A 126,887-nucleotide genomic window follows, 5' to 3' on the forward strand; every position below is an offset into this window, starting at 1 on the left:
TTCTGACTGCACAGACATATAAAGAATATCTCTGGTTTCGGCAGAGTCTTGGGTCTCGGAAAATATCCTTATATTTTGGATTGGACGTACAGTTTTGCGTCTAGGTTATCTTGTTTGAGGTGTGGATTCTAGCTACATTTCTCTTATTCTCTGCCCTCAGCGCGTTAGCAATCATAGCTGCTCCATCGCCGTGGCAACCAAACAAACACGCACCAGGAAAGCAGAAGGAACACGTTTTTGAAACTGCAGGTAGAGTCGTATTTCTGACTACACATACATATAAAGAATATCTCTGGTTTCGGCAGAGTCTTGGGTCTCGGAAAATATCATTAGATTTTGGATTGGACGTACAGTTTTGCGTCTAGGTTATCTTGTTTGAGGTGTGGATTCTAGCTACATTTCTCTTATTCTGTGCCCTCACCGCGTTAGCAATCATAGCTGCACCATCACCGTAACGACAGACACGCACCACTCAGTCTCTCACACAGGTGATTGGTACATTTACTTGACCATGAGAAACACGATTACTAGCAATTGTCGGTTTATGCCAATAATACGATTACTCCGTTTACATGTGTAATTAGTTATGCGATTACTCAATAAACACGTCTACATGATTCTTTTTTATTAATCGTTGTATGCTCCACGGACAACTTGCACCATCATCCTTCTGCAACAAAGTGTCGCCGTGTCTTCCTGTATCGGCCCTACTGCTGTATGTTTCATTCCATCAACACATTGAATCCAACTAAGAAAGCCGAGTAAACGCATAGGCTACATCTGCTACTGCTAATACTATCCCAACTATAATTTAATCTGTTAAAACGATAATATTCTTGTTACGACTAGCTAGCCTACTTCTTCTGTTTAACAGTTCAGCTTTCAGCTTCTCCCACATTGTAGGCTATTTTAGCTCTTAGCTTTGTTAAGATGATGCAGTTCATCTTCCACACTGCCTCTTTTGTGTGACTCGCCTTTATAAAAACTGAACAATCATTAACCTTACTGGACTTGGTTCAGTTTAAGATTTCATTTATTCCTTTCCTTCTAATATCAGAGTACATATCAATGGTCATATTGGCTTCTTTAAATATATATTTGTTTAACAGTTGAACTTCTTTACACTGTATTGTTCAGCACTGTTCTTTTTTTACATGTTTTACAGTAGTTTGTTTTTCAATGCTAATTCAGCTCCCCGTCCTTCCACAAGTACTTTCCAGCTCTGAAAAGAGTTCCAGCAACTACATTTCTGCTAATTTTTCCCCTTTGACAACTTATTTAGCATCTTTAAGTGACTTCATTTTATAAGGATTGAAAAAGAATTCAAAATATGAACGGAATTCATTTTCAAAATTCAATATTAATCGTTGTATGCTCCACGGAAAAAACTTGCACCATCATCCTTCTGCAACAAAGTGTCGCTGTGTCTTCCTGTATCGGCTCTACTGCTGTATGTTTCATTCCATCAACACATTGAATCCTACTAAGAAAGCCGAGTAAACGCACTCAATGGTAGGCTACATCTGCTACTGCTATTACTATCCCAACTATAATTTCAGCTGTTAAAACGATAATATTCTTGTTCCGACTAGCTAGCCTACTTCTTCTGTTTAACAGTTCAGCTTTCAGCTTCTCCCGCATTGTAGGCTATTTTAGCTCTTAGCTTTGTTAAGATGATGCAGATGATGCAGTTCAGCTTCCACACTGCCTCTTTTGTGTCACTCACACATTTTTGAAATTCATTTCAGCTTGCGGGTATTTTCTCATTTCTCACTTTTATACTTTTTAAAATATTAAGGTTTTTGTGCAAATTATTCTCCCTTTAAAAGTAATGGTAAATCCTTTCAAATCATTGTTGGAATGCTGCTCCAGCCCCTTTCAAAAATACCTTTCCGTTGCTTTGAAGCTTCAGCTTATAACTTTCTACTAAATGTTCACTATTTTCAGCTTTTTTAGCATGGTCAGCTATCCCCATTCAGGGTTTCAGCATTCTCACTGCTGTTTCGCAGGAACAGCCGTTTCTAGTTATTATTATATCAACTTCTTAGTTCTTCCGCCGTTTTTTGGCCTTTAACTCGTTCTGCATACTTTAACCGATTCCTACAACTTTTGTATCAAAACGTTCAGCTCCTTCAGGAGATGATGGCTATGACTTTTGGTATTTCTCACTTTTATACTTTTTAAGACATTAAGGTTTTTGTGCAAATTATTCTCCCATTAAAAGTAATGGTAAATCCTTTCAAATCATTAAAAAGCTTCCTCCTCTTTCAAACGTAACTACTTCAGCTTACTTTCAGCTAGAGACACCATTCAACCTTTAAAATGTTCACAAGACATTCATCTATTCCCAAATGATTCAGCTTTTTCAAATGTTCAGCCAATTTTGAATTATGACAGTTTGAAATACATTAAAATGTTTGCTCCTTCTTGATTTTTATGAATGAGCAGCAAGCAGAGTGTCACACTCTGCTGGCTGCTCTTTTTCTGATATTCAACTAAATTGTCAAACAAATTCCTCTAACGTTCATATAGTTTAACTTACAGAAACAAGTTATACCTTAAAATGTAGGAAAAATTGTCCTCTTTCAGCCAATGTAACTACTAAAGAGCTCACATTTACAGATTTTCAGCTATGAGCCTTGAAGCGAGAGCAGCCTTTCAAATTCTCTCACTAACTTCAATGGAGAGGTGAGTAAAATCAGTCAGAGAAAGCAAGAAGGAACAAGATTTTGAAACTGCCGATAGAGTCGTATTTCTGACCGCACAGACATATAAAGGACATCTCTGGTTTCGGCAGAGTCTTGGGTCTCGGAAAATATCCTTATATTTTGGATTGGACGTATAGTTTTGCGTCTAGGTCAACTTGTTTGAGGTGTGGATGCTAGGTAAATGTTCGTTTTTCTCTCTGCCTAGCTCGTTAGCTATCACAGCTGCGCCATCACCGTGGCAACCAAACAAACAAGCACCAGGAAAGCAAAAGGAACACGTTTTTGAAACTGCAGGTAGAGTCGTATTTCTGACTGCACAGACATATAAAGAATATCTCTGGTTTCGGCAGAGTCTTGGGTCTCGGAAAATATCCTTATATTTTGGATTTGACGTACAGTTTTGCGTCTAGGTTATCTTGTTTGAGGTGTGGATTCTAGCTTCATTTCTCTTATTCTCTGCCCTCAGCGCGTTAGCAATCATAGCTGCACCATCACCGTAACGACAGACACGCACCACTCAGTCTCTCACACAGGTGATTGGTACGTTTACTTGACCATGAGAAACACGATTACTAGCAATTGTCGGTTTATGCCAATAATACGATTACTCCGTTTACATGTGTAATTAGTTATGCGATTACGTCTACATGATTCTTTTGTATTAATCGTTGTATGCTCCACGGACAAAACTTGCACCATCATCCTTCTGCAACAAAGTGTCGCCGTGTCTTCCTGTATCGGCCCTACTGCTGTATGTTTCATTCCATCAACACATTGAATCCAACTAAGAAAGCCGAGTAAACACATAGGCTACATCTGCTACTGCTAATACTATCCCAACTATAATTTAATCTGTTAAAACGATAATATTCTTGTTACGACTAGCTAGCCTACTTCTTCTGTTTAACAGTTAAGCTTTCAGCTTCTCCCACATTGTAGGCTATTTTAGCTCTTAGCTTTGTTAAGATGATGCAGTTCAGCTTCCACACTGCCTCTTTTGTGTGACTCACACATTTTTGAAATTCATTTCAGCATTCAGCTTGCGGGTATTTTCTCATTTCTCACTTTTATACTTTTTAAAATATTAAGGTTTTTGTGCAAATTATTCTCCCTTTAAAAGTAATGGTAAATCCTTTCAAATCATTGTTGGAATGCTGCTCCAGCCCCTTTCAAAAATACCTTTCGGTTGCTTTGAAGCTTCAGCTTATAACTTTCTACTAAATTTTCACTATTCAGCTTTTTTAGCATGGTAAGCTATCCCCATTCAGGTTGTCAGCATTCTCACTGCTGTTTCGCAGGAACAGCCTTTTCTAGTTATATCAACTTCTTAGTTCTTCCGCCGTTTTTTGGCCTTTAACTCGTTCTGCATACTTTAACCGATTCCTACAACTTTTGTATCAAAACGTTCAGCTCCTTCAGGAGATGATGGCTATGACTTTTGGTATTTCTCACTTTTATACTTTTTAAGACATTAAGGTTTTTGTGCAAATTATTCTCCCATTAAAAGTAATGGTAAATCCTTTCAAATCATTAAAAAGCTTCCTCCTCTTTCAAACGTAACTACTTCAGCTTACTTTCAGCTAGAGACACCATTCAACCTTTAAAATGTTCACAAGACATTCAGCTATTCCCAAATGATTCAGCTTTTTCAAATGTTCAGCCAATTTTGAATTATGACAGTTTGAAATACATTAAAATGTTTGCTCCTTCTTGATTTTTATGAATGAGCAGCAAGCAGAGTGCTTGCTGCTCTTTTTCTGATATTCAACTAATTTGTCAAACAAATTCCTCTAACGTTCATATAGTTTAACTTACAGAAACAAGTTATACCTTAAAATGTAGGAAATATTGTCCTCTTTCAGCCAATGTAACTACTAAAGAGCTCACATTTACAGACTTTCAGCTATGAGCCTTGAAGCGAGAGCAGCCTTTCAAATTCTCTCACTAACTTCAATGGAGAGGTGAGTAAAATCAGTCAGAGAAAGCAAGAAGGAACAAGATTTTGAAACTGCCGATAGAGTCGTATTTCTGACCGCACAGACATATAAAGGACATCTCTGGTTTCAGCAGAGTCTTGGGTCTCGGAAAATATCCTTATATTTTGGATTGGACGTACAGTTTTGCGTCTAGGTTATCTTGTTTGAGGTGTGGATTTGAGCTACATTTCTCTTATTCTCTGCCCTCAGCGCGTTAGCAATCATAGCTGCTCCATCGCCGTGGCAACCAAACAAACACGCACCAGGAAAGCAGAAGGAACACGTTTTTGAAACTGCAGGTAGAGTCGTATTTCTGACTACACATACATATAAAGAATATCTCTGGTTTCGGCAGAGTCTTGGGTCTCGGAAAATATCCTTATATTTTGGATTGGACGTACAGTTTTGCGTCTAGGTTATCTTGTTTGAGGTGTGGATTCTAGCTACATTTCTCTTATTCTGTGCCCTCACCGCGTTAGCAATCATAGCTGCACCATCACCGTAACGACAGACACGCACCACTCAGTCTCTCACACAGGTGATTGGTACGTTTACTTGACCATGAGAAACACGATTACTAATACGATTACTCCGTTTACATGTGTACTTAGTTATGCGATTACTCAATAAACACGTCTACATGATTCTTTTTTATTAATCGTTGTATGCTCCACGGACAAAACTTGCACCATCATCCTTCTGCAACAAAGTGTCGCCGTGTCTTCCTGTATCGGCCCTACTGCTGTATGTTTCATTCCATCAACACATTGAATCCTACTAAGAAAGCCGAGTAAACGCACTCAATGGTAGGCTACATCTGCTACTGCTATTACTATCCCAACTATAATTTAATCTGTTAAAACGATAATATTCTTGTTACGACTAGCTAGCCTACTTCTTCTTCTGTTTAACAGTTCAGCTTTCAGCTTCTCCCACATTGTAGGCTATTTTAGCTCTTAGCTTTGTTAAGATGATGCAGTTCAGCTTCCACACTGCCTCTTTTGTGTGACTCACACATTTTTGAAATTCATTTCAGCTTGCGGGTATTTTCTCATTTCTCACTTTTATACTTTTTAAAATATTAAGGTTTTTGTGCAAATTATTCTCCCTTTAAAAGTAATGGTAAATCCTTTCAAATCATTGTTGGAATGCTGCTCCAGCCCCTTTCAAAAATACCTTTCGGTTGCTTTGAAGCTTCAGCTTATAACTTTCTACTAAATTTTCACTATTTTCAGCTTTTTTAGCATGGTCAGCTATCCCCATTCAGGTTTTCAGCATTCTCACTGCTGTTTCGCAGGAACAGCCGTTTCTAGTTTGTAATTGATTTCATTCATTTGCAAAAAAAAAATTCTTAGGGCGGTAGATCATTTCACCTCAGTGAGTTATATCCTGTTGAGTTTGTATTAATGAGAGACTGGTCTGTGGTCGGCCAGAGAGAGATAGTAACCTTCCGCCGCTGTGGTTGTTTATAGACCTACGGGCCACTCCCTACAGGCTACTCCCTCAAGGCTGCCCGCTTGAAAGGAACTGCAGCCCAGAAGGAGGATACTGACAGAGAAGGAGAACCCCTTCCCCCACACAGCACAAGGACCCTACAAACCTATAACAGGCAGCCTTGCTGGACTAGACCCTATTATATTATCGCCCTATACAAAAACACTACTTCTACCTTGTGCATCTGTCCTAGTGGTAACCAAGGTAACAAAGGTTGAAGGTTTGGAATATTCTAGCATGCTTTGTGTACAACAGGTGGCATGTGTTGTAATCACCAGGTGGCACAAGGTGCCCATGGGTAAGCAAAAAGTGGATCACCATGCCAACGTAAGCTGTGAAATGACAATGCAGGTGGGAGTGCTGTGAGATTTTTTGATGGTTTGTGTGTGTGCCATGTGTGCCAGTGTGCATATGTGGCATAGAAAATGACATGAGGGAAACCATTAGTCAAAGGCATTTTAAGTTTGTTTCTGCAGAATTTTATTGTGAAATCAGAATAACTGATGAACCACACTGGCCAAAACACCTCACTTTCCGTATATTATTAATCATGTTGGTGAGCAGTCCTGAAGATGAGGAGACATCCCCATGAGGATAATAGATATGGAGAGAGTGAGTCCAGGTGTGTTGCCATAGTGATAGCCAGAAGAGTATTATGGGTAGTTGTTGAAATGCATAAATAAATAAATACAGTACAAGAAGCCTGTTGGAAAGAGACTGTCAATGTTCATATAGTTACAGTACTCTCTAAGGCAGAGTAGGTGCAATGTCTCTCCCAATGAACACACATGCACACATATTGAATGCAAATGCTTACAGTACTGTTCACACACACATACACACATTGAGAGAGCAGAAAAAATAAATAAATAAGCGCTTAAAAATACATGAACACACATACAGTACCCAAACACATACACACACCATCCGGCAACTGATGAAAACACTGGAAGCAGCCCACTGATGGTTCAGGGACTGTGGTTTGGAAAGGCGTACAACAAAAAAAGCACTAAGAATTTGAAGGGAAGATCTGAACACAGCAGATCTGTAAACAACACCCCCCGCCCCCCCATCAACTCGACATCCAGGGGTGGTGACCAGTCGTGTGACATACGTGTGTGTGTTTCCATCTTCATATGCCCTTGTAGTTCGACCAATGGGATAAATAAAGTGCTCTAAAAACTGAAGATGGCTGAGAAGGCACTCGTTGTGTAACTTGGTTCTGACATGTTGAAGAAAATGACTTTAGCGGAGGTTAGGCAACCATGTAGATTGGTATAACAACAGACCTATTCATTGAACTGACCGGACTGAAGTTTGAAGAATGGGTCGAACAATTAAAGCTTCAACTCGTCAATTTCATGAAAATTGACTAATAGTTTTGGCCAGTAAACGTGCAGTATGCTGCCATGTATATGTGATCAGATATAGACAGTGGAATGTGCAGAAAGATGTGACACAAAAGGAAAGAAAAACAACTACAAAATAATTTAGAACCAAACAATGAACAAGCATTCCAGGCTTTGTTCTTCTGTGAGCTTGACATCAGAACTGACAGGGATTTCACTGTGGCTGAGGCTTGATATTTGAATATTCATAGAGGCATTACAAGCTTGCTGCTTAAAAGTTGTTTTAAGAACAATAACACATGAAACAGAACAATAAGTAACACAGAGTTATAATGACAATTGGTTGAAATGATAAATCCAGTTGCTTGTCAGTATCTGTCCATTTTCCCATCTTGAGAGATGCAACATTTTGTGGACTTGTTTTATAAATATATGTAGCTGTAAGTTACTTCTTGTTAATCTGCATTTAGCAACGTTGTAAAGTAAGTAACATAAATACAAACGTTTGCCTCAGAATAAACACCCACTTATAGGTAACAACAAGGGTAACAACTGGGACTTAAAAAGTACTCAATCTTTCCGGGATGACAGTGGGCCCATTCGGGTTTCCCTTTTAGGATTTTCACCAACTTTGTCTGAGGCACCTGCCCTTTTCCTGCTGTGAAGGTAGGGACCCTGACCAAAAAAACAACCATGTACGGCATCTTGAGGAGATAGGTGGGACTGAAGAGAAAGAAGAGAAGGATGGCCAGAGAGAGAAAGAGAGAAGATTAAGAGGGCAGGAGAGAAGAGAAGGAGGGCAGGAGAGAGAGAGGGAACGTGAAGAGAAGAGGGACAGATATTGAGAGAGAGAACAGAGAGGGCCAGTGAGATAGAGGCCTATGTTTGAGCTTGTTTGGAGCATCAGCCTTTGTGTAAACTGTTCATTATGTTTTTGTGTGACTCTTTGAGATAGACTACATACAGGATCTGATATAGCACAACCCCCCCTGAAATACAGTTCAGATGCTGACTAAGATGCTACATGGCAACAACGTCAGCAGGAGTGTTTATGCACCAGCTGTGTGTTTGTGTGTGTGTCTGTTGGCATTTGAGCATTTGTACAATAAAGGATGTAGGAGAGCTGAAAAAGGATATATTGTTGTTCTAAGTGGATGGGGGTTGTGGATGTAGGCCAAACCAGTGGCCCTCTCCATCATCACATCCAGATGTGGAGTTGGGCTACAGACCATGTTCCTCCAAACCAGTTGCTCATTATACCTCAACACACACACACACACGCACGGCTGTTATATATCAAAAGCAACACAAATTGCTACCATACTGTACAGCAGCAGTTCTACAAGCCTGTCCAAACGAAAAAATGAATTATTTGTATAACTGACATAATCACTCCTTAACTGTGCCCGTGTAGACCCAGACAGTAACAGACATTACCCTGTAAAACATATCTGTCTTTAGTCAGTATTAGAAAGAAATGACATACGTGTAAAAAAAAGTATCATGACTGCTCTCCCTGACTCTGCCTGCTTTTCTGTCTCAGTTAAAGTTAAAATTCTCATCTATTTCAGCTACCTAGTCACATTGTGTAAAAATGACCTCTAGACAAGACCTAACAATGGCAGTTTCAACCCGCTAGTATGACTGACTTTGGCAGGTGAATATAGACCATTATCACTTGTATTCAGTTGCAGTTGTGGTTGTCTGTATTGTTGATATGTATAGTCAGACCCTCGCTATCTTAGCAGACCTCTATTCTCACTGTTTGAATGACACTGATATGAGTTTAGATGACTGTGTCATCCATGTCAGTGTTCCAACCTTTTTGGCACCAGGTTTGACTGCAGGGAATGGGATAATAAAGCATGAAATCCCATGAGATAGCCCATCTATTCACGCACAGAATAACAAAGGCGCCCAAACAACCTGACGCAATTGTACGCCCTTCATGAATTCTGAATCAATAGAAATCTAGTGAGTTTCCCAGAGACAAATGTGGAAAGACAATAACAACAAACAGACTATTACAACAAAACTTGTAATAACAGTTCATCTCTTAAAAAAATCAATTTAAATAATATTTTTGTATTGCTGCTTGCAGCAACATTTCAAAAGGCAACAAAAACAAAACAGGAAAACACCAACAATAACAAAAAAGATTCTTAACCAAACATTTAAAAATAAATGTGTTTAGTCGTCAGAGAATGAGAGTGTATGGGAGCGTGGCTATAGGCGTGTAAACTGGTTGGTTTGCAAGAGCAGGCAAGGTTATAAGAATATCGCCCATCTTCCTTCCGTTAACCCTTTCTAAAGCACACTGGGTATCTCTCCTCTGCTTCTCTCTTAGAAAATGGGAGGTAACCCTCCATCACAAGGGCACATACATATCTTTCTACTTCCTATGGTGCAAAGTCTAGAATGTTCTGTGTCAGGGCTGCAGAGAAGGCCCTCAGGTTTTAGGAGTTCTAGTTCAGGTTTTCTTCCCAAACCACAGTAAGAAGACCAGTGCTGTAGCCATACTACTGTTACAACTCTTGGCCCAAGATTGTTTCACAAGCACTCTCATTTGACGGTTGGATAGAGCTAAGTCAATAGCCAGCTATTGGGTGTGTGTGTGTGTGTGGGTAAGGTAGTCAAAATGGCAGCCAGCCAGCTGATTACTGAAATGCAGGACTCCATCATCGAGACTGAGGGCATGGCATGTCAACAGCAGAGAAAAGGGAGGTGTATGAGCATTTAGTTTTTGTTTAAATTATTATTATTATTTTTACAATTTGACAAGAGTTTCTCCATCGGTTGGGATTAAATAAACAAGTTCCCATGATGCTTTGGGGTCAGGGCGCGTGCAAGGTCACCATTAGCTGCGTGGAATCCAAAGCCGCCGAACTGTTCCAGGAGCTCATTTACATATAGAACACAAAGTGCCTGTTCTCCAGGGGAGCCCTGCTCACCTCCTTTCTGTCCTCCTTCCTCCTAACACTCACACACCATCGGATCACCTTACTAACCCCCCCCCCCCTCTCAATCCCATGTTAGAGCAGAGTGGACACTTCCTCACAAACAAGCTGACATCACCACCTACTCTCTGTCTCTATTTGAGACAGAGAGTAGTCGGTAGTTTTCAAATCAAGTTTTTTCCGTGATAAAAGTTGGACCTCTCCCCATTCTCTCGAGGTTCCGCGGATTTTGCCACTCAGCAAAGGACCCTCCTCAGAGTCCTCGGTCCCGTAAGTGGCCCCCCTCCGCTAGTCAAGACGGAGGTAGCTGGGCGTGGAGTAGTTGAACATGAGGAAGTCCATCTTGTAGAGCTGGTACAGCTGTCTCTGCTGCAAGGAGCTCACGTTGCCGAAGAACTGCGCCGTCATGGCATCCGTGGTGCGGGTGGACTTGGCGTACGACGGGAAGCGCACCGAATCACTGGCGCCCGCCAGACGCAGCACGTAGTTGGCATCCTCCTCCAGAGATTCATACTTGCCCACCAGGTCGTAGTGGACGTGGCATGGGTGGCACAGTTGGTACACCGTCTGCCAGTGCTCATTCAGCGGGCCGTCGCGCTGCGTCGCCGGGTCCACCAGGTAATCGGCAAACTCACGGAACTTGACGTCGGCGCCGTTGGCCAGCGCCTCCTGCGTGGCGTTCTTGCGGTAGCGGCGGACGATGCGAGTGCCAAAGCGTCGGTGAAAGGAGGAGTTGTACTTGAGGGTGAACTTGTTACGGTATGCCGAGACGAGCCTCTCAAAGGGCTCGCGGACAAAGAGGAACTTGAGGTAGGTCTTGAGGCGGTGGTTGATCTCTGCGATGCTGTACTGGTTTAGGGTCTTCAGGTTGGAGGGGACGTGGGCTTCATTGGATGGGATCTCCATGGGGTCGCTGGCACAGATAGACACGAAATAGAGGATCAACGAACATCCCAGTCATATCGTTAAGACTACTAGAACTAACCTTTACCAATCATTCTACAACCCCTCTTTCAACCCCCCCCACGTCAGAAAGTCTTCACCCCCCACCGACCTGTATTTCCCGTGGCCCGTCAGTACCATCATGACACGCTTCCAGTTGGTGCAGGCCACCTTGGGTACGTAGCAGTAGATGAGCTCGTGCTCCTCATCTACCACCAGGTGCTTCAGGTCTCCGGGCGTCAGGACCCGCCGCTTTCGGCTGGACGCGCTGTGGGCCCGGCACGACTCCACCACCTGGTCTCTCCTGGCCTGGTGGAGGACAGCGCTGCCAGAGAGCTCCGACTGGAGGGAAAGACGGAAGGAGAGAGAGAGAGAGAGAGAGAAGGGGAGGAAAAAAGCATAAATTGAATTAGTCTACAGGGATATGCCAAGATGATGATGAGGGGGGAACAAAGGGTGGATGAGAGAATAAGGGAAAGAAGATAGTGAGATGTAGTGGAAGGAACGCAGTGTTATGCATATGTATTGTGCCTGCTGATTGTTTTTCCTCACAACCATAATTCCTCTCCAAGGCAATGCCAACTGGCCACGTTTCCTGGGAGTCAAAATAAATCATGCCCTGCATCTCTGCATTCACTCCCATGCATGGGGGAAATAAAAGAGAGAGAGAGACAGAGAGAGACTGAAGTTACTAGACTACACACACCATCCAGGGCGTAGATGGCCGGGTAAGGGAGTCAAAGTTGGACATCTAACACCTCTAACAGGCAATGGATCCGTTAACAGAGAATACGGCCCATACTCTTGACCTGGGGAAAGGATCTGTTAACAGAGTGTATGGTTTTATATATACAGACCAGGGGTGAACCAAATGTATGTGTGTTACTTGTAATCCTACTTTTATTAGTTATTTTATTGTAGAATCTTGGTTTAGTAAATTTGGGTCATTATTTGACTTGCTAATTTTACTTTGTCTAGGTCAGAGTTGGCAAACTCTGATAGCGTACAAGAACTCTGGTCGCGTGAAGTATTTAAACAAATATGTAAAACAATCTGTATTCTTGATCTGAGGCAAAGGATCTGTTAACAGAGAATACGGCCCATACTCTTGACCTGGGGAAAGGATCTGTTAACAGTGTATGGTTTTATATATACCAGGGGTCGGCAACCCGCAGCTCTAGAGCCGCATGCGGCTCTTTAGCGCCGCCCTAGTGGCTCCCTGGAGCTTTTTCAAAAATATGAAAATGGAAAAAGATGGTGTGAACATATTTTTTGTTTTAATTATTAAAACAGAAATGTTGAAAAAATAATTATACACATTTTTACAGCAAAATGTGTGTGTATAATAAATATTTTATTTCAACATGTCTGTCAACGAAGATTTACGTCATAGCCTGCGACACACGTTTCTTTCAGCTCGGCGTAATGCCAGACAGGTGGCTGTTGCAAACAAACCGGCGGGTGTGTCATGGGCCATGGATCCCAAAGGGAAAAAGAGAAAGATAGCTGAGGAGAACAGAGGATTCAACAGTTTTTGGACCGAATCATTTGCTTTCATTGCCAATGCGGAAGGATTGCCTGCATGTTTGCTTTGCAATGAGAAGTTGTCAAATAACAAAAAGAGTAACGTGGAAAGACATTTCCAGGCATGCTACATTTGCAGCCGAGTACCCAGTTGGGAGTGAGAGAAAAAGTGCGATTGCATGAATGCTCATTATGTATTTGTAGCCTACTTATCATTTTGATAGTAATATAGCTAATATAGACCAATTATCACCCTATGTCACACCACTGTCAAGCATGCTCAACTGCGCATGTCGGCTGCAAAGGACGGACTTCTCCCAGGTATACACTTGGATCAGGTCATCATATATCTCTGGCCACTGGATTTCAGAGCTTGACATTAACTTTTTGAGGCACTTGTCCTTTGAACAAATACATTTACGTTTCATTTGTCCATGCACAAAAGTCACTTGACCCCCGATACCTTAAATATCCTGACCGAGTGATAGGGCAAAACTAGCCTGGCTAACGGAGGTCACTTTTTCAGGCAAATGACGAATGAAACAGGCTCGGTTAAAGAAATCCGAGATGTTGGCTATCTTCAGCAGGCTCGTATCTACAAAAGGTAGTCCTCCCTGACGTTTTTACTGTAGAATGGAGTGAACGGGCAAAACTAGGCTGGCTCGGGCAAAACTAGCCTGGCTAACGAAGGTCGCTTTCTCAGGCAAATGATGAATGAAACAGGCTTGGTTAAAGAAATCCGAGATGCTGGCTATCTTCAGCAGGCTTGTATCTACAAAAGGCAGTCCTCCCTGACGTTTATAGTGGAGAATGGGGTGAAATACAACATTGTGCACACTGCCAGTGAGCGACCCGAGTCTGACTGAGGCTAACAACGTCAAAACAGTGTAACGGGGACGCCGTCTCACTCAGATTGCCAGTTTTACACAAATCACAAAAATAATCGGACCAGCTGGCTAAAAGCAGAATTCCCATATCTCTTTAAAGCTGCCCTGCTTGACTTTTAAGGTGTATAATTGACTGTAAAACTGTAAAATTATGAACTTTGTGACGTGAAGACATGGCTGCCGCATAAGATGCGGTCTACCGGGCGACATTCTCACTCAAATTTCAAGACTTTCGTAACCCAAATCAAAATTCTGATGTGACAGATCAATGGAGAATCGACTTTTCTCTTAAAGGCTGTCCTTCTCGAAGTTTTTGGTCTTTTTAAATCGTACTATTTGTATAATCCGTGTACTTCTCTAACCATTATAAAGGCTATCATTTCCCGGTTTTCTGCAGCCACATTGCGCGCGCATCCCGAATGTTTACAAACAAATAATTGGTCTATAGACACTTACAGCATGTGTTGCCTTCATTATAAGGCATATATAAGGCTTTTATTTTTTTGCGGCTCCAGACAGATTTGTTTTTTTGGTCCAATATGGCTCTTTCAACATTTTGGGTTGCCGACCCCTGCTTTAGGTCATCAGGGTCTGATCAGTTTCAGGTGTGCGGGAATGCCCAGTTTTTAGGGAGGGATGGAGCTCCCGGCTCCCCCAGCAGAGGGAGCCACAGCTGCTCAGGGCTGCTGCCACCTCCGGGGAATGTAGCACCCCTCCAGGACCCAGCCTCTCGTGACGTCACACCTGGTAACAAATTAACCGCCCTCCCCCACTTCAGTCACATCTTTATTCACATGTTAATCGTACCCTGGTTACCAGCCTCCTCCACATCAGCCTCGGCTCTGTTACCAGCCTCTTTATCTACCGGGCTCGGCTTGCTACCAGCCCCATCATTCTAATAAACATCCTAAACGTTCAATTGATGGTGTGTTATTGCACTCGTGAATTGTTAAAAGTCCCTCTTGACTGCTGAAAACATGGTCTTTGTCCCAGCAATATCTGCCCACTAATGAAACTACAGTTGAAGTGACATTTTTCTGCCCTTCTTTAACGGCTCCCGAGGAGATCACCCCCAATCTCTAAACAGCGTTTGTTAAGGAGGGTCCCACCATCTCAGTAAGATGCCTCAGCTTAAAGGAGGTTAGCCTGCATCAGAATGTCTGAAAGCCCTGGGGCCAAATATACGAAGGCGCGTACGCATGAAAATGGACGCAGAAACATGTGAACAAGTGTTTCTACACATAGTTTCAGACTGATGAAAAAACACGTGGCGTGAGAATCTGCGTACTTTCTGCGCACTTTAAAACCCATGCGTACATCATGTTTTGAGATGTGATACGGCAACACAGCTTGACCGAAAAGCTGAGAGAAAGTGCATGTATGACAAATGACAGTTTTACTTGATCTACAATGGAAGTGAATTCTATAGGTTATCTAAAAATTATGCCAATAATCTCGCTTTAGCCTATTTAGCCAGAAAGAAAACGTGTGAATTTGGGCTATTTCAGTGGGAGCTGGCAGACACGTCGGGGAGAAGCCAGCCCACCCTCAGTCGTGTGATGCCCGAGGTGTGGGATGACATGATCAGCCTGTCCCCAACGTACATTAGATCCCCTTATACTGCGGTTGAACAGGCCACCATTAAAGTGTTTCCCCAAATGTAAACACTGCTATTGACTGCACACGTTACGATAAGGGCACAAGAATCATTCATTGTTCACAATGGGTTAATTGAGGAGTTTATTGATAAACCTGACAAAATATGGGTGTTTCAACAACCATGTAAGGTAAAATATGGGAGTTGACAGGGTGTGCACAACAAGCTTGTTCACGTGTGCACAATCACAAGTTAAGTGGAATCTATGAAGACAAACGTGTGATATCGGTCGCGTACGCAGTGTTCATAAATCTGAGAAAAACTTGTACAGAGTTTTCCTGTTTTATCCGTATGCATACTTTTACGGATGAATTTACACAGAGTTTGATACATTTGGCCCCTGGTGCTGCCTTGGTCGTGATGACTCCTGGTGGCTCCATCAAAACATTCGTTCCCAACACCGAACACTCCCCTGTGGAAAGGTTGTAGCACCTAGTGGACCTCACTAGGTTCAGGTCCACTACAAACAGGTTCCTGGCCGAGCCCAGGTACTGCACCTCATACAACAGAGCCTTCACCATCGTTCTCCAGACTAGAGAGAGGGGGAGGAAGAGAGAGAATGGAAGTCTTACCTGTGAGGGGTTGTAGAGGTCTTGTAAGGCGTTGCGGGAACCTTTCCTACAGCACATGTCTGCTGCAAATGGGTTCCTCCGCATAACTGCAACAGACAACAAACACACAAGTGTTAATAAGGACCAATCAGAGTGCAGCAACATAGACTATCAGCCAATTACAATGTAACCATTTAAACCCCCGTCCAAGTGGAACAAGTTAGGAGAAATCAATGTTATGCGTAATGATGATTTTGATGAAACTTAAGTTATGAAACGACCAAACAGATGCAATTTTAGAAGCAAGAATTGAAGAACCGCAGAGGGTGAGGACACAAATGAAACAAATCACTTCCTGTGTCTCTTCCTGTACAGAGCAGTGTTTCCTGTTTGTGGGTGAATCACAGCTTAGTTGGGTGCTCGCAAGAGTATAATTAGAATCAGAATCAGAATTCGGTTTATTCGCCATGTATGTTATACAAACACAGAATTTACTGTGGCAGGGAGGTGCAAACACTAAACATATACGAATCTTAAATTAAGTAAAGGTACAGAAGTTTAACTATTCCTAAGAACTAAACAATCTAAGAATAAAACAATTTAAATATAAAATAAAATATATATAAGAATAAGAATAAGAATGAGCAACATGAGTGGTCAACATATTGCAATCAGATACTGGGTTAAATAATGAATGAATGTCAATGGGAGTCCTTGGCCTTGTTGAAGAGGCCAGTAGCAGATGGAAAGAAACTGTTCTTATGGTGTGAAGTTTTGGTCCTGATGGACCGCAGCCTTCTGCCGGAGGGGAGTAGCTGGAACAGGGAGTGGCCAGGGTGGGAGGGTTCGGCCACAATCTTCCTCGCACGCCTCAGGGTCCTCGAGGTGTGCAGGTCCTCGAGGGTAAGCAGATTGCAGCCGATCACCTTCTCAGCAGTGCGGATGATATGCTGTAGCCTGCTCTTGTCCTTGGCAGTGGCAGCAGCGTACCAGATGGTGATGGAAAAGGTGAGGATGGACTCAATGATGGCTGTGTAGAAGTGCACCATCATTGTCTTTGGCAGGTTGAATTTCTTCAGCTGCCGTAGGAAGTACATCCTCTGTTGTGCTTTCTTGGTGAGGGAGCTGATGTTCAGTTCCCACTTGAGGTCCTGGGAGAGGATGGTGCCCAGGAAGTGGAAGGACTCCACAGTGTTGACTGGGGAGTCGCACAACAGACAGCATTCAAACACACATGAACACACACAAAGCAGGTCCTTAATATCACAGTCCTTAGCTCACCGCCTAAAGTGTCATTCATACTTCACTTACTGCCCTCTCAACAGTATGACACACATACACACATCAGTATTAATAAGGATTTATTCCTGATGTCTGGGTTGAATTACTCTTCCTTCTTGGTGTCCCTATTGGCTCCAAATTTTGTTATCATCAAGCGCCAGAAGGCCTGTTGCTAACGATGTTGCCCCACGGAGCGAAAGAGAGAGAGCATATGAGAAGTTTGGTCCAACATCGAAGTAAAGAGGTGACATAAAAAGGTTATTTTCGATAATTCGAAAATACGAATTATCGAATTTTGGTCCCATTTCCAAAACAAACTTCTCGTCTCTCTCTCTCGTTCCGTGGGGCCGAAAATCAAGATGTTCCACTTAGCTCTCGCCCTAGAGGCCTGGTCAACTTCCGTTGTGAAAACTGGATGCAGCGTTTTTGGTTTGCGTGCTTTCGTTTTTGCAACGCGTTTATGTATTTGGTAGTGTTGTGTGTATTTGCAGCGCTTTTGCTGAATGCTGCGCATGTGTTGTCAAATTCATGAAATTGTTTTCTTAATTTGCTTGTGTTTTGTCTATTTGCATGTGTTTTCTTAATTTGCAGCGCGTTTGCACATGTCGGCCACCGTAGGTATTCGCTTACAAAGGGTATGGTAAGAGCCTGGTAACACCATGGAAACAAACACGGTTTCCTTTTACAGTCCAGTTTCAGATTACTTACTGAGTAAATAGCCGTAGGGAGTCAGGTGGCTGAGTAGGGAGTCAGGTGGCTGAGCGGTTAGGGAAGCGGGCTAGTAATCTGAAGGTTGCCTGTTCGATTCCCGGCTGTGCAAAATGACGTTGTGTCCTTGGGAAAGGCACTTCACCCTACTTGCCTCGGGGAGAATGTCCCTGTACTTACTGTAAGTCGCTCTGGATAAGAGCGTCTGCTAAATGACTAAATCTAAATCGCCATGTTTTACCTGGTATCGCCTTGGAACGTATAGTACAAGTTCATACTAAGGGTAATGTTGACAAAGTGGTATTCGCTTACAAAGGGTATGGTAAGAGCCTGGTAACACCATGGAAACAAACACAGCTTCTTTTTACAGTCCAGTTTCAGATTACTTACTGAGTAAATAGTCCAAACATGCGCAAGAACATACCCAGTATCCAAGAAGATTTACCATGACAGTAGAGGAAAACTTTTCCCACGGAGGTAGGCATACCAGCCAAGTAAATGAGGCCATCATCGATAAATGTATCTGAAAAGGTATTTTATTGTGCAGTACTATCTTATATTCTCATTAGACGTGGACTGTTACCGACATAAACCTTAGGTAACTGCAGGGTAATAGTAGAGTATTTTGTTCGTAATTCTGCTGGAGCTTGGCCGTCTTTACCTACTTAGTAGCAGTGGTATTTACCCAATAACACATTATAATTTACCATATATATCTCCCGTAGTTACCAACTTACTACCAGCGGTATTTAAATAGTAATATTTATAAGTTTCCAGGTAAATACTAAGTTTTGTCTTCTGTCTTTACCTAATTAGGACCAGTGAAAATGACCCAGTAATAACCAGCACGTTAGTATTTAGTTAATGGGTAAATACTTCTAATTATCTAGGTATTTACCACATGGTACCAATCGGTAATACCCAATAATACAGAAAACATACCCAGTAATGATCAGCACGTTAGTATTTAGTTAATGGGTAAATACTTCGAACTATCTAGGTATTTACCACATGGTACCAATCGGTAATACCCAATAATACAGAAAACATACCCAGTAATGATCAGCACGTTAGTATTTAGTTAATGCAGGGCTCTAGAGTGCGACCAATTTGGTCGCATATGCGACCAAAATTTGTACGGGTGCGACTAAAATTTTTACTAGGTCGCACCGGTGCACCTAACCTCCTCGCATCCGCTGCCTCTCCAGGAACGAAGCATTTGTTTCTTCTTTGACGGAACTCGCACTCATGGTTGGATCATATCGTGGTCTAAACTAATCAGAGACAGAGATGGGGCGGGTCTTTGCCTCTGATTGTCTGTGGTACAGATATTCCTGTAGGCCTACAGTGCTCCGTGTTGTGTGATTGAAATTACGACCTGAGCACCAGAGAATCAGTTATGGCAGACCTGGGCATTGTACGGCCCGCGGGCCACAACCGGCCCACAGGCTGTTCCAATCCGGCCCGCGTGAGGTAAATCAAAAATGTAAAATAAATACATGTGTTGAGCGGTTGTAAATATGTAGTCCTGAAACACTAGTGATCAGGCAATTTACATATGTGCGCTTGCGCAACCTCACCGACAGGAGAGTTTGGTGGTTAGCCCTCGAAAATGAAAAACGAAAGGTTGATACAGAATGTAGAGTTTTTAACAAGACATGGACTTCTAAGTATCTGTTTACTGAGGTCAAAGTCAAAGCTGTGATCTTAGTTTTGGAGAACAGGTCGCTGTGTTGAAGTATTACAATTTGAATCGGCACTAAGGGACTCAAGAAAAAAACTAACGCGGACATAATAAGAACTTGACTGATTCAGTGGGCGCGGGCTGATGGTTTGCTAGTTATATTGCACACTCGGATCATCAGCTGTCCTTCGCATATCCACCTCAGACATTCAGCCAGATTTCGATGCACTTGTTCAAGCCCACTGGATTCCTCTCACATAACAAAATGAACTGCAAAAAAGTATTGCTTTTTGTATAAAGTTGATCAATTGCATATCTTTAACATACTGCAAAACAACTTTTCAGTGTTGGTGAAGATTAACTAGTTACAAATAAAATTAAACACTGATGTAATGATTATTTTAGTTTTTACTGTTACTTCGATAGTCTTTTCCTAGTTGACCAACATGTAAAATATTTATATAAATATTTACAGAATATCCTTATTCTTCTGATAACCAGTAGCAGCTAATCAAAATATATACTTTACTGCTTTTTACAATGGGGGGAAATGAATAGTGAGCAGAATTAAGTTCAAGTTATCGTTGATGAGGCCCTCCAACACATTTCAGGTTTCTCATGTGGCACCTTGTCAAAATGAATTGCCCACCCCTGAGTTACGGAGCTGGGCCATGGAGCTAACCCATGGAGCTAGGATGTTGATGCTAGAGAGAGTGTGGAAAGCTGGTTTAGCCAAGGCCAAAGGGCAAGAAAGCCCAATTACAGGTGTTGGCCATCTGAAGGGCATGCGACAGCAAGGGGGGACCCGCTATAAGACTTTGAGCCATGAAATGTTAGGTCTCAATTCAGGGAAGCACTTTTAAACAGTAGCACTTTCTATTTTAAAATGTTTTATTTTGCTTGCAATGTTTTAGTTTGGCAGCTCAGTGAAGCACTTAAAATATTTTTATATACAGTTTAATTGTGCGTCAAATAAAACCAATATTTACCTACACCTTATTCTTGTTTAAAGTCATTTACATAATATATATGAATGTATATGGAGCGTGATAAAAAGGTGACCTTGAAATTGTGGCGACGCAAGGAAAAATCTGGGTGCACCTAAATAAAAAAAGTTAGGCGCACCAGTGCAACCAAGGGAAAAAGTTAGTCTGGAGCCCTGTAATGGGTAAATACTTCGAATTATCTAGGTATTTACCACCTTGGTACCAATCGGTAATACCCAATAATACAGAAAACATACCCAGTAATGACCAGCACGTTAGTATTTAGTTAATGGGTAAATACTTCGAATTATCTCGGTATTTACCAACTTGGTACCAATCGGTAATACCCAATAAAACACATAACATACCCTTTACTTTCTATATAAATACCTATAACTTAAGGGACTGTAAAAGGAAGGGTTACCGATTGTTCTTGCTTCGGCTTTAACTTCTGGATATTCGGCAGCGTTGCCACAACGGACCGAATGGCTTTGCTCGCATCTTTCTCCGCCGCCATTACGGAACTACAACACAAACTAGCGCACGACATCATCGTCATCATTCTCAGCCACTCCCTCTGTTCGCTGATTGGAAAGGTAGATTATTCCACTTACCTATTACATTAGTCTGTGTGTACGCTCCTAACTTTGATGATTACGGAGAATGCAAAAAATAACATACTGAGGTCTAAAGGGATGCTGTATGAATATGGCGACAAGGCAAGCCGTCTGCTGGCCCTCCAGCTCAAACACCAAGCAACATCACAACATATTTCTCAAATTAATGATCAGTCAGTTGGTCTTACAACATGTCCCCTGAAGATAAATGCAGCTTTTAAAGCATATTATTCCAGACTTTATACTTCTGAACCTCCTCCTACAGACTCAAACATGAACACATATTTGGACAACATAGACATACCAACTATTGATATTCTAACACAGTTATCACTAAATCAACCAATAACCCTAAGGGAAATATATGACAGTATTAGGGAAATGAACAATGGCAAAACACCAGGGCCTGACGGGCTGCCCTCTGAGTTTTACAACAAATTCTCCACTCATTTAGCCCCTTTATTACTAGATATGTTTAACCATTCCCTGTCTACAGGAACACTGCCAAAAACTTTGACGGAGGCATCTATTTCAGTCATCCTTAAAAAGGATAAGAATCCTGCAGAATGCAGTTCCTATTGACCTATATCACTTTTTAATGTTGATGTTAAAATACTAGCAACAACTCTGGTGAGAAGATTGGAAATCTGTCTTCCCTCAATAATCTCTGAGGACCAAACTGGCTTCATCAGAGGTCGTCAACTATCATCAAATATAAGACGTCTATTAAATATTATCTCTGCACCATCCAATGCGACAAAGCCTGAAATAGTGCTCTCATTAGATGCGGAAAAAGCCTTTGACAGGGTAGAATGGGAGTATCTGTTTAAGGTACTGGAAAAATTGGGGTTTGGGAAAAAATTATTATCATGGATACACCTTCTCTATTCATCCCCCCTTGCCCGGGTTAACACAAACAGGCAGTACTCAACATATTTTCCCCTGTCCCGCGGAACCCGCCAGGGGTTTCCTCTATCACCACTGCTGTTTGCCCTTGCTATCGAACCCTTAGCCATATTGCTGAGAACATCAACACATCTGCAAGGTATCAGACAGGGAAGTATTGAGCATCGTGTCTCCCTGTATGCAGATGATCTATTTATTTATATAACAGATCCCATTGCCTGTTCTAATAAAATAATACAGATACTAGAGGAATTCTGTACTTTTTCATGCTACAAAATCAATCTCCAAAAAACTGTGTGTTTCCCAATAAACTCTGAAGCCAAAACACTCACAGAGGGACAGATACCTTTCAATCTTTCACAAGAAAGTGTTCAATATCTAGGGATTAACATTACCGATTCATTTCAGGGGTTACATAAAAATAACATTGGCAAACTAATGCATAGTGAAAACCGACCTACAGAAATGTTCCAAGTTGCCAATGTCATTAGCGGGCAGAGTACAAACTATAAAAATGAATGTCTTGCCGAGATTTGTGTACCTTTTTCAATGCCTACCTCTCTTTCTGACAAAATCATTTTTCAAGAAGCTTGACCAAATTATCCTTCCATTTTTGTGGGCAGGCAACGCTGCCAGAATTAACAAAAGCGCTTTGCAGGCAGCAAGACAAGAGGGTGGCCTGGGCCTACCAAATTTCATGTTCTACTACTGGGCAGCAAATATACAAAAAATACTCAGCTGGTGGTATGAGAGTGAGTTGGACTGGTGTAAAATGGAGTCCCTCTCCTGCCACACCTCCTCACTTGTAGCTCTGACATGCTCCCTTTTACCATTCTCAGCCACAAACTATACTTCAAACCCTGTAATCTTGTCAACCTTGAAAGTATGGACACAGTTACGCAAACACTTCAAACTAATCAATTTTATCCTCCTTGGTTCATTATGCAATAATCATAATTTTTTACCTTCCAAACTTGACTCTACATTTACACTTTGGAAGGAGAAAGGTAGGCTTTAACATCATTCCGAGATCTGTTTTTAAATGGGATATTTGTTGACTTTAAAAGTTTGTCCCATGGGCATGGGCACCAAGGCAACTTCTTCCGCTACCTCCAAGATAATTGCAGCACATTCCCAATCTCTGGCTGCAGACTTACCAAAGATCCTTGACAGGCCTGAAAGCCTGACAAGGATGGTGTCTAAGTTGTACACAAATATCCTTCAATCCAACCCCTCACCGCTGGTCAAAGTTAAACAGCAGTGGGAAAACGAGCTAGGAGTTCAATTTCAAGACCCCTGGTGGGGCAGGGCCAAACTACAAGTGAATTATTCTTCATCCTGCGCCCATCTTAACTTAATACAGTACAAAGTACTGCACAGAATGCATTTCAGCGAAGCCAAATTAGCAAAGTTTTTCCCTGGCATGAGCGATGCCTGTAATAGATGTGCCTTTGTCCCCTCTGACCTAGCCCATACCTTCTGGTTGTGCTCAAAGCTAACAGGATTCTGGAAGAACTTCTTCAAGATTATATGTGAGGCTCTAGATAAAGATATCACTCCCTGTCCATTTATTGCCATATTTGGAGTACCACTGAACCACTCTCAATTTAGTAAACAGAAATTAAATATTTTAGCATTTGCCTCTCTGATTGCCCGCAGATGTATCCTTCTACAATGGAAGTCACCCAAACCCCCAGCAGATAAGTCTTGGGAGACTGATCTAATGTCATTCCTTACGCTGGAAACGGTCAAATTCTCACTTAAAGGGTCGACTGGGAAATTCTACACTACATGGCAGCCTCTCCTCTCATATTTTGATAATGTAGCTACAGCTCCTACTACTTACAGTTAAAGTACCAGTTGTACTGTTGCATACAGATACTTTGATTGATTCGATACATTGATAGAAAAAGCTGGACCAACTTGGGATGAGTGCGTGGGGGGGGGGTTTTAAGTTTTGTATATGTTTCTTTGTTTCTTGTATATCTTTAATTTGTTTACATGTCTGTTCCAAAAAATAAAAAATATGATCACACAGCTAATTGTAAATGATCTATGCTATTTGATATGATGTGTTTCAATAAACAAATGTAAAAAAAAAAGAAGAAAAGTACTTACGCACAGAAATATTCACATGTATAAAACCGGTCATACGCCAGGTCCTGCGCAGCTTTCCTTTAGAAAACACAAACACCGTGAGATTGACCGCACGTGAACGAGCCACTGACTCCGCCTTGCCTCCTCCCATAAATGAATATGCAGACAGACTATAAATACGCCCCCGAGGTAATTTCTTTGTCTGAATTAAAATGACTAAACAGGTAAAAAAGACGAATTTTACAGACTGTGAGATCGAGGTTCTAATAACAGAGGTGGAGGTGAGAAAATGTGTACATATATTACTAATAAGCCAGCCATCCTGCACAGCCCCTGCTTGAAGTCTGTTCCCCACACTGCTATTTTGCAGGATAAATGAATCATTGGTAGAGCCAGGCCACCGTGCCACAATATTTGTCAAACACATTTGTGCATCACAGATCACTTGCACATTGATAGATTGGAAGTGTTTTCTGTTCACATAAGCGAATTTGTGATCAGATGGTGCCCTTATTGCAATGTGAGTGCAGTCGATGGCTCCTATTACATTTGGAAATCGGCTCATCGCTGCGAATTGCAGTTTAATGTTGGCCTGCTCACCGACAGTGAAGGGAAATTTTATATACCTGGGTGACACACGGATGAGACCGTTCCATACAGCTGGCATGGCGCGGCTCAGGGATGGTTGTGAAATTCCTGACCAATCAGCCAGCTCTCTCTGGAAAGCCCCTGTTGCGAGGAAGCCATGTGTGGTGAGAACTTGCAAGGGGACAGGTAACGCGTGGTTCCTTGCTGTCTCACGTTCTAAAGCCGGCCCAAGCTCAGCACAGAGTTCCAACAGAATAGCCCTTGGCAACCTGAATCGACTCATAAGCCAGTCATCATCGTGGGCCAGCAAATCAGTTTGGTCTCTGAATACACGCTCTCTTCGGATTCTCCTATTTGCAATATCTTCTAGCAGTGTCAGAGCAGCCATTGCACATCAAGTAGGCTATCATCATCTTTTACACCTTTTATAGGCTACACCTTATTTCCCACACCTTGTTCACTTATTTACACATAATCCACGGGATCAATTGAGCATTACACGTGAGTGATTTAGCCCACCTGCACTGCGTTTCATCCTTGGGAGGTGGATCCGTGCGTCATGGATCGTTCCTTTGACGCCCTCAAGTTTAACAAATGTTATTTAGTGGTGGCGGATTAAACAGTTGATAACATTTCCCGTTTGGGTTTTGGCATTTTGATGTGATTCATCCACATCAATGATCGAACTTTTATTACCTTAGGTAGCCTTTATGTTTTATGAATAACTAACGTTGTATAGGCCCTACCAGTGGCGGCTGCTGGTCTTTCAAACAGGGGAAGCTAATTTTCGGCCTACATCATATACATTTTCAGTTCACTGGCTAGTTCACCCCTACGACACTAGCCTAGCCTACTGTATGAATGAATGAACGAACAATCGAACGGAAGAATATTTAACCCTTGTGCTGCCTTCGGGTCACATGACCCAAAGGTTCATAACGAACCATCGTTGTGTTTACTCAATTTTACCCAATACAAAAACAAATAAAAATAATTTTCTTTTAACCTTCGCAATGTGGGGGGTCTGAGACAGCCCAACTGTTAAAAGAAAATGCTTCACTTTGTTTTTGTAGGCGGTAAAGTTGTCGCAATACGACGGTGGGTCACAATGACTGGTGGGTCAGAATGACCCGAAGATAACACAAGGGTTAAACCCGAAGGAAATGTGGGAATTAGGTTAAACTGAAACAAGGAATGTGATGTAGAATTGTATGAAATGTATGATGAAAATTGGCTAGCAATTTCGCCAAGCAAATACCAAGAAATAGGTTGCAGCAATTTGTCTTTCAACTACAGTTTCAAAATCCGCGATGGCACTGAGCTTGAATAGCTTCGGCGACTTTTTATAGTACAAAATCGCTGTCAATCAAAAGGAGATGCAGTCTTTCGACAGACCCTCCAATCATCACGCGGAAGCCCAGCGTCCAGGCCAGCCCACTCCTCCATTCAACCCCAGAGACACTGAGCGTCCAGGGCGGGGCATAATCGAAGCATTTATCCAATGACCGTATAGTTTCGAAGCACTGAAAAAAACAGTTCAAAGCAGCCCCATTGAAGTCCATGGAAGCTGAGCTTCAACAGGGAAATGCACTGTGGCGCTACGGGAATGTATGAGATGGAAATCAGTCAGTCGACCTGCTAATATATGTAGCTGATTCTGAACGAACTCGTCTTCGATATGAACGTGTTCTAAAGCATTTAAAATGTTAACACAATAGTAAATTTGACCATGAATTTTTTTAAATGTTAGGGGAAGCTGAGCTTCCCTTGCAGTCTTAAAGAAATTGCCACTGGGCCCTACGTATGACAGACACTGTAGTGGAAACTTTATTTTGTAATGTTTGTTGAGTTTCGGCCCTTTTCAGTTAGAATTCGCCATGTTACAGAGCCAGACAAGACTTTGCGGACGGTCCGCACATTCTGACGTCTGCTCAAAAGTTTCCGTGATGGTGCGCACATTCTCACGTCAAGTTAATTATTATACATCACACCGTGTGCGTGAAAACCAGCGTACGCAAGCTTTTTGTGCGTACGCAACGTTTATACATGAGGCCCCAGCGCCTGTCTAAAGGAGAGCCTGTCGAGGCGGGCCAAGATGGCGGCGTGACAAGTCAACTTTTTCCAAGCTCTCACTTAACTTTTATTGTATGCACTGTTGTTTATAGTATGGAACTAAAGTTTAGCTGTTAAAAAAGTGTAGAAGTATTCTTTTTTTACAATTTTGACTTACAAAAGTTTATTGTTTAGTTGGTTTTGCATTTGCGAAGATGCCTAAGCCGGTACAGAAAAGACAGAGTGCACCTAGCATTGAAACAAAAAGTTGCACACCTGCTAGCGATCATGACTATGTCGATGGGATGGAGTGTAACGTGCAAGGGGTTAGCGAAGATTTCCCTCCATTGCCGGTGACGCCATGTAAGCCACCCATTGCTAAAAAACCGACCATCTCTCATGTTGGATCGGTCAGTGCGCTTAACTCAGACGACGCCGTTCGCACCATGGTTAACCTCATCAACTCCAGGAGTGATAAAATTGAGAAAATGGTTGAATCCATCTGTGTCAAATAAAGGACCTGAATGAGAAGTTTATCACCATCGAAAAACGTGTGGAGAGATGTGAGGAGACTACGACGAAATATGTGAACCGAGTGTCGGAATTGGAGCGTTATGGTCGTCGGTGGAATTTAAGGCTCTATGGTGTATCCGAAGTGGAAAAGGAAAATGTACGGGCAGAGGTGATCAATATCTGCCAAAAGGTGCTACCAGAGGAGAGGGTGAAGCTTCCTTATGCCATTGAAGTTGCACATCGTGTAGGGAAACAGCGACAAGATGACCCGAAGCCTCAGGGTATCATTATCAGATTTATCTCCCGGAGACACAGGGATGCAATTTGGAAGGCTGCAAAGAATAACAACTTCCTGCAGAGCAAGGGACTGCGGTTCACAGAGGACTTGACTAAGGAGGACAGAGAGAATAGACAAAAGCTGTGGCCCGCGATAAAGAAGGCTCATGAAGATGGAAAAGCAGCCTACTTCGTGGGAGGTAGAGGTTTCGTAAATGGTTCCAAAATTATGCTATAGACATAAACTATAGGGGTGGAACGGTTTTCAGGCAAATTTAACAGGATTTATTAAGGGGATATATGCCCAACTCCTCTTACAGATCATTTACATTTATGCATTTAGCAGACGCTTTTATCCAAAGCGATTTCCAAGAGAGAGCTTTACAAAAGAGCATAGGTCACTGATCATAACAACGAGATAGCCCCAAACATTGCGAGCAGCCAAAACATGAAGCATACATTGTGGAAAACCAAATAAGTGCCAAAGGGAAGAACCATAAGAGCATGCAGTTAAACAAGTTACAATTGAACATGAAACTCCCCACAAGAGTGCAAGAGTGTACCTGTAGAAAAAACAATCAACAGTAAAATATTTCACAGCGAGTACAAGAATTTGAAACCATTACAACTAACCAACAAGAGCAACACGTCTCTCAATACGGGTCATTGTGATCCTGGAGGAAACTAACATCAGGTCCAGCCAAGCATTCCTAAGTGCCGTTGTACTCCCGGAACAAGTGCGTCTTGAGCCTTTTATTGAAAAAAGGCTCAAGACGACTTGTTGATCACAAGGCGATATGTTTTTGTATAAAGCTATCCGATTTAAAAAGTGGTACTGCTCAGTCAATGTACTGGAAACTCAATTGCTCACTATTACAAGATAATTATGTTAGAACAGAAGTTTTAAATCTGATTTCTTATTTTTGGTCAAAAGCTAAAGAAAAAAAACGATTCAGTAGTAATTGGGAGCTATTTAAATTTGAGGTGGGAATTTTTTGTAGGAAATATGGCTCTATGAAGTCCAAATCTCAAAGATCTGAAGAATTACAGGTAATAACAAGGATTACCTGTTTGTCAAATAAAAGCCCAAATATTTTATTAGACGAGGAAAAAGCTGAGTTAGTTAAGCTACAAGCTAAACTAGATGACTTGTATAACCAGAAGGCAAGAGGTCATGCCCGTAACGGAAACACATGAGGCCCCCCCCGCAGAATAAGCCTGAGAGCCCCCCCCCCCCCCCCACATATGTAACGGATAATGTAATACAAATACCGACGGGACGAACAGGACCCCGATGCGATCAACGGAACTTTTTGGAACATTCTGAAGAGCCGTGTAATAAATGCAAGATATCAAAACTCAAGCTTGTCTTGTGAGGGAAATTTATTCAATAAGAAAAAAACGCTCAAACGGTTTGCAGGGGAATAGCCTACACAAGTGCGCGTCTTTTAGCAAATCTGTGTGCAAAGTCTTTTACCACACTCTTTACATCTAAACTGCGCGCACATTCATTTTCTATGCTAAGGATGGCCAGACCTGACAGCCTCTCTTGTGACATGGAGCTTCTGAGATATGTTTTGATCAGTTTCAGCTTGGAAAATGACCTTTCAGCGCTTGCGACAGTCACGGGTATTGTCAGAAATAATTTGATGGCCGTGGCTACATCAGGGCACACTTGATAGTATGGAGTTGTGTTTTATTATTAGCGTGTTCGCTAAATCATAAATGGAGCCATCTTTTGTCGTGTGAATCTTGTAGAAAGCAATGACTGTACGTTTTACACGATCATAATATGTATATAACTGAAATACAATGACTTATTGTAACTTTGATTATGTTTTTGTATGTTTAAATAGTCAAACGCAATCGCTGCAACTGCACGATACTACTGTCGCATACGTTATCATGTTTGCTAATAATATCAGTTATGTAATATATTTTATAATTAAGCACTTTTTCTACTTTCTCTTTTTTTTTTGTTTCACTCCATTTCAATGTTGTCAGCTTGATAGGAAGTCAATAAAGGAGCAAGGCTAATTTTCCTGGCTCTTGGAAAGGAGGCTCTGTTAACGCTAGGAAGCACAACACAGACAGAGCAGTACAGCTGTCAAAGTATAGGCTAACATTAGCTATGTGGTACAGTAATGTTAGCTATAGCAAACAGTACAATACCTGTCTCTTCTGGCAGATGAGTGCATCCTTCACCGGCTGGTCGAAAAAGAAATTTGTAATTTTGGGAAGTTTGGCATTTAATTCAGAAATTTTCTGTTTTGAATGCCGCTTTTGGGCACCGCTTTTAAATCTGCGTTTCACTTTTCCTACGCTACGCTACAGTTAGCTACCTATTTTCAGCGGGCTCGCCGGTCTGTGTGACCATCTGACCTACTTCGTCATGTCACTTACCTAGCTAACAAAGAAAGCACAATTAAATATACTTTCCTTTATTTTTATATCAACTCTGGAAACACAGACAAGACAATAAGACATCCCATGTAATTCAAATTGGATAAAAATTAAAAAAAACGGGGGGCCTGCCACGCGAGGCCCCCCATCCCTGCGAGGCCCCCCCGCGGTGTGTGATAAGATGATCTTTCTATAGGAGATTAAGAATCATTTGAATCTGCTAAAAAAACAACAAATCACCTGGTACTGATGGGCTAACGTCAGAATTTTACAAGGCATTTGCCGATGAACTAGCTCCATTTTTATTGGAGGTCTTTACAGAATGCTTAAAGAAAAATTGCCTCCCAACTACTATGACTCAAGGGGTGACTGTTTTAATACCCAAGCCCAACAAAGACAAACTACTAATAGACAATTGGCGACCGATTTGCTTGCTTTAACAATGACTATAAAATTCTAGCATTACTTTTGGCTAAAAGACTCAATATGGGGTTGGCGTCTATTATTGATGAAACACAATCTGGTTTCATGGCAAAAAGACATGTTACAAATAACATTAGGCTTTGGACATTTTGGATTATTCAGATAAGATTGATGATAATGGCTTTATTTTGTTTTGGGATTTTTACAAGGCCTTCGATACTGTGGAGCATCAGTTCATTTGGCATTCTTTGAGAAAGTTTGGATTTGGTAATTACTTTTCTACGGCTATTAAAACTTTGTATATGCATAGTAATAGTTCTATTAAGTTAACGGGTGGCACATCCCCTAGATTCGAGGTGTCTAGAGGTATAAGGCAGGGATGCCTTACCTCCCCCTATCTCTTCCTTTTAGTGGCTCAGTTGTTGGCTGACCATATTAAAGCTAGTGCTGTGAAAGGTATCTCTCTATTTGGCAACAAATTACTATTGACGCAGCTGGCAGACGATACCACACTATTTCTGAAGAATCAGTTTCAAATTACTGTTGCTATAAATGCAATTAAAGAATTTTCAAAGGCATCTGGTCTACATTTGAATGTTAATAAGTGTGAACTTATGTTTATTAAGGAGTGCACTTCCTCTTCTCTTTATAATATTCCAATTAAAAATTAAGTTGTGTATTTGGGTATTGTAGTTACCAAAGACCAACATAAGAGAAGTCATTCCAATTTTTCTCCTGTCATTAAAAAACATTTAATCAATGGCTATTAAGAGATCTATCATTGAGAGGTAGAGTGTTGATTACTAAGGCAGAGGGTCTCTCTCGTTTGACTCATGCGGCTTTGGTCCTGCATCTGGATAATAAGCTTCTAAAGGAGATAGACAAACTGATATTCAATTTCATCTGGAAAAATAAGACACATTGTATAAGAAAGACTGTTCTTATGGATTCCTATGAAAATGGTGGACTAAATGTATTGGATTTTTGTACTTTAAAAAATACTTTTAAGATAAATTGGCTAAAAACAATTTTGGGAAACCCCTCTTCAGTTTGTAATATAATACATCTCCATGTGTTGTCTAATCTTGGTGGCCTAAACCTTTTTCTTGCTTGTGACTATGTGTTACGGCTCCCACTCCTGCCTGTAGGGTGTGTGTGTTTTGTTTTGTTTGTGTGTCTTGTCTGTAGGTGTTCCTGTGACGGTGCTGGTGATGACGTCGGAGTGCGCGCCCCGACGTCGAGATCCGGACCTGAAGCGGCTGTGTCTAATCGGGCCTAGTTAGACACTGTCGTCATATATAAAATGTGTTCTGTTTGGCGTATGAGAGAGAGGGGCGAGTCGTGCTGGGCGGCTGTTTATTTTGTCCAGATGTGTAAGAGGAGAAGGGAGATAGTGTAGAGACCCATGGGTATACTCCTCAACACGTAGATAACCGATGTTATGTACAGTAGTTTAGGAGCGGTTCCACCTGCACCTTTTGTAACTTAGAGTTTAGTGTAGTCAGGTTAGGAAATATTAGGTTAGTTAGTGGTTTTCCAACAGGGCCGTTTTCGGTCCTTAGCGTAGTGCACTTTGTTTGTCTCATCGGGAATCGCTCATAGTCCCTTCTCCGTGTCTTTATGTACTGGTACGTCCCTTGTCTATTAGTCATTGTTATTTGTCATTGTCTGTTCACTACGGCTTGCTGCGGCTTGCCGATACCTTTTTGCAGCTGTATTAATAAAAGTACCTAACCCGTATGACCCCGCTGCATTGTTTATGCCTGGCTACACCGTTGACACTCTCCGCTGGTACAGTACTGACAGTCAAACATTGTTACCTTTAACATCGTACGTAACACTATGACATTGACAAAATTCCCATAAAATAATCTGCGTATCATCGACACGCTTTTTTGGCTTGGTCTCATATACAAACACAATTTTTGTCCTCATAACTATTTGATCTGGAATAACAAGAACATTTTATGTAAACACAAATCTCTCTTTTTGGAAAATTGGGTCTGTAATAATATCTTGCTGGTAGATCAATTATTTAATGAGGAGGGTCGTCCTTTCACTTATTAAGAGTTTCTTGCTAAATACAGGATACCAGTCACACCTGGGGATTATGCAAAAGTATTCGGAGCAATACCCTCTGGTATTTGTATGCTCTTTAAATCTCAGCCAAGGGTTACACTCCAACATTGGCCCCATGTGCATAATCTTGTTACAGACTCCCCCATAGGCAAAACCTGTTTCTCCAATATTGGTAGAAATAGTAATAGATCTATTCGATCTTTGTTTCAGAGAGATATAACTACGGTGTCTTATGTTATTCCTTACTGGAATCGTTTTGTCAATGATATTGTTTGGAAGAATGTCTGGCTTTTACCTAATTTATATTTAGTCACAAATAAAGTGAAGGAAATTGCATTTAAACTTATCCATAAATGTTATCCAGCATAAAGCTATATTAAGAAAGACATTGATGTTGTTTGCAGTTTTTGTAATGAATGTGAAGAAACGGTTGTGCATTTATTCTGGCATTGTCCAATTGTAAAATAATTTTGGCAAAATCTTTGTAAGTTTGTTACTGAAAATAATGAGGCTAGCGGTCCAGTGCAAAATGAATGGGAGTCTATGGAGCTAAATGGCTAAATTTGGCTCTTTCGCCTGATTGTCGTTGAGAAATCTCAGATTTGATTGTAGTTTTTGCATGTTCAACATGGATTATAGGTCGAAAGTTGAATGAACGAGTACTTATGTCCTTTCGATTTCTTACAGGGTGTTTCAGAGAGATATAACTACGGTGTCTTATGTTATTCCTTACTGGAATCGTTTTGTCAATGATATTGTTTGGAAGAATGTCTGGCTTTTACCTAATTTATATTTAGTCACAAATAAAGTGAAGGAAATTGCATTTAAACTTATCCATAAATGTTATCCAGCATAAAGCTATATTAAGAAAGACATTGATGTTGTTTGCAGTTTTTGTAATGAATGTGAAGAAACGGTTGTGCATTTATTCTGGCATTGTCCAATTGTAAAATAATTTTGGCAAAATCTTTGTAAGTTTGTTACTGAAAATAATGAGGCTAGCGGTCCAGTGCAAAATGAATGGGAGTCTATGGAGCTAAATGGCTAAATTTGGCTCTTTCGCCTGATTGTCGTTGAGAAATCTCAGATTTGATTGTAGTTTTTGCATGTTCAACATGGATTATAGGTCGAAAGTTGAATGAACGAGTACTTATGTCCTTTCGATTTCTTACAGGGTGAGTCGTTGTTGCCCATAACTATGGGCTCAAAACGGGGCCAAAAGTATTGCAAATGCGTATAGGACAATCCACAAATGTAAAACGTGTTCCACAAATGTAAAACGTGTTCCGCAAATGTAAAACGTGTTTCGCAAATGTAAAACATGTTCCGCAAATGTAAATTGCTTTCCAAATCAAGATCCACAAATGTGATTAACTGTCCACAAACAATCACATTTTGATTTGCCTTTGAGTTTTTTTCTAACTACATATTTGCAAGACATTTTCAAGGGGATTGCGTAAAATTGGTGCCATAAAGCTTCGCAAATAGGGCATTAAAAAGCTGAACTTAGATCATGTGACTTTTGTCACCGATTTGACGCACGTGACTTTTGGCCCCGATTTGACGCTAGAGTCAAAACGGGGCCAAAAGTATCGCGAATGCGTATGACGATCCACAAATGTAAAACACGATCCACAAATGTAAAACGTGATCCACAAATGTAAAACGCGATCCACAAATGTAAAACTGGTTCCGCAAATGTGAAACACATTCCGCAAATGTGAAACACATTCCGCAAATGTAAAAAACACGTTCCACAAATGTAAAATCGTTTTCACACATGTAGTAAATCACACTGGACACCCATGATGTAGCAATGTAGGTTCTATGTGCTGTACCCAGACTAATGGTAATATATCCATTACGAACAGGTAGGCTAATCCACAACGTGTATGTGTTTACATACTTTGTGGATCCTGATTGGTGTTGCCGCCGCAGCCGCAACGCATTGATTGGAGGGTCACAGACCATATACAGCGCAGATGAAATGATTCAGACTACAGTGTATGTTCAACAATATGAAATATGAAGTTTTTGGTGTTTTAAAATTACACCAAATTTATTTCGGATTATGCCAATGGCAGAATACGAGGCGCAGGGAACTTAAATGTTCGTAAACGTACATAAACGCTATTTAGAGGTGGATAAACGCAATTTCGACAATTTAGAGGTGGATAAACACTATTTCCCAAATTCGGGGGGTGTGTAAACGGCGTTTACGTGCGTTTAGCCCCCACTACATCCCTGCTAATACTGTATCAGAAGTCTCTTTCCCGAAATTCAGCCTTGGTGCAGAATTACAGCCAATACGAGCAGTCCCAAAATGAGCTTTCCTCAGGACGTGCCGTTTCTGTGGCTGTAGCTTTAAATGCTATGAGGAAGAAAGAGGCGGGGCTAACTGCCATGCTTCGGTCGTTTGCAAGCCATGATGTCTCGAGGAAAAAACAATATCGCGCTCGCACGGTCGTAGCTCATTTTCTCATTGGTGGGCCAAATTCTCTGTGCGGGCAAAGCAGAGAAAGGGGAGGTAACCTTCCTCCTTATGACGACATAAGGAAAATATTTTCAAACCCGAACGCTTCAGCTTTCATTTTCTCAAAGGTGGAGAAGAATACCCAGGGCTTGGTTTACACATATCGAAATTTCTAGCCACTGGGGGACCAAAGGCAGGCTAGGGGAACTCATATTAATGTTAAATAACCTCTTAAAGTGAAGTTTTCATGTCATGGGACCTTTAAAACGGGAAGCGATTGGTTTGCGGACCTGTGCAAAAAACATATTTGGTTGTTTAGGCTAGAGCTATATACTTTGTTGCCGAGCAGGTGCCTCGTTGTTAAGGTCAATCGCTACATCTCCAAGGAACCGTAAAAAACGGTTGTTTACCTCTGCAAACTTTCAGGGGGGTGTTCCATCAACATCGATTAAGGAAATGCGTCCCGCTTAAGGCCGAATTATACTACTCCGACTCCATTACGGACAGACGGACGGAGTCGGACGGATTCGTTGAATTTATAGTACTCCGAAGGCTGTGGGTGCTGAAAACAATTCACCGCCAGAAGAGTATGTGGCGCAGCACTGCGATGCTAGCTAGGTTATCGAAAAGTCTGAGCAAATTTACAAATTAGCCGTTTCATCAATAAAATAAGCACATCTTCAGCAACTACACTGCCCATTTCTCGTCACATTTTAATTCAGATGCTGATTTACATGTACTGTTTAGCTGAAATATTAATTTTAAAAACTTACAGCAATGGGGGTCAAAGGATTCTGTTTGTCTTGTTGGTCACGGCAACCCCGCCCCTGACGCAAGCGGTTCTTAATACGGTCCAATCACAGCCAAGGGGTATCCGTAAAATGACGGACGGACAGTCAGGAAAATCAGGAGGTGCACGTCGAGCTCTCCGAGGGGCTCGGAGAGGGCATTCCCTGTGTCCGTGTCCGTGAAAACGGAGTAGTATAAATCGGCCTTTATACTTCGGAACTTATATTGAGTTCTTCTATACTCTTTGGCTAAACAGACGGGCTCTGGCTAAACTAAGATGTGTTGCAAATAATTTCAAACAGGCAGAAACAGAATCTCAAAAACCAGTTCCGTCGAGTAATTCCTGCGCGAAAAGCACTTTGTTTGGAAACATAAGTGCAGACTTTTTGAAGTGCAGACATGAATGAATTTACGTGTTTACTTCATCTCCAAAGAATGTATTAATTTAATAAACAAGTTAAAAAATAATGTCACTTTGTCACTTTAACTGTTTTCAAAAGCCATTGGTTAATTGACATAAAATAAGGCCTTAGAAACTAAGCAGAGCGTCTAGACAAGTTACAATCAATTATGGCGTATCCGTTCTTTGACAATCCTGCGGATGAAGGTGCTCAGATTATACAAAGAGCGTTTATCCACGAGCCCCAAGGGTCTTCAGAGACAGAAGTAATGCTTCCCTGACCAGTATATGTGGAAGAGGTATAGGTTCAGCAGGCCCAGCATAGTTTATCTTGATAGATTTTATTGTCATTCTTAAAAAATATATAGGTACATAGGAAAACACTTTAGCAACTCTTAAGGATGACAGTGAACACATAAGAGCAGCCTACCATCCTTTGTAGAAAATAGTAGAAAGGAGAGTAGTAGACTATAATAATAGAAATGAGGGTAGTAGACTGCAGTCGATGTAGGTAGGCCTAGACTATGTAGTCTGCTGGAATCACACACAAGGAAGCAAACTCACTGTAGCCAATCCTTGACCACTGTTCAGTCTGTCTGCATCTCTGTGTGTCTTTGCATGTTGGACATTCTTGAACAGGGTCGGTGACTGTGATGGCAAAATTCTAGTGGCACTGTGTAAATTTGAATAGTCAAGAGATGGCGGTTACAATAAATTTATTTTGCTTGTACAAATCAAGATTTAACAAAGTACTTTGTGATCAGTCATAACGAAGGAGGTGCTAGCCACAGGTCGTTCGCCAGAGTGATGAAGAACAATCATAAAACCCTGCCTTATATAAACTTTAGATCAAATGATTCCTCTGAACTCTGTTGATTGGTCAGCACTGCTCAGTGACAGTTTGACTTCATATCAAGTTCCCACGGTTCTTTAATGTGGCCTCTCTCCCCAAACCAGTAGATAGTAAAACCACAGGAGTTCACCAGTCAAATGGTCAACTGTCCTTTGTGTGGGCAACTTCAAACAAGTCTACAGGAAGGGTCAGAGCAGCAGATCACAATAACAATACAGTTGAATCCACATTGTCTCCAGACCAGCTGTCTCATCCTCCCCAGGTGTCATAAACTGCAAATGGCATCTTTACCAAATGGAGTTGACTCTTCTTAATCAACTTTAGACACATTCCTCATATATAAAACACACACATTATAACTGTATTCCAAAATTTCCACGACAGTGACTTAAAAAGGTTTAAAAAGCAAAGGCAACTATGCCAGGAAATATGAAGGGTATACCTTGCTCCAAAGCAGTACCTGAATATTATCATCCGTTTTCCAGGTCATCTTGAAACACAAAGAATCAAGGAGACTTTTCATTCAATTGTATAAAGCATTTTCATTGTTTAGAAGTAGCCTATATGTTGACCAGCCTCTATTTTACTTCATCTTCTCCTTCTGGCTTCCCCAATAGTATAGGTGCAATATACTGTCCCAAACAGTACCCAGTTCATAACAGCACCCTTTTCCAATGGAAAAGGGTGCTGTTATGAAGTGCCCTTTATGCTGCCCCTACATGACAGTGTCCCAAATGGTGCCCTTTCCAAAGAAGACGATTAGATGCTGTGCCCAACAGTCTCCGCTACAATGTTCCCACTAGGGCATGCTTTCCCAAAGTAAGGCTGGCACTTGGGGTGTCGTCCCATTCCCATTGTTACACTGGTGAGAGCCCATGTCGTGCAGTAGCAGCCCTTTACATTTTTCCACCACTGCCCTTCAAACACCCACAGTCTGCCACTGTCCAAGCCCCCTCTGGATCTGTGGAGGCAGACTATGTTAATTGGAAATCTGAGGCAGCTGTCCATACCCTGTCAGCCAGAATAGTAATAATTGGATTCGGATTAAATATGCACGTGTAATATAATAATTAGGTAACACTTTATAATAAGTCAACGCTTTTTGGCATTTACAAAGTGTTAACTAATAGTTAGTTAATTCTTTATAAAACATTTTGAAACATTAACAATACACTATTAAATAGTTAATAATCTTATTATTAAACACTATGTTGATCATTAATAAACACTGTTAAATATTATGGATTTTATTCATAATACAATTCATAGGGTGTTTGATAACTGCATTATCATACTTTATAGACAGCTTGTTAATATAGTTGCAAACCAGTAGTTTAAAAGGTGTTAGTGGTACATGAGCTGCTATAGAAAGCATTAGCAAATGGTGAACAAACCATTTACATTACCTTTACAAAGCATGAGTAAATAACTAACAACATATTTACTTATGTCTTTAATTAATGTACGCCAAGTCGAATACATTATTGTACACTAATACTTAGCAGATATCTTAACAACTATTTTATAAAGACTTACTAATGATGCAACTTCTGATTAGTAATGCAAGTTATAAAGCATTTACTAACTGTTAGTTAAGGCTTTTACGTGACCTAATCTAAAGTGTGAACTATCTATGCCTTATTAAACATTTATAAGTTATTTATTAAGGTATTCTTGTCCATTCTCGAACCTCACATTCACAAGGCTGAACATACGTTTCTCAAAAGGAAACAGACACAACACAATGTGATACACAAGATTACTATTTTATTGAAGTAATGACAGGCATGTGTCTTACTAACTAATTAGCTCTACTAACCGAGAGTGACAGCGGTCGATACGTTAAAACCTCAGTTTGATATTTCCCGTTAGTAAGTTGTTTAATATATACATTTTTAACTCTTTTCATTTAAAACATGTCGTTTTGTTCAGCTCTACTCAAGTCTTCTCACGGTGTGTTTCAGGTATTAGCACCTACTGTAGCAACCAATCTGAAATCTAAGCAACCAAACCTAGCAATCTGCCTAGGGCTTGTCGTTTATCTCTCTGTGTTCACACTTTTCTGCTCTTTTAGAAAGTGAAGAATTTCCTCGTCGCTGTTGATGTCTTCATTGTCATCTGGATCTCGCTCATTTTGAAGATGACATCAGCGGAGGGCAATAAGAATATGTATCAGCCGCGTATTCATAGTCTTTATATAAAGACTATGAAAATGCGGCTGGCATGACAACCCATTAGCCAATCAGAACGCTCGTACTGTTGTTGCAATTGAACCAATATGCTGTTCTTATTGGTCCAGAAGACGTTCTCAAAAGAGTTGTTGATATGTTGCCTTGGAGATGTAGTGACGTCACCAGTACAAGTGCAGCTGATTGCTCTGACAAGATGGCGTCTGCTCCAGATTCGCCGTGTTTGATTTGGTCTTCCCACGTATTGTTGTAGTATATAAGAAACCAAATGTTTACTCTTCGACAGGTCTGCAAACGCCTTTGAAAGCAGAGATTTGTTAAAACGTTTGTTACAAACAAATCGTTTTAACAAATTGAGGCGATTTTGAGGCGATATTTAGGAGTAGCTAAACATTTGCAGTTTATTACAGCCATTTTTTGAAAATAAAATACAGCTTTGGGTAACCAACTTTTATACCAATTCTACTGTATTGCTTCTTAATGGAAATAAAATACTATTTTATTACCCAGGTAAATAAATTAACAGCTATTTCTTCTAAAAAACAAAAACACAACATCTATAGGCCTATAGTCTTTCTATAAATGCTTAATAAGGCATAGATAGTTCACACTTTAGATTAGGTCACGCAAAAGCCTTAACTAACAGTTAGTAAATGCTTAATAACTTGCATTACTAATCAGAAGTTGCATCATTAGTAAGTCTTTATAAAATAGTTGTTAAGATATTTGCAAAGCATAGTGTACATCCTGTATTCGACTTGGCATACATTAATTAAAGACATAAGTAAATATGTTGTTAGTTATTTACTCATGCTTTATAAAGGAAATGGTTTGTTCACCATTTGCTAATGCTTTCTATACCAGCTCATGTACCATTAACACCTTTTAAACTACTGGTTTGCAACTATATTAACAATCTGTCTATAGAGTATGATAATGCAGTTATCAAACACCTTATGAATTGTATTATGAATAAAATACATATTTTTTAACAGTGTTTATTAATGATCAACATAGTGTTTAATAATAATCTTATTAACTATTTAATAATGTATTGTTAATGTTAATGTTTTATAAAGGATTAACTAACTATTAGGTAACACTTTGTAAATGCCAAAAAGCGTTGACTTATTATAAAGTGTTACCAATAATTATATATTCTTAGTCATGCTGAGCAATTTTAAATGACTGTTCTGCCAAGCAAAGTGTGCTACAGTTTGGGTCACCTTCTGACCTTCTGCTGGATCTGTGCAATTATACTTATTTCAGTGAATCCCCATTTTAGTCATGGTTATCTTTCCCTTTTATCTTAAAGCTCAGCATTTAGCCTATCAGTTAATAAATGTGTGTGGCAAAGTTATTTTGAAGTAATTTATTAATTTTGTTCAAGATGTTAAGACAAAAACATTATTAGCCCACATCAAGTGCAATTAACCATGGCTTTCTTCAGTGTTTTGAATTTTATCCTACAATTTTCAATTGCTGCCACGTTCTTTTTGGGGCTATTATTCTCAATCTCCTGTTGAGAATATTGATAGGCTACTGTCAGAACGGTTTCAGACAGCTCATCAAATTACACTAATTATCAGTAGGCCTAACTGCATAAAGTTATGTTAAGTAGATTTAGTAGGCCTACAATTTATGCATTTTAACGGTCGTAATGGTTTGACAAAAATCTCCCTTGCCGTGTAAATTGCAGCAACATTGCCCTTTATGGGGACAACTAGAAAAAAACTAAAATCAATTTACGCTGCTGAAAATAACACCACTCTGCTGGTTTACGCTTTGCTTTTTGCGACATAACTCCTCTTTTCGACGATCGCCTGGTCTGGGCTGCACAGTCTAACAGTGCGTTCACACTGCAGCGTTTTTTAACGCTCTGCATCGCTTGCCTTCCCACAGTACACCACGCTCGGGGGCGTGTTAGACAAGTTAATACAGAGTTGTAGTTCTCTAAGGTCACTGTTGTAGTCATGGCCAAGCGTGCAGATTTGGGTTCATGTACTCACAATATCGATCAAAATACCACTTTTACACAACATTTATGTAAGTGCAAGATTTTACTAGTGCAAGATTACAGTAGAATACATGTTACGCCACCGGTCACTCAACCAGTCGTTTGTAGGCTGGGCTAGCAGTGGCACAGAACAGTCACGTAATGTGACGAGACTGAATTTAAAAGTAGGCTATAAAAACACACTAGGAACAATGACGACATCGGCAACCATGCACCATGCATTATTAGTTTAATGTAATCTTTAAATTCAGGCTCGTCACATTAGTAACTTTGTTCTGAACAGAACTGGGTGTGCAGACACATACGAAAAGTTTCTCCTCCATCTTGAAATTGTGAAACCTAGAAATGTTTATCATGACCAAAGGTTGCTACGTTACAAGAAACAAGAAAACAATCCGATTGGCCAACGCTAGCGTTTTCACGCTCCTCATTTACATAAAGTTGAGAAAATCCAACTTGCAACACTCCGCTCCGCTCCGCTCGCCTTCCCACAATGCCCTACGCGAGCGTCAACGCCTGGTTTCATTGAAAATTAATTGGACGCCGACGCCACGCGCCGCCCGCTCCGCTGCAGTGTGAACGCACTGTAAGCTTATTGAAGTCTAGCTTGAATTAGCGTTGCCTGTTAGTGGAACGGAACGTTAGTGGAACGGCTTGAGGCTTAAGTCTAAATTGACGTTTACCCAAGTGAGACTTATTTGTGTAAGCGCGACTTGCGTTAGCGACGTTGATGGAACACCCCCCAGGAGGTATACAAACGGATGTTTTAACTTTTGAAAACGTCTCTAATTATAATACTAGTATATAAGAAACACTGTTTTTCACTGCTTAAAAGACAGAGGTTGCAGAGACGTGCATTTGATTTGTTTCTCTTTATGAGCACAGGGGACTCTGTCTGTGAGGGGTAACAGACGAGCTGGGCAATACAAAGAGAACGGCGCATCAGATTACACTTCCCTTTGCGTTCAATTTACAGAGAAATCTTAACACCACTACAAGTCCACATGCTCACCCCAGTCAGATTCTGTTAGCTTAGCATTCAAGAAATGGAACTTCGCAAATCCAGCATGAAATATGACTGTAAACATCGAGCCACACGTACAAATATACTCAAAAGCATGGCATGTCACTGCTAAACTTGACAATACATACTGCTATATATGTAATGCTCAGTGGATGGGAAGTATCTTTTTTTGGGGTGTTCTATTCTCTGTGCACTTGATTATATCTTGCTCTTCACTATAAATAGAGGTTCCTTCTGCACACACGCTCAGTTGGGATGTAATCACAACATCTGCAGCAGTCTATCAGTAAAGGCTTATGGGATACCAAGGGATTATTTCACTAATCTTACCTTCACACAGTGAGCGGCCAGAAATCCCCTTCCCATCGTGTCAGACACACACGCACTCTGTAAAAGTTTAATTTAGTCTTTTTGCTAACTGAACTCTGAACTTGCTGCTCCTGAGTGTGTGTGCGCGTGTGAGATATGTCTTGTTCTGATCTGAAGTGCTGAAGATTAATTATTTTTCAATTGAACAGTTATCAAACAGGAGAGCAGACAGACAATTAAGCCTGTTTGTGCAACTTTATTAAAAAATACCTTGGTAGCCTGTCAAGTGCTAGAAAGATTGTGTGCCTGTGTGCGTTTGTGTCCAGGGGGAGAGCACAGCTGAACCCAATCAAAGCTGTTGATGTTATTGCCTGCTTGTTTCCTCCTCATTTAGCTGTGGGTCTAATAATTATTGAATGATCATTATGAACATGTTGAAAACATAAAAACGGTTTTAATTGTGGCAGCCCTCAGGCTGAGATTGTGTGCATGTGTGTGTGTGTTCTTACCAACCAAAACAGTTGGCGATGGAGAGGTAGAAGAGGACAAGAGGCTTTGAGGAGGAGGATTGGAGAGAGAAGTAGAATAATAGATATGTGAGAGCCTCTATCTGAATCATCCAAACCCAGCCACTCTCCCCTGTGTAAACAACTCATATTACAAAGCAGGGAAGCAAGGTGACACCGGTGCAAGAGAATGCTCCCTTCTCTTTCCCTCTCTCTTTTCCTCTCTCTCCCCTCACCCCTACATCCACACATTACCTACATCCACACACTCCAAGGCCCTTGAGTCATTTAATAGCTGGCTATCTGTCTGACTCCATAGCCCTGGGCTCTCTCTGACTCCCAGAGCACTAAAAAGGAATGGAATCCCCATCCTGACCCTGCCATGAGGAACATGACCACAGATGGTTCAGAAATGGTCGTTTAACCTCCTACACTATCTCAACCACCATATGCTATAGTGCCTGGGAGATCTAATTTTGTGGTTTGTTGCCAAGCAACACATCATTGCGGAAATCCTTGGCGATGGGTGATGCAGACAGTGAGTCAAGATACAGTGGAAATGACCAAAATGATGTAGTGGAAATGACCAAGCACACACACACACACACACACAATCTTTGCTCATGTTTAGATGCTGACAAAGTCAGTAACAGGAGATTGTTCCACTGTGTACCCATTGGAACACACAGACTTATGGGTAACAGAAAGTAGAAACAGTACCTGCAGCCCTCAACACACTCTGTAACTGATTTCTTGGTCCCTGAGTCAAACAGAGAGACAAATGCAGTAAATCATGAGGTTGTTAGCGGTCAAGCGCAGTCAGACACTCAGTCATAAGAAGAGACAAATGGCTGTTTTCCACACCAAGGGAATAAACTAGCAATTTTGAAAAAGTTAAAGTGATGGAACAACAAAGAGATATGGAGAGGTTGATGAGGAGAGGATGATGGAAAAAACAGAGGGAAGGAGAGAGAGAGGGAATGGGCGGTGTCTTTCTGTCTGGATACAAGACAGCAAGTTGCAGCAGTGGGTATGAACCCGCTGAACTTATCTGTGACACCCCCTGAGACACACGCACGCACATACACACTTAAAAATATCAACACACACTGCTGATAAAGCTGCCCTTTCACTAACCCCTGCAGTGTATGTATAATGACTCATTACCCCTGCAGAGTGTGTGTATGCGTGTGTGCAGAGGGGAGACTTGACAACAAAAGACCTTAACCCTGCACCTGAGTACTTAACCATTCTTCTGATTAGTACAATTTCAGAGAGAAAGAGATAGAGAGCAGGAGAGAGAGAAGAGAAAGAGGAACAGAGAGAGAGACAGGGAGAGGGAGGGATCTGTCGTAAACAGACTGACAGCCCCAGGGAGACAGTCTGCACGCAAGTAAGGTTCATCATAAATGCACTGGAATGAAGACACACACGGATGCACACACACATGCAGTTAAACAATTTTGTAATATACAAAAAGTGCATATTAAAGGAATCTGTCTTAGATCTGACACAGTTCACCAGCTCAATCTCTCTCTCGTTGTCTCATTCTCGACATTGTCACACAAAGAAGAAGACAATGGTATTGTCCACACAGTTTGCAATGTAAGATGGCTCATACGTTTCACTCGTTTAAGTGAAGGGGGGTAAATATACTGATACACGGTATCAGAAATAGGGCTGTACAAAAGGCCGTCCATCAGCAGTGATTGTGCATGTCGGAGAATAGCACGGACACGTGCTTCACACCGCGAGCGGGCACACGCACCACTGTCCGTCCTTGAGAACTGTAAGTCGTATACAGCGGCGGCCTTAAGCATCTGGATGCCCGTTTCAATAACTAATGTGGGGCCCTACCCATATAAAACACAGAGGGGGTTTGTAAATTTTGTGGCCCCAATCAAAGCTCAGTTTAGGGGCCCCTTCGGGTGAAGCCTCGGCAAGTTCTGCGGCAGATGGAGCTGCTTCCTCTGAGCTAGTCAGTCTGGGTAGGCAGTAGGCCCTGCCAAAATTCTAACATAAAAATGTTTATTAAATAATTGTATTTAATTAACTTGTATTTGTACTGCAGTGTTGTGCACGTTCATACTTCTCATGAACTAGTTCAAAGTTCAGTTCATACAAGTAAATATGAATTGTTCACGTTCATTCTGAACTAGTTTCATAGTTTTAAGGTGTGTGTTTACTGTGTGTAAAAATCCCGCAAAAAAATAATGAGGTGCATCAGATCAGATGTAGGCACTGAGTCTGCGTCTCTGCTTTCACTTGCCATTTTTATGAGACGGAGAGCTGTTGTCTTGGAATACATTGCTTGTTTGGTCTACGTGTGTGCGAAGTCGAGTTAGTTGGTTTAGTTTAGGCTACATAGCGAAAATTTTACGGGCACTGAGCAACGACATGGTGCAAGCATTCGATTTAGACAGCGTCTCTCTTCAGAAGAAGGAAAACATTCCATAACGTTTTAGCTATAGACATCAAATAATTTGAACCTGTTCACCGTTCAAATTCATTATTTGTCATTAAGTTGCGTTCAGTTCATTGTTCTCAAAAATGAACGTGTTCAATGAACGCGTTCATGCACAACACTGTTCCCAGCTAACACAGTTACGTTGCCCTTACGTTGCCGCAACGTCACTCGATGACCAAACATACGTTGCCGCAACGTCTTTGGCGACGTTGCGGGACCGTGCATCTGTGGGACGCCAGAACGTAACCGCAACGTAATCTTGTGACGTCGGAAAATTACGTTGCCAGTCTGTAACCGCGACCTCCTAGCAACGTCATTTTCCGACGTTGCCAGTCCGTAACCGCGACCTCCTAGCAACGTCATTTTCCGACGTTGCCAGTCCGTAACCGCGACCTCCTAGCAACGTCATTTTCCGACGTTGCCAGTCCGTAACCGAGACCTCCTAGCAACGTAATTTTCCGACGTTGCCAGTCCGTAACCGCGACCTCCTAGCAACGTCATTTTCCGACGTTGCCAGTCCGTAACCGCGACCTCCTAGCAACGTCATTTTCCGACGTTGCCAGTCCGTAACTGCGACCTCCTAGCAACGTCATTTTCCGACGTTGCCAGTCCGTAACCGCGACCTCCTAGCAACGTAATTTTGTGACGTTGCCAGTCCGTAACTGCAACGTTAACTAAGTAACCTATATTTCTCAATTCTACTGCTTATTTTGGGGCGGTTCATATGCAAACCTCATTTGCCCAAAATGCTACTTGTTCTTGTATAATAGGCTACATGGTAGCCAACTTTAGGAGGTTTGTGTGATGTGTAGCCTAACTCCAGCTAATCATAAACAAGGCAGCATTTCCATGTAACATTGTCATTTTATTTCAAACAAAGTGCCAAACAGTGAATTAAAATCTTCTGCCAGTCCCCGCTACAGGTCCTGTCTGTTGGCCCTGACAATGAAGCACAAAATAAGTTAGTGTTCTATCAACATAATTGCACGTGTAAAAAGGCGCTATACAAGTCATAAAAAAATCACATCTAAAATAATATACATCATCAAAAAAACATGTGATTCTAGATTTGTGTCACATAGCCATGTGAAAGGTTGGATATGGAAGCTGCAATCATGATTCATTCACCTGGCTTGTTTTGAACGGGCTGCCGGGTTGTGTTTGAGTGTCTCCTCTATGAGGAGCTCCACAGCTTTCTCTCCCAGTCCCGTCTTCCACTTCATCACAGCGTCTGGAATTAGAAGTCATGAACTTATTGTCAGCACCAATGTGAACGTTGAACGCTGCGTGTAAGCCATAGTTCATGGCATCTCCAAACACTTACCACTCTCTTTCGCAACTCCAGCACCTTAAGGCGCTCCTCGCTTAAGGCGTCTTGGAGTTCAGCCTGTGTTTGGGCCACCTGTAGGTCCATCACTGGCACTGGCAGTGTGTCTGCCCTGTAGTCGCCTGAATAGGAGAGCCTCTCGCTGGTTCTCCTCCAATGTCTCCATCTTCCGGAGCATAACCTGTAATGTGTCTGTCATTAAAGACAAGTAAAACAAGTTTACAAGAGTTAGCATGATTGGCATACACTGTGGTTCTTCTAGATTAGCTGTAACATTTATGTAAATAACAAATGTTACCTTGAATGGTTGTATACAAAGCATATATTTTTTTGAGTGTCTTATATTTGCACTTGCCTGGCTGCCAGCTGTTTTCCTGGGCCCCCAATTGGTTCACCTCCACCAGACCAGAGTTGACATCTAGGGGTATGGAATCTGGTGATGCAAAAGTTTTAATTCATGCTTTTGCTTCAAAACATAGCCTTTAGGTTGCCATGGCTCATACAATTATTGTCACTGTTTTAAACGGTCATTCATTACTTTACCATCATTTCCCAGGGACACAGTGCTAGGCCGTGTGACGGTGGTAGGATAATCTGTACAGAAATGAAAATGGAATGTAGTTTATGTACATAGTTATAGCATATTGATATAAAAGGAGTAGCATTGCACATATGTGATCGTTCGAAAGCAGGGCCCCACATCGTAGCGTCGCACATGTGTGATTCTGAACATTCCAACCGACTGTTTTCCGATAGACAAAAACTATATGACAAACGCTATAGTATGGCTTCAAAATTTACAATTAGTAGGCTAACAAGTAACACTAGCAGGTAGTAGCATTGCTACGAGTATTATGCTAGGTTGCTAGGTAACGGAAGCTAATTAAAGCAACCTAGCTGCCGTTTTGGAAAAATAACTGGTGGAAGCGTCGGAAATATTTAAAACTCACGCATCTAAAAGGTTAAAACGAATAAACTTATCCAAAAAAAGATGTCATGTACAAATTGGAAAAATTAGTGACATGATACTTTTATAGACGCCATTGCTGTGATTAAAACGTGATCAGCCACGCTAGCTCCACAGTCTTTGAAAATTCCGGGCTAAATAAACTATTTTGGGACAAGGTTTTTTAACAGTTCTGAACGTTTATTTTCACTGATTCTTTTGTGGGTGATTTGTGAGAAGCTAAACTTTGAAAACATGTAGGCCTATGCATTTTCAGTATTTCAACATAACTTTCTGGAGGGTTTAACCTCTACTGTACTGTAGCTATCGAAATCCTAACGTAAACAATGTGAATCTGATAGCACATAAACAGGCTAAATGGCCTACATTTCAAACATATACGTATAAGTATGCCCCATCAAATTTCAGAAAATATGTTTATATATTTCTGTAAAGAAACTCACCTTTGAAGTAGCTAATTTCCAGTTGAAATCCAATGCGTACAAGACGGTGTTGAACCCCTGCAAAATCTCTTCTGAAACCCCAATTTGAGCGATGCGTTGAAATGGGCATGCGCAAAGTTGTTGCTCAGGGGCAGACTGAGGGGCAGGTTTGCTAAGGAAGAATTGTAATATTCTGTGATGACTTGTCTTTGGAAATGAAACTCTTAAGAGTCGCTTACCTTTTGGTCACATTTAACAATTTTGTATCACAAAAATTATTGGAGCACAAATTTGCATTGTGTGTCATACAGCTTTGGTGTGCTATACAAAGAATGTTTGCTTAATCATGTTACACATCACACATTGATTGCTTTTGTACATGTTTATAGTAAAGAATGAAAGACTAAATTATATTCCAGATTCAGTCTTATTTATTAAAGCTATGTTTCTGCATATGAGAAAATTGATGACCAATGACATGCTGGGGCTGAGCTGCACATGAATTACATGCATTGTCTACATTTATACGTGCTGGGTGCAACATTTAATATTGTGTGTGATTGAAATTCATGTAGACTATGGGTACATTGCAAAAGTGTCAGAACTGAGAGCAGTCCAGTGTGATCTCTCCATCTCTGGATAAACCACTATATGCACTCGAGATCCGTTGTCCTGCGACCAAAGAGCGACTTAGCCGCAACTTAACCCATGGTACCAAAATTAATGTATCCAGCCGACCAAGGTACAACGTCTCGGCAACGTTGTCCACGGGACCAAAAAATAACGTAACCAGCCGACCAAGGTACGACGTCGCGGCAACGTTGTCCACGGGTCTAAAAATAAGGTAATTAGCCGACCAATGTACAACGTCGCGGCAACGTTGTCCATGGGACCAAAAAATAACGTAACCAGCCGACCAAGGTACGACGTCGCGGCAACGTTGTCCAGGGGACCAAAAAATAACGTAACCAGCCGACCAAGGTACGACGTCGCGGCAACGTTGTCCAGGGGACCAACAAATAACGTAACCAGCCGACCAAGGTACGACGTCGCGGCAACGTTGCCCACGGGTCTAAAAATAACGTAACCAGCCGACCAAGGTACAATGTCGCGGCAACGTTGTCCAGGGGACCAAAAAATAACGTAACCAGCCGACCAAGGTACGACGTCGCGGCAACGTTGCCCACGGGTCTAAAAATAACGTAACCAGCCGACCAAGGTACATCGTCGTGGCAACGTTGTCCATGGGACCAACTGGCAACATTCCCTTTATAACGTAGCTACGACGTTGCCACGACGTTGCCAGAAGGTAACGTCGCGGGTTACCAACTGAGCACTTACTGGCAACGTTGCCGCAACGTCATGTGTTAGCTGGGTTGTAGGCTACTGTTTATTCTTGTGATTTATATATGCAATATGTGTTATTCCAATTCTTTAGACGTTACGATGACAAATGTAGGCAGTTATGCATAATCAAATAGGCTACAAAAAAAATTGTAGAATAAGCAGTGCTTTTACTGTCCATTCATTGCAGACAATCGAAAACTCGCATGCGCACTTTGATCCTGTATTCTTCAACATGTAGGCTACGGCAAAAAGCACAACTCTGCCAGAGCCTGTTTAAGGATATTATACATTCTCTGACTCTGCTGTGACTTGGCACGTAAAAATGTTATGCAAGTAATCATCTACGTTATATATCATGCTTATGTGGCTGTGCTAACAGTCAGCGGCTGTAATGCCCTGCCTGCTTTTTCAACGAGTCAGACTGTTTGCGCTTGTGCGTAACTTTTACTGTTTTGACGTATTAGCCTAAACAATAAATTTGGTAATTGGGCTTATATAGTGCCTAGCCTCTTACTGACATCACCGCACGTCACCGGAGCTAGTCACTGTAACGTTATCCGGTAGGTCGGTGATAACGATGCTGCTGCAACAAGAGGTGGTGGCATGACGAGGAGGACAAACATTTCTTACTTCCTCGTCGTCGGATGATTCCTTTGCACTGTTACTCTTAAAGAAACTAGTGAGATTCTGCAAACTTTCCTGTTGAGTTTTTGATTATTTTATCTTTTTTCATTTTTGAACTCCGCTAGGATAGGCTACGTGCGCTTCATTTTGCTTAATTTCACTGACTGAAGCTGGCCTAGTTACGGTAGCTCAAATGTGTCTTGACGTGCACTGAATAAAATTACATTTTGTAAATATCTATTAGTGCAGACAGGGCGTGTGTGGTCTATGAAATCAAATGTGTATATTATTTGACTTTATCTGAGAAAATAAGGATTTTGTTGCAATTCAGGTAGTAGGCTAATGCAACACTGCTACTCGGCAGCAGGGGCCCACCTACAGCGTTTTATATTGGAATAAGCCTCGCCCTTTCACGCACGGAAACTTCACTGCTTAATTGATTAGCGCAGTTGAGGAAGAATTGAGGAAGAAGAAGGATTTGATAGTTGAAGAAGTTAAAGAGGATTGAGAGGATAAAAAAAAAAACTCCATTGGAAAACCATGTTAAAATATTATGAATATTGATTTATATTAATTTAAACATAAGAGGTACAAAGCTGAAAAGTCATAGCAGTCATAGCCTGAAACTGCTGAATTTTTAAATATCTGAACGGTTTTAATAGCTGAAGATTTGAAGGAGCTGAAAGGTGTCATGGAAGAAATAGAAGAAGAAGATGAAGAAGTTGAACTAGAAAGTGCATTTCCTGCAGAACATGCGTTGGAATGCTGAAAGCTGAAATTATTATTAATTGCTGAAAATACAGAAATGAGAAAATACCCGCAAGTTGAAATGAATTTCAAAAATGTGTGAGTCACACAAAAGAGGCAGTGTGGAAGCTGAACTGCATCATCTAACAATGTTAAGAGCTGAAATACAATGCGGGAGAAGCTGAAAGCTGAACTGTTAAACTGTAGAAGTAGTAGAAGAAGTAGAATATTCGTTTTAGTAGCTGAAATTATAGTTGGGATAGTAATAGCTGTAGCAGATACAGTAGTATCAGTGGCGTAGTAGAACAAAACAGTCCCATTAGCAATAGTAGTAAAAGAGAATTAGTAGTTGTAGTAGTGGCATAAGATATAGCAGCAGGTGCAGTAGTAATAGCAGCACTAGTAGTGGTAGTAGTTGTGTAGTCTTTTAATGAGACGAGTTGACTGAATAGCTCTGTCTTGTGACTCCACTAATCAGCTAATACCAATCACCTGTGTAAGAGACTGAGTGGAGCGTGTCTGTTTGGTTGCCACGGTGATGGTGCAGCTATGATTGCTAACGCGCTGAGGGCAGAGAGAATAATAGAAATATACCTAGAATCCACACCTCAAACAAGTTCCAATCCAAAAAATACGGATATTTTCCGAGACCCAAGACTCTGCCGAAACCAGAGATGTCCTTTATATGTCTGTGCGGTCATAAATACGACTCTACCGGCAGTTTCAAAATCTTGTACCTTCTGCTTTCGCTGACGAATTTGTCACCAGATTTGCATTGGTCTCTATGGGGAAAGAGTTGGACTTTGTCTCGGTCTTGTGGGACTCTGAACAAATCTGTTAGTCTGTTTGATTCCACAGACAACTGTCTAAGACCAGCACACAATTAGCTATCTATTGATCCAAAAACGAAGCATGAAGAGCGAAAATTGTGGCAATGCTGGCAAACTAGAAATATTTTTTCAGCGACATCCGAAGCTCCTCTTCACTGTAAGCGTTTCGGTCTGCACTCTAAGCTCTCACATACACACCCATGTAAATCTCAGAAACGGTTTCAAAAACTCATGAAACATAATCAGTGATATTGAAAAAAGTTGAATAGATATCAAAAAGCTGAATTTTTAAAAAATAGCTTAGGGTTTTGTCAACATTTTAAAGTTTAAATGGTGGCTCAAGCTGAAAGATTGAGGAAAAAGAAGGATTTGGAAGTTGAAGAAGTTTTAAGAAGTTTGAAAAACTGAAAAAAAAACTCAATTGGAAAACAATGTTAAAAATATTATGAATATTGATTTATATTAATTCAAGCATAAGAGGTAGAAAGCTGAAAAGTCATAGCAGTCATAGCCTGAAACTGCAGAATTCTTTGATAGCTGAACGGTTTTAATAGCTGAAGATTTGAAGGCGCTGAAAGGTGTCAAGGAAGAAATAGAAGAATAAGAATAATATGAAGAAGTTGAATACAGATTCAAAGAACAATACTTGGAATGCTGAAGCAATTATTTAACCCTTGTGTTATCTTCATCAGTCATTGTGACCCACCGTCGTACTGGGACAAATTTACCGCATACAAAAACAAAGTGAAGCATTTTCTTTTAACTGTTGGGCTGTCTCAGAACCCCCACATTGCAAAGGTTAAAAGAAAATTATTTTACTTGATTTTCTATTGGGGAAAATTGGGTAAACACAACGATGGTTCGTTATGAACCTTTGGGTCATGTGACCCGAAGGCAGCACAAGGGTTAACAAAAGCAAAGAAGAAAAAGAGCCTCACACTGTACCGAACTTATCATAAATAAAACGATGCAGCTCACCGGGCGCACCGCTGCTGTCGCTGGTAGGGTTAGCTCTACAGATGCTGGACCAAAGAAAGAGGTCACTTTTGGTAGACTGAATAAAGCTTTTCTTTTGTTGTCTGATATCTTTAGTTTTTTAGCACCATTGGCATATGTACGTTTCATTTCTTTTCCTGCTCAAACTAACATTTTAACCTTGGTCACGGGGGCGGGAAACGTCGCCATGGTAACCACGAGTTCGATCAATCAGAGATATCAGTAAGTGTTGTTTTGCTTAGGATTGTGGGTAGTGTAGTATTTCAACAGAAGATCGCAAATAATCAGGTTGATTTCATACGGACTTGTGGCTTTTATAGGAGCAGAAACTTTCGTTTAACAACCTCATAGCTCATGGTCAGTCTACCTTGGATGGTTTAGACATTATGGCTGACAATCAATATCCTACTGAGAAAATGAATGGGATTTTTGCTGGTCTGTTGGGCGGGGCCCCGCCCTCCCCGTTTCAATTGAAACGGGTGAAACATAGGTAAGGCCGCGTCTGGTCGTATAACTTATGTTGTCAGTTCATTTAAGCCTGATAGTCTATAGTTCTTGCAAATTTAAATTAAGTTAACTGGTGATTTTCGTTGTTTGTATTCTTCACCTGCTAGCAAAATTGCACATGGCTGTTGATTCGATAGCGTTTGCTGAACGCCCTTGCTCACGGACAGACCTGCCCCCACTGCTAAAAAAAATCCTAAAGGAAACACTTGCACAGTGCACACACACACACAAACGTATGTCTTCACAATCATATAATCCAGGCATGGCATAGTCTGGCAGGGTCGGGTCATTCTCACACAGCCCTGGTGAGGTCTATCAGATTCAAGATGCTGAATGCTTGGGGAGGAGCTCAAATCTCTGTTCCTGTTTGATTGCTGCATAAAATGCTGTTTGAGTCTTTTGGACCATTGCTAAAGTAAGCGCCAACAAACACATTCAGGCTTTCTTTCTCTCTGTCTCTCTCACAAATACAACTATCATTAATCAGCAGGCAGAATAAAACACTACAGGAAGTTACTGTCAAACAAGGACACACACACAGACACATACACACCTTCAAAGTAAACAGAAAAACATGGAACCTATTCAAAAGGTTGCTTGTCGAATCAGTACTGAGAGGACAGAGAGAGAGAGTCAGATTGAGCAGGAAGGAGAAAGACAGCGAAAGGGAAAGAGAGAGAGAGCAAGAGACAGAAAGAAATGGAGATAAGAGACAAAAAAAGTGGAAGAGAGAAGGAGTGTATGAAAGAGAGAGTGAAGTGAGAGAAGAAAAAAGAGAACATTAATAATAATAATACATTTAATTTCTAATGCACCTTTCATCTGAGAACAGATCTCAAGGTGCTACAGTTAAGATTATAAAACAAGGTAAAACATCAATATAAAATACAATTAGATAATTAAAACTCATAAGATCTGTAAAAAGAAATGTTTTTAGTCCTTTTTAAAAAATTGTCAGTGGTTTGAGGTGCCCTCAGATGGTTGGGGAGGGGGCGTTCCAGATCCAGGGGGCGGCGGAACAGAAAGCCCGGTCACCCATGGTGCTGAGTTTAGTACTGGGGAGATAAAGGCGGTTTGAATTATTTGAGCGGAGGGATCGTGCTGTGGTTGTAGGGGTTAATAGTTCTTTCAGGTAGGGGGGAGCATTGCCATGGATGCACTGATAGGTGAGAAGGGGGACCTTGAATTCTATCCTGGCACAAACGGGAAGCCAATGGAGTGAATGGAGTGTGATGTGTGATGTGGTCGTATTTCCGCACTCTTTTCAGGATCCTTGCTGCACTGTTTTGAACATACTGCAAACATTACTGGAGCTAATGATGGGTTTCACGTTGATGGGTGGATTTGTTCTCGTGGCAACCAGACATCAACACTGTGATGACACAAAACTGTCCCTGACATGACTCAGTGAAAGTTACATCAGGGGCCTGTTCCATAAAGGCCGCTCAAATAAGTTGGACTTAAAGTCCCAAACCAGACTTGAATTAGCTTAACAAGTCAAGCGGGGCTAAAGCGGTTCCATAAAGGCCAATTTCCGCTCATGCAGTCCTACTAATTCAAGTCAGATTTAAGTAGTCAAGTTAATTGCGCGTGCACCCTATTCTTAAGCAGCCCGAGAGGTAAAACATGGATCATACAATCCACCACGGCAAAAGCAATGCACACGGCCACGTGACTTCTTCCAAAAAGAACGTTCCCTTTAAGCCTTGTACTATGACAGCTCCCTCATCCACCGCTTCATCAAAATGAAACGACACGCCATGATTGACGTGAACGATAGGCTACGTAGGTCGAGGTAGACCTTTAGTTACTTCGTTGATTAAAAAACAGACACCCTCTAAACACATGTAAATGTACTTGTTTGACATTGTTTTAAATAAATAGCCTACTATTAATCAATGGTTGTGTCGGGAAAATGGAGGATATAGATGTAGCCTATGGATTTAGGTTTGTTTTGCAATTGTAGACTACTGTTAACAACTATATAGCGATAATTATACTCGCATTATTTAGATTGAGATAGGCCTATGCCGGATGCCTAAACATTTGAAATCACAAACTAGGCTAGCCATAGGCTACGTTTAACGTGGCGTGTATCAAATCATTGTTCATCATTGTTTCATGCCATCCATCCATCATCCATCCATCATCTTCCGCTTGTCCGGGGGTCGGGTCGCGGGGGCAGCAACCTAAGCAGGGAGGCCCAGACTTTCCTCTCCCCGGCCACTTCCACCAGCTCTTCCTGGGGGACCCCGAGGCGTTCCCAGGTCAGCCGAGAGACATAGTCCCTCCAGCGTGTCCTGGGTCTTCCCCGGGGCCTCTTCCCAGTGGGACGTGCCCAGAACACCTCACCAGGTAGGCGTCCAGGAGGCATCCTTATCAGATGCCCGAGCCACCTCAACTGGCCCCTCTCGACGCGGAGGAGCAGCGGTTCTACTCTGAGCCCCTCCCGGATGACCGAGCTTCTCACCCTATCTCTAAGGGAGAGCCCGGACACCCTGCGGAGAAAACTCATTTCGGCCGCTTGTATTCGCGATCTCGTTCTTTCGGTCACTACCCACAGTTTGTGACCATAGGTGAGGGTAGGAACGTAGATCGACTGGTAAACAGAGAGCTTCGCCTTTCGACTCAGCTCCTTCTTCACCACGACGGACCGATGCAGAGCCCGCATCACTGCGGACGCCGCACTGATCCGCCTGTTGATCTCGCGCTCCATCCTTCCCTCACTCGTGAACAAGACCCCGAGATACTTGAACTCCTCCGCTTGGGACAAGATCTCCTCCCCGACCCGGAGATTGCACTCCACCTTTTTCCGGTCGATAACCATGGCCTCAGATTTGGAGGTGCTGATTCCCATCCCAGCCGCTTTGCATTCGGTTGCGAACCGCTCCAGTGAGAGCTGGATGTCACGGCCCGATGAAGCCAACAGGACCACATCATCCGCAAAAAGCAGCGACCCGATCCTGAGGTCACCAAACCGGACCCCCTCAACGCCCTGGCTGCGCCTAGAAATTCTGTCCATATAAGTTATGAACAGAATCGGTGACAAAGGGCAGCCCTGGCGGAGTCCAACCCTCACCGGAAACAAGTTCGACTTACTACCGGCAATGCGGACCAAACTCTGGCACCGGTCGTACAGGGACCGAACAGCCCCGATCAGGGAGTCCGGTACCCCGTACTCCCGGAGCACCCCCCACATGAGCCCCCGAGGGACACGGTCGAACGCCTTTTCCAAATCCACAAAACCTGTGTAGACTGGTTGGGCGAACTCCCATGCACCCTCCAGAACCCTGCCGAGGGTATAGAGCTGGTCCACAGTTCCACGGCCAGGACGAAAACCACATTGCTCCTCCTGAATCCGAGGTTCGACAATCCGACGGACCCTCCTCTCCAGCACCCCTGAATAGACTTTCCCAGGGAGGCTGAGGAGTGTGATCCCCCTAAAGTTGGAGCACACCCTCCGGTCCCCCTTTTTAAAGAGGGGAACCACCACCCCGGTCTGCCAGTCCAGAGGCACTGTCCCCGATGTCCACGCGATGTTGCAGAGTCGTGTCAACCAAGACAGCCCTACAACATCCAGAGCCTTAAGGAACTCCGGGCGGACCTCATCCACCCCAGGGGCCTTGCCACCGCGGAGCTTTTCAACCACCTCGGCGACCTCAGCCCCAGAGATAGAAGGGCCCCCCCCAATGTCCCCAGACTCTGCCTCCACGTCGGAACGCGTGTTGGTGGGATTAAAGAGGTCTTCAAAGTATTCCTTCCACCGATCCAGGACGTCCCCCATCGAGGTCAGCAGCGCACCATCCCCACCATATACAGCGTTGACAGTGCACTGCTTCCCCCTCCTGAGTCGCCGGATGGTGGTCCAGAACCTTTTCGAAGCCGTTCGGAAGTCATTCTCCATGGCCTCGCCGAACTCCTCCCACGCCCGGGTTTTTGCCTCCGCGACCGCCAAAGCCGCATTCCGCTTGGCCTGCCGGTACACATCAGCTGCCTCTGGAGTCCTACCAGCCAACAAAGTCCGATAGGCCTCCTTCTTCAGCTTGACGGCTTCCCTCACCTCCGGCGTCCACCACCGGGTCCGAGGGTTGCCGCCGCGACATGCACCGACCGCCTTGCGTCCGCAGCTCCGGTCAGCCACCTCAACAATGGAGGCCCGGAACATGACCCATTCGGACTCAATGTCCCCGGCCTCCCCCGAGACATGATCGAAGCTCTCCCGGAGGTGGGAGTTGAAGCTCCTTCTGACAGGGGATTCTGACAGCCGTTCCCAGCAGACCCTCACATTACGTTTGGGCCTGCCAGGCCTGACCGGCGTCTTCTCCCACCATCGTAGCCAACTCACCACCAGGTGGTGATCAGTTGACAGCTCCGCCCCTCTCCTCACCCGAGTGTCCAAGACATTCGGCCTCAGATCCGACGACACGACTACAAAGTCTATCATCGAACTGAGCCCTCGGGTGTCCTGGTGCCAAGTGCACATATGGACACCCTTATGCTTGAACATGGTGTTCGTTATGGACAAGCTGTGTCTAGCACAGAAGTCCAACAACAAAACACCGCTCGGGTTCGGATTGGGGGGGCCGTTCCTCCCAATCACGCCCCTCTCACTGTCATTGCCCACATGAGCATTGAAGTCCCCCAGGAGGACGAGGGAATCTCTGGGAGGAGCGCTTTCCAGCACCCCTCCCAGAGACTCCAAAAAGGGTGGGTACTCTGCACTGCCATTTGGTGCATAAGCACAATCGTTTAATGCATTAGGCTAAATGTTGTAGCCTATGTAGGCTATTTAAGTTGATTTTCTATCAATGTTGAACATATTGAACTGATGAGAATAAGAAAATTAGAATAAATCATCGTTTTCCCATTGGGTCAGTGTTACAGGAAGGTCTGGTTAAGCACCAAGTCACGCTAAGCCTGACAGTTAGCCTGCCCCGGACCAGAATAGTTTCGCAGCCTAAGTTGCCATAGTAACCGAGTTTGAACTACGTTGAGTAAGCTTTATGGAACCGAATGAACTAGAAATGAGTCCGACTAACTGACATAAGTCTGGCTTATTCGGTAAACTCGCTTTATGGAACAGGCCTCTGGTGTCCCAACAAATATGTGTATTACCACAGAGCTCAAACACAAACCTCTTCCCTTCCTCTTCTGTCAGTCTCAGTGTGGCTTATTAGACACTGAGTCGTAGGTAGCCTAATTGAATACCCATGTCTAGTAGTACCCTCCACTTCCAACACTCAACAGTCCCCACAACGCTGGAGCTTTTGGAAGCCAAGCATGTAGGACTCCCTATTGATCTTGACTCTGTGAACAAATGTATATATATATATATATATATATAATATTGCACATTTGTTTGTATCTCTGTTTGGCCAGCTGTCTGAAGAGACCTTTCATCAATTCAGATCATATCTGAGAAATGTAAGTTTGTAATAACGTGTACTCTGACAAAAATAGAGTCTACAAGAGCAGGTCGCAGGAAGTATTAATATAAGAAAATTAAGACACTTTCGGTCCTCAATATATTAAGCAATAATGATAACAAAGGCGGCAAGGTGCTCAGTGTTACCAGATTGGAAATGGCGAAGTATTGTACCAAAGGCTCAAAATGATCGTATTTGGAGGATAATTATTGTGCATCTGGCAACACTGAGAAGGTGGTCGACCAATGACAGTTCTCTCTACAGTCAGAGCTCACGCAAGACGGTGGAACGTAAGGGAGATACCCTTCACAAAACTTGTAAGGGCGTAATAACTAGTTTGTGAAAGACCCAGAGAAACCTAGGCCTATCCGACGAGGCAAAATCCCGGACGATTTTGGAATCCCTGCCGTCTGGTCACCCTATCCTAGTGGAACACTTACTGTGGAGCTACCAGTGTTGTAGTCTAGACTGTTACGGAGTCTAGTTGATAGTAGTGATGGGAAGTTCGTATCATTTTACTGATTTGGTTATTTGAATCTCGTTCAGTAAAATGAACTAATCTTTTTTCGAGTCATTCGTTCATTTCAACACGTATCATATTCTCATGTAGGTTAGTGCATGACATGTGCACCAGCAGATACTATTTTAAAAGAAATTCCTGCATTAAAATAATGTATCATGACAGTTTGTATGATTTGGTCATTTATTATCACACTAGCATTTAATTATCACGGCAAACAATTACACTGCACTAAACTGTAAGTGTAAATGTAAAGTGAAAATAACAAAACCAGTCAGTATGATGACTTGAGCAAATATCATTCACGTCTTACTAAAACAGCGGCCACGCGAAAGGGAATGAGGAAACTGTTTCCTCTACTAAAAAGTACAATGCGGGTCACGTGAAAAAAGGATCCAAAGACTCGTAGAAAGACAGAGTTGGGAAATAAACAAATCGTTTGTTTCCTCTAGCTACCAGTACAGAGCCTATGCAGGTCACGTGAAAAATGATCCAAAGACTCGTAGAAAGACCGAGTCGGGAAATGAACGAATCGTTTGTTTCCTCTAGCTACCAGTACAGAGCCTATGCAGGTCACGTGAAAAATGATCCAAAGACTCGTACCCGAAGACCGAGTAGAGAAATGAACAAATAATTTCTGTTTACTTGGCCTATGCAACAGTCCCGATACGCGGCCACGAGAAAATGAACGAATCACTCTTTGAGAGGACTCATTACTCCCGAGTCCTTGTAAGGATTCGTTCAAAATGAACGAATCGTTCACGAACGACACATCACTAGTTGATAGGTAATCGACTAGCCGGACTGTTCCCCGGACACCGCGGGTAGGGATTTGTACAATGCTTGAACACGGCTATTGAACTTGACATTGGTGTCTGTCTTTATTCATTCATCTAAAACATCATACCGAAACATGGTATCAGAAGTGGCTCGAATACCACACGTTTGTTATTTTTGTACGTAAGTATAGTATTGGCGCAGTTACGTTCCATATGCGAACACACGCCGTTTCACTGATAAAATCGTTGTTAGCTGGCTAGCTAGCATCACTACCTACGTCGATGGCTGAAAGAAAGAAAATCTCCTATTCCATTGCTATGGCAGCGAACATTCTGCCACCAAATCCCATGGTTCTCACAGGGGACTGGAATACTAATTGGGACAACTTCAGGGATGAATTCGAGGACTATGCGCTGGTGACTGGTCTACATGAGAAACCTAACAAAGTAGGCTACAAGCGGCAACTCTGAGGAGTTTGCAGGCAAATCTAGTAAAGTCGCCGAGTACGATAACAAGGGAATCCGAGCGAGCAAACCCGGATTCCCTTGTTATCGTACTCGGCGACTTTAACAAAGGTAATCTCAGCCACAAACTCCCTAAATACAGACAATTCATCAAATGCCCAACCAGAGAAGAGAACACTCTGGATCACTGCTACACTACAGTCAGTAGAGCCTACCACGCCGTCCCTCGTGCAGCACTGGGTCACTCTGACCATACCATGGTCCATCTGATTCCTGCATACAGGCAGAAATTAAAGCTCTGTAAACCTGTTGTGAGGACGTCAAAATAGTGGACCAGTGAGGCTATGGAGGATCTGCGGGCGTGCTTGGACTGTACTGACTGGGATATGTTCACGACTGCTACCAATAGTCTGGATGAAATCACAGAGGCTGTGACATCATACATCAGTTTCTGTGAGGACTGCTGTATTCCAACACGCACCAGGGTGAACTTCAACAACGACAAGCCCTGGTTCTCAGCAGAGCTCAGAAGGTTGAGGTCAGAGAAGGAGGAAGCATTTCGGAGTGGGGATAGAGACAGATTCAAGGAGTCGAAGAACAGGTTTACCAAGGCGGTGAGAGAGGCTAAACTACTGTACTCAGAGAGACTGAAGCGTCAGTTCTCTGCTAACGACTCTGCTTCTGTCTGGAGAGGGCTCAGGCAGATCACCAACTACAAGCCCAGAGCCCCCCACTCCACTAACGACTCCCACCTGGCCAACGACCTGAATGAGTTCTACTGTAGATTTGAAAGACATTTGGACTGTCCTGAACTACCCCTTCCCACCCACGAGGCCTCCTCCCTCACCCCCTCTACAGTGACAACTCTCTCCATTCAGGAGGGTGAAGTTAACAGACTTTTCAAGAGGCAGAACCCCCGCAAAGCAGCTGGGCCGGACTCTGTCTCTCCTGCCACCCTCAAGCACTGCGCTGACCAGCTGACTCCGGTGTTCACTTACATCTTTAACACCTCCCTGGAGACATGCCATGTGCCAGCCTGTCTCAAGTCCTCCACCATCATCCCTGTGCCCAAAAAGCCAAGGCCAACAGGACTCAATGACTACAGACCCGTCGCCCTGACCTCTGTGGTAATGAAGTCTTTTGAGCGCCTTGTGCTGGCACACCTCAAAGCCATCACAGACCCTTTCCTGGACCCACTGCAGTTTGCCTACAGAGCCAACAGATCTGTGGATGACACCCTTAACATGGCCCTCCACTTCACCCTACAGCACCTGGACTCCCCAGCATCCTATGCCAGGATCCTGTTTGTGGACTTCAGCTCTGCCTTCAACACCATCATCCCTGCCCTGCTTCAGGACAAGCTCTCCCAGCTGAACGTGCCTGACTCCACCTGCAGATGGATCACAGACTTCCTGTCTGACAGAAAGCAGTGCGTTAAGCTGGGAACACAAGTCTCTGACTCCCGGTCCATCAGCACCGGATCTCCTCAGGGCTGCGTCCTTTCCCCTCTGCTCTTCTCCCTGTACACCAACAGCTGCACCTCCAGTCATCCGTCTGTCAAACTTCTGAAGTTTGCGGACGACACCACCCTCATTGGGCTCATCTCTGACGGGGATGAGTCTGACTATAGGTGGGAAGCTGACGACCTGGTGTAGCCAGAACAACTTAGAGCTCAATACTCTTAAGACAGTGGAGATGGTTGTGGACTTCAGGAAGAATACAGCCCCACTCACGTCCATCACCCTGTGCGACTCCCCAGTCAACACTGTGGAGTCCTTCCGCTTCCTGGGCACCATCCTCTCCCAGGACCTCAAGTGGGAACTGAACATCAGCTCTCTCACCAAAAAAGCACAACAGAGGATGTACTTCCTACGGCAGCTGAAGAAATTCAACCTGCCAAAGACAATGATGGTGCACTTCTACACAGCCATCATTGAGTCCATCCTCACCTCTTCCATCACCATCTGGTACGCTGCTGCCACTGCCAAGGACAAGAGCAGACTGCAGCGTATCATCCGCATCCTGCTGATAAGGTGATCGGCTGCAATCTGCCTACCCTCGAGGACCTGCACACCTCGAGGACCCTGAGGCGTGCGAGGAAGATTGTGGCCGACCCCTCCCACCCTGGTCACTCCCTGTTCCAGCTACTCCCCTCTGGCAGAAGGCTGCGGTCCATCAGGACCAAAACCTCACGCCATAAGAACAGTTTCTTTCCATCTGCTACTGGACTCTTCAACAAGGCCAAGGACTCCCATTGACATTCATTCACTTATTTAACTATTATAAGTACATCTAATGGCAATTCAGTATGCATAAGCCACTTTATCTCAGTATCCGATTGCACTATGTTGACCATTCACGCTGCTCATTCTATTCTTATTTTTATATATATTTTATATTTAAATTGTTGTATTCTTAGATTGTTTAGTTCTTAGAAATAGTTAAACTTTTGTACTTTTACTTAATTTAAGATCTGTATATGTTTAGTGTTTTGCACCTCCCTGCCACAGTAAATTCCGTGTTTGTATAACATACATGGCGAATAAACCTGATTCTGATTCTAAAGGTGGTGCACCGAACGCTGTGACCCATCAGAGGCTGTGACCACATTAATACATTTTATTACACGGCTGTTCTTAATTCTGTAGAATGCTCCATTCACTTGAATGGGGCTTCCCAACGTTCTGTGGTCAATTATTTTTCGATAATTGACTGTTGCTATGTATAATTGACCGCTGTCAAGGGAAGTGGCCTTTTGGCCTCAGATTCACATCTTTCGTAGCACTCCGCAAGTAGTCCGGTAACTTTTCAACCCCAGCGTACTCCGTTGCTTAGCGACGTCAGCTGATTTGAAGCCTAAAGAATGTTCAACGTCTATGAAGTTCAATGTCTTTGGCAAACTATTTCTCTGCTGATCAACACTACGAATTGTAACAAAAAGTTTTTTTTCGGCAAGTAGCCGTGTAATAAGCGGGATAATGTATAGAACGCCGGTCATTATCGGGAAAATAAGCCCCGACAGGGCGAACAGCACCCCGACGCGAAGCGGAGGGGTGTAGCTACGCTCTGAAGAACCGGCGTTCTATACATTATCCCTTACACAATACATCCACGGGTGACGGGTGCAAGCTGTATGATTATTGGTGGCCAAGCAGCGGAGCCACTTAAGTGTTTTTACCTTTTCTTATTATTATTACACATCTTCTTCTCCCATTGGAGTCTATGGCAATCCCTAAAACCGTGTGGAAATTTGGCCCACTCATTAAGAACAGTACCCCCTTTATTTTCACCAAGTTTCATGTCTCCCATTTGAGCACTCTAGCGCCACGCGTAACTTTTGAACTGTGTGACCGATTTTCATAAATGAGGTACCGTTGGATTCCCTGGATCAAGAGTTCAACACACCCTATGACGTCAATTTCCGATTATATATATTTTCTGCCATTTTGAATTTTAAGAAAACACGTTTTCTTTGCTACTCCTCCTTAACTTTTTTCCCAATCTTCCCCAGAATTGGCACACATCATCATCAGAGCATCCCTCACTCAAAATTTCAAAGGATTTTTGATTTTCAAAACCCATTTGTCCGGTACAGCCAATCAAAATCATCAACAAAGCAACCAAACAGGAAGTTGGCTCATATCTCAGCAACTCTTTGAGAAATCAACACCAAACTTGGTATCTCAACTCGGAAACCTCTTCTGAGGATGTCCAAACAATTTGGTCATGTGACCACTGGGAGTGGCCACGGGAAGCAAAAATGTGTTTTGGCCAATAGCTGTTGATTTGTTTTCCTTGATTAAGTAATTCCTTTGTCTCATGATATCTCGGGACATCCCGTGTGTGACACATGATAAATTGTGATAACAGCCGAATTGATGCGGCCGCCATTTTGAAATACTGAAAAAAGGTTTCTTCTCTACTCCTCTTACAAAGTGTGTCCAATCTTCACCAAATTTGGCAGAGATTATCTTCAGACCAAGCCTCACAAAAGTTATTACATGGTTTTCAGAATTTCAAAACCGTTTGCCCAGTACCGCCAATCAAAATGTGCAGCTAAGCCACCAAACAGGAAGTTGTGTCGTATCTCAGCAAATCTTTGATGGATTCAAAACAAATCCATTACTCTAATCTGACCATTACTATTTCCGTTACTATTTCCAAACCAGTAATCAGATTAAAGTTACTTGTCCAAGTCACTGTGCGTTACTATTTTGTCATTAATAGTAAAATATATATTTGATTTCTTCTTGCGTCTCTGGGAGTGAATTCATGTAGCCTATGCGACAATTAAGTCACGTTTTCAGCATGAGGGACACGTCACGTGTAAATACATAGACCTACCACTCCCTCCCAGTGACTCTGAGTCGAGCCCTTTTGCTTCGGTGCCATCTTGATTTGATTATATGTGACAAATAAGATTAATAAATATTACATGAACAAATGCAACGAACCTCAACTAAGTCCATGTTTTTTGTAAAAGTAATGGTTCGCAAATGATCTCAGATTTACTGTACTCGGGGCGTTTTTTATGTTTTGTTTTTTTCCCAAGTAGGCCTACGACTTGAGTTGTTTTTCCAAGTGCGTTCTTAGGTCAACATTTCAAAAGAAACTCTTGTCTATAAATCAACATTACACTTGTGTCTTGCCTCTCATTGGCTAAGTTACAGTGGAGATGTTTGGAGACAATTGAAGTACCACGCAGCGACACAAACAACAATGGAGGAGGAGAGAGAGAGATGCGCATTTTCGAGTTGGAAATACAATCACTATTTGAGTAGTTGTCAGCTAAAGATGGAAATATCAAGATTTGTTGTAAACATTCATTGTTGTTGTGTTACTGTTAAAAATGCACTTCTAATAAAGTGAGTGTTGGAAAAACCGGTTGTCATTTTTATGTTGAGGCGGCGGGGGTGTTGTCGGCAGCAGCTGAATGTAACTGATAAAGTAACTTGTAATCTAATTTAGTTATTTTTAAAATCAAGTAATCTGTAAAGTAACTAAATTACTTTTTAAAGGAGTAATCAGATTACTTTTTCAAAGTAACTGTGGCAACAGTATACTTAAAAAATGGATAGTACACTTTTAGTTCACTTTTGATATACTTTTAAGAAGTATGCTTAGAAACAGAAAATTGTATACATTTACATTTAGTCATTTAGCAGACTCTCTTATCCAGAGCGACTTACCACCCGCTCAGCCACCTGACTCCCTATACATTTCTTCTGGAGTAGGATGAACGTTTTCTTTTATTATACAGCAAAAACAGTCAAAATACTTTAAAAAGTACATTACAAGTTAAAATTTTTAGATCCATCTTGTATATTCTAATTATTCATGTCTAGGAAAATCTATTATGCATTGCACATTGAATCTTTTTTGTTACTGAAGCTGTAACCTTAATTACTGCCAAAACATTTTGAAGCCCTATACTCTTATACTATACTAATAATTATCAATTGGAGTAATAAAGGGAACAACGAAAAAGCTACTTGAGAAAGAAGCAGACAGAAGGGTTGCATTATGCATGTGAAGGTTATACTGTCAAACTGACTGAAGAACGAAATAACGACGTGAAGAAATTAAGATAGCCTGGCTCATTGGCTTGTCAATTCCCATGATGCAAGGCGGTAAATAGTGTTAAAATTTGCTGCTAAGTTTTCCGTTTGTTCGAAATACAAATGTAACTTCATGAATTTCGTTTTTTAAATGTGTCTGCTTAGAATGCAGTGTTTTGTTACGTGGTAATTGTCATTGTTGTGCTGGTTTACCATTGTAACCATGAGTTAAATGACTGTTACGTTTGATAAAAAGAGCTGGATTATTACAACGTGAGTGCATGCGCAGTAATTAGCTTCTTTCAGTTGATAATCTGCAGTGTCACATGGCGAGGGCCCCTGTTCTCGTCAAGTGGTGCAAGATTGGTGGCGTTTGAGGGGCTCCTAAACATTTAAATATATTAGTAAATCATAGTAAATGGACATTTATTAAGTTAATTCTTTAAGTACTTCCATTAATTGAAAGTGCACTTGAAAGTATTCGAAAGTATACTTTGAGGTACTTTAGGAAGTATACTTCATGAACTGAAAGTGCACTACACAGGTTACTTTAGAGCAGGGTTCCCCAATTAGATTTCCAAAAGGACCAAATTTGGTAAGGCATGCCAAGCCTCGGGCCAACATGTTTGTTTTTTGGCGACAGTTTAATGCACGGATGTTACCTCAGGGAGTCAGGTGGCTGAGCGGTTAGGGATCGGGCTAGTAATCTGAAGGTTGCCAGTTGGATTCCCGGCCGTGCCAAATGACGTTGTGTCCTTGGGCAAAGCACTTCACCCTACTTGCCTCAGGGGGAATGTCCCTGTACTTACTGTAAGTCGCTCTGGATAAGAGCGCCTGCTAAATGTAATGTAATGTACTTCTATTATGATTTTATAATTAATAGTAGTGGTGTTGGGAGTCACACAAGAGAAAAATGTACTCTTGAAACAAAATTTGTCCAAAACCAACTATTTAACTTGGGAAACATCCTCTTGTAGCTCTTTAAATATACCCCTAACCTGAGCCATCTCATGCATTGTTTTCTCCAAAGTAGCCCGAAGTCCGGCTATAGCATCCGTTGCCAGACTAGGAACATTGCTGAATAGACCCTGTCTTGTTGGAAGTAGCGCCACTAGCCATGCTAGCATATTTTATTCCTTGCTTAGCTGTTCTACTCTTCGACGTATTCGCCATGAGGGGAGGGAGAAGGTGCGGAATAGACACTCGCACACACTTTACACGTTGTTGTATCTTAAAATATAGGCTTTAATTATCGAATGTACATGAAAATAGGAGAAGTTCAATCGGAAGACAAGTTCTAGGCAACCATCTCCAATAGCAGTCCCACGTGACTCCACTTGCTCTACCCTCTGTTAGACATATTATTTTTTCCCAATCAGCCTGTTCAATGACGATTATAAATTCCTAGCCAAACGTCTGGCAACAAGTCTGGAAACAGTCCTCCCATCAATCATTTTGCCTGACCAAACAGGATTGATTAAAAACAGAGACTTATACTTAAATCTTTTTATGATGATTTAATATTACATATAATCTCTTTGTCACTCTAAGCCTCTGAGGTAATGACATCCCTAGATGCAGAGAAAGCATTTGATTGGGTAGAGTGGAAGTACACAAACTGTCTTTATATACAGATGATTCATTATTATACGCATCCGACCTGTCTGTTCCTGCTGCCCATGCCATGTTCACATCCTCCGGTCACTTATCGGGATATAAACAATATATTCAAGAATTTAAAATATATTTATTGAGCTTCTATTAAAGGCATACAAAAAACTGTGTCGACACAGAGGCAAGCATTGGTTTGTAGCAGGGCTGGACTGGCCATCTGGCATTTTTGGGCCGAATCGCCGATATGATGTAGGCTATAGGCTTTTTTTTTTTTTTTTTGGTCAGGCCGGCCCATAAAGAACTGACAGCGGCCCATTGGTAAAAATTCTTTTGGTCGGGCCGGCCTATAGAGAATTGACAGCGGCCCATTGGTTAATTTTCTTTATTGCCACTGGCCTGACCCAATCAAATCCAGGAATGCCACAAAATGTGCAAAAAGTTCGAACATGTTTGGGGGGGCTTTAGCTGCTTCAACATCAGCACCTGTAGAGGAAGGAGTAGAGGTAGCTGGCTCAGAGAGGCAGAAACATACTGAGAGGGTCAGGGAGGAAGCCGAGGAGCAGGAGAGTGACCATGACAGGGCCATGGGAGCGAGTGAGGAAAAGATGGAAGAAAGAGTAGTTCACAACGTGGTAAGGAGTAGGCAAATTAACAGGGACTCAGGAAGGGAGGGAGGCTGTGTGTGTGTTTCTGTATTGTATTTAGCAGACACTTTTGTCCAAAGCCACAAAATATGAATCTCACAATAATTTAAATTAACAGTAAACTGTTTTAAAAGTTGCTAAGCCAATATTAAGCAAAATAGTAATAATAACAATACAATATCAAATATCAATATGTATATATTGTTTTATACTATAAATATACAAATCATAACTCTAAGAATTAATTAATTATTTAAGTGTAAGATCAACAGATAAGTCTTGAGACCCTTCTTGAAGGATTTTTTGTCCCAGTCCAGCCCTGGTTTGTAGGGATGTGATGAAGGTAGTTCAGAGATCTTTGTCCATCTCCTCCTGGTCATGGATGTTCTCACCAGGCTCAGGTGTTTCTCCATGGACAGTCTTGGTCCTCCAGAGAGGAGACCTCTCCAGAGTCCATCACTTCAGACATTGTCCCCAGACATTGTCCCCAGCATGCGATTGGTATCTCTGGAGGAGGTGTTTTGAAATGTGCAAAATAAATAAATGTGACTCATGTGACAAAAAAGTGGTGTGGTGTAAAAAAACAAAAATCTTGCCTGTCTTTCTTTAATTGCGAGATTAGAACTTTGTAAGGCGTGGGGGGTCTCCAGGGTTTTTCCTGGGTCAAAATGGGTCTTCGGTGCCTAAAAAAAAAATATATATATACATATATATATATATGTATATATATATTCTTTTTTTTCTGCATAATTGACGTAACAACTTATTGTAAATGGTCAGTAGCCTAGCCTATCGATTAAGGTAGGCCACTCTGAAGCATGTACACTGCCTGCTTCATTTGATTGTGATAGGCTAAGCATTCTGTAGCAAATAATAACAATTATTTATTAACAATTTTATTAATTAAAACTACTTAAGCATAATAATGCACCTAAAATACAAACCTGAGTAGGGCAGCGATCGCTATCGAATCAACAGACAATTTAGCTAGCAGGGGAAGACTACAAACAACGAAAATCACCAGTTAACTTGATTTAAATTTGCAAGAACTATAGACTTATACAATAACAGGCTTAAGTGAACTGACAACATAAGTTATACGACTTACAGTTCTCAAGGACGCACGTGTCCGTGCAATTCTCCGACATGCACTCTAACAGTCACTGCTGATAGATGGCCTAAAATGTTGTACAGCCCTATTTCTGATACCGTGGCAGCAGAAATTTAGCCACAGAGGAAACACTGCACTATATATTATCATTCCAGGTTAAGAATACCAATGGAGGCTGCATTGGAAATCGTGAATCAAACCTGTGTCAGCATTTTGAGTGGAAATTTAATTTGCATTTGTACAGGTGTATTCGTGCACGTCGGGTCTGGCCCTTGCAGCGGAACGACAGTTTACTGGCCGCTCTGTCCATTCGCGCACCTCAAAGTTGCGTATTGATCAGACAAGAAGACACGCTTATCAACTCGATTACTATTGATCAAAACAGAACGAGGGTTCGGCTGTAGCCTACTTGAAACATACTATTGAGAACATATTCGCTGACATGCCTTGCACGCGTTTTTTTTCTTCTTTTCTTCATCGCAGACTTTTTTTTGCCTTTGGCGCTCGGGATTTGTCATTGGTGCTCGGGTAAACGGCTTGGGGCGCACCAAAATATTCTCTATGCAGGAAAAACCCTGGTCTCTGACACACACACACACACACAAAGAAGAGAAACACACAATAATGATGCTGTGTTTATGAGACTCCTGCTGATTGGCAATTGTCTCAGAAAACTACCCCTGATGCTTTGGAACTTACATTCCATCTGGGCAGACAGGGGGTTCAACGAACAAACCAAAACACCAGAACGTCAGGTCACGACAAGCACACACACATTACAACACATGGCAGGCACAACCACATTTCAACTGAGACAAAAGTTGCTCCATTGACCAAACAGTGGCCGGTTGTCAAATATGCAAAGAAGTCTAGTGAAGCATTGTGGACAACTCCATTAGGTATGAATGGGGTCGATGCTACATTTACATTTAGTCATTTTAGCAGACGCTCTTATCCAGAGCGACTTACAGTAAGTACAGTGACATTCTCCCGAGGCAAGTAGGGTGAAGTTCCTTGCCCAAGGACACAACGTCATTTTTCACGGCCGGGAATCAAACCGGCAACCTTCAGATTAATAGCCGATTCCCTAACCACCTGAGCCATCTGACCCCCCAAAACTATGCATAACATAATCATAACTATGGTCTCCTTGATAGACTGACAAGTCCGAGCAAACCCTAAGGTGAAGGTGTGAATGATGTTGGATCAACGTTCCCTTCGGTTAACATCACCATTACAGGGTGAACATGCAAACACAATAACTGGAACAACATTAATGTGTGAGTGCTGCTTGTGTGTGATACAATGAGGCTTTTGCAGGCGGGAGGAAAGTGACGTGCAGAGGGGCAAGACAAAATAACTCAGCAGAATATTATTTGTGTGTGTGTATGTGTATAACAGGCGGTAAAGCTGCAGGCTCCGCCTTTACTTTGAGCTTCAACAAAATAAATGCCCTTGTTGGGAACTTGTTGAAGATCAATGTCACTTGAATGTAACTTCAGCAGTGTTCACACTGACATATGGACTTGGAGAAAATTATTCTCTCTGCTCTTTATAGGCTGTTGACTTGCTTTCCTCTCTCCCTTAAGTTATCGCCTTTCACACTCTCCTGTCTTACTTTTGACTTCTCCGTTTTTGAGTCTGGAAACTAGTCCCGCCTGTCTGTGTTACAGTGTCTATATATAGCTCCAGGAGCCAGCTGTGGTTCCGTGGGGATCGAGCTAGCCTCTCACCCAGCTCAGAGCACACATCTGTGGGGCACAACACAGCCAATAAAAAACCCTATTTGTGTGTGCCACACCCTGGAGAAGGGGAAATATGGAAAGACAATGAGAGCAAAGAGAGAAAGGGGAAAGAGAAACAGTGCAGACATGGAACCTAACAAAAGATGAAGCCACGTGTTGAAAAAAGATGTGATGAAAATGTTAGGAGAGATAAATAAAGAATTTAAAAAAAGAAACCGTTAGGGTAGGAATTTAGACAGGGGTTGGGGGGATTCACACTAAACTGTCGTCAATGCAGGTCTGCAAAGCACATTTACTGTATAAGCTCCCAAGCCTTCTAGTTCTAGCCACACATGTAAACTACCCCTGAGTCTAGTGTGGGTGTATAACACCTCTACAGTAGTTAACTGTCATTGTCAATGCTATCCCACCATATCCCCTCACTTGTTCTACCCGGAATTGAACGGGTGGTACTAAGGGAAAGCTCCATGTCCAATACAACAGGCATGATGTTGAAATAGCATTGATTTAGATACTGGCACATGTTGTACAGTTAGCACTAGACAACGATATAGGGATCATTGTTGGGTGAACTGTGAGTAAAGGCTAATTGACAAGTAAGAGAGCATTGACGCTAATCTTGCTAACGATGACAATAACATGGTTAACATAATAGGGTTTGGTTGTTCTGGCTAGCCAGCTCTAAACCATGGCAGCATGGTTAACTAGTAGGCTAACTAGTAAGGGCGTGCTTTTCTCAGATTTGTGTATGACCGGTCTAGCTCAATCAGAGATGATTTACACTTAAATGCAGGCTAGGCACGAAAAACAAACAAACGAGACAGAGACAAATGATAGGATAACGTTACAGACATCCCAACCTGCAGAGACTCATTTCCGGGAGGTAAATAACCCCCCCCCCCCCCCCCCCCAGACGCAATCAGGGCGCGCGATATGCACCTATCTCTACCAGAAATGACCATTAGACAGTCTCTCGCTCGACTTGGGATGACTGACGTTAGAATAACGTTAGTATAATGTTTTGGCTATGTTGCTCCTCCAATTATGCACTGTTTTTTGATGCGTGAACATGTTGGGTATTGCATGAGCTGTAATTATAAAAGCCTTCATCAGAACAAGGGAAGATGGGTGCCCAGAGACATTGTATAGTAGTGGTTTGAATGATTTAGATATTGTTGTACATTTTCTAAATTTTATATTTTCTAAATTTCATATTCATATTCAACATTTTATATTTTATACATTTCATAAAGCTCTTATATGTTTACCGTATGCACCTTCCTGCCATTGTAAATTACTTGTTTGTGCAAACTTACTTGGCGAATAAAGCTGATTCTGACAGCATCAACTTCTGCTAGGTTACAGTCAGCACACACTCTTATCCACCCTCTTATTTTACTTGGGGCCACATTAAATTGTATAGACAGTGTGCAGGCCTACGTGTGTATCTTTCAAAGAGATTATCAACACACTTTAATATTGTTTTGGTTAATAAATGTGTACAATTCAAAATGTGCTGTGTTAGTCAGAAACTGGTCACATTAGAATGCCTAGTCATTCACTGGTCCATTACATGTAGTCATTTAGCAGACACTCTTATCCAGAGCGACTTACAGTAAGTACAGGGACATTCCCCCGAGGCAAGTAGGGTGAAGTGCCTAGCCCAAGGACACAACATAATTTTGCGCGGCCGGTAATCGACCCAGCAACCTTCTGATTAATAGACCGATTCCCTAACCGCTCACCCATCTGACTCCCTTTAGTTGGGTGTGCTTTGCCTTCGGCAAGGGCACAACCTTTGTTCTCTCACATATATATTATTATTATTCTTTTTGCCCCCCTAAAACTCAGTCAATATTTGTCCTACATAGACAACCTAGGTGTCAAACGTTTCGTCCTGGTACCGATTGAGTTGCTTGTATTGGGATTTACGTTCCGTTGCACGGTTTAAGTAGAAATTACGTTTTTGTGTCGAAAAGTGAAGCTAACGGTGGCTAACTTGCTAACCACAGTCAATGACGCTACTTACATCACTAACGTCACGAAAACTCGCGTGACTACCTCTAGCAGAATATTAGTTTAGCAGCTCGTTAACTTCTGGGAGATAGCTAGGCTAACTATAGCTTTACTGCAAGGCAGCTGCAGAAACGCCACAAGCAAAGAGGCCAGGTGATAACTATTTACTAATTTTACTTTGTAATATGACACACAATTGTGATGTGTAATGTACAATATAAGCTGATATTATTAAGGAAGTACATCTACTTTCGGAAACAGTAGTCTACTATTTCACTGAAGTATTAGCATCATGACATTAGCCTGTGTTGCCCGGGCAACACATACTACAGTGGTCTATGATGTAGCGTTATCTGTTTTCAATCGTTAAAATAAACATTCCTCACATATACATTTTCGTTGTAGGATTTATTCTGACATTAGTAAACGATTTGTTGGTGAAATTACCATTACCTGTGGTTTCAAACCAGTGTTGCTCACTGCAACGCTGTAGCCTACGCGAGACACTACAAAAACATCTACACAGCTGTAGGAAGTCAAACGGCGACAGAACATGTTCGGCACTCCCCTTACTTAAATCAAAAGTCTATCTAACTACTAACCTGAACTTCATTGCCACAGCCTAAACGTTGTCAATGAAAATAATTAATTTCAGTTTAACCTTTTCATGTTCCTGTTAAATTTGCCTGAAAACGCCTAAACAGCATACCCAAAGTAAATTGGAAGCTGTTCTTGAACCATTTGGAGTACATGCATGTAAATGATCTCTTTTGAAAGCTGACACTCTGAAGTTATGTCCCCTGTTGTCAGGACCCCTGTCAGTCCTTCTAGTGTTGAGTAATAGAAGCTTGAACACAAGGAAAGTGAAAATTTCTATTTCCGCCTAGATTTTGTTTTGAAAACAGAGGCCTTAAGAGGCCTAGAGGTGGTAGGTATTATCTGGAAGACTAAATTGGACCACAGGTTGAAGCCTTACCCAATTCAAATCAAAAGTCAAACATAATACCACAATATATTCATATTTGACACGTTTTTATAAGAGTACATCCAGGAATTTTCTAAAAGGGTCTTTTGGAGACTCCAAAATGACCCTTTGTAACCAAGGTCAAGGTCAAATAAAAAGGTATTATTTTTCATAATTGTTATCTCTAATGAAAGGTGGTACTTAGAACTATCATATATAATAGCTAAATCCCTAATTAGTAATACTGAAACACAAAAACTGAAGCATGAACACATTGGAGTGCTTTATCTGATTCCAAGGATTGGCGCACAAAGAACACTGATTCTGTCAACCATATTGCGCAATCGACTTTTATTTTGAAGGCTCCACAGACGCATACAAATGAGGTATTGGCATTTTCAGCTAGCTGTCAGCTACAAGGCTAACGAGCTAATTTCAGAGCCAGTCGAAGCCAGTTCGAGAAATTTGTTTAGAACGAGTGGGGGGGGGGGGGGGGGGGGGCAGGACGCACAGACCTAGTTGGCTTTAGAGGGCTGTCAACGGGGCATGGAAGCTCCTATTGGGTCGAACAAGGTGTCAATCAAAAGGGGAGGGTTCAACGGACATTTTGATACCTTCATTTTGTAAATACTCCGTTGCTAACCGGAGAAAATAACACTTTTATGTGAACAAGTTGTTTCTTCCGTCGGCTAACTTGCATAATGAAACAAAGGATAATGGCTATTCATGAACGTAAAACATTGTATTTGGACGAATTACTTTACATGGTTAGATACTTTGAACCCTTGGGACTTACGCAGATCAAGTTTTGATGGCATGATTTGCACACCTGGACCTATTTGAACAACTTAGGGTGAGTACAACTTTTTTCTTTGGCATTGTTGAAGGAATGTTCACCGGAAAAAGACGTTGACTTTGCTTGCTATTGCGACTTGATCTTGAATTGGTTTATTTCAATGGAAGCACAAGAATCGTAGCTTTCCAACGATGTATAACATGTGTAGCGTCTAAAAAATATATTTGTTAGAATTTAGTGCGTCGTAACTGAGGGAGGGGGAGGCAGCATTTTTGTCTCGCGGGCGAAACAGGAGCGTAACGGAACGTTAAATCCAATTCAACCAACGCAATCGCTACCAAGACGAACACAGCAGTAGTCTAGTACTGTGCCGTAGTAGTACAATTTACCGGGGCAGCTTCTCCACACAGGGCTATATCGCATTTTGCGTTGTTACTGACAATGATCGCTACCAGTGAGCTTTTTATGAATGAGCGATTTTCCACTAAATAAATGTCAAGCTTATTTACGTTTTGGGGGGCATATTTTCCGTTAGCAGATGGTACTGTTTGAATCGCGATTCCATCTTCTACTGCCGGGCAACATCGTAGAATAATCTTCAAAGGGGGTTCTTTATTAATGAATGAATGCAATGAGTAGGCTAAATGCCTGAAAATATCATGAGAAGGGAAAAACTTAAAATGACGTTTAAGTCATAGAGATTAGGTCAATTTTTACACCGGTCTGCCCAATTTATTCGTTTTGTTTCAACGATGAGGCTGCCTCTTGCAGGGGAAATGAGAAGACATCTATTTCATTCTACACTTCACTCGTATTTTCAGTTGTAAATGAGCAGCAAAAAAAAAATGCTTTTAAATCTATGTCATCTTTATAAATAATAAGTATGCATTTTTATATAAAATATACAGAAATATCAGTTGTAAAAATGTCATTCAAAAACGGACCCCTGTGCAACCGACGCAAGCAAGCACACCCTACAATTTCCCCAGAAATTGTACCCTCTCTAGTTTCTTATGCTGCCTGCCTCAATAGAGCGTCTGCTGCCTTACTTACATTCTCTGTTTACATTTAAACAAATTATCGCCAAAATGTGTGCAATTGAGCAACTAAATCCTACACCTCTTTGTTACATTTTCAATTCCTCTTTGAATTCTTAAATTTACCATCCCAGACCTTCCTCTCTCCGTCACTGTCACCATTTTTCTTCTATTTCGTCTGTGCTCTTTGCAATGTTTGCCAAGAATCCCGACAAGCCCACATCAACACAAGGTCAGTGCTAAAAAAACACAGCAGTTATTCTGACCCAGAGCCTAGCCTGACCATATCCAGCATGTCTGAGCCATAATGTTCAGCTGCCCGTACTTCACATACAACAATCCAAGCAATGTGCAGGCACACAGAGAGGAAGCGTAACCAGTCAGCACACATACGTCTATGACAGAATGGCACATGGTCCTGTCCTGGTCTAAACAGGAAGTCTTCGGGATTCAGTTGGGTCATTGTTTTCATCTCCTGTTTCCTGTCCGCACCTAAAACGTAATCAACCGTTGCCAAAGAGAGAAAAAACATGTTTTACTTATGTCGAGCCCAAAGACTCATGAATATAATTAGAATATGTCTATATATACTATCTTAAAAAGACATCATTCAAATGTAAGCACAGAAAATCCCAGGACCTAAACTTGACATCTGGATTGTACCATTTTCGAGGGACACAAACAAGGGGGTTGTTTGTATTGTTATGGTCAGCATCTTCATCCTTTGTGCCAGCTCAAAAACCTCTGATTATGCTATATCTTGCAGCGCTGCAACTCATGCACCACAAAATTATAGCGTGCATCCAAAGACTGAGTTGTTCTAAAATAGACAGAAGGGTAAATTATAGCCCCCTGTGTGTGTATATGTGTTTCAGTCAACCCTGAAAGAAACTTCAGAAGAGGTCATGAAGAAAGACGAAGAGGATTTTAAAGAATTTCTAATGTCACACACCTTGATCCATGGCATCTGTGACCGTGACACTGGAAGGGGATTTGTTGGAAATTGATACACACTGGCCCCAGAATGAGAGTTATGTGTACTTCCCTCTGGTGGGATGCCTTCTCCGCCCTGTCACCGATTCAGAGAGAGAGTGAGAGACTCCGATTGCTTTTGAATGGTGTTGATGGCATATGACTACAAGTACTTACCAGATGCCCCCACCCCACATCACTGTCCCCTACTACCCTTCCTTTGTTTCCACAGGAACGGACGGACCCCTGCCTGTTCAGCATGCTTGCGGTGGGAGGTGTTGTCTTTCTCTTCCATCACCTCACTTCCATCACCATCTCATCTACCCTCGGCCGTCCATCATCCTTGATACTTGTTTTCTCTCCCTCTCCTCTCTTCCACTTACTTCCCCCGCTCCCTCCGTCTGCAGGTAGCTGATACACACTCCTCAGAAACAGGTCCGGATGCAGCCTGCTTTGACTGGGGGTGCAGTGAACATTTCTGGGGGGTATCATGATTACGGAAAGGGATCGTATTATTTTTTATATTGATACCATATTTGAGACTGCTTAACGATCCAAGTGTTAATCAAGCATGGAGCCAGATGTTGTAAACATTTGGGGCTTATCCCAAACCTAGGACGTAGTCTAGGTTAAATGTGATGATAGATAGGGACCTCCACACTTGATGCGAGCGCACACAGCGACGAACAAATCATTTTGGCAATAATTTGAGCGCAAAATAGTTTTTTTTATCTTTATGTAACATAAACATTACGTTGAACTCATATTTTTATATTTACCGAAAATATAAAAGCTAGCCCACCCCTGCACCCCCCTGGATCCAGCAAGCCATGCTCATTAATATCTTATAATCAGAAACTTTGGGGACTCATCGAACCCGACAGTAACGGAAAGATCAACATCACACGTACACACACACGAGAATGCGCACAAGAATGATGGTATGTCTTCTGTAGGCCTACAGAAGGTGACAAGGGCTCTCCTTGCTCTTCTGCTTGCTAACAGCTGGTCTCATTGATGCTCTACATCTCAAACATTGACGGAGGGATGACATGAGGGACAGAGGAGGGGAAAGAATATCTTAACGTTGTCCTTGACCAAGCAAATCTCCTTCCTGTCATCTTCTCTCTCTCTTCTCACCTCTCTCTCTTTGCTCTCTCTACCTTTTCTTTCCTTTTTCTCTTTGCTCTCTCTCCTCTCTGTCTCTTCTCTCTCTCCCTTCTCCTTCCTCTCTCTTTGCTCTTTCCCTTCTGTCTCTCCTCTCTGCTCTCTCTTCTCTCTTTATGTTATCTTATCTCTCTCCCTTCTCTCTCTCTCCTCCTCTCTTTCTCCGTCTCCTCTCTCTCTCACGTGGCCTGAGGTGACCTGTCCAGACATAATACAGACACAACAGTCATGAGACAAGGTGGGACTGTGTGCGTGTCTGTGCGCGTTTACACCCTGTGTATCTGAGCTGTACTGTGTATCTGTGTACCCTTTACACCCTTTTTCTCAGTCAGGAGGCGTTTATTTGTTCCTCAGACATTTGCGTCGGGGTGCACCGTCCAACACCCGTACGCTGAGGGATCAGAGGGATCCAAAATTCCCATCCAGGGCGGCATCTGGGCATCTGCCCTAAAACTCCACAGTCAGGGCTCACAGACTTGCGATAGTGCCCAGCTCTACGCAGCGCCGAGCCAGCGACGCTGGCAGAACAACCAGGCACACAGACGCTCAACAAATATCCCAGCGAGAGGGAGAAGAAAAACATGGAGGGCGAGACTGAATGAGAGTCAAGATCATTCTCCTGAGAATAAGGAAAAAAAAGAAAGATAGAAATAAACAATGGAATTAATGAAGGCTACTGTGAAAGAGTGAGAGACAGATAGTGGAAGGCCTGCCCTACTAGAGGCAGGTTTTACATGTTTTCCCAGTAGCCAGAGAGAGTCGAGTAGGGGTGGAATGGTACATGTATTCGTACCGAACCGTACGGTACTGGCGTCACGGTTCGGTGCATGAAATTACACGGAGAATACACAGTATAAAAATAAATAAAACTTGCGTGCAAATTAATTAATGTAACGGGAACTACTGTTAGATACTCGTGTTCTTTAGGGACATCTAATCTGTAGCTCTGAAGCTCTGTTTGGCGCCGCCGTGAGTCAGAGATAGGCTAGCTAGCAGCACCAAGGGCGAGGGGTGGCGACCCACGAGAGATAGAGGACCCGTCGGCCTTTTTAAGATTGCAAGTTCGGTTTCCCATTCAGTTACAGTAGGACAGGCAATAGAGTGGTGGATAAGACAAGCACTGTGTGTCTGCGTTGTTCAGCAGTTGTGGGCAGTGACGTGCAGTCTGGGTAGGCAAGGTAGGCACTGCCTACCCTGCCAAAATTAAAACGTACATTTTTTATTAAATAATTTTATTTAATAAACTTGTATTTTTACTGTTTATTCTTGTGATTTATATATGCAATATGTGTGTTATTCTAATTGTTTAGACGTTACGATGACGAATGTAGCAGTTACGCATAATCAAATATTTTTTTTGAATAAGCAGTGCTTTTACTGGCCGTTCACTGCGGACAACAAGCAAAAAACTCACTTGCGCACTTCAATCCTGTATTCTTCAACATGTACAGTACCAGTCAAAAGTTTGGACACATTTTCCCATTCAAGTGCCTAGCCTCTTACTGACATCACCGCACGTCACTGGTTGTGGGGTATGTGAGTGGAAATACATCTAACATGCTAACGCATATAACGCATCTGGCGTGTGCTAAATGACTAAAAATATCCAATGCCATCACCCCTTACAGTGCTTAACCAGCCATTAGATACACATACAAATAGGGCCAAAACAATTACTGATGCAATCAGAATTTACATGTCATCTTCAATGCGCAGTATTCACTCGTAGAGGAATCTGGTTTGTTTTGCTTTTCCCTCCGTTATACCGAACTCGTACCGAACCGTGATGTCTGAACCGCGGTATGAACCGAACCGTGAATTCAGTTTACCGTTCCACCCAACAGTGACCGGAGTTGAGCTGTGTTCCCTAAATAAATGCACAGAAGTCGCAAGCCAGTCATCGCCTCCTTATTCAACGCTGCAGCACTGGGGTGAGTGTTACAGTATTCTGAATACTTGGATGACTTCCACATTGAATTGCATTTTATAATTGTAGGAATGCGGCCATCAAATCCTACTTACTAAAAACTGCGTTTCCCGATAACAATGGATCTTAGTTGTTACAAGGGTTCTCTACGAGCAAAATAACGAACCATCGTTATTTCTTACGTGCGTCTCCTGAACATGCTCGTAAGGAGAACTCTCGTACGTGTCTCTGAATAACTACTTGAGAGTGGATGAGAGGCATGCTTTGGCCAACCATGGTATGTGAGTTTGCATCCCCCGTGCATGTGGTGGCTATGCATTGGCTTAGCCAATAGCATTGCAGAAGGAAAGAACGAGAGGCAATGACATGGAAGCAATAGATGTAGTTGTGTTCGTACATTGTAGAAACCACCAGATAGAAGTTCTGGGAAATGCATGGAGTTGCCTTAATTTATTTCGAGAATGAATAAACTCAGATAAGATAAGTATCGTAATGTAATCCATTGATTTCAACAATGTAACTGTATTCTAAATACCAACTATTTAAATTGTAACTGTAACGGAAAACAGTTACTCATAATTTGTATTCTGAATACAACGCCGGTACAAGTATCCTGTTACTCCCCAACACTGGTCAAGTCTAAACGCCTTCCTCCACTTCATTAAAACTATCATTCACTTCCTTCACACACTAAAGTCCATAGACACACACACACTGCATTCACTTCCTTGAATATACTGTGCTAGCTGTGTTATGCTTGCTAGTTTCGTTTTGATTGTCAACATACTGACGTTGCTCGTCACAAATGTCCTAATAAACTCATATAATAGGGTTCGCTTCTCTAGCTAGGCTACCTGTTCGCGCCGCCAGGTATCTCACACTGACGCAAGGCCTGTCACGTGACTACCACTGAAAATGTATGGTAGGCAAAATGTTGATCTACCGCCCTTCCTGAAAAAAATCCTAGGGAAAACACACTTGTATAGTCACACACCCATTTGGATCCTGAGTACTCTTGAGGTAAATAATAGCAGTGAGACTCAGAAGCAGAGAGTAAGAACCCTTCTATCACCGCCCAAAGATGCCCTAGGCCCCTCTCCTCCCCCCCCCCACCCCCCTCTCCCCTACGCTGCGCTGCGCAGCTGTCAATAATGTCAAAATGTGGTTGTCCAGTGCTCCTGCTCTAGCGACCAGCTCACCGTTCTGGGGACAAGAATATAAAATCAATATTTATTGGCTTCAGCCGAGTGATTACATTCCTATCTGGAGAGGGGTGTGTGTCTGCACACGTGCACGTGCGGAGACAACCTACTCACTGCTCTGCCTGACAAATCTGGCAAACCACAAAACACCCCCACTGTCACACACAGACGTTAACCACAAACACTCACAGACCCACGGAACAGACAGACAAGCACTCACAGACAAATACACACATGTTGACAGACAACCACAAACCAGCCAGATGTGAGATGGAAGTCAGAAAAGGTGGCAACAATTCTTCTTCTAGACATACCTCTTCCTTTTAAAGGAATGAGTGAGTGTCATTAGAACAGATAGTGAGTCTCTTGCAAACATGCAGCTTAATTTGTAACAATACAATTGAGATCCTATTCCAATTGAATACCTGCAAACCAAGTTACAGTATGATGTATGGTCATACACAACTGTCAAGTAGTGTTGTCACAAGAGTAAATTTGCAACACAAACCACCATTAAACACAGCCAAGACAGTAAATGTTTTCAGTCAGAGATCTGACTGAGATTTGATTGAGCTGCAATGCGTTTTTACGAGCCTGTAGTGAGCAGATGTGAACGGGTTGAAAACACCGCTTAGGGCTGACATTTTCCTTCATTAACGTTCCTCCCTCCATTCCCACCTCTATCAGAGAGGAAAACGAGGAGGTAATGATTGGTTAGGTCAGACAGACAGAACCCATCCCACACCCTTCTCTCGCCGCCACCTTTCCATCAGAACATCTGGCATCCCTTTATCTGGGCAGTCTGTACTGAGACACACACAAACTTCCACCACCTCTCACCCAATTACATCTACAGTGTGTGTTTGTGTCAGGACATGTGCTCCCATTACTCACATGCTTTTTAAAACAGCTGTCTAAGGAATCAAAACCATAAATCAGCAACACAAACACCTGAACATCTCAAATCAAGTCCCAGTTGTCTTCTGCTATAACTTCATACACTAAGGGCCATGAAGTTGGGTCAGACACCAGGACCAGAGAGAGAATGTGTCTCAGTTCATTAGAAGACAGAAACCATCTCTTTAAACTCTGGCATTTCTGGGGTTTTCTGAAGAGAACCGCTAGCCATCAGAGAAAAGATACATTTTTACCACCATGTGTAATACCATAGGTAAGTGTGTGTATATGTATGTGTTTTGTCTCCTGAGGCAGTAAGGCTTAACCAGACGAGGCCCATGAGAGGACATCAGAGAGGCACAGGAAATTGGCTGGGCTGGGCTGGAGGGTGGGGGAGTAGGCTCACTTTCTGTTTCTAGAGTAGAAGACTTTATCTGTTTATTGTGACTAACAGAAACAAGTCTGTGTTTATTGTCCTCCTTTGATGGAATTTCAACAGTTGTTACTGACTCAATGGCTGTAACTGGATGTCGTATGTGTGTGTGTATGCATGCGCGCCACCATGTGTCAGTGCCACCGGTGTCAAAGCCAGGCCTCCCAACTAATAGAGTCCAGACCATCAAGCAGATGGCTATCATTAGACGATTAGGCCCCCTTTGATGTTGCCCTAGGCTGCCGCCTGGACAAAAGTTAATTTAAACACAAGGCCACTTAAATAGGGTGGGTACCGAAACCCGGTTCCATTATGGAACCGGTTCCTATGCAACCGGTAGGATTCGGGTCGGATTAGAATGCAAATTTCGGTTCCTCATTTCGGTTCCACTTAATGTGTTGACTGAAATATTTTCCCTCTGTCGCTCCGAAACGGACGTAAAAATATCACACTTTCTTTGTAGTCTACCGTTAGCTAGCTACCGTAAATGTAGGCTACTTTTAAAATGCCAGATTTTCCCACTGGGCTCACCAAAACGGACGTAAAAGCATATAACCAATTACTGTACGTGATCGCTAGTAAACATATTACACTTGCTTTGCTAGTAGTAGATTTGTAATAATCTACCTAAAACTTACACGAGACCGGGGGTACTCATTAGGCGGACCGCGGTCTGGATCCGGACCTAGACGCAATACAATTTGGACTGAAGCCAAAATCAACATTCTAATTTAGTCATGATCCAAGCGAGTTTTCATTGGTTCTTGATTTCGCGCTATAGCCTAGCTTATATTTTGTTCCTACTAGATGTGGTTTCCATCTTCTGTGTCCAATCCAAAGGTCCAATCAGGAGCTGTAATAATTGTAATTACCATGACAACTCACTCAATGTTGGCCGCAACCTCTGTAGGTCACGCAGGTTGTGTGTGTCATTCGCAACCACGCAGGCTAATCAATTTTCTGCTGTTTCTTCCTGAGCAAAAATCATGCCGTGCTCTAAACCCAACAAAAAGTGAAAAGTGGATTCAGAAAATCGCGAATTTCAAGTATGCATTTGTGCTGCCGGTGGGGAGCACAAAACCGATGTGTTTAATCTGCAATGAGACGGTTGCCCTTGTCAAAAGTGGTAATGTGAAACGTCACTATGACACAAAGCATAGACACTTTGAACAAAATTACCCCCAGAACTCTGAGGTAAGCCTAGGGCCAGAAAAATAAACCATCACTGTTCCGGACCCTGGACTGAATGGAAATTTGGTGAGTGGACCTTTTGGGTTTCTAATTGTATACCCCTGCACTAGACCTACATTTAAAACTTTAAATAATCATATTGTACTGTAAAGAAATAACTAAATATTTAATGGAGCAGCACATGTGTCAGAATATGTGGCCACACTGTAACTGCTTAATAAAGGAGTTAAAGGTGACATGACATGCTGTTTTTGGATTCTTTTATATAGGCCTTAGTGGTCCCCTAATACTGTATCAGAAGTCTCTTTCCCGAAATTCAGCCTTGGTGCAGAATTACAGCCACTACTAGCCGTCCCACAAGGAGCTTTCCTCAGAACGCGCTGTTTTGGTGTCTGTAGCTTTAAATGCTAATGAGGAGCGGAGGGGCGGCACCATGCGCTAATGTTTACAATGGATGTATCGCAATGGCTGTAGCCCCGTTGCTGTAAGATGCCTCGAATTTGCCCATTCTCATCTGATAACCCTGGTTTGCAGAGGTAAACACTCAGTCATTTCAATGAGGGGAAAGGCGGATATTGCGCGCACCATAACACCAACAGCAGAACGGTTATCCAAATAACAAAGAAGTGTACAACACTCACGTTACAGCATGTGTATTCACACACATACTTGATGCTATCTACCTTTCCATTAGCGACAGTAACTCAGCTGTTAGCTGCAGAGCTAATGTTACAGCCACATTCTAAGGGTAGCAAGCTAGGTAACCATATACAGTAAAGCTACAAAATGATATAGCATTAGTTATATCAGTTACTTGTCCGAGCTTAGTAGCTGAACGAAGGAGAGTTAGTACTGATCTAGAATTTAATTTCAGCAATGCCAGTTTTGTAATAGCTCAAGTTGAGGAAACAGTCGTGGCTGAAGTGTTTGGCGCAGACATACAAAACAAATGCGCCTACAACAGAAGTTGTGTAGGCGCATTTCCAGAGAAAATAAAATTAAGACACTGGGTCTTCAGAGGCTCGGATGAAGGAACTGTAAAAAGATTTTTGTTTTCCTTTGTACATCCAAACTGAGCAAATGTAATGCTTCGTTCGTTTCCAAGCCATGATGTCTCGAGGATAAAAACACCTTGTGACGTCACAAGGAGGAGATTTTCAAACAGAGCAATTGAGCCTTCATTTTCTCAAAGGCGGAGAAGAACACCCAGGGCTTGGTTTACACCTATCGAAAATTCTAGCCACTGAGGGACCAAAGGCAGGCTAGGGGAAATCATATTACAGTTAAATAACCTCCTAAAGTGAAGTTTTCATGTCATATCACCTTTAAACTTCAAAATATTGTACACGCATGGGTACTTTTTCTGTATTTCTGAATGACAGGAAATACAGATAGAAAGACAATGGCAAAATGTAATTTCATATATTTACATTAAAATTACTGCAAAATATCGTTACTTAAAAATACACTAAGATTTTGTTTTTTTCACCAAATTGTTCTGTTAAAACAGATCATTTCACTTTATCAAAACAAGCTATTTTAACAGTTATTTTGCAGATATTTACTTTCATCCCACGGACAACTAACTTCTTAATAACTTCTTTGGTTTAGACATAGGAACCTTGAATTGTGAACTGAGCTTGGGTAGTTGACGTCATGCAATCCCAGCATGTACCAGTCAATATCAAAGACTACAATAGCCTGCAAAGGCCTTTTTGGGGCAATCTCGTTGTTTATGATCATTGACCAATGCAGTTTTAGTAACTCTCTCTCTTGGAAGTTGCTTTGGATAAAAGTGTCTGCTAAATGAATAAATGTAAAGACTCCAGAGTAGGAAGAAGGAAAGTTGATTAGATAGTTGTGTAGCGGCAACACTCCTGTTACCCAGAATGCCCCGCGGCAAGCTGAGAAGCTACAGAGTTAAAGGTTTAAGCTTAGTTTGATGATATCTTGTTTTGGCTTTATTGAATATTTGTATTTATTGAAAATGCTGTATTTTTACATTGAAGTAAAAAAAAAAACGTGTCGCAACATGGGTTTATAATGTGAACATACACAACGTACATATGTTTGTACAATTACAAATCGTTTTTCCCCCCGCAAATTTGGTTTATTCAGGATAATAGTACACATTTAAAATTAGATATGCAGTTTCTTTACAGAGAAGTTCAATTAACAAAAGTCATATTTACCAGCAAAGAACAGCCTGTAATGTAATCACAGATATATCTTGTAAATTTGGTACAGGAAAATTACAATAATTTTACGGTTGATTCATGTCATTTAATGGCTTTAATCTGGCGTCCCAGCTGCCAGATTGTTTCTGTTTTTTTTTACAATGTTTTATTTTACAGTGTGTTAAATTATTGTAGTTGCGTGTTAGGTGACTTAGGTGTACTTATTATATATTTAAGTAGGCTACTTTAAAACATGAATATATTGTTTCAATTTCCCAAAAAAATGCAATTAAAAAAAAAACTATCAAAGAGCCTTTCTTTGATGTCATTTTTAAGTTTTTCAAGAATAGGAATAGGAATCGTTTAGGAATCGAAATTGTTTACCGGTTCGGCATCGGAATTGTAAAAATCCAAACGATACCCAACCCTACACTCAAAACTGAGCCTAATGGAGAGGGATTCTACATATGTAAGAAATACACATATTTAAAACACACATGGTGGCATAGAACAAGTGTGTGTTTGTGTTTTGAAGCCCATCCCCCCTGGGTTTGTAAGTCAAGCTGTGGAGGAAAACAATCAACCGTAACATCATACGAAATAGGACTTCCGGGATACACACGTTCCCATAACACACAGAAGCACACACACACACACTATCACATGGTGACAAGAGAATTGGGACAATGGGGCTGGGAAAGTGGGGAGTGTTAAGCAAGAGACAGAGAGAGAAATTGAGAGGCGAGTGCGAGAAAACGGAACAGTTCTCATTCAATCTCTTTAGGTCATCTTTTGTTTCGAAAGCCTGTTTAAATTGTTTTTTTAATGATGATAAACACAAAGAATAGTGGTTTTGAGAACAGAGACGAGCAGGAAAGAGGTAAAAACTCAAAAGTCCCACATCAAAACATCCCCCAAACATCTCCAAACACAAAGAAGAAACTAAGTATTTTCCTCGCTCAAAGTAGACATTCTTGTTCAAGAAGAGGTGCTGACAGTCAGTGACTCAGCAGTTCCCTTTAAAGTGAGCATCAGTTCTTTCTGACATAGCACTTACACTAGCAGTCATGAGGAATTTCGAGCTTCTCAAAGAAATTCCATGCTTGGCCATCTAATTTTTCCTGAGACCTGTGAATCTCTGTTTCACCGTAGCCCCTTCTTCTACCTTTCTTCTCTGACGTCCATCATTGTGGTAATATTTCTCAACATAATTTCATAGTATTCCACAGTAGGCTGGTCTGTTGGGCCTGTCACCAGCCACAGTCAGCTGAATGGGGGGCAGAAGTTCATTGTAGGAAGGTGAAATGTGAGTGTGTGACTTTGAAGGCAGAGCGCACAAATAGGTCAGTCTTCTGACTAGGTGAAAAGAGGTTGGCTGAAAATAGTCACAGCAAGAGCATACACACACACACATATTCACTCACCATCTCCTTAAGCCCTCCAGGCATCTCTCAGACAAACAATATTAACCCTTGTGCTGCCTTCGGGTCACATGACCCGAAGGTTCACAACGAACCATCGTTGTGTTTACCCAATTTTACCCAATACAAAACCAAATTTGTTTAATTTTCTTTTAACCTTCGCGATGTGGGGGGTCTGAGACAGCCCGATGGTTAAAAGAAAATGCTTCACTTTGTTTTTGTATGCAGTAAAGTTGTCGCAATACGACGGTGGGTCACAATGACTGATGGGTCAGAATGACCCGAAGATAACACAAGGGTTAAAGCTGCAATAGATAACGTTCTAAAACAAATTGAAATTTAAGAAACGGCACCCCCACTTCTTGTCTGAACTTCCCTGCTTTCCTCCAGCTCAAGTTTTATTGAGAGTAGGTTCACAAAATAAGCCCAGGAGGAAGGCCCGCCTCGCCGAACACAATTGGCTGAAAAAGCATTGCTGGAACATAATTGGATGGAAAGTAGCGGGCAGCTCCAAAAACTGAGCTATCTGTTGCTAACCAACTCTCAGAGGGCCTCATTAGCTAACACACCATGTTTATAAGGGACAAAACGTATTGTACCTTGTACCTTTACCCTGACATATTAACTGTTGCTGTAATCCCAGAGCTAAATTCCTCCATTAAAGGCCTTGCAATGAGCAGCCAGTCTGACAGATCCAAGCAGACAGTACTGACAAAACCTTTAAACTTTAACTTGGGCTGTGGGATCGTTCTCAGACAAGTAGAATAAGAGTTAACAGGGCAAGCCCCCTCCCCCACCCCCCACCACCTCCATCACCACCCCAAGAGAGGCCTGTGCACAAACCTAAACACCAACACAACACAACAGCACAAATGTTGCACACCCTGATCTGCCAAAACCGCAAACCACTTCCCCATTTGACTTGAATAGCTTCCATTTGACGTCTACGCACAGCTTATGGAAGCTAAGAAGAGGGAGAACCCAACTAACAAACACCAACTGAAGAGTTTGTTCCCTCAACCGTATCTGAGGCTATGGAGAATGAAGAGTGTGTGCTCTGGAAGACCATAACTGAGTGTGTATGTCAAACCCAGCGTAATGGGACTGCGTGTGTTTAAGAGAGAGCAAGTGTGTGTGTGTGTGTGTGAGGGGGTGGGAGAGAGAGATTGCGACCAGGAGGGAGAAGAAAGAAAAAGTGAAAAAAAAACTACACTAAATATACATGAACACAAACACCGAAGTGCAATAAAATATCAACAGGGGTGTTTCCTAACTTTGTAAGAGCTTGTGCAGTGGACTGGTCTTTTTATTTGAACATCGGCCGCCACACCACCGGGACAGACCCCTACCTCTATAGGCTACGCCAATGTTTTGTATTTAGCAAAATCCTACACCTTTCACATTCTCAAAGCAAATCCGCTCAATCTGATGCAACCTAGGTCAGACTCAACCGCTTTTCCAAAAAAACTGTCTCTCCCGGACCAGTCACCGAGCATGATACATTCCATTGCTCTAGTGGGTTCAACGACAGTGACTGACACACCGAAAATGGGAAATTCGACAGACTGCTAGACAATATGATCAACACAATGCGTGTTTTTTTTTCAGTTTCTCTTCATACATAAATGCCTACATTAGGCCTCTGTATTGCTGAACTGGTTATTTTATTTAGCCTGCATGCTCTTTGATCTGGACATTGAGCTACTAATGAACCAGTAGGTCACTGGAATAATTTCTAAGCTCTACACAGCTGCGCAGAGATGATTGTGTGTTACAGTAAACCTGTTGTAAGGCAATATTGGGAAATTGATGTTTGTACAGTGAAATATCGCGTGTCTAAACCGAGGGCTCTTTGATTCAGACGTACAGAGCGTCCACTGTACAGCCAGACCTCTCGCACTGAGCCGTGGCACAGTCCATTCCTGCCGCCGATTGTAGACAAAAAGCATCCACAGGGAGAGGGGGGAAAGGGAGAACGCCCCGACTTCCACAGCCGCTTGTCATATTCGGTACGCGAAAACATTTAAACCGCTATAGTGACACCAAACACAGAGCAGAGTGCTTTTCCCAAAATACTGCGCAAATGGTTAAACTAAACAATCAATGGCTTAACTGTGTGAACGTGTCTCACCTACAATAAGGTTATCGTCAATTCAACACACATTGGCACATATTTAACCATTTCGACCACAAGATATGGCGTTCACACGATAGGTTACTTATTCATTATTGATTAGGTTCTGATCTGCATTAATAAACAGCAAATACATCGATGTCAACGTGTCATAACAACACACGAGGGCACAGCGCTAGAGGATTTCATACATCGGACCTACCTGGCTGGAACATACTTTGGAAATAAAAGATGACCAGAATAAAAGATCCCAAACAAGTGGCAAGGACCATCCGGCATATTCTGCTCATCCTCATGAGTTCGAGCAGGTTCTGTTTCATGGCTAACGAGACTACGGATGATGCCGTTTGTTTTGTGAAGAGGCCAGTGTGGTCGAAGCGCCGGGGCTTGACGTGCAGCGGTGGTACTGATGGGGATACTCGCTGCAATTGTCCGCTCAACGAGCTCAATGTATTCGGTCTGGAACGTACTATTCCACTTCACTTGCTGAACTATAAGGGGAGGATCACATTTCTCTGCTCTGCCCCCTCTCACCGGGCAGAATGAGCGCACCCAAAACGTGTATCTATGCTGCTGATGTCCCCATTTTTGGGGGAAGACTACCATGGGAATTCCCTCAAATATAACGTTAAAGTTTTCACATTTTGCTTTTATAGATTTGATTTATAATAGATGACTTGTAGTTTTGTTTCAGTTTTAAATTTAGTTTCATTGTTGCTACACACAATAGTCGAATTGCATTTTCTTAGGCTGCATCAGAATCAGAATAGGTTTTTATTGCCATGTAAGTTAACACAAACAAAGAATTTACTGTGGCAGGAAGATGCAAACAATAAACATACAGATCTTAATTTTTTTTAAGTAGAAAAGGTAGAATGAATACAATTTAAAAAGTCTAATACTAAGAGCTAAACAATATCCTAAAGAGCTGAACAATGTAATATATAAAATATAAAAAGTTACAAAATATATGAAATCGGGCAGCATAGTGCAAAATGACTTGTGCAAATAGGTGGTGGATGGACTTATAAATATGAATATAAATAAAGTGTAATATCAGTGTGAGTCCTTGGCCTTGTTGAAGAGGCCAGACCAAGTTTTGGTCCTGATGGACCGCAGCCTTCTGCCGGAGGGGAGTAGCTGGAACAGAGTGTGTCCAGGGTGGGAGGAGACGGCCACAATCTTCCTAACTCGCCCCAGAGTCCTCGAGATGTGCAGGTCCTCGAGGGTAGGCAGATTGCAGCCGATCACTTTCTCAGCACTGCGGATGACTGTGGTTGTCTTTGGCAGGTTGAATTTCTTCAGCTGCCATAGGAAGTACAGCCTCTGTTGTGTTTTCTTTATGGGGGAGCTAATGTTCAGTTCCCACTTGAGGTCCTGGCAGGGGCGTGTACAGGGAGTGTCCAGGGGTGGCACTGGCCACTACTGAAAAGTGATTGGCCACCACTGGTGCCACCCCTACCATGCGATCGGCTATTTGCTGACAGTCTTGTCCATATGCATGAATACTGGCCAATGAAAAAAAATCTAAAATATGAGGGGTGGGAGTTCAGGATGAGAGGATGAGAGAAGACAATGATGATACTAACGTTGATTTTTCCATATGTGTGCTGGGAGATATTCGTAAGGATATAAACATTCAGAAACTAAACATGAGCTAGAAATTTGTATGACGTTATTCAACACCATGCAGCCCCTTTACTTTCGGTGTATGGAATACAGTTTGTATTCCAAAAATAGCCTGATGTAGTCTCTGCAGACTGTAGCTTGCTTTGCTAAATAGCATGCTAGCTAGCAAGCATTCACGATATGTGAGACTTTTATTTATAAGATGTTAAATACCAATGCCGTTTGTCTGTGTTTCACATGATAATTTGTTTGTAGTGTAGTTAACAAAAGTAACGCAATGCATTGTATTGTTATTCTGCCAAGCTTACTATATTAAGTGGAAATCATGATCCTGGCTTACTTTAGTAATAAGATGACCGAGGTGAAGTTAGTTTCATATTCGACATTTGACATTCGTCTCACATTCGGAAGACGCTACTTTGCAGCGTCGCATTAGGGACCGGGTAAAAACTACCCATACAATTTTGAAAAATTATGACTTATGAATATTTTTATGAATATAAAACCTCAAACGGACACCAGAGTATTCTAACAATGTCTGGTGTCCTCAGCCTTTACTTTTTCAATTAAGTTTCAAACAAAATTATAGAAAATCACTAATCTCTGAAAATAGCTTAATCCTCACAAATCTTAATAACTTTTTCAAAATTGTGTCAAAAAATCTCAAAAATACACCAGATTATTCCAATAATGTCTGGCCTACTTCCACATACAATACAAAAGAAAAAATCTTTGGAATTCTACATACGGCTGACGTGAGGTGAACATAATATTATTGAACAATGTGAACTTTCTGAAGAACAAAGAAATTCAGTCAGGCAAGACCGATCCCTGCACTCGGGCTTAATCGTAGTGTACACTACTCACTCCCCCCGCTAAGAACGCCCTACCTTCCCCCGTTCCCTGGTCGGGCGGTCACTTGGGTTCAGGTCAATTAGCGCTCCCGCTATCAATTAATGGCGTCACATGATCCGTGCCTTTAAATATTATTTTCTCCCTGTGTCGTTTGTCCATGCTATCAAGTGCGCGACCCTCCACCACCCCGTCGCCACCCGGTTCCTGTCTCTGTCTTCGGCTCGATTGGTCGTCGGCTGCCGCCACCGCCACCAGTGTCTGGACTCCGTGGGGGATTCTTCTTCGGGCGTTGGGCAGGCGCCTGTTGATCTATATATATAATTCCCCATGGGGTTCAAGCTCCAAACACCATAGTACATTTATTAGTCTGTAATAAACATCTTTCACTCATCCCAGGTCTCTCCTGAATGAAATGACTCTGACACAGGCAGCAATGAGCCCTTAACAGTGCCTGATGCAGTGTCTGCTCATCAAGGAATCCATAAATAATAGTACAATTACTGAATAAATGGTTCTAAATGTATGAGTAGGCCTACAAATAATAAATCTGTCATTTCAAGTTTGCAGTTAGAATGTTTTTGACGTGTATGACTGGTAGAATTTACGGAATCCGTAGAATAAACTGTGGACTAATTTCTAGACTGTTGAAAATCATTATAAATACATTAGAATAAATCATAATTTGCAATGGGGAAATCCCATATGTGGGATGCTCAATTTAGATTAAGGATGTGACCATTTACTAACAACTACACACAGGAGGAAAATGTTAATAGAAAATGCTTAGTTTATTGAGATATAACACGCAGTGTTTCATTACCTACAACAAAAAGGGTAGATAAAAAAACTTCTGTCTCGATATGTGGTTGATGGCCACCCTGCTCCTGAGGCTGTGCCCCTGCCTGGTCACCCTGTTCAAAATGTTCTACACACGCCCCTGCCGTGCGCACGTAAAAGATAGTACTAAATTAGTCGATGAGGACTAATTGTATAATTGTTAAAATAGCGGTTCTATTGAGTGTATATATAACCATTTGTGTAATTGTTTTACATGTTGTAAGAAGGTAGAATTGTCCCTAGAAAGAAATCAGAAGGATGACATGACAGTCTTTTACAAGTTGCTAGGATAGCTTTGGGATCTGAGAGGAAAAGCTCCAGGCTGTGACTTTGTTAGCTAATAGCTAATGGTGAAAACGAGGAGGAAGTGCATTACGCTCTGTCCTGAGACAAAGATGAGTCCAGGAAGTTAGATTTGCAACTATGGAAACGACATTTGTAGCTAACAAACTTACAGACAGACTCAAGAGCGATGGTGGCGGGTACAGGCTAGTAAAGAAATTGCAGCTTGACATTTGAGATCCAGGATAGCTAACTGCATGACACATGCGCAGACGGAAATTGAGAAAGACAAAGACGCAAATTTAGAGGAATAGACGAATTTGAATTGAATTTGACATACTAATTTGTTTACTTTTGAAAGATGTTACGTGATGAGCATTCTGATACATTTACTAACAAGGTTTTTGGTTGTTTGAGTACATTTTATATGAGTTACAGAAAATCAGAGGAGAGATGAGAAATAGAGTCACGTTACGTTGAGATCTTACAAAGGTGATCCCAGAGGGTGTATTTCTGCATAATTATGCGTTCGTTTGGATGAATTCGAAGTTTGGTGGTTAACAAATGCGTGATCCACATTTGTTATAATTCCTAGCCAAACAGGGAGGTGAAGCCTTTCCGACCAGAACTTGTATTTATAAGCGGCAAATCTGTGATGTGTGACGGTATTAACTAAAAATGCAGAAATTAAACCCCTGATTTATAAATTGGTTCTAATTGGATTGGAAAAGTTATACTTTAGCGAAATTAAGTGAATAGAAGGTAAACACCAACCAGCTGTGTTGGTCAAAGGAAAAAAGAGAAAAAAGGTTTTTCCCAGAGCGCTTTGCTGTTTGTCTTGAGTTCCAACACGCTGAGAGGCTGTTTGTTTGATTCGAGTTTGAAATGCGCGCTGATAGACATTGTTTATTTTAGTTGATTCATTGAGTAAAAACTAAGAGTAATTGAGATAGTGAGAAGAGTGTTACAGTAGGCTAAATCATACAAACTACAAATTATTCAAATTAAATATTTTCATTTTGGGTTTTTGGTCCGCAAATTTGAGATTTGAAGAATTGTCCGTGCATTACACATGCTGAGGGCGTAATGGCTGGCGAATAATATAGGAATATTCAAAGGAGTATTCTGTATTACATGCTTTGATAAGACTTTTGAGAAGTTAAAGAGTGTAAAATGTGGTTTACGGGCTTATGTTACACTTGGTAAATTGTGAACTTACAGGTTTAAAAAGAAAAAGGGAACATTTTGAGTTATATTTTCTTTTGTCTTAAGGGCATTGTTTGGTTGACGTGGTTACGAATTATGAGTGACGTAGGTCTGGGAGCAGTTTTAACTGTCCGAACACGGATTTCATGAAACAAAGTTATGATAACGATAGTTTAAACAAATTAAAATGTGGGTCAGATAATTAGTAAAATGCTAATTTTGAAATCAAGAGATTCATTCGATATTTGCAACCTTGGGAACTTATGGGAAGTTTTTGTGTTCAGAACAGAAAGGGAATGTGTTTTGTTTAAGGGTTTGATTTCATTTGAAATTGTAACTTTATTACTATCTACATCTGATAACCACGTGCACATCAAATAGCCATTGACATGGAATCAATTGATGGCACTTTTCCAGTTGGGTTATTTTGAAGCTGTGTTTTTCACAAATGTTATTTTATTTTGCTTTAAGGAAATGTACGTGAAAGATTGAGGAAGTGATTAGAAAGTTACATAAAAGATTGGTTTAGAGTGGATCATGGAAAGTTTATGGAATGAAGCAAGAGAACGTTTTGTGGATGTGAAGAGATGATTGGTTTAAACACTGATGTTTTGAAAAAGGAACTATGCATATACTTTGAAAGGTATATGGGCTAACATTTTAAGTCAAAATAGTAAAATTTAGGGTTGTTAAGAGTTTTGATAAAGGTATTAGATGCAATTTGGTTATGAAATGAGAAAGAGAAAATAACTAAAATGTATTTTTATTTGGATTTTGATTGCAATTAGATTTTAAGTTTTATTTGGATGTTTTATCAGAGCCTGGCATACTGTTTGGGATAAACAGTTAGTCTGTGATGAGGGTTGTTTTAATGATGGTATTAGTGTATAAAGAGGGTTATTATAACCTTTGTTCTGAAATAATTTGGGAAGACTCATTAATCCGAATCAGAATTCGGTTTATTCGCCATGTATGTTATACAAACACGGAATTTACTGTTTATCATTAAGTCTGATAAATTGTGGTTATGATGGTTTGTTAGCTTGTTTTGGACTGCAACCAAAGCAAGTTATGAAGTTCTACCTATCTGAACTTTATAGAAAATATAGTCATAAAATGTTTGGTTAATAGTTACATTAAGAAAATTATGTGATCTATATTTCATTTTAGAATCATACAGATTAAATTCTGGTTTGGGATAAAAACAATGGTTTTCATCATATCTTTGACAAAAAGAGGTGTGATTTGGTAAAATAGAGAATCAGACACAATATAGGTCTTAACCTTAACTGTTTTAAAAGAAAGAAAAGTTTTTTTTGGAGTGAAAGAAATGAGACAGTTGATTTTCTAAAGGAGGGAACAAAGAAACAGATTTTTTTTGTGTTGTTTCTGTTTTTTTTGGTTGAAAAACTAAAACTTGACATTGAAAATGTAAGTTTTGGTCAAAAACTTGAAAAATAAAACCATGAATTCAAAGAAAAAATACATTTACCAATATTTTTTTCAAGTTGAATAAAATTTTGATTAAAGTCTGGAATTAATTTGAATAAATTATTAATTTTCATTTTTCACTTTTAGATTTTCACATAGTTTCACATTTAATGTTTTCAGATTCAAAACTCGGCAGTTGGCATGGCGTCCGCTCCGCCAAGGCAACACGCTGGCGCCAGTGCACAGGTAAGACGTGAAAGATATTAGCCTTTTTGAATAGATACTTTGGGACATTATCCCCGCAGTGGCATTTTTTTTGTCATTGACACATACCCTCAAAAAGGCTAATATCTTTCACGTCTTACCTGTGCGCTGGCGCCAGCGTGTTGCCTTGGCGGAGCGGACGCCATGCCAACTGCCGAGTCTTCTGCCTCTTGGTTAGGCTGTCACTCATAACTCCTGCCTCTGAGTTGAAGCCACGCCCCCTACGCAAAATCGGGGCCAAAAGTCTGAAACTGAAAAACAGATCTGAAACTCAAAAAAAAAATCTGAAACTCAAAAAATAAAATTGAAGCCGTAAAAAAAAAGTTTGGAATCTGAATACATTAAATGTAAAACTATGTGAAAATCTAAAAGTGAAAAATGAAAATTAATAATTTATTCAAAATAATTCCAGACTTTAATCGAAATTTTATTCAACTTGAAAACATTTTTGTTAAACTTATTTTTTCTTTGAATTCATGGGTTTATTTTTCAAGTTTTTGAAACTTTTTTTCGAATTAACAAAACATTTGGCCCTGATTTAGCTCCATATCAAACCAGGAGATTGGGTATTGATTAAAGTTATCAAAAGAAAGAACTGGTCCAGCCCAAGGTGGGAAGGACCATATCAGGTACTAATCACCACACCCACTGTAGTCAAAATAGCAGAGAGGATATTTTGGAGACGCTTGTCACACTGTAAGAAAGTAAGGGACATTGATAAAAGGTCAGATTAGTTACGACCACCGTCTCTTGAGGCACAAGTCTGACTACAAAGCGGAGTCTTTCTTTTATTGAAAGGCCCGTCTCAAACTCAGTGAAGAAACCGACCGGCCAAGAAAGAGACATAGGGTGTAGACTAAATAGGCTAAAAAGATTTGTTCTGCGTCAAATCAAGGAAAACTCCGCGCTGTGCCTATAGTACAGTGTGTTGAGGTTGCCGTTTTAATCAACTAGACTACATTTTTCAGGAGATTACACAATCACCATGCATACATAATCATTGCATCCGTTTCAGCAAATTGGACTGTGATAATAATGGGAATCGTCTTGGGAATGACGTTTCATTTTGTATGTTGAAATACGTATGGACTAAATGGTGCTATAACTACGGATGTAATGATTTAACTGTTTCATTGGTAACAATGCAAATGGTAAATAGATTCAGAAGTGAAGCTTTAATCTTGATAAAAGTAAACAACGTTTTCCATGGAATAAAATGTAGGTACAAACACTCCTATCATGATACGTTCTACCAGTTACATAAAGATGTTCCAGTTGATTTGTTATGTTCCAGGGCAGAAGTTTGAATGTTTTGAGAACAGTTATAGACGGTCGGAAGAGGTGATAGCAATACTGTTTCATTTGTGACTTAAGTATTATTTGGGAGTTTCATTAAAGCTTAATGTTTTGTTTTTGAGAAACCTGTTTGTACTACTGAAAGTTGATATTAATTTGAGAAGAAACTGAAATTGAGAACATGTAATGAGATTTCAGGATTTGTGCCAAAGTGATGTGTCTTATCATGCAGAGGTTGTAAAAGAGTTAGCAACAGGCTGGAGAGAAATGTCTGTTGACCTAAGGTCCTAACCGCTCTGTAGGAGATCACCTTCGGGGAAGGGTGAGCTTCTTTTGCCATCTATAAAATGGAGATAAGTTGCAGGGGAGTACAGCTGGAGACAAAATCTGGGGTGACTTAAGGGTTAAACAGGTTTTTGTTTGGTTAACTGAGGTTTATGAATCCCTGACCTGGAAGAGAAATTCTTATCATCTGACTTGGAGAGGAGCTTTGACATCAGGGCCTGGGTTCAACTATCACTGTACTGTCTAGACAAACGGTTTAGAAAATCAAAACGCCATGGGATAACTTTTGTGAGGCTTGGTCTGAAGATCATCCTGATCCAGGGAATCCAATGGTACCTCATTTTTGAAAATCGGCCATACGGTTAAAAAGTTGCGTGTGTAAACACAAGTCCAACTTTGACCCGTTGGTGGCGCTAGAGTGGTCTAAAGGGATACATGAAACTTGGTGTGAATAAAGAAGGGACTGTCCTTAATGAGTGTGCCAAATTTCACAAAAAGTTACGATATGGTTCTAGGGGCTGCCATTGACTCCAATGGTACAAGAATTAAAACTAGAGAGGGTACAATTTCTGGGGAAATTGTAGGGTGTGCTTGCTTGCGTCGGTTGCACAGGGGTCCGTTTTTGAATGACATTTTTACAACTGATATTTCTGTACATGTTATATAAAAATGCATACTTATTATTTATAAAGATTACATAGATTTAAAAGCATATTTTTTTTGCTGCTCATTTACAACTGAAAATACGAGTGAAGTGTAGAATGAAATAGATGTCTTCTCATTTCCCCTGCAAGAGGCAGCCTCATCGTTGAATCAAAACTAATAAATTTGGCAGACCGGTGTAAAAATGTACCTAATCTCTATGATTTAAACGTCATTTTAAGTTTTTCCCTTCTCATGATATTTTCAGGCATTTAGCCTACTCATTGCATTCATTCATTAATAAAGAACCCCCTTTGAAGATTATTCGACGACGTTACCCGGCAGTAGAAGATGGAATCGCGATTCAAACAGTACCATCTGCTAACTGAAAATATGCCCCCCAAAACGTAAATAAGCTTGACATTTATTTAGTGGAAAATCGCTCATTTATAAAAAGTGACTTCCTACAGCTGTGTAGATGTTTTTGTAGTGTCTCGCGTAGGCTACAGCGTTGCAGTGAGCAACACTGGTTTGAAACCACAGGTAATGGTAATTTCACCAACAAATCGTTTACTAATGTCAGAATAAATCCTACAACGAAAATATATATGTGAGGAATGTTTATTTTAACGATTGAAAACAGATAACGCTACATCATAGACTACTGTAGTATGTGTTGCCCGGGCAACACAGGCTAATGTCATGATGCTAATACGTCAGTGAAATAGTAGACTACTGTTTCCGAAAGTAGATGTACTTCCTTAATAATATCAGCTTATACTGTACATTACACATCACAATTGTGTGTCATATCACAAAGTAATAAATAGTTATCACCCTGGCCTCTTTGCTTGTGGCGTTTCTGCAGCTGCCTTCCAGTAAAGCTATAGTTAGCCTAGCTATCTCCCAAGTTAACAGATGCGAAACGAATGTTCTGCCAAAGGTAGTCACGCGTGTTTTCGTGACGTTAGTGACGTAAGTAACGTCAGTGACTGTGGCTAGCAAATTAGCCACCGTTACACTTTTTGCCACAAAAACTTAATTTCCACTTAAACCATACAACGGAACGTAAATTCCAATAGAAGCAACTCAATCGCTACCAAGACGAAACTTTTGACACCTACATTGTCTATGTAGGCCAAATATTGACTGAGTTTTAGGGGGGCAAAAAGAAATAAAAATAATAATAATAATAATAAATATAGCTGCAGGCAGCAATGGCGGGTTCCTCCTCAGCATTGCAAACCATTACAAAATTGACATGACACAGACATGTATTTCATACATGTACACAACATTTCAAGACAATTGGATGAATGGCTGATTTGAAGTCATTTTTTGAAATTCTTCACAAATTGTCACTGTAGAGAAATATCCATGCTGCCGACATTATGGGTTCTTGAGACTTATTTGTTCCCCATTGGCAATAAGGCATGCGTACCAACTTTTAGACATGTTGGACTGACAGGGTTAAAATGCCACCCTTTTGAAAGTGACAACTTTGAAGCGTGTTGTGTCAGGCCACCTGTGCTCTGGTCAGGCCCATCATGCAGAGATCCATTCTTTAAAAGCTTTGATTACAACAATAACTTCATGAAAGTGAGGATACACTTCACTAAAGGAAGTGTGTAGGTTATGTACTACTACTGCTTGCTCTGCCCACACACTTTCCCCATCCATGCGGTTTCCCTCTATCCCAGCGCAGGTCATGCCAAGGCATAAATGCGGCAGCCGTATGAGTATTAGAAGTAGCCCAAAAAACATACCATACACAGTCACACTGTTTTCAAAACTGAAACTGGTTAGAAGACCATGGCTATTAGAACTCTACCTGAATTGAGCTCTCTCTAGAGTCTCAGTCAAACAACTGTCAAGAGTCATGTAGGGAACTGGACCAAGGTATAGCTAATGTCCAGCTGTTAGCAAGTGTACCTTGTGATGGTACAGCAGCTTAACAATACTTTGTCATGGTCAGACTCTCTGATCCCATTAAACTACACAACATGCACAATCAGGGTGACCAACAGTATTATCTTAAGTAAAAAACAATAACATTACACACATTTAAGTGAACGAACACAACAACTGAAATCCCTTGCACAGCTGTTGTAACCAAACTATTTTCCACAGCTATTTGCGTTTTTGGTGTGCACTGCATGCTGGGTACCCAAGGGCGCTGACGCTACAATATTTATTATCTAGCTGTCTTCCGGCTGTGTAATATGACGAGATGCTAGCGATGCAAACATGAAAGCTTGTCTCGGGGGGTCATGCATGTGATCTCACTACAAGCTTTTGATTACACGTGAGGACTGTTAGCAAAGTATTTCTATTCGTGTTTTGTTAGTGATTGAATGGTAATGTCAGCTAGCTAAAAACAATGTTAGTTAGCTTGGCTAAAATGGTTTTCATAGCAACAGATATCAACAAATCAGATCAATCTAACTTTATTCAGAAGGGGGGGGGGGGGTGGGAACATATAAACTAGAGGTGAAATGGTAGGCATTGTTCTGCCTTGAAGCTGCGTGCGCATCCTCATTGTTTGTAACCACCAACCCATCTATATGTAAAGATAACATCCAAGCTAGCAATTTCCCCAAATTTGACTGCAGATTTTTTACACCATATGTACTTCGTTATGGTTTTTGAGTCAAACAACTTGCTAAATGATTAAATGTCTGTTAAATGTCAAATCCAACTTTAAATGTATAAAAGAGAGAATTAAACCTAGAGGTTGAAAAGGCTACGTTTGTCTAAACTGACATGCACAAACTCAGAGCACTGAGTTTCAACATCCATGTACACATTTTGTCTCTATTTTTTACTCTACTCTTTAACGCATGACTATGTTTAACTTAATGTCAGCACCTCTCTGTCATCAATTGTCTCTGGAGTGGGGGATGGGGGCTTCTTATCCAACAAATTACATCCCTGAACTTTTAAAACATATCAATGGCCTACTACAATTGTAAACATCCTTTGGCCTTCCCATGCTGGGAAGAAAACTACAGTTTTTCTTTGATTAAACGTTGACCTTGAATAAACGCTGCACCAAAAATGAACATTGTGTAATAAATGGCACCTTCGATTAAACGCCTCCCCCAAAAAATCAGAAAACTGTTATTTAATTGGTTAAATTAAAACACAGTATTTATTACACAAGTAATTTACAAGTGTAGCATACTATTATCCCATGAAACACTGGCAGGCGCAAGTGTCTTTCTTGCTACAGATTTATTTGAAGCTTTTTCTCCAAATCCACCGTTAAAACTAAACTCACGCTGTAATGAGAAAATAAAGACCACATTAGCTTAATATGAACATGCAATGACATGCGCAGCATGTAAATAACATTCACCAAAATCAAATACAGACACAAAACAACATACTTTGTTGGCTGCATGCTGTAGCCTACACAAGGGAATAGAGGTTTCCTTAGATTGCTAACAACCTCTATAACAACCTTAAACTTATCACTTAGAGTGAATGTGCATAAAGCTCCAGGACCTGACAACATCCCTGGCTGTGTTCTCAAGGCCTGTGCTCCTGAACTGGCAGGTGTTCACTGACATCTTTAACCTCTCCCTGTCGCAGTCTGTCGTCCCCAATAGGTTCAAGGGGGCCACCATCATCCCAGTCTCTAAGAAACCATCAGTGAACTGTCTCAATGATTACCGCCCTGTTGCCCTGTTGTGATGAAATGCTTTGAGACGTTAGTCAAAGACCACATTACATCCTGCCTGTCACCTGCATTAGACCCACTCCAGTTTGCAAATAGGCCGAACAGGTCTACAGATGATGTTGTAGCTTTGGCCTTGAACACTGCTCTCTTTCACTTGGATCAGAACAACATATACGTGCGGATGCTCTTCATCGACTTCAGCTCCGTTTTCAACACCATAGTACCATCAAGGCTCATCATAAAACTACAGGACCGGAACATCAGTCCTTCCATGTGCAGCTGGACAGGACACAGGCAGTACGGCTAGGTAACATCACCCCACCAGTCTAACACTCAGCACTTGTGCCCCACAGAGTTGTGTGTTAAGCCCACTGTTGTACTCTCTGTTCACCTATGGTGTGCAGCCACAAACAGCTCCAACACTATCATTATGTTTGCTGATGACACCACCATTATCGGCTGCATCAAGAATGGTGATGAGTCTGCCTACAGAGCAGAGGTGGCAACAATGACATCCTGGTGTCAGCATAACAGCCTGTTGCTTAATGTAGCAAAAACCAAGGAGTTGATAGTGGACTACAGGCGGCTGCAGGGAGAACATGCACCCATTCACATCGAGGGCACAGCTGTGGAGAGTCAAAAGTTTCAGATTTTTTGGTATCAACATCAGTGAGGATCTGAGCTGGACCACCATATTGGTGTGGTTACAAGGACAGCGAAACGGAGGCTCTATTTTCAGCGGCGACTGTGGAAATTTGGCATGGACTGCACTATACTGACCAATTTTTACCGGTGCACCATTGAGAGCATACTGACTGGTGGCATTACAACATGGTTTGGCAACAGCACTGCCCAGGACAGGAAGACACTACAAAGAGTGGTCAAATCTGCACAGCGTATTACAAGTACTGCATTACCATCCATTCAGGACCTTTACAGCCAGCGGTGCAGGAGAAAGGCCAAGTGGATCATTTCTGACCCTAGTCATCCCTGCCACAGTCTTTTCTCCCTCCTGCCTTCTGGAAGGCGATACAAGAGTATAAGGTCCTGTACCAGCAGATACAGGGATAGTTTTCTCACACATGCCATCAGGATGCTGAACTGTCCTTGAAATATCTTTTTGCACTACAATTTTTCTTATTTTTTCTACCCTTTTTCCCCATTCTTTAGTATTGAATTTTTTTATTCTGCAAGTTGAACGGACATTGAGCACAAAGAATTTCATTACTTATAAATGCTGTTTATGAGTATATGATAATAAACTTGAACTTGAAACTTATCAGAGCTTTAAATTGTCTGTGCTTCGCTTGCTGTTAGGTTGTCGACTCTCACTCATGAGCGTCCCAAAAGGCCTTCAAAATAAAGTCACGTAATAATTCTGAATACAATTATATAATTCTAAATTAAGACATTGCTTGAAAAAAAATTATACATTATTATAATGCAATTGCGACAATTGCATTCAGGCCTATAGATAGTTACACATATTGTATACAATATGGCGAGGTAGCTGACTTAACCATTCCTGAATGTGCTTTTCATCAACACCAAGTTTGCGTGCTATAGATCTGTTGCTGGTGGTGAGTGCTTTCTGCACAGGTTTCTGTTTGAAAGCTAAAGTGTAAGAATGTTACAGCATGCTGCGTCAGATTTGTACACAAAGTAGAGACACGCGCGGCATACATTTTACACTGGGCTTTTGTTTGACTTCCTTGTCTATTCTGTGTTTGTCTATGGCTGCACTGCAGCTACAATTCACTGAATCTCTCTTACCAATTAAACGTTGCCCTTGAATGAACGCCACCCTCGAATAAACGCTGCACCACTAACTGCTCTATTAAAAGGGTTCACTATGAAGCAAACCATTCTAACAAAATAATAAAAACATTTACAATGATTTCAACAAGAAGTCTCTCTGACTTGACAAGTCTCTAAACAAGCAACTTTCCAAAGCAATCTCTGAAACAGCTGACCAGTGTGGTAATTTTATGTTGACAACTAAACCGCTGATTGGAAGTGCGCGGCTGATTGCCAATCACGAGATAGGGAGACTGATAGCCAACCGCCAACAAACGCTGACTAGACCATACCTGCATGCAGCGAATAGAAAGAAAGAGGGGAGAAAAGAAAAAACACACAACCACAACTATACAGACTGAATTAGGACATTTTAAACATGGGTCCGTAACAAAGACGTTGTTAAAAATGCTCATTCACATTCATTTTTCTCAATTAATCTTATCACTTAAACACACTGGTTTAGCATTTTTTCCCACAAGGAAGTCTAACCTCAACAGTGGATCCTTGGTCCCTGGATCTCTTGCTGGAACATGGCATCTAAAAAACACATAGAAAAACCATCAAAAACTATGAAATGTAACATACCACACTACTGCTTAACAATTTCATAGTCTTACATTATCATAACTTCATACTCAACAGTTCTAGTATACAGACCTTTAAGAAAATATTGAAAGGGTTAGGATTCTCAAAACACCAATCTCTGTACTTAAAAAAAATATTTAGACATCCATTATTTACCTTTATTCAATTTACACTGTCTACATTCAAATTTAAGTCTGTAAAATGTAAACATAGAGAAACGGACTCGACTATAAATACAAATTAAGACCAATTGAGAACAATTTATCTTGCAAATGGTTTTTACTTTAAATTCATGTTTCACCAAAAGAATCATCACAGTTTAACACAAATAACCAAACCTTACTGTTAAAATACTGCCAAGCCACTGACTCACATTAGAAAATTAAAACAAATAAACATAGCCTAGAAGATGTACCTGTAGGTCAATTACATAATCAAGAGCATGGAGTAGGAATGGATGGATGACAAAATACCCCGCCGAGCCCAATCCATTAAATATTTCCTACCCATAAGTTAATTTCCTGAAATGCAATAATTCACCAACATTTTGACAATTTCATGCTCCAAACTTTGTGGGAACAGTTTGGAGATGGCCCCTTCCTGTTCTAACATGACTGTGCAACAGTGCACAAAGCAAGGCCCATAAACACATGGATGAGCGAGATTGGTGTGGACGAACTTGAGTGGCCTGCACACAGTCCTGACCTCAACCCAATACAACACCTTTGGGATGAATTAGAGCAGGGACTGCGAGCCAAACCTTCTTGTTCCACATCAATGTTGGACCTCACAAATGCACTTCTGGAAGAATGGTAAAACATTTCCATAAACCTCTTAAACCTTGTGGAAAGCCTTCCTAGACGAGTTGAAACTATTATAGCTACAAAGGGTGGTCCGACATCATATCCTATGGTTTAAGAATGAGATGTCACTCACGTTCATGAGCGTGTAAAGGCAACCGAGCGAATACTTTGGCAATTTAGTGTATAAAATTGATACAAATATAAAATGTTATCAAGAGATGGGAAATCGTGCAGCATAGTACAACATGCCGATTACAAACGTATTGTAGCTCTATAGGCTTTCAATGGAACTCCTAAACGATCAAACCATGAACCCAAACAAAGCTAGCAAGCAAAACAACCATGGTACCATTGCTACTTGTTTAATGCTAGGTAGCTCTATCTGTGCAGCAAACTAGGCTACCTAGCTACAGTTTGGAAAAGAATAACTTACGATGTGAAGACCGTAGAAATAGAACAACCCAACCGCATAGTTACGCACAGTATACAAATTTCAAACGCGTCTCACAGAAGCAAGTATAATGTTAAAGATTGTACGGCTTGCTAGCCTGTAATACTGCCTGTACAAAGAGAAATCCTTAGCTCAGCTAGCCTAGATAGATTAGCTGCTATCCTGTTTACAACAGTATAAAAGTCTTCAAGTTATCATACGAATACAAACGCTAAAATACATGTTTTGTACTGCCGTTGTAGGCTCTTATTACTCACTGTCAAATGTAACAATGAAAATCTCTGAGGGCTGCAGGAGTCTCGTCAGTCGTTGTCTTCAAGTCTTCTCCAACTATAAAATGGCCTTCTTCTTGTGCGTCGTACCAAGCTCGCGCGTGTGTCAAGGGGCTCTTGACACACGCGCCCTTGTGTGTGTGAGAATGTGGAGCACGCGCGCACAGGAGCAAAGGGAGAGAGGATTTGGGGAAACAGCCCTAGAAATTAGCCAAGCATGCATGTTTCAAATATTCACTAAAAATCGAGTTTTCATGTTACAGTCAACTTTTTCTCAGATTTGTGTACTCAACATTCTCAAGAGTCTTCATATGAACTAGTGATTGAATCAGAGTATCAGTTTTTGGCCGGCGGATGTGTAAAGCATTATTTTAGCATTAGCAATAAATTCAATTTGCTTTATATCAATCATTTTTTGAGGTATGAAGTTGCCTTTGCACATGGTAACATGTTGTAGTGTCTTCCACGTGACATACCAAGTTTGGTGTTGATATCTCAAAGATTTGCTGAGATTTGACCAAACGTCCTGTTTGGTTGCTTTGTTGCAGATTTTGATTGGCTCTACCGGACAAACGGTTTTGAAAATCAGAAATCCCTACGATAACTTTTGTGAGGCTCAGTCTGGATATCATCTATGGCAATTTTGAAGAAAATTCGACCAAAAATGTAGGAGGAGTAGGGAAAAAACGCGTTTCCTTAATCTTTATTGTACAGAAAAATCCAATATGGCGGCCGTTATAGCTTCTTGAGGCTTTTTTATTCCTCATGAGAAATAAGGCATATGTAATGAATTTCAGAATTTTGGGACTTATGGCCTGCAAATGGCATCAATTTGAAAATTGACATATTGGGGCGTGGCCTGTAGCGCCACCTATTGTCTCACACGGCCCATGTTTGGTATGGTAGTTACTAATGGTCTGCAGTTTCAACATGCCAAATTTCACAACTTTTTACGGTACTGGTCTAGGGGCTGCCATTGACTCCCATGGGTAAAAAATAATAATACCACCAATAACAATAGGGTTCTCCTACCGGAGGAACCCTAAATATAGCTGCAGGCAGCAATGGCGGGTTCCTCCTCAGCATTGCAAACCATTACAAAATTGACATGACACAGACATGTATTTCATACATGTACACAACATTTCAAGACAATTGTATCAATGGCTGATTTGAAGTCATTTTTTGAAATTCTTCACAAATTGTCACTGTAGAGAAATATCCATGCTGCCGACATTATGGGTTCTTGAGACTTCTTTGTTCCCCATTGGCAATAAGGCATGCGTACCAACTTTTAGACATTTTGGACTGACAGGGTTAAAATGCCACCCTTTTGAAAGTGACAACTTTGAAGCGTGTTCTGTCAGGCCACCTGTGCTCTGGTCAGGCCCATCATGCAGAGATCCATTCTTTAAAAGCTTTGATTACAACAATAACTTTATGAAAGTCAGTATACACTTTAGTAAAGGACGTGTGTAGTTTATGTACTACTACTGCTTGCTCTGCCCACACACTTTCCCCATCCATGCTGTTTCCCTCTTTGCCAGTGCGGGTGGTGCGGTGGCCGCATGAGGTTTAGGTGTAGTCCAAAAGTTGCCTCCCACAATCAAAACATATTAACCGCAACATTGTTTTCAAACTTTCTCAAAGATGGCTTGAAAACCACAGATATTGACGCTCTTCTTGAGTAGATCTCTTTCCAGAATCTCAGTCAATCCAGAATCAAGATTAGCCTCATAGGCAATTGGTCTGGTCTAGGGCACAGCCCACGTTCAGCTCCTTGCAAGTATAGCCTGTGATAGTAAAATGGCCGACTCTCTGTTCCCATTAAACTACACAGCATGCACACTCAAGGTGACCAACAAGATTATATTAACTAACAAACAATGGCCGGGTTTCCCAGATTCGTTAAGAAGCTCTTAACGCTTAGAGCTTCTTAAGAGCGTTCTAAGAACGCTCTAGAACGCTCTTAGAACGCTCCTAAGAAGCTCTTACAGTGCGTTCACACTGCAGCGGAGCGGGCGGCGCGTGGCGTCGGCTTCCAATTCATTTTCAATGAAACCAGGCGTTGACGCTCGCGTAGGGCATTGTGGGAAGGCGAGCGGAGCGGAGCGTTGCAAGTTGGATTTTCTCAACTTTATGTAAATGAGGAGCGTGAAAACGCTAGCGTTGGCCAATCGGATTGGTTTCTTGTTTCTTGTAACGTAGCAACTGTTCGTCATGGTAAACATTTCTAGGTTTGACAATTTCAAGATGGAGGAGAAACTTTTCGTATGTGTCTGCACACCCAGTTCTGTTCAGAACAAAGTTACTAATGTGACGAGCCTGAATTTAAAGATTACATTAAACTAATAATGCATGGTGCATGGTTGCCGATGTCGTCATTGTTCCTAGTGTGTTTTTATAGCCTACTTTTAAATGTAGTCGTCACATTACGTGACTGTTCTGTGCCACTGCTAGCTCGCTAGCCCAGCCTACAAACGACTGGTTGAGTGACCGGTGGCGTAACATGTATTCTACTGTAATCTTGCACTAGTAAAATCTTGCACTTACATAAATGTTGTGTAAAAGTGGTATTTTGATCGATATTGTGAGTACATTAACCCAAATCTGCACGCTTGGCCATGACTACAACAGTGACCTTAGAGAACTACAACTCTGTATTAACTTGTCTAACACGCCCCCGAGCGTGGTGTACTGTGGGAAGGCAAGCGATGCAGAGCGTTAAAAAACGCTGCAGTGTGAACGCACTGTTAGCGTTAAGAGCTTCTTAACGAATCTGGGAAACCCGGCCAATAACATTACAAACATCTAACTGAACGAACACAACAACTGAAATCCCTTGCGTAGCTGTTGTTTTTTTAACATGCCGCACTGCATGCTGGGTACCCAAGAGCGCTGACGCTGATTATCTAGCTGTGCTCCGACTGCGTGATATGACGAGATGCTAGTGGTGCGCTGAGGTCTCAGAGTCTCCTGCCCGAGTTCAAGTTCTGCCCGATTAGCAAGCTATTTTTACTAATGTTTTGTTAGCAATTGAATGGTAATGCAAGCTAGCTAAAAACAATGTTAGTTAGCTTGGCTAAACTGGTTTTCATAGCAACAGAAATCAACAAATCAGATCAGTCGAACTTTATTCAGAAATGGGGGGATGGCGGGAACATTAAAGGTGTAGGTACAGTAAAAGTGAAATGGAACGCGTCTTTCTGCCTTGAAGCTGCGTGCGCATCAACTAGACCCCATCTATATGTAAAGATAACATCCAAGCTAACAATTTCGCCAAATCTGACTGCAGCATTGTATACCATATGTACCGTGTTATGGTTGTTTGAGTTAAACAACTTGCTAAATGAATTAAATGTCAAATCCAACTATAAATGTATAAAAGAGAGTTCCAATCAAATCTGAATTTGTTTTAAACCTAGAGGTTTAAAAGGTTACCTTTGCCTAAACTGACATGCACCAACTCAGTTTCAACAGCCATTTACACATTTAGTCTCTATTTGTTACTCTATTCTTAAGGCATGTTTAACTTAATGTCTGCACCTCTCTGTCACCAACTGTCTCTGCAGTGGGGGCTTCACAGGGTGTCTACAGGTATAAACAAGTTAAATGTAAGACCTTTTAATACCACTTCCAAATGAAATTAAAGACCAAACTTACGATGGAAATACAAATCAAAAGTGGAAATATACAGTCATCTTTCCAAGTAAACACTGATGTCTGTTCAATATGAACAGTATGGTAAAATGACAATAATCGGTTGAGTTTAACCCTCGTGCTGCCTTCGGGTCACATGACCCAAAGGTTCATAACGAACCATCGTTGTGTTTACCCAATTTTACCCAATACAAAAACAAATAAAAATAATTTTCTTTTAACCTTCGCAATGTGGGGGGTCTGAGACAGCCCAACGGTTAAAAGAAAATGCTTCACTTTGTTTTTGTATGCGGTAAAGTTGTCGCAATACGACGGTGGGTCACAATGACTGATGGGTCAGAATGACCCGAAGATAACACAAGGGTTAAGAACATTGACTAAATGTGTGTAATGCGGAAGGATAACACAAAAATGTAATTGCTGTCCTAAATTAGACTTATTATTACACTAGGGTGGAAATGGTGGAGCAGAAACTAACAATTCCATGAATCCCATGGAAACAAAGGCAAATGTGTGAGATGTACTGATGTGGAGCACAAATGCTCCAAGAAGCAGTACTTCTCTTGAGTGGTTTTTATTCAGATGAATAATCATTGGATTCAGGTCAAAAGTCTATCACTTGAACTAGTTTCATCACTTAAGACACAAAGTCAGCAGCTTGGCATACTGGCACATGGAAAGGATTAAACATTTAGACTTTCATCAAAGTAATGCTGGCTTGTCCTTTTTCATCAATGTCCTCAAAAAAGCAGGCTGCAGAGCTACTGTGTCTGTGGGGTGACTGTCTCTGGAGGGCTGGCAGGCAGGGGCAAGCAGGGCCTGCAGGCAGGCAGGCAGGCAGGCCAGCTGGATCAAGCTGTTCTGGGGTCAGGGCTGAAGAGAAGCTGTCCAGCTAGAGAGGGGTAGTCCAGCAAGGGGTCTGTGTGGATCTCACCATCCTCGAGTCTGTTGCATCCTCTGTTGAACTCTGTTGAGCAGGCCTCTGCATGACCCTCCAGACCTGTCAAAGTGAAGAAAGGGTCCATGTCAGTTGTGAAAAATGAAGCTTTTCCCATCTACACTTGATACAGACTTCAGTTTTGACTGTGAAATGCAGTGTCATTACTTGAACTTGAATCCAAATGTGTTGACGTCATGGAGACCCATGCAGTCACTCAAAACACAGGTTCGATTCCAGGCTCTGGCAAGAGTATTTACCTCTAAACTGGTCAATATATACACATCTGACAAAAGACCTGGGGCCTGTTGCACAAAACTAGGATAAGGGATTAAGCCAGGATATCTTGGTGATCCTGGCTCAATTGATCCGTAATCCGGTTGCACTAAAGATGGATAGGGGGCAGGAGGATATGTTATGGTATAAATTACCATGGAGATTTATTCTGTGGAGCTAGCCTGCTCCAGACCAGGCTAAATTCCAGGATCTATTTAATCTCATCCCTAATGTCAGTCAGCAGTCACCACAAATGGAAACCAATAGTTATTTCACTGCTCACTATACATTGTTATCACATATAACTAGACCCACTGTCATTATTTAAACGTTTGTGATCATTAATTTCAATGATTTTGGATAAAAAATGATTTTTAGATGATGTTGCTATCATTAGATAATTTACAGTTTCCCATAGACTATAAGGCTATATATAAAATGATAGAATATTAGGGCCACAGAGGGGAAAAAAACACAAGTCATAATATTGTAACCAGTTGTTTTAAAGGAGGACAGTTGTTAAAATGACAGATGTGGGGCATTTCGTGAAATTGTACTTCAGTATGGTTTCATAAACAAAGACATGCTGATGTGCCAGAATATTAAGTATCACATTGTCATAAGTATCAAAACTGTAAAAACAATATGTAGCTTTTCTGCAGAAAGAACCAGCCTCATAAATTTATGACTTTATCCTTTTTCTTCAGTGTGGCCCTAGTACTCTGTCATATAAACAAATACACATTCCATATGAATATAAAAACACAATGTGTAACATTATGTTCCTTTATTGAATAAGGACAAAACAAAGCAGGTAAACCATCAGCTCCTTTCGAAACTGAAGTCACAGTGACTCTACAAGATGGAAAGCACAGAATCCAAGCATATTATACAAAATGATACATACACATTCAAAGGTCTGTATATAACACACCCTGCATGTCTGCACAAATCCATACACATCAACTGAACAGACAAATGAATGGATGCAGTAGCCTCCCTGCAGCCTTGTATTACACACAGTATACCGCACAAACATCATAAGAGGCCAAATTCGTAAAAAAAAACGAACCCAAAAAAAACCAAATTCCTCTGCCACCGCAGGACATATTTAACCAAAATTGAAAGCACACATACTAACTAAAATAATTCAACACATATTGGTCCCTCAGCAGCCGACCACTGTCGTCATCAGGGAAGATTGCCGGATTGTCCCAGTCCATGGCTGGTGGCACTCTGGGGGCCCTCTCCTTCCTCAGGCAGGCCACATTGTGGAGGACAGCACAAGCCACAGTAATATCACATGCCCTAACAGGGCTGACCCTTAATTTGTGAAGGCAGTGAAAGCGTGCCTTCAGGAGGCCAAAGGTCATTTCAACTCTGGCCCTGGTCCTGGCATGGGCATGGTTGTAGGCCTGCTGTGTTTCCTGGGGGTCTGTGAAAGGTGTCAGGAGAAAAGGCTGGCAGCCATACCCCCTGTCTCCCAGCAACACACCAGAGAATTCACCTGTCAACACAAAATCTCATCATTACTACCTCATAAACACAGTGATATTCTTGACACAGCCATGATGGTTATAAATAGGGGTTGTGTGGCTTACCTTGTGATAGGCACTGATAGATTTCAGAGGCCCGAAAGAATCTGGAGTCATGGACTGAGCCAGGCCATTTTGCCACAACATTGCTGATCACACAGTCAGCATTGCAGACCATCTGAAATCATAAGATGAGGAATATTACACCAATCAATGCACATCACTGGCAATGCAGAGTGTTCGTCAATGGACAATATCAAAAAGTTATGTTCACCTGAACATTAATGCTGTGAAAGGATTTCCTATTCACAAAATCGGCCTCATGGGCACCTGAGGGGGGTTTTTATCCTTATGTGTGTGCAGTCCACTGCACCAATGACATTGGGGAAACCTGTCACACAAAGTAATGAGTATCCTACTATGTGTTAACAGTTGTCCTGTAATTTGTAGATCCTCTTACCTGCAATCCTATAGAACTCCTCTTTGATGTCACAGAGTCTTCTGTGGCCAGGGAAGGAGATGAAGACATCTGCTAATGCTTTGATAGCCAGACACACACTCCTTATTGTGCGGCAAATTGTGGCCTTGTTCAGCTGTTCTGCATCCCCCACTGAGTACAGGAAGGCTCCACTAGCAAAAAAGCGCAAGGCCACACAAACCATTTGCTCCACACTCAGTGCATGGCTCCGTGCAGTGCGGTGCTTAATCCTGGGACCCAGTAGTCTGCATAGATACCTGATGCCATCTGCAGAAAACCTGTATCTTTCATATAGATGGTCATCAGCTGTGTCATCTTCTTGGAGCTGGGGGAGGAAAGAAAAATAATGATTAATACATTTGTGTTACAGTTAGCATACAGTGTACATTGAAGGCATATCTCACCTCCCTCTCAAGTTTTTTTATTTCAAGGTCCAGTTTCCTAATTGTCCTCTTTTTTATTTCGGACTCCAGTGCAAGATTTTCCATCTTTTTCTTCTTGTACTGAATGTCTATGTCTGCCAGTTCTATTTGGCGCCGGAGGTGGTTGCCATACAACTTTCTGATAGCTTGTGAGCTCTGTGAACACAATACAATTAGCGCAGCTGGAATTTGGCAGGATGTGGTGTCCTTTTATTAATACGCACTATGTTGCCAGGCTGGTTTTCCCACTGTATAGCATCTGGGTCCTGTAAAAGAAATTAGATTTTTTTTTATTTTGATGAGGACTCCTCACCATTGTAGAGTAAATAGTACTTTCACAGTCTTAACATGATACCTCATGCCTTCTGGAATCCAGAGAGATGGTCTCCTCCTCATCATCGTCTCCATCATGTGCTGTTGCTGCTGCACTGGGGCCTTCACCCTATCACATTTAATCGGATTCATATTGAAGCTAGTAGACAAGACATGCCAGGCCTACAGTATGCCTTTGATGGAGTACTCACTGGATCAGCATCGTCTGGTGCTTGTGCTGGTGGCTCTAACAGGAACACAGTGCTGCCAGACACTGCAAGGCAATAGGTAAACCAAAGTCAGACAGTCCAAATTGATTCAATATGAATGTGGTTGTATCCCATGTAGAGATGGAAGGACATACCTTGAATGAAGCGGGTGGCATCTTGGGAGGAACCTATGCTCGTCTCTTTTCCCCCAGGGATCCCCTCTAAGACGGGCCTGCCTTTATTTAGCTCCAAGGCCATGTCCTCTGCTGGGGTAAGGTCAGCCTTTGGTGACCCACCACCCGTGCCTTGTCTGTGGGTATTCTTTTTCACTGCTAAAACAGTACAGACAATGTGTGAGCAGGCACCTTCTGGGTACAATATATGCTTGTGCTTTGTTAAATATTAGTCAGGGACCATACCATTCTGCAGAATGTTCTTGTATTTGATTTTGACCTGCTGCCATGTCCGTTTTGGCCCGTTCATGTTTAATCTACACACACACACACACATTTAATGGAGTCACACTGCAAAAAATTACTTGGTATTTTTGTCTTGTTTTCAGTAAAAATATCAAAAAATGTATCATAGCTTTATACAGTGTGATGGAGTTACTTTACACAATTTCACTCATATCTGCAGTGCATTTCAATTAAAAATTTAACCGTTTCATAATTACAGTACAACTGCATTTTTGGAGATGTGAATTAAATATTTGAATTGTAATTGTGATGTTTCAGCGGAGCGGTGAGTGTGTAATTGTGCACTACTTACGCATTCAGGCGGTCTGCAATACTTTGCCACGCTTTTTCTCTTTGCTTTATCACTGTGGCGGTGTTGCCTTTCTTCTTAATTATATCTTTTTACCTCCTCGTATGCCTCCATGAGGATTTGTGCTTCCGACGGGGAAAAGTACGCGGCTCTAGTTGCCATGGTAAATCAGTTAATCTGTGATCTGTGGCGGGGTCTATTTGAGTGAGCCGTGAGCGCGCACCTATCCAGGATTGGTTTCACCTGGCTTAATGAATCCGTGTCTGCTCATCCTGGCTTGGTCTTTGTGCAACCAATTAAGCCTGGACGCACATGTTTTGGCTTCATTGAGCTCAGCTGAGTCATTTATCCCGGATGTCTTAATTCTACTTTTGTGCAACAGGCCCCAGCTCGACCTTTGCTTGTAAACAGTGATTCTGACTGTAAGAGACCTTTAAATAGCCTGACTTACCGAAATTGGCAAAACTAGCCTGGCTAACGTAGGTCGCTTTCTCAGGGCATATGACGAATGAAACAGGCTCGCCTTGAAAAAGTCTCCCTGCCGCATAGGCTTATTACAAAGACTTTCACGCCAAAAATCACCATTATGAGCCGACAGGTCTGTGGGGAATTGCTTTTTCTCCTAAAGGCTGCTCTCCTCGACCTTTTTGATGAACAATTCGCCGAGATGCAAAATGACTCACTAATTAAAAACACAGAGGAAAAAAGCTAGAGCTACAGTAGCTACTTTTCGAGTTTGGTTTTCCGTCACTTCAGAATCACGATCTATAAGGTCTAAAAGTGCTAAACCTTCACCATAATTCAAGAGTAGTGTACTTTCACAAACCCAATCATTAATTCTAGCTTAAAATGTGTAAAACCAGGACTTACCGAAAGTGGCTGCCTCCAACACGGCTTTCACGGGAGACGACTTTCACGGGACACGGGAAACAACAATGGCCGCCGAAAAATAATTTGTATTCGTAACAGCGAGCTGCGATTGGAAGCGAAATGAAACAGGGGCTAAAAAACGAGGGTGGGGGCTTGGTCAGCACACATTTTCAAGAAAGCATGCGTGTGTCAAGGGGCTCTGGCCCCTTGTGTGTGAGAGAATGTGGAGCACGCGCGCACAGGAGCAAAGGGAGAGAGGATTTGGGGAAACAGCCCTAGAAATTAGCCAAGCATGCATGTTTCAAATATTCACTAAAAATCGAGTTTTCATGTTACAGTCAACTTTTTCTCAGATTTGTGTACTCAACATTCTCAAGAGTCTTCATATGAACTAGTGATTGAATCAGAGTATCAGTTTTTGGCCGGCGGATGTGTAAAGCATTATTTTAGCATTAGCAATAAATTCAATTTGCTTTATATCAATCATTTTTAGAGGTATGAAGTTGCCTTTGCACATGGTAACATGTTGTAGTGTCTTCCACGTGACATACCAAGTTTGGTGTTGATATCTCAAAGATTTGCTGAGATTTGACCAAACGTCCTGTTTGGTTGCTTTGTTGCAGATTTTGATTGGCTCTACCGGACAAACGGTTTTGAAAATCAGAAATCCCTACGATAACTTTTGTGAGGCTCAGTCTGGATATCATCTATGGCAATTTTGAAGAAAATTCGACCAAAAATGTAGGAGGAGTAGGGAAAAAACGCGTTTCCTTAATCTTTATTGTACAGACAAATCCAATATGGTGGCCGTTATAGCTTCTTGAGGCTTTTTTATTCCTCATGAGAAATAAGGCATATGTAATGAATTTCAGAATTTTGGGACTTATGGCCTGCAAATGGCATCAATTTGAAAATTGACATATTGGGGCGTGGCCTGTAGCGCCACCTATTGTCTCACATGGCCCATGTTTGGTATGGTAGTTACTAATGGTCTGCAGTTTCAACATGCCAAATTTCACAACTTTTTACGGTACTGGTCTAGGGGCTGCCATTGACTCCCATGGGTAAAAAATAATAATACCACCAATAACAATAGGGTTCTCCTACCGGAGGAACCCTAATAATATATATGTGAGAGAACAAAGGTTGTGCTCTCGCCGAAGGCTTGAGCACACCCAATAACTAGAGAGGGTACAATTTCTGGGGAAATTGTAGGGTGTGCTTGCTTGCGTCGGTTGCACAGGGATCCGTTTTTGAATGACATTTTTACAACTGATTTCTGTATATTTTATATGAAAATGCATACTTATTATTTATAAAGATTAAATAGATTTAAAAGCATTTTTTTTTTGCTGCTCATTTACAACTGAAAATACGAGTGAAGTGTAGAATGAAATAGATGTCTTCTCATTTCCCCTGCAAGAGGCAGCCTCATCGTTGAATCAAAACGAATAAATTTGGCAGACCGGTGTAAAAATTGACCTAATCTCTATGACTTAAACGTCATTTTAAGTTTTTCCCTTCTCGTGATATTTTAAGGAATTTAGCCTACTCATATTGCATTCATTCATGAATAAAGAACCCCCTTTGAAGATTATTCTACGACGTTACCGGCAGTATAAGATGGAATTGCGATTCAAACAGTACCATCTGCTAACTGAAAATATGCCCCAAAAACGTAAATAATTTATTTAGTGGAAAATCGCTTTCATAAAAAGATCACTGGTAGCGATCATTGTCAGTAACAACGCAAAATGCGATATAGCCCTGTGTGGAGAAGCTGCCCCGGTAAATTCTACTACTGTACAGTACAGTACTAGACTACTGCTGTGTTCGTCTTGGTAGCGATTGCGTTGGTTGAATTCGATTTAACGTTCCGTTGTACGGTTTAGGCTGAAATTAATTATTTTCATGAACAGATTGACAAAGTTGGCAATGAAGTTCAAGTTAGTAGTCAGATAGTTTCACCTATTGAAAGACTTTTGATTTAAGTAAGGGGAGTGCCGAACATGTTCTGTCGCCGTTTGACTTCCTACAGCTGTGTAGATGTTTTTGTAGTGTGTCTCGCGTAGGCTACAGCGTTGCAGTGAGCAACACTGGTTTGAAACCACAGGTTATGATAATTTCACCCACAAATCGTTCACTTGTAATGTAATGTCATAATAAATCCTACAACGAAAATGTATTTGTGAGGAATGTTTATTTTAACGATTGAAAACAGATGCATCATAGACCACTGTAGTGTGTGTTGCCCGGGCAACAGAGGCTAATGTCATGCTAATGCTTCAGTGAAATAGTAGACTACCGTTTCCGAAAGTAGATGTACATCCTTAATAATATCAGCTTATACTGTACATTACACATCACAATTGTGTGTCATATCACAAAGTAAAATGAGTAAATAGTTATCACCCTGGCCTCTTTGCTTGTGGCGTTTCTGCAGCTGCCTTGCAGTAAAGCTATAGTTAGCCTAGCTATCCCCCAAGTTAACAGATGCGAAACGAATGTTCTGCTACAGGTAGTCACGCGTGTTTTCGTGACGTAGTGACGTTAGTAACGTCAGTGACTGTGGCTAGCAAATTAGCCACCGTTAGCTTCACTTTTCGCCACAAAAACTTAACTTCAGCCTAAACCATGCAACGGAACGTAAATAAAAATACAAGCAACTCAATCGCTACCAAGACGAAACTTTTGACACCTAGGTTGTCTATGTAGGCCAAATATTGACAAAGATTTAGGGGGGCAAAAATAAATAATAATAATAAATATATATGTGAGAGAACAAAGGTTGTGCCCTTGCCGAAGGCAAAGCACACCCAATAATAATAATACTAACAATAACAATAGGTTAAGCAGGTTTCTTATTAGAAACCTGCTTATTACATGCCCCTAATAAGAAAAGGTAGAAACACTTAAGTGGCTTCGCGGCTTGGCCACCAACTACATACACCAGTGTAGTCTCACCTGATTGTTGGTCTTGGTCAGCTACCGTACCGTACAAACCTAGCTCTAGCTACTGTAGCTCTAACTGTAGCTACTGTAGCTATCTATCTCTAACGCTAAAACTAATTTAACTACAATATACAGCAAAATATCTACAATAAATTACACTAAAAACACTAATCGAAAACGAAGGATTAAACTACATATAATATTAAACTATTCTTACGCTAAAAAATACAAAAAGCTAATCTATACACTCTAACGCTAATAACAACTATCAAAAACGATTAGGCTACTCTATATAAAAGATTAAATAACGACTGTAATAAAACGTATATAAATACTAGCTAAACTCCAACTCTTATCTCTAGGTCTATACTGTACGTCTTGTTTCTCTGTAATCCACCAACAACTGCGAAGAATAACGTTAGCAGAATTTGAATGTTGCTGAACCATCCACAAGACGTTCCGACCATAGGCAGGTGCCGACCCGCAAGCTCAGTCTCTGGCTCTATTCAGCCAGCTTGATGTATTGCGCTTCTGTACCCAATGTAAATACAGACTTTTGTCCCATACGTGTTGTATAATCCAGTACTGTGTTAGTAGTACTGGGAACATGTTACAAACTTGTACAAGTATGTTTTCCACTCATGGACTGTTGATGTAACTGACATGCATTCTGTCAAAGTAACTTTGTGGCAAATCATCTTTAATATATAGATGTTGATCTACTTGATACTACTGTAAAACAAATATTACCCTCATAGAACGTATCTTTGTCTCCAGTTTCAATTTCCCCGGTGTCCACATTTCTGAAGACGTCTCCTGGTCCCTTAAACCTCAGTGCAAGAAAGGTGAAACATTGGTAGTGAAATGTGTTACACTTCAGTAGTTGTCTTAACTAAGACATTTATATTATAACATTACCCAAGAGATATATATTATAACATTACTTCCCATCATATGGCAATAGGATCACTAAGGAAGAGCTGCATCTCCTGAAATGTAACTCCAAGAACACTCACCTCTTGAGGCCATTTACCACTTTCAAAAAGTATACATTTGCATCTTATTCTACATTGAAAGTTTTGGTTTGCAATACAAAATTATGTTTTCTGACTCAAACCATCTGTGGCATGTGCGTGTCTGTCAATGACCACCTATGCCAGTCATTTTTCCCTCTGCCTCAGGAACGTCACACCAGACTGCCTACCGCTCCTGTTGTCCAACCACGCCACAACCTCGACAGTTCCACGTCTGCCATCCTCGCCTTTCCCTCATCAGCTGTCAGCAGTGTGTCCACAACCTTTAATACATTTACTTTTGCCAGTCCACTGATTGTAGCCAGAATACTGATTGTAGCCGAACATAGTGTAGTTGGGTTTGGTATGAACAAAAATACTGCTTCAATACTATAATGCTCCTCCAGATTTATTGACACAAAAGGACTCCGACATATTGATGATTGAGCTTCCAGCTTGAAGTTACTGTGAATACAAATAGACTAATCATACAAATAGACTAATCATAATAAATGTAATTCTCAGAATAATAATACCATAATACGCCAGAGTAAAACAATGAAACTGATGACACTGTTTTTAATCTGTGACTTGATAGGTAATATGGTTATGCTCAGTCTTACCCTTGATGCCACCAATGTTTTAGATGGTAGGCTATTTCACAGTTATTTAAAGGTAATAATGCAGGCTATTATTCATTTAAGCTATAATGTGCTTATATATAGCTAGGCCTACTTATTAAAATCATACAACTGTTTTAAACATTGATCATTTTATTAATCTTCATTCTCCATACAAAATATTTCAGAGGAATTTGGTTATATGTGTGTAATGTTGTGGTGACAAAGGTTTGGTCATCAAATTACGTCCTAGTTACGTATGGGCAACGTAACTGTATTACCTATAGTTGCCAGGTGGTGACTTTGTGACCAACGGATAATTGGTCACAAAGTTACCATTGGGAGACGTAACCACAACGTCATGGATTGGTAAAATCTGGTCTCTAGCTGGTGAGTCAGAAACCGACCAAAAAGTACGAACATACAACGTTGCCGTTACGTCGTGTGTTAGCTGGGTAGTGCTAACTGATATGTTACTCTGGTGATTTATCGAAAGTTGCTTCCCCGAACCAAGAAGAGGGGCGTTTTTTTTATCTTAGCCTGAAAATTAGCTCGCTAAACCGCTTAGCGAGCTACGACGAATACCCCCCAGAACTGTTAGAAAAAACCTCGTCCCAAAATATAGTTTATTTAGCCCTGAATTTACAAAGACTGTGGAGCTAGCGTGGCTGATCACTTTTTGATCACAGTCGGTCATGGCATGCACAGCAATGGCGTCTATAAAAGTATCATGTCACTAATTTTTCCAATTTGTACATGACATCTGTTTTTGAATAGGTTTATTCGTTTTAACCTTTAGATGCGTGAGTTCTAAATATTTCCGACGCTTCCACCAGTTAATTTTCCAAAACGGCAGCTAGGTAGCTTTAATTAGCTTCCATTACCTAGCAACCTAGCATAATACTCGTAGCAAGCTACCTGCTAGTGTTACTTGTTAGCCTACTAATTGTACATTTTGAAGCCATACTATAGCGTTTGTTAAATAGTTGTCTATCGGAAAATAGTCGGTTGGAATGTTCAGAATCACACATGTGCGACGCTACGCTGTGGGGCCCTGCTTTCGAATGATCACATGTTCAATGCTACTCCTTTAATAACAATATCAATATGCTAAAACTATGTACATAAACTACATTCCACTTTCCAGGCAAGTGCAAATATAAGACACTCAAAGCTTCTCAATAGCATTGCCAACTCATTGTAAGGCATACCTAAGTTGTTCTGATCGTGGCGGGGGGGATACATATTTGTGAAAACAACGAATGTTGTCATACTAATGCTTTGTATACAACCATTCAAGGTAACATTTGTTATTTACATCAATGTTACAGCTAATCTAGAAGAACCACAGTGTATGCCAATCATGCTAACTCTTGTAAACTTGTTTACTTGTCTTGTAATGACAGACAGGGTTCTAAATTAACACCCGCCAACCCGCCAAATGCGGGTTAAAATTCATTTTGGCGGGTGTTAATAAAAACTCACTAGCCAGTTTGGCCGGTGATACATGAGGCATTACATGAATGATACATAAGGCTCTGTTCTCGGCATGGTTCTCGGTAATTTATCCCCCTGGCCTGGCAGTACTTCTTAAGTTTCCCATGAACACTGTGCCGTAATGCTACATGATAACATTTTATACGCCCATTGGCTGCGCGCAGTTGAAGTGAAACCGGCGCGAGAAACCGTGGAAACGAACTGAGCGTCCACCAGAAAACACAAGGAAGAAGTAAAACGAAGTATAGCGGATCATAGGAGGTATTAAGAGCTAGCTAGAGTAGTAAAGTAAAAAGTTAACTTAATGCGGCGGTGGTTAGGACAAACTTCTGGGGGCGAGAAGAGGAACGAGGCAGGGGATGAGGATATTGATAGCACTAGAGAAACGAAGAAAAGAAAATGTAATGCCAAATGGCTGATGGGTCGGGAATGGCTTGTGTTTGACAATGAAAATGTTGTCATGTTTTGTAAGGATTGCCGCATGTAGTCTACGCCGTCTTCTGTAATGTAAATACTGTTCTTAATAAAGAGTATATTAGGTCAGTTTAATTAATGCCTGCTTAGGACAAAACGTTACTGTAAATGCATGGGCAGGAGTCAATCTCATGACGCGAATGGACGTTTTAGCCATTTACAATAAATCGTGTCCTTACTTAGTCACGTGTTGGTGATTTCACATACCCTTGCATCATACTTCTGTGCTTCATTTTACTTAATTTTCTGTGTTTTTCATGCCAACAATGTTAATAAAATGATCAAATGCATTCAGTGAAACTCATTGTTCTTATTTTCACCGGAAAGAATTTGGCTAGTGGAAATTCTGGCGACTACAGGGCAGACAGACTGAAGAGGTGCCAGTGATGGACCTACAGGTGGCCCAAACACAGGCTGAGTGATTTCAACTGCGAAAGAAGAGTGGTAAGTGTTTGGAGATGCCATGAACTATTCAACGTTCACATTGGTGCTGACAATAAGTTCATGACTTCTAATTCCAGACGCTGTGATGAAGTGGAAGACGGGACTGGGAGAGAAAGCTGTGGAGCTCCTCATAGAGGAGACACTCAAACACACCCTGGCAGCCCATTCAAAACAAGCCAGGTGAATGAATCATGATTGCAGCTTCCATATCCAACCTTTCACATGGCCATGTGACAAAAATCTAGAGTCACATAATATTTTTTTGATGATGTATATTATTTTAGATGTGATTTTTTATGACTTGTATAGCCCCTTTTTACACATGCAATTATGTTGATAGAACACTAACTTATTTTGTGCTTCATTGTCAGGGCCAACAGACAGGACCTGTAGCAGGGACTGGCAGAAGATTTTAATTCACTGTTTGGCACTTTGTTTGAAATAAAATGACAATGTTACATGGAAATGCTGCCTTGTTTATGATTCGCTTGAGTTAGGCTACACATCACACAAACATAGTCCTCCTAAAGTTGGCTACCATGTAGCCTATTATACAAGAACAAGTAGCATTTTGTTGAGAGTGTTTGTTGAGAGTTTTTCTGGGAGTTTTTCCTTGTCTTCCTTGAGGGTTTAGGTTGGTTGAGGGGCAGTTCTATGGGTGTATGTGAAGCCCTCTGTGACATGCTTGCGTGTAAAAAGGGCTATACAAATCAATTTGATTTGATTTGACATTTTTTGCAAATGAGGTCTGCATATGAACCCCCCCAATATAAGCAGTAGAATTTAGAAATATAGGTTACTTAATTAACGTTGCAGTTACGGACTGGCAACGTCACAAAATTACGTTGCTAGGATGTCGCGGTTACGGACTGGCAACGTCACAAAACAACGTTGCTAGGAGGTCGCGGTTACAGACTGGCAACGTCAGAAAATGACGTTGCTAGGAGGTCGCTGTTACAGACTGGCAACGTCGGAAAATACGTTGCCACGACGTCGCGGTTACGGACTGGCAACGTGATTTTGTGACGTTGCCGTTACCTCATGGCGTCTTTCACTTCTCACGTTGTTGCAACGTATGTTTGGTCATCGAATGACGTTGCAGCAACGTAAGGGCAACGTAACTGTGTTAGCTGGGACAACATTTCAGCAACCCATTTCCCTACCCTTCCCTAATTTTTGTTTTTATTCTAAGAAAAAGATCTAGACTGTGCAAAACATAATGTTTACATTACAATAATATATTACCCGCTGATCTTTTTCTTTTCAGAGTGGAGGAGGGCAATTGGAATGTAGAGGCAGGCAGCCGAGTGGAAGGGCGCTGGACCCTTGCTGTTGTTGAGGGAGCCTCGTGGCCAGGAGTGGGGCAGTGGGCTGAGGGGCTGGCGATGGTGTTGCCAGAGATGGACAGAGCAGAGGTGCTGGGGGGTGCAGAGGCACGGCGGCTGGAGGCTAGGGGGGGCCTCTTCCTGCCGGCGGTGGTTCCAGAACCAGTGGTGGTGGTGGAGGAGGTTGCGGGGGGGTTCCTCCTGCCGGTGGTGGTCCGTTGGCGGATGGTGGGGCGGGCCGCCTTTAACCGGGCCCGCTCCCTCCTCTCCTTTGCCTTTTGTGCCCTGAGGGTAGCTGCCGCCTGCTCCTTCTCTTCACGCTCCCGGAGGAGCTGCTGGTAGTCCTCTCCTGTGATGACCCTTGCAGGGTGCCAGGATCTCTGCCAGTTCCGGTGGGATGAGCCCTGCTGCCACCAAGGGATGAACAAAGGGACGAGGAGGGGAGGTGATGAGATCCAGGGGAGGGGAGGTGGTGAGGTCCAGGGGAGGGGAGGTGGTGAGGTCCAGGGGAGGGGAGGTGGTGAGGTCCAGGGGAGGGGAGGTGGTGAGGTCCAGGGGAGGGGTTGTCGTGAGGTCCAGGGGAGGGGAGGTGGTGAGGTCCAGGGGAGGGTAGGTGACAGCAGGGGGGGCAGAGATTCCTGGAGTGGCTGCAAGGGTAGATGTGGTGGCCTCAGATGGTCCAGCGGCGTCCTCCGGGGCTCTGGTGGGACCTGGAGGTGATGTCAGTGGGAGGAGGCGGGTGGTGTCCACTGCGGCGGGGTTGAAGGGGAAGATGCCGCACTTCCTGAAACTTGCAACCACAAATCTCCGGTCTCTGCACCGCTCGTACGGACCACCATGGCTAAAGAAAAATTGGCCTTATTTAATAGAAACATAATAAATAGAAAAAATTATTATAGAGGCAGAGATTGCTGGCGGCCTTAGCAAAATCTGCCTTTAGGAGGGAAAAAAATCCCACGTCGAGCGGTTGCAGGACATGGGAGAGATGTGGTGACAGGCACTGGAGCACGACACCTTCCCTTCAGGCTGTGTTGATCACCTCCAGGTCCAGGTGGCTCTTGTGTCCATCGAAGATGAGGAGCAGGGGGAGCTCCCTCACGGCATGTTTTATGAAGTGGTCCTGGAACCAACGCCGGAACAGTTCTGAGTCTATGTACCCCGAGGGACTCTTGCCAAATAAGGTCCCTCGGGGTGCTCCTGTGGTGTAGCCCCCCCCCAGGAAACCATTCCCATAGATAACAAAGGGGGGTATGTCGCCTCCAGCCGCTTTCAGGCACGCCAGCACCGTGATGTGGTCCCGGGTGCCTGTTTGTAGGTGCTTGACCAGCACCCTGTCCCTGCTCTTGTCCATCTGAAACCCCCGACTGGTCACAGCTATATATCTGTCGGGGTTTCTCCCTCAGCCCGTTCTCTTCCAGTGTCTTTCCTAGTAGTTCATAGAACTGCCCCACATTTTTCTCCCTGGCACACGAGGCTCGACCTCGGTCGATGTTGTCCGGCGCCCTCATGGTGAGAATGCCACGGTGACGCTGGCGGAAGTTCCGCCACCATCTCCTGCAGAGGAATTTGGTGGCGGTAGGGTCTCTCCTCCTCCTTTAACAGAATATAAATATATTAATTTGTTTTACAATAAGTATTTTGGGGGGTGCATATGTAATTTGAACATACCTAATGGCGGTGGCAAATGCCAGGAGTTGGGCCTTGGTGAGAGGGAACCCATGGCCTGCGGTGTAGAGGCAGTACTGGACAAGGGCTTTTATTATAGATTGCTCTATTGCTGGCGGCTAAGGCCGCCAGCAATCTCTGCAAAATCTCTCTGCCCAATCTCTCTGCTCTCCCAATCTCTCTGCCCAATCTTTGCAATCCCACGTCGAGCGGTTGCAGGACATGGGAGAAATGTGGTGGCAGGCACTGGAGCACGACACCTTCCCTTCTGGCTGTGTTGATCACCTCCAGGTCCAGGTGGCTCTTGTGTCCATCGAAGATGAAGGAACCCATGGCCTGCGGTGTAGAGGCAGTACTGGACAAGGGGTTGTTCATCCTGGTCGGATAACAGGAGCCCTTGCCCAGACTTGTGGCCATGGGTTACCCGGCCCTTCACCCTATCCGCCAGCGTCATCCGTGGCACATTGGTGGTCTTGGCTGCCTGCCTCACTGATACTCCCTCCTCCACTGCTCTCATTGCCTTTTGCATGTATTCCTCCCTCCACAGCTTCCTTTTTCTAATATGGCTCATCTAAATAAAATGTTGATGTCTGTTACTACCTAAATGTCTAAAACAAAATGCTTGATTTCTAATTCGAAGAAAATTAATACTTATTATTACTAGCTCTATATTGTCTATAGGCTACCTCTTTAATATATATTTCACAAAACACTATTTAAATAATACCACACTCTTAACCAACATTGTCATGTGCTTGACAGAAAATGGCATGTATCAGTTATTTTATTGATATTCTCGTCTTTTAAAACCAAATCCAATAGTAATGGCTGTAATCACAACACACCAGCTGTAACCTGGTTGAAATCCTTGTGTCTGAATGTATCGGATACATTGTAACCTAGCCTTGTTGAAACTTTCAGTCGCAGACAGCTGCGGGAAAAACGCCAATCTAAATGTTGTCATGGCATCATATTCACTAGAGCAAGATAAGCAGTTGTCAGATACCCAGTAGATAATATGATATAAAATTAGCGGTTGACAACTGACAGTTTGATTAGCTACCCGCTAGGCAAAGTAGACTATCTTTCGACCGTCGTCTTCTAGCTCTAGCTATCACAAATTTGACACGGTCCTAAACTAACTGGCTAGCTACATATGTCTTTAACGGTGTATTTAAATATTAATACGTTCACGTAGGGGGCTGTAATTTGGTATAGAGACAATATAAGATGTATCGATATTGGAGAGTTACTTTTTTTGCTGCTGCAAACCGTCTTCTGAAAATTAACAGTAAAAACGTTCTCATCTCGAGAGTGGAAGATAATGGGGCCCCGAACGTTGGAGATTTAGAGTGGACGATAATGGGGCCCCTTACACTACTGATAAGACTCTGATAAGATTTTTTCAGGTTATTCATCGCTTCACCGTCCGTAGCAACACTGAGTTAATAAAGTAGCTAAA

General features: G+C 41.7%; 2 protein-coding genes across 3 annotated transcripts; both read right to left on the reverse strand.

Annotated features, from left to right (window-relative positions):
• Positions 1-6,650: 6,650 nt before the first annotated feature.
• Positions 6,651-90,094, reverse strand: chst11 (carbohydrate (chondroitin 4) sulfotransferase 11). Of its 2 annotated transcripts, none has more exons than XM_062482879.1 (4): positions 89,851-90,094; positions 16,067-16,152; positions 11,539-11,768; positions 6,651-11,397 (listed from the first exon to the last, which is right to left on the reverse strand). In XM_062482879.1, the coding sequence occupies exons 1-4, from the start codon at positions 89,966-89,968 to the stop codon at positions 10,773-10,775; spliced, it is 1,059 nt and encodes a 352-aa protein (XP_062338863.1). In that variant the 5' UTR covers positions 89,969-90,094; the 3' UTR covers positions 6,651-10,772. The 2 variants fall into 2 exon arrangements, with proteins under 2 accessions (XP_062338863.1, XP_062338864.1); XM_062482880.1 differs by having other exon boundaries at positions 89,866-90,093.
• Positions 90,095-111,613: 21,519 nt separating this feature from the next.
• LOC134037998 (uncharacterized) lies at positions 111,614-114,652 on the reverse strand. The gene is made up of 10 exons (XM_062483590.1): positions 114,569-114,652; positions 114,217-114,287; positions 113,953-114,129; positions 113,801-113,862; positions 113,632-113,718; positions 113,501-113,542; positions 113,259-113,432; positions 112,837-113,179; positions 112,443-112,554; positions 111,614-112,348 (listed from the first exon to the last, which is right to left on the reverse strand). The coding sequence occupies exons 2-9, from the start codon at positions 114,278-114,280 to the stop codon at positions 112,538-112,540; spliced, it is 966 nt and encodes a 321-aa protein (XP_062339574.1). The 5' UTR covers positions 114,281-114,287; positions 114,569-114,652; the 3' UTR covers positions 111,614-112,348; positions 112,443-112,537.
• Between the last annotated feature and the right edge of the window lie 12,235 nt (positions 114,653-126,887).

The sequence above is a fragment of the Osmerus eperlanus genome, chromosome 17 (genome assembly GCF_963692335.1).
Source record: "Osmerus eperlanus chromosome 17, fOsmEpe2.1, whole genome shotgun sequence".
In the NCBI taxonomy this organism is placed as follows: domain Eukaryota; kingdom Metazoa; phylum Chordata; class Actinopteri; order Osmeriformes; family Osmeridae; genus Osmerus; species Osmerus eperlanus.

Coding starts and splice junctions, on each gene's coding strand:
- LOC134037998 (XM_062483590.1), bottom strand. CDS start 114,280: ATGAACGGGCCAAAACGGACATGGCAGCAGGTCAAAATCAAATACAAG. Junction 113,863..113,952: donor TGCCACCCGCTTCATTCAAG/GTATGTCCTTCC, acceptor ATTGCCTTGCAG/TGTCTGGCAGCACTGTGTTC. Junction 113,180..113,258: donor TAAAAAAACTTGAGAGGGAG/GTGAGATATGCC, acceptor TTCCTCCCCCAG/CTCCAAGAAGATGACACAGC.
- chst11 (XM_062482879.1), bottom strand. CDS start 89,968: ATGAAACAGAACCTGCTCGAACTCATGAGGATGAGCAGAATATGCCGG. Junction 16,153..89,850: donor CCAAAGTATGTTCCAGCCAG/GTAGGTCCGATG, acceptor TGTCTGTTGCAG/TTATGCGGAGGAACCCATTT. Junction 11,769..16,066: donor ACCTCTACAACCCCTCACAG/GTAAGACTTCCA, acceptor CTTTCCCTCCAG/TCGGAGCTCTCTGGCAGCGC.